The 130,963-nt window shown below is 42.6% G+C and overlaps 8 protein-coding genes across 13 annotated transcripts; 4 read left to right on the top strand and 4 right to left on the bottom strand.

The window, feature by feature from the left end:
- Positions 1–16,694: 16,694 nt before the first annotated feature.
- Positions 16,695–18,013, top strand: gpr173 (G protein-coupled receptor 173). 2 transcript variants are annotated; one of them, XM_071529132.1, is made up of 2 exons: positions 16,695–16,785; positions 16,821–18,013. In XM_071529132.1, exons 1-2 carry the CDS (start codon positions 16,701–16,703, stop codon positions 18,011–18,013), a joined length of 1,278 nt encoding a protein of 425 aa, XP_071385233.1. In that variant the 5' UTR covers positions 16,695–16,700. The 2 variants fall into 2 exon arrangements, with proteins under 2 accessions (XP_071385233.1, XP_071385231.1); XM_071529130.1 differs by lacking the exon at positions 16,695–16,785 and having other exon boundaries at positions 16,829–18,013.
- Positions 18,014–26,383: 8,370 nt separating this feature from the next.
- Positions 26,384–33,764, bottom strand: LOC139652153 (histone-lysine N-methyltransferase SUV39H1-like). Of its 2 annotated transcripts, XR_011695739.1 has the most exons (7): positions 33,725–33,743; positions 32,530–32,675; positions 31,289–31,948; positions 30,939–31,085; positions 29,911–30,040; positions 28,373–28,753; positions 26,384–26,449 (listed from the first exon to the last, which is right to left on the bottom strand). XR_011695739.1 is itself a non-coding variant. In XM_071529124.1 (6 exons), exons 1-6 carry the CDS (start codon positions 33,741–33,743, stop codon positions 28,620–28,622), a joined length of 1,236 nt encoding a protein of 411 aa, XP_071385225.1. In that variant the 5' UTR covers positions 33,744–33,764; the 3' UTR covers positions 27,206–28,619. The 2 variants fall into 2 exon arrangements, 1 of the variants encoding a protein (XP_071385225.1); XM_071529124.1 differs by lacking the exon at positions 26,384–26,449 and having other exon boundaries at positions 27,206–28,753; positions 33,725–33,764.
- Positions 33,765–35,173: 1,409 nt separating this feature from the next.
- On the bottom strand, positions 35,174–38,025 carry LOC139652148 (organic solute transporter subunit alpha). Its single transcript, XM_071529113.1, has 7 exons — positions 37,959–38,025; positions 37,566–37,717; positions 37,335–37,408; positions 36,815–36,970; positions 36,510–36,621; positions 35,813–36,065; positions 35,174–35,625 (listed from the first exon to the last, which is right to left on the bottom strand). The coding sequence occupies exons 1-7, from the start codon at positions 38,023–38,025 to the stop codon at positions 35,174–35,176; spliced, it is 1,266 nt and encodes a 421-aa protein (XP_071385214.1).
- A 792-nt stretch (positions 38,026–38,817) lies between these two features.
- On the bottom strand, positions 38,818–53,918 carry LOC139652159 (protein-serine O-palmitoleoyltransferase porcupine-like). Of its 3 annotated transcripts, none has more exons than XM_071529136.1 (13): positions 53,905–53,918; positions 46,613–46,734; positions 45,999–46,191; positions 44,819–44,862; positions 43,993–44,174; positions 43,763–43,893; positions 43,182–43,307; positions 42,678–42,778; positions 42,194–42,270; positions 41,759–41,822; positions 41,370–41,455; positions 40,606–40,716; positions 38,818–39,621 (listed from the first exon to the last, which is right to left on the bottom strand). In XM_071529136.1, exons 1-13 carry the CDS (start codon positions 53,916–53,918, stop codon positions 39,520–39,522), a joined length of 1,353 nt encoding a protein of 450 aa, XP_071385237.1. In that variant the 3' UTR covers positions 38,818–39,519. The 3 variants fall into 3 exon arrangements, with proteins under 3 accessions (XP_071385237.1, XP_071385235.1, XP_071385236.1); XM_071529134.1 differs by lacking the exon at positions 53,905–53,918 and adding an exon at positions 52,245–52,295 and having other exon boundaries at positions 46,613–46,739; XM_071529135.1 differs by lacking the exon at positions 53,905–53,918 and adding an exon at positions 47,855–47,881 and having other exon boundaries at positions 46,613–46,752.
- A 2,966-nt stretch (positions 53,919–56,884) lies between these two features.
- LOC139652158 (myelin transcription factor 1-like) lies at positions 56,885–68,976 on the top strand. Its single transcript, XM_071529133.1, has 22 exons — positions 56,885–56,970; positions 57,092–57,146; positions 57,581–57,623; positions 57,718–57,786; positions 57,877–58,115; positions 58,632–59,777; positions 60,434–60,553; positions 60,904–60,994; positions 61,486–61,599; positions 61,689–61,906; positions 62,036–62,238; positions 62,332–62,547; positions 62,819–62,967; positions 63,072–63,134; positions 64,095–64,163; positions 65,407–65,469; positions 65,580–65,663; positions 66,175–66,396; positions 67,179–67,270; positions 67,626–67,729; positions 67,915–68,058; positions 68,833–68,976. Exons 2-22 carry the CDS (start codon positions 57,092–57,094, stop codon positions 68,974–68,976), a joined length of 3,648 nt encoding a protein of 1,215 aa, XP_071385234.1. The 5' UTR covers positions 56,885–56,970.
- A 4,082-nt stretch (positions 68,977–73,058) lies between these two features.
- On the bottom strand, positions 73,059–96,023 carry asxl1 (ASXL transcriptional regulator 1). Of its 2 annotated transcripts, XM_071529120.1 has the most exons (14): positions 95,749–96,023; positions 89,579–89,661; positions 88,675–88,677; positions 87,914–88,031; positions 85,655–85,847; positions 84,248–84,292; positions 84,117–84,145; positions 83,411–83,495; positions 79,321–79,487; positions 78,365–78,461; positions 77,880–77,985; positions 77,198–77,596; positions 76,594–77,125; positions 73,059–76,168 (listed from the first exon to the last, which is right to left on the bottom strand). In XM_071529120.1, exons 1-14 carry the CDS (start codon positions 95,803–95,805, stop codon positions 73,511–73,513), a joined length of 4,572 nt encoding a protein of 1,523 aa, XP_071385221.1. In that variant the 5' UTR covers positions 95,806–96,023; the 3' UTR covers positions 73,059–73,510. The 2 variants fall into 2 exon arrangements, with proteins under 2 accessions (XP_071385221.1, XP_071385220.1); XM_071529119.1 differs by having other exon boundaries at positions 76,594–77,596; positions 84,117–84,292.
- Positions 96,024–98,710: 2,687 nt separating this feature from the next.
- LOC139652160 (zinc finger protein PLAGL2-like) lies at positions 98,711–103,826 on the top strand. The gene is made up of 2 exons (XM_071529137.1): positions 98,711–98,818; positions 101,394–103,826. Exon 2 carries the CDS (start codon positions 101,841–101,843, stop codon positions 103,137–103,139), a length of 1,299 nt encoding a protein of 432 aa, XP_071385238.1. The 5' UTR covers positions 98,711–98,818; positions 101,394–101,840; the 3' UTR covers positions 103,140–103,826.
- Positions 103,827–110,675: 6,849 nt separating this feature from the next.
- On the top strand, positions 110,676–130,331 carry mfn2 (mitofusin 2). Its single transcript, XM_071529118.1, has 18 exons — positions 110,676–111,177; positions 113,332–113,513; positions 114,396–114,531; positions 114,887–115,049; positions 118,686–118,810; positions 119,369–119,477; positions 119,723–119,830; positions 120,673–120,826; positions 121,112–121,179; positions 121,684–121,805; positions 123,142–123,268; positions 123,487–123,591; positions 124,907–125,009; positions 125,458–125,678; positions 126,243–126,398; positions 126,871–127,067; positions 128,612–128,746; positions 129,766–130,331. The coding sequence occupies exons 2-18, from the start codon at positions 113,336–113,338 to the stop codon at positions 129,833–129,835; spliced, it is 2,277 nt and encodes a 758-aa protein (XP_071385219.1). The 5' UTR covers positions 110,676–111,177; positions 113,332–113,335; the 3' UTR covers positions 129,836–130,331.
- Positions 130,332–130,963: the final 632 nt, after the last annotated feature.

Raw genomic sequence — 130,963 nt, forward strand, 5'->3', positions numbered from 1 at the left:
ATATCTACCTTCTATCCTTTACAGTCCTTTATGTGGTGATGTTTAATCATTAGTCATACAATGTGTGGTCTCTTTCAGGCTTCTAGGGTTCTTTTTAGTCACAGTCTATTCCTGCTACAGGCCATAAATTACAATTGCCAGATAAGCTATTTGCTCCCATCCTACATCGGCTGTACTCAAAAGTCATTTGCTTTTTGATTGCCTCCTGCCTTGTCTTTCAGTGACGACAGATTCTCGAAACACTAAAAGTATATGTAGATGTTGTCACATAAAACAACTGCAGCAAAAGGACACTAATACAGAGTGTCTTAAAAGTGAATTCATTCTATTAGTTATAAAACTAATATGCAAAAACACAATGCGAGAAGAATTAAAGAATCTGTGTCTGAAATGTGTTAATGTAGGCAAACAGCTTTTAACTTTAAAATGTGGGAAAAAGGGTGAGGGGGCCAAAAAACTAACCAAGGTTTTACCCAGATGGGAGGTAACTTCTGCTTGATATGGGGATCAGTCTCTGGCAGCAGCTTGGGGAAACACACAGGAGAAAGGGGTGATACATGCTAGGAGAGGGGGAGAGAGAGGTGTGTTAGTCCAGTTGTCTGTTTCCCAGCTCTTATAACAGTCTATCAGCAGCAGTTCCTTCCCTGGAGTAGGCCTAATTCCTGTGTGCTTCATCTCTCTGTATTTTAGCTCTCACTACAGTCTCTCCTTTTAGTTTTATTATTCATATGCTGTTATGACGTTCATATAATGTAGCAACACTTTCAGGCTCCTGTGGTCTTATTCCAGAACGTAAAATGAAAACATTAATGTTGAGTTTCACTTTCAGTTCTACGATTCACATAATGATTATGGAGCCTTCACTTTTAGTCATTTTCTTATTGAGTAGAAGAACATTTTTATGGAAGAAGACTTAGTGCAGATTTAGCTCTCTTGCCATACCCACTTTTATGCAATCTCAACACATGATATATTATACACCTACAATGTCAAAAAGCCATTGGTAGATAAATGGTTCACTTTCATCAGCCAAACAACAATACTGTACATGCCTGTACTAAGTAATGAATGTCTACGATTTCAGAGGCCTTGCTGCTCTTCTACCAACAGAGGGTAGCACTGACCCTCGTAACAGTCGGAAAGCAACATCATATATACAAGTAACTCCACCTCAATGTTTCACCTCATTTTGTGTCCACTAAAGCTTGTCATATCTTTCTTGTTTCTGGTCTTTGAACTGTGCCAGGCGAGACACGGCAACGGCAAATTTGAGAGGTAAAAAATAATCATGAGCCACAATCTGGCTCCTAACACTAGAAAGGCCTGTTGGATTTTGGGGTCTAAGAGAAGGCCGTCAGCTGAAGAGGGTAAAATTTGTTGTAATTATTATTTCCTTGTGTGATGTTAAAAGTCTAACACTGGTTGGACAGAAAGTGGGTCCAGGGAAAGTCATGGAGAGACATTTTGAAAGACATTCAGCTGTCCGTTTATTGTGGCTTGGCCTTCTAGTGTTAAGAATTGTATAATACGTAGGCCTATACAATCTATATTCCATAAAGCCAAGTAAAACACATATGAGATGAACTTGTTGTGCAACAACTGCATTTAATAAAATTTCTATATTTTAATATATTCATCCATGTGTTCCAGACAAAAGGCAATTTCTTCCATTATTTTCTATTGTTTGGTTCCACCTTCCTGGAGAACTGCAGTTCTGTCTCTGGTCAGTGTTTTGCAGTGTCTAGTAAACCATCTGCTCTGCCAGCTTCCAGCGGACCAGACAGCTGTTGAGGCATGACGCCCCGCCACACAGGAAAGACTGGGGCTAATGAAATGACTGGGCATCAAGAAGGAAGCGATCCAGCCCATACTGGGAGGGTTTTCATGTCACTGCCATTGCCACATGTTCCTGTGACCTCTGAAGCCTTCGGCCCAGTGGGCTACAGACAGAGATCTGAGCGCCCTGCGTGACTTCCATCAGGCTACATGGACCACCGCTGCAGCTGCCTCGTTACGATTACCATCTCAACTTCGTCACCATTGCCATCATCATCATAACAAAACATATCCCAGATGCTTTCACCTTATGTCTATTTTCATTCTGATTTAGTTTTATTTTGAATTATTTTTGAATGGTCAGGTGCTGACATTTCTGGCTTTCAAACTTTCTGGCCTGTACTCTATTTTGGAACAAAAACTCCCCGCCCATTGGAGTACAAGCGAGCGACCGACGTCATGACACATTTCAGCTAGGAAGACCTTGTTCTCAAGCCAAAACAGCAAACGACAAAGCAGTATTATTATTACAGTATGCACAGTGATAGGCCTATATCACCTCTTCACTACACATTTCTGCTGGATCTCTGTCCTAATTAGCTAGTTTACTCCTCTCTCTTGGGAAAATGTCACTCTTTTATTTATGTCCATTACAGGCCACCATAGAGAGCTGTCCATGTTGTTGCAATTCCTTGGCCGCCAAGAGAGGGCGATAAAAGTCACAGATTACTGCAAGCCCCTTTAAGTCTGGACCTGGATGAGCTTTTTCCATGATGTCCTGAGACAGATGATCTGACGGTTATGAGTCACTTTCCGCTTTAATGGCTCGTTTGCCAAGTGACACAGCACGAAAGCACTGCCATAAGCAAAATAACATAACAACAAAAAAAATTATTTCAATAACAAATCAAAATCGCTTTGACAAACTAGTGAAGAAAAGGCAACGACCCGGAGGGGACACATGAGCAAGATGTAGAAAATCAAGTAAGAAAGAAAATGTTCCTCTTTACAGTGCACAAGAGGCCAGTTTTGTCAGTTCCCATCAGTAGGGGATAAAGGGGTAAATTGAGGTAAGATGGGCCGCCCCTTGTATTTAGGCAACCATTCACAAAATGAATCATGTGATCACAGATTAAGGAAGAATAATTAATTTCCCTGAATCTGTGATGGAGGAGAGCGCATGGAGGAAAGTGCGAAGAGAAAATGTGATTATTGCCAGGTGATTTCATCATGATCAAGATGTCAGGACCCTTGTATCTAAATGGAAGTAGATAGTTGATGATTTATTATAGGCTGTATTAGTTTAAGGCTATATAAGGTCAAACATGAGATCATAAACTTAGCATAAGTGTGGATCTGAGTTGATGTGGGAAGGAGTTTTGTCAAAATGTTTGTTGTGGGGTAAAACGTGCCACTGGCCTTGGGGTAAGTTGAGCCACGAGACTGACTTATCTACAGATTTTTTTTTTTATTTCCATGAATGGACAATAAGTATAAGTATCGTTTGAAATAAATACACATTTATTTTGCCATAGTACCACAAAATGAAAGTGTCTCATTTTACCCCGCTCTCCCCTATTATTAGGCGACCGGCTTCACTAGAATACAGCAGTTCATCTTTTACTTGACAAATAATGGACATAGAGGATTCAGAGGGGATTAAAGTCACTGTGGAAATCGCCAGGAATCACTGGACATCCCCACTAGCCCCAGTCTGCCCAGTCTGCCAGGTCTCCGGGCGGCGGGACGCAGCGCTTCCCGAAACATCCCGAACGCCGCCTGCCCGCTCCGGAAAGAGCCGAGCGTCCACCTGCCAGCAACACCATCGGAACAGGCATCTCATATCGGATATTTCCATACATATTATTGTCATACATATTATTTATCTAATGACTGAGCGCTGACGTGCTGCGGGACACGATGTGGATTGGCCTCAGTGTCATCCAGCAGCCGAAACCTGAATGGGGGCTTTCTACAGCCTGAATAGCAAACAGATTTTTTTTTTTTTTATGTCAGTGTCCTGCAACCAGAAGCCGCTTGTTCCTGGACATGCAGAAGGATTTAATGAACAAAGATGAGGTTTTCCTTGGCTTGACTGGAATAATGCAAAAAAAAAGGGAGTGTGGCGGATCGACAGCCTTTTCTGAAAACTAACAGATCAGGAGATTCTCCATAGGGCTTCTGATGATGTCTGTCAGATCACCGTCATTTCCCCCCAAAAAGAGATGCATTTACGAGTCGTGCCATAGGATATGATACATTTGATGCTATCGAGAGGGGGGAAATAAGTGTTGAGACACGCCAAGAAATCGCATGAAACGGAATGAACCCATGTTCTCCGCTGTCACTGCAACTGGGATTTATTGGCGACCAGCAGGAGCTTCTATGTAAAAACCCGGAGACATGACATGCACAAGAAAAAAGAGGAAACGCTGCTTTTGCTTCTTTAAACTCTTTGTTTTTTAAGGAGTCTGCAACAGGCTTACGAAAAAAAAAACCTCTTGAGCATAAAGATTTGGACGATTTACACAGTCGTCATTCCCTTATGTGCTTTGTTTTTTCCCCCCCTTTATTTACTTATTCTGTTGTTTTCAGCTATTTACATGACATTTTTGTTTTTTTTACATGTAGCCTATATTGTCCACGTCCCCTGTGGCTCAGCCGTTTTAAATCACCATTCCAGTCAGCCTGCTGTTGAAAATGCCAGGTGAATCGCTGTAGCCTATATTTAATGTGGACTGCAACAGACGGCCTACCACAGTCTCCAGCCTTTGTCTGGAGGACAAGCAGCCAACAGCAGGTAAGCAGCACAACATGACTACCATTTTGTATTGCCTACAGGTCCCGGTCCGGACCGCAAAATGTCACGCTGTCGTCTCTCTTTTCCTGCGTGGCATTTCGTTTTAGTGTGAAAGCCCTTACTGAGGTTTTCCTGTGCTGCTGTCTTTCTAGCAGTCTCCTACCGCATACCACAGCAGGCCCAGACTGCCAGGCTGCGCACACATCGCAGCTCTGACTGGCTTTTGTCTTGCTTTAGGCTCTGTGGGGTAATAACGACGGCTCGCGTTATGCACAGCCAAAGCGACATCCTCATGTTTGGTGCATGCATCAGTGTAGGTGAATGTCATTGGAGAGCAGCTCGGATACAGCTGATGCATTTGTTCCCAGGCCCAGTCAGAGCAGCATACGGCTGGGTCGTATGAGGCTGGGTTGTGTTGATGATAATGCTGGAGTTTCCACTAGCTGCGGGGCCTTGCTCAGCACCGGGACAGCTGACATGTACAACGCCATGTCGGGAGTCAACTGAGTTAACATGATTTGCTCTGATGTGGCTCCTAGAGAGCATAGCGCCACCTCCCGGGGGAATTCATCTGCTGTCTTGATTTTTCAACCCATCACTCCCATCACAGCACTTAAATGTCGGCATTGCACCACTGGTGGCTCTCCAGCCCTAATGAAACCTGTAGGCTCCATGTGGGGAGGACAGGCCGGCCTGCTGCTGGGACTCTGTCTACATTTCATCCTGTTAGGCTGGTCGCCTCCTCCCACCGACACCAAGCCAGCAGTATTGGACTGCTGTTGCTACCCAGTTCCTGACAGTGACTCTGCCCTCCACCACCAACCAACTTCCAGCTCTCCAAGCCCCTCCTTCAGGATCCACAGCCCTCTCACACTTCCCCATACCTCTCAGCCTGTGGAAGCCTTTACTATTACTATACTGGAACTGTTCGACACCGATTCAAACCAGTCTCACACCACTGTTGATGTAGGCCTTTGTCATCCCTGCTTCTATTCTTACATGTGGATATCTCTTTGATATTGGGTTATACAAATGATTTTCTTATCGCTCAAGAGTGAGACAGCTTCAACAGTATTCTCAATAGAATTTGCAAATATGACAATATGTCAACACATTTAGGGCATCTAGTAGGCTATCTTCTGCTGAATCTGAAGTGGACAGTCATGTGTCATTTCATATTCTGTCTGTGAATAATGTCTTTTGACAAATATATTTTGAGGAATGAATTGATGATTTAAAATTAATATGTTTGAGAAGTCAGCAGGTTGTGAACATTAAAGTCAAAATAGTCAATTTTCATCACAATTTACAAATTTTGAAGCACACCTTGTCATCTACCCTGTCATCCTAGAGGTGCCATATCTCTGGTTATAGTAGTCAGTAGCATATTAGGACTGGTAGCAAATAAATGTCAAGGCAGGTATTACACCTATTTAGAAACCACAGTACTGTTGCCCTACCAATATTGAAGCTGGGCTCAGAGGGTAATTTAATTAAATATGTAGATAGCCTACGCAATCACTCCACCCACTGGTGCCGGAAGTAAATCCCCAGGGAAACTCCTCATAAGCATTCATGTTGTCTACAGCTTTTCTAGTTTTGTTCAGTGTACGGGTGCGGATTGCTTTTAGTTCATCCACTGGGGTGTAAACATATGAAATTCAAAAACTATGATATTCTCCAAAATCTAATCAAAAAGCTAATCAATAACAAGTTCTACAAATATGCAAAAAATCTAAGTTTCAAGTCTGTTTGTTGGTCCCTTAGTGTAGACTGGAAGGAAGCTGCCTTCTCCAAGGCTCCAACAGTGGCCCCGCCCCACTCTTCACTCAGCCAACCACAAGCCATGTGGCACTGGCCTTGCTCATCTCCTCAGCCAATGAGCCTTATTCTCCCTACTTGGTGAAAGTGTTGTACATTTGAATGGTAGCGAACTTTTTACATATTGATAAATACCCACAAATCTTATTTGTTTTATATTAGTAAAAATAATAATTTGATAAATCAAGTTAAATTTAACTGTTGGCCTGGCTAGCTGCTAGCGGTTGGTAGTGGTTAACGGCTATCTAGCTTGCTGGGCAGCAATGCTTGGAAAAAGTGATAGTTTACATGATTTCATAAAAAATACATACATGATATTCTACACTATGTTGTGTTCTACAGTATGTTTCAACGTACGTATGCACTTTAAGTAGTTATAGACCTCATGTTGACAACAAAATGTATCTCAATGCATTTGTAAGCTACTGAAAATAAGCCACATGAACAAAGTCATAGACATAATAGGCAATTGTATTCGATCACAAAAACGTTTAGCTGATTGATCAAAGCGATTATGATATAAAGACCCATGAGCACGCAGCCAAACCCGACGTGCATTTGCAGTTACTGGAGCTGACTTGATGAGAAAGCTCGTCTTTAGGGAATGTGCAGATATCAGAGAGTGATGAATGGCTCATGATAGACTTTAGACTACTTAAGGCAATTCTCCTGGATCTCTGCTACACCCTGGAGCTACAGCTGAGCAGCAGAACAAAAAGTTCCCAGTCCGTCCTTTCCCATGTCCAGGTGTTGTCTGCTCTCGCCTTCCTGGCCACCGGGACGCTCCAGAGGGAGATAGGTTGATTGGGCCATCCCTCAGCGTTCCCAAATGTGGTGGATGGTATCATTAAGCTGGCACCATAATATAGGCCTATATAAAATTTCCATATTCTGCAGTATAGCAGACTCAAATGAAAAAGAGATTCCAATGCTATTGCTGGCCTGCCAAACACCATTGGAGCAATAGCCTGCACACTTATGCGCCTCAAAGCACCATCTCCAAAAGTCTTTCCTTATTTAAATCACAAACAATAACACTCCATAACCATGCAATTAATCTGTCACACCAACCTAAACCTCCTAAATGTGGTCTCCCACTGGCCACCATGACTCTTTCGTGCTGAACAACACAATGTGGGCATGCATCTTGACCAGGTTGCTGGAGACGCATGGCGCATTAGTAAGTGATCTTTTCCACTGACTGAGTAGACATTAAATTAACCAGGGTCTCACAGCGAACTAGTTTCTCTCTAGGTGATAGACGTTATGCCCTGACTAACCCTCAGACCCCAACAATATTATTATAAACAACATTATTATATAGCCTAAGGTCTGAGCCTACCATCTGATGGAGATGCTGCTTGAATTCAATTAAACTCTGGACACCTGAGAGCACAGTCTCGCCTGTTATTCCCCCTAATCCTTTTGTCCAAATCAGGTAGCTCGACAGTGTCCTGCCCTACACCTAGCTAATAAGCTAATAAACTGCGGCCATTTCAAGTTAAACACTTTTTAGATTCTCACTTTAAGTCCAACCATTTATTTTAAATTTCATCCAAGCATTCAGTATCCTAACTTCTTGCCATGCTTTTTTTCTCAGTTGTCAATCCACTGCTTACACTTTAAATGACATTCCTTTTGCCCCCTCACGCCCGTAAAAACAACACTCCTATTTCAAGAAGTATTTCTTCTTGGGTCTCTTTGTCATAGTTTCTCCATCTTTCCATTAGTACTTTCTATTTGCACATGACGCTCAACTTAGCACACCTTTAACAGGGTTGCCAGGCCTAATCAATTTTGTGCACGCACAAAATCGAGAGGTTGCGCATGTTTCATGAATCATGCGTTGGTTTTTTGTTTACATTTTTCTTAAGAACAAAAGTAAGATGATTTTAAGAAAAGTTTTGTGAATGAGGTCCACTGGCTCTGACTTGTGAAGGCATTCAGTGTTGATGTGGCTGTATGCTTCGGGTGGGAATACAAACAACCTGTCAGAACACAAATCGTCAGCCCAGTCTTTCATGCTCTGAAGCAGGTTCTCCTCAAGAAGTCATTGTTCCCTCTATTCTTGCCAGTCTCCCTGCTGCTGAAAAGCCCCTCCACAGCGTGATGATGCCACCACCACGCTTCACACTAGGGATGCTGTTGGATGGTTTCCACAGGACATTATAGCTCATGAGTTAAGTTTTGGTTTCATTCGACCACAAAATCTTTTGCCTCATTCGGTCGGTCTTTCACTGGCTTTGTACAAACTCCAGGCTGCTGTCCTGTGCCTTTTTTCACATCTGGCTTCCTTCTGCCATACAGTCCAGATTTCTGAAGTGCCACTGACTATTCTCCAATCTCTAATCACAACCAAGGAACTCTGTAGTTCTGTCAGAATGGTCCTTGGCTTCTTGGTATCCTCCCTGACCAAGGTCCTTGCCTGGTTGCTATCCTTCCCCAGGTCTGTGCCTCCTCACAATTCTGTCTCTGAATCTTACAGATCGTTCCTTGGACTTCATGATGGAGTTTCTGCTTGGACATGCACTGTCATCTGTGGGACCTTTATATAGACGATGTGTTTCCTTCTAAATAATGTCCAGTCAATTGATCAAGGATATTCAATTGAATTTGGATGTACCTTTACTCAATTTACACAATAACACACATTGACATTTGGGTGATTGGGTAATTGTGTGTAGACTGGTGGCAAAATTTCTGAAGGCACTGTATCTCAAAATGTCAACAAGGTCCACAATAGCAGCATGTCTCCCCTGTTCCCATAGCCCGACTAGTATCTTTAACACCTCAAGTTGCTGAGTGTAATCATTCATTGAGGATTCACTTGCCAAGCTCGCTTACTTTTGGCCGACGGTAAGATTAGTTCTGTTCTTCTGTGTAGACAACAAAACAGGATGGCTTTAATGGTGAGTCATTGACCACCTGTGTGTATGTCTCCAAGCTTTGTGTCTTTATCCCAATAATACTGTAAATGTCATCTTTGTGCAATGTTTTCTTCAGTGAACACATCCATGCCACAGTGTGCTTGGAAAAGATGTGCTGACAAGGCGGAAGGTTCTGGCTTACAAAGGGACAGCTACAGTTGGTTTGCAGAGACATTCATGAGACCCAACGAGGAGGTGGCTGCTTCTCCGCCTGCAACTTCAACTGTCTTGGAGAGTGTCAGCTGTTTCAATATTGTTTGAAAAGCATAGGGTGTTAGCAGCTGTGAATGTTTCCCCTGTGCAAATTGGTGATACAGAAGCTTCAGAACAACTTCAGCAACGCATAGGCATAGGCACTTGGTCGCCATCTTCAGTCCTCTAAAAAATAAGTCAGAGAACTTGGTAATGACTTGTTTGAGCTTTTGATTGATAATCTCAATATTTTTTGTGTTATCGTTGTAGTGGCAATATTGTTTTATACCAACAACCCACTGGTCTTTCATGCCATGCCAAGAGTGAATAAAAAAGCTGATAACTGGTTGGACAGATTCTCACTGTAGTGTTTTCTCAGAGGTGGAGTATGCAGTCAGGCAAGATTTTGAGGCAGAGGTTTTTCTTCATGGATCTGAGTGGATGAAACAGAGCTGTAGGAAAGAAAGTCCCATTAGACTGCTGTGAAGTCCTTGTCTGTGAGGACTGTTTGTGTGTTTTTCCCACGCAGCATTGTGGTGCTTAAAATGTTCACCAGGAAAGACACTGTGTCAGCATCCCCAATGAAGACATTCACAGTCTCGCTCTCCCCATTGCTCCCCATCTACTGCGAGCTGTAAAATACAGCGGTCCACCCAATTTGCCTCATTTTCCCAAATGACCAATGGGGCTTGCTGTTTTGGATGAGTAGGTTCCTTCAACTGCTTTTTTTTCAACTGCTGTTTACTCACCATGTATGGTCATTTGTTTATTAATGGTGTAATAATTATATTATATTTTCCATTTCCTTCCTTTCCTTTCATTTCAGAAACCTTAAAAACAACATTCAGGTTCCCTGCTGGCTTGAGCCAGGGTGTCAATTAATTAAACACAAAGCCATGGCAAAGTCACTGCATCAAATCTAATTTTCCACCAAAACTTCCAAACCAGTTTATTTCCACTAATATTCTATTAAATGTAGATCACCAAAATATAAGCTTAGAAGGAGCATTGGCCCTACATTCTCCCCTGATGTTATAGCCTAATCCTAATTTCCATTTTCCAATTTAAATTCTTTATTTGTTCAAAAATGTATCAATATTTTATTCTTGATCGATGTTGTGTGGGCAAGTCCTGTATACAAACTGGCAGTAGCAGCTTAATCCACTGTTCCTACCCTTACTGACAGCACCATGTGACATCAACATAATAATATTATGTGAAGGCACTGAGCTTTCTGCGCGTCACCTGTCATCACCTTCCTGTATAATTCAAACACCAATTATTAATTCCCACAGTTCCACAGGAAGAGGCAAAGCATATCTACCACACATCCCAATTAAATAAGCATGAAGCCATGAAATACAGGAAGATAAGACTTTGCACAATCTGGCTCACCCTTCCTACTGGGACAAATGTTTGACATTAACGATGGTTAACTGATCAACTAAAGATCAAATATTGAGGAAAAGTGGCAGCGATGCAGGGTGGCTTGGAAGATGGGTGTTCCCCTATTCCTCCCACAGCTGCACTTAATACAATGGACTGATCACTGAAGATATAGGGGGATGTTTTGACTTTGATATTTGACACATCTGATCATTGTATCATTGGAATAAAGTACATTCAGTCCAGTTTTAAATGAACTGAATGAATGAGTTCAATTAAAATATTGTCTCCCACCCTTTTGCTACTTTTAAATATGATTCATAAACGGTTCAACTAGAGTTAGACTGATATATATGGGGCATATACTGACCTTTTATTATAATGTCATCCAGTCAGTGTCGTCCACCTCTGATATGATGGAGGTTCCCCCCCTGACCACAGCTGCAGAAAAACACTCTGGGAAACCTGACATGGCATTTTATTTTCTTCTTCTGTCTTTCATTTTATATATTTATTTTATATTGAATAGTGTTTTTTGTAAACCCTAGAATAATTTCACTAGTCTGGGTTTCAATGGAGAGTTTTAGTGTCCCATGATTGTCTAAATGTTTCAGAGGCTTTTCCACCCTGACAAGAATAAAATTCAGGGGGAAACACTTTTTTTGTCATTGAAATGATAACATTTAAATATATTGAATATCGGCACAAAATGTTACCGACTTCAGTCTAAAAATATTGGTATCGCTATTGGCCTTCAAAAACCTATATCAGTTGGAGCATAGTTTCAACATGAAACAAGGAATTTGCATTTACTGTAGATGAAAATCTGTATTTAGGTCCATTTATTAGTCTTGATTCTAATGTCATTGTCTTCTCTAAGCTCAGTGATAATTTCCTCCAACCTCTAGGCCTTTGGATTTAGCTTGGCAACATGGTTTGTAGGTTTCATAGTGTTACTGCCTTCCCAGTCTTTCTGTTTGGTTTTGTGTCCATTATTTTGTGCAGATCTTCCATCTGGCTATCATTGAGCCATCTTTGCTTTGGTAAGAGGGGCGGCAGTGTGTCATGGGGAAGATGCCAGCAAGGCAAAACACACACACACAGACTAGAAGGCAGTGAAAACAACTCCTGGTGGGTTGATCTTTGGAAAACAGTCCAATCAGGGGAAAGGGCGAGACAAAGCCAAACTGTGAGATGAGCACCCAACTGCTCCAGGGGTTGCAGTTGGGTGCTGGGGTCGTCCGGGGTGGTCGCAGCCTCCCCTCTGGGTCCCATTTGCTCTTGTTTCAAAACAGAAGAGGATGAATACTGTCTGTCAGACTGTTCTGTCCCGACTTCTTCTGAGGCTGGAGTGACGACTGAACTGGTGTCTCAGTGTTTAATATTGCAGCCTCACAGCCAAAAGGTTGCAAGTTGTTTGAGACTTTTCACCTTTTCACTGTAGTCAGGAACTGACTTCTGGCTACCACATCTACTATCATTGTAAACTTTGATTAGTGTAAAATATTGTAAATTCAAAATAATGTAAGTTACTTTACATAAAGACACATGTATTTTAAACCCACAGTGAAATCTTCTGTGTTAAAATGTGTACGATCAATGAAATATAATTTGAAGTTTGAGTATTAGTTGTCGTGTTTTGATTGGTTAGGTCTACCATCAGGTTAGCAAAGATTTGATTGGTTAGGTCTACCATCACATGTCCTTGGTAGTTTTCATCAAGGCAGTGTGTTGCAATGTCGGGAAAAAGGTAGAAACCCTAATACGTTTTTTTTCCATCTTGAAAATGTTGGAGGCGTCTCTGGAATCCCAAACAGATTACTCAGCCGCCAGTCACTACAGCAGCAATCACCACAGATCACAATAGCTGCTGGCTGTGTAAAATGGAACAAAGCGAGTTGAAGAACAAATACACATGTTGACAATTTTATATAAAGCCCCATCCTTTTACTTAGTAAGAGAAGGTATTGATCACAGGGCCGCTGTGTAGACTGTGCAGGACACACAGGCGGAGAATAAAGCGAGCTGTGGCTGCCGGAGCCTTTGTAATTCTAGGCAGGATAACCTCAATCACCACATCAAGACCGAGCATCACAAGGCTTGTGTTGGCTTGGCAACTTTCAAGTCTGTCAGCATGCACTATTTTATTTAAACGTCTCTGTACACGCTCTGGACCAGGCATTTTTCTCAGTTGAAATGAGATGCAAGATGTCTTTTCATACTTTTCAGACCTGCCAACCCAGGATGCATTTGGTCCATCCATTGCTATGGAGCATGTGACCGTCACTGAAGGTTTAGATTCCTCTGCTGGCTTCATCAACCAGAAACCATCATCAAATATCAAACTGCACATCACACCAATTACTGAGCCTTGCTCGACTTAGCAAAGCTCCTTGGTTATGATTACTTATTTGTGCCGCTGGTTGCCCCGTCCCTCTGAGGCACTTAGCACTAACTAACTGGGGGAAACCCTGGACATGTAGACCCCTAGTTGGCAGAGACTGGGGCCATTTGGACAAGAAGAATTGTACAGTCCAGGGTTATTATAGTTTGGCAAAATAGATACAACTTCTACGGTGCTTTTGTGCACACCAAACTGGTTGGTTATAGTGCAATATTCCGCACAGCTTCTAAGTTTATATAGTACAATTGCCACAGGAGCACAGATGGTGACATCCTGGGGATGCACTGGACGCAGTAGTTTTCTATTTTTACGCTTTTATTTTGAAGGCAAAATCACCCTACTTCCAGTCTTATTCTAGCTATCTAACCATCAGTCCTTCCTCTTTCATCTACCTGACACTGTGGCTTCCTCCCTGCGCTAATGGCTGAGCAACGTGTGTCAAAGTCAAAGAAAACTCTAATTTCTGCCGGTGATTTTTGTGCAGTTTCCCATCTAACCCCATTTCACCTTAATGATAATGTCTTCATCATCCTCATCACACTCTTAGTGTGAGGGAATGTGAGACAATCGTATGTGTGAAAATTTTCATTAGAGTGTTGATGGTGTTCACAGTCTTAATGGATGAATGAAACAGCCATCTAATAGCGGAAGAGCAGCTGAAGGAGGAGAGTGAGAGCTGTTTAGGTGCTAAGGAGGGTACACTGTGGGAAGACAATTCTTAACTGTTTGTATTTACTGTCCATGTTGGGTTTTTTAGAAATCTAAAAATCCTCGCATTTGAAGGCAAAATGTTTAGGAAAAGTCATGAAGGATGAAGGCATTGCATTCACAGTGTTGGTGTGGGCTCTTGGCTCTTTTAGTGTTAATCAACAAGCATATTGTAAGACAGTGTTCAAAGTTCAACTGTTTGAAGAAAGATCCCTTGAGTGGCGCCTGGGTTTATGAAATATGAAGGTTAGTATTGATGAGTCATCGCAGACAGGGTTTTTGCTCTTTTAGTGCCCATTTTCCTAATATCAGTAAATGTGAGTGGCCCGTCAGCTCAGCAACAAGTCTGACTTGTTTTCTCTGCAATCGTCATCCGAGTTCCTGCCTCTGGAAGCTCTCATCAGTAAAGATCAGGGTCACGCTGTTCAGTGACAACTCTTAACTAAATCCTGCGTCAGTGGTCTCTTCAAGGTGAAGTGCATTGAAGTGATAATCTGTGAGATTCTTGTTCATTTTGGCGACACCATTGTTGATCACCATTGATGATAAGCAGTCATTGCTGTGACTGTCAGTACAGTACCATCATTGGACTGACAGCAACTGCCGCACCCCAAAACAAACAGGCATGGCCTACTTACGTATAACCAGCTTCGACTCAGCGTAGGAACTGACTTAACATAATACTACAGTCAATGTAGACTGTGACTAATAAACAATAGCGAATCCTACCAGTCCAAAAGAAAAAGAGCCACATCTGCATCTACACCTTCTTATCTTGGAGGGTTTTCCACCTTGGAAAGACGATGCCGATGTTCACTCTAGCTTCGGCTCGGAGACGGTCACTTTCCTTTTTAGCAGCTCTGGGTGACAATCTGTTTCTTTGTCCTTGGGTTTTCTGTTGATGCAGTTTGAGTTTCTGTAGGTGGCGCTCTGTTCTTTGTCTGTTCAGCCATGGTGGCTATCACTGCTCATGCTAACTACCCAGTTCTTCTTCTGTTTATTCCAAACAAACTGGAAACGTGAAATGCATCACTTTTCCTGGGAGGATTTTTCCCAGGAAAGAGCTACCAGAGACCGGGTGTTTAGAACAACAAATGGAAAAGCTTTAATGAACTGGATACAGGCTAGATATGGAAATGACATGGATTATTAGTTTAAGGACAAAGAAAAAATAACTGCACAGTATTTTGGGATTCCCTCCACCCTTGGGTTAGGAAAAGGGTTGGACAACACAAAAATCCCCCATCCTTCCTTCCTCATTGCCACTTCCATTCTTTCTGACACCACCATACTCTCTCTCTCTCTCACTCTCTCACACACACACACACACACAGGCAGGTATGGTGTTGTATCCTAGCAACAAGCAGGGTAATAGCAGTGACGGACTAGTCGCTGGGATGCCATGTAGCGTGTGGAGAAACCAGCTGATGTGATTGGTGCTGGGGGGAAGAAGATGTTTTCACAGCGTGCTACAGCAGATGTCATGTCAACCCCTGGTCCGCCTGTTGCTGCGGCCATCGATTGACTTGATGGGGTGTTAAATATTCTCAGGAGGAATAAGTCATCAAAATCCCACTCAAGTCAGTGTTTGTCAAATGAATATTATAGTAAAGGGCTTTAAGGGCAAAAAATCTGTCGCGACTTTGCTGCTCATCCGAGGTTCATGGATCAAAAATGACAGAAAGAAAGAAAGAAAGAAAGATGTTGATGCAGTTTGAGTTTCTCTTTTCTTTTGTCTGTTCAGCCATGGTGGCTATCGCTGCTCATGCTAACTACCCAATTCTTCTCCTGTTTACTTCAAACAAACCGCTGTAGCTGCTGCCAGTGTTGTGCCAAAGTGGGTTTTCCCTGGTGATGTGTCTTTGTCTCGATTTCACACCAGGGAAGAAAATAACATCATTTCAATTTTTGTGGATTGTTTTCCTGTCGCTGGCTTTTCAAACGGTAAAACAGTTGAAGAACATTTCACAGGATTACAAAGATGTAATCAATCAACAATCAACAATAATGTAAAACGCATCACTTCCCGTGCGGCAGAGGATTTTTCCCAGGAAACACCTACCAGACACCGGATGTTTAGAACAGCAAATGGAAAATCTTTCATGAACTGGCTATAGGTTGAATCACTATTGAGTTATATCAGTGGAATCAGTTAGAAGTAAGCTACTATTGCTCAGTAAAGGAGGGAGGGGGGATATTCAATAAACCAGTTAACTGGTTTATTCGTGGTAACAGGGAGACTCAATCACAGGGTATTAAAGGTTCATGTAAACAGATTAACCTGAATAACGCCTTAACGTGAGCACGGCCATATAGCTGGGTTACTCTGACTTTGAAAAGTGATCCCTGGCCTTATTGCACATTATTATCCCTATAATGTGGTGAAATGATGGTATGGTGTATGCATGTGGCCTGAAACAGTGTAGTAAGTTAGTAGGTAATGTACTATCATTTTACTAACTGCAACAGTAGTAGAACTTTGAAATCCATACATGGAATTGGTGATTTATGAGATCTGAATAGCCTACAAATACTAGTTTTGCAAATATTCCTTGTACATCTACACCAGAGGCTGATCCAAAGTCCTAATCCCCAGTCTGCTCTGATTGTTTTCAGGCTCTTGGAGGAGACCAGGAGGTGAGACACAACACTACACCAAAAAAGGGACCGTGCTCGAAATGGGGCGATGCGGATTGAAGTGTTCCTGTTCCATGTGAACTCCAGAGCGGAAGCAACCACGAGGACGAAGGCAAGGCCAGCTGAAGGAGGCGGCGGCGGAGGAGTGGTGGCTTTGGTGATAAAAGAGAGTGTGGCATGGGAGGGGGGGCGTACGGGATGGCAAATGGGAATGAGAGCAGCGAAGGGCCGGGCGGGCCCATGGGAGCAGTGGTGGCCACCACAGGAGGTATGGTAGCTGGGGGTCCTTCCTCAGCTGTCTCCACCTATCTCAAACTGGTGCTGCTGGGCCTGATCATCTGCATCAGCCTGGTGGGCAACTTGGTGGTGTCTCTGCTGGTGCTGAGGGACCGGGCCCTGCATAAGGCGCCGTACTACTTTCTGTTGGACCTGTGCCTGGCGGACACCATTCGCTCGGCCGTCTGCTTCCCCTTCGTGCTGGTGTCCATCAAGAACGGCTCTGCCTGGACCTACAGTGTGCTGAGCTGCAAGGTGGTGGCCTTCATGGCGGTGCTTTTCTGCTTCCACGCCGCCTTCATGCTTTTTTGCATCAGCGTGACACGATACATGGCCATCGCCCACCACCGCTTTTACTCCAAACGCATGACATTCTGGACGTGCGTGGCGGTGGTGTGCATGGTGTGGACACTGTCGGTGGCGATGGCTTTCCCGCCCGTTTTTGACGTGGGCACCTACAAATTCATTCGCGAGGAGGACCAGTGCATCTTCGAGCATCGCTACTTCAAGGCCAACGACACGCTAGGCTTCATGCTAATGCTGGCTGTGCTCATCCTGGCCACACATGTAGTCTACATGAAGCTACTTCTCTTTGAGTACAAGCACCGCAAGATGAAGCCAGTCCAGATGGTGCCAGCCATCAGTCAGAACTGGACCTTCCATGGGCCGGGGGCCACGGGCCAAGCGGCGGCCAACTGGATCGCGGGCTTCGGCCGGGGCCCGATGCCACCCACTCTGCTGGGAATCCGGCAGAACTTGCACAACCAGAACCGGCGCCTGCTGGGCATGGAGGAGTTCAAAGCAGAGAAGCAGCTTGGCAGGATGTTCTACGTGATCACCCTGCTGTTCCTGGTGCTCTGGTCTCCCTACATAGTGGCTTGCTATTGGCGGGTGTTTGTTAAGGCCTGCACAATACCCCACCGGTACCTCTCCACCACGGTGTGGATGAGCTTTGCCCAAGCCGGGGTCAACCCTATTGTCTGCTTCTTCCTCAACAAAGACCTGAAGAAAGGGCTCCTGTCCCACCTACCAGCCTGCTGCAGGACTAAACCTCATCTGCCACGAGAGCCTTATTGTGTCATGTGAGCAGAGATGCTGATCTGAACATGGAGAAAATGAGGGGGCGGCAGAGAGATTGTTGTTGGAGGGATTATTTGAGTTATTGTGGCCTTTGATTCAATGCAAGATTCTTTTAAATAGTGGGTATAAACTAGTGAGTTTAAGGGTAAAAACACTGGAATGGTAAGCATGTTTCTCCATTTTACTACCCTTTTTCGCTTAAAACAACAGTATACAGAAAGGTAGAACTTTTACTTGTACTTTTTACAACAGGGGGAAAATACTTTCATAGCAAAAACATGCTATCAGTGTGGAAGCGAAGCCAGAGAAACAGCCACCAACAAATTACATGAGCTGCTTAGTAAGGAAAGACTGAATATTTGATGAATCATTTAAGAGTCCCAGGTTTGACACAAATCTGAGCTGGAATGGTGACAAAAAGAATGCTAAAAACACAATTTTTACTAAGGGGAACCAAAAAGCAGAACTTTAAATGCAGATCGGCAACTTTTCCAGTCTCTAGATGACTCTTAACGGCTGTGCTGACTATTATTTTACGGACATGCAGCAAGATATTTGTAGTTGGATTAACAACAGTGAATGTTTTAAATGATTTGTGCCAAAATAGATACATTCTCAAGTGACGTTAATGTGCTAGATGCATGTTTTCATAGAGCCATTGGATAGCCACATCTTACCCAGAACCCAATGCGGCAATTTTCAATAATTTCTTCATTCATTTTGTTTGCAGCACACCGAACATTCAAGTAGAAATTCAGAGGAGACAAAGAATAATGGATGAACTTCATTGAACTAGTTGTCTGAGATTGAGCTAAAGCTTCGTATTGATCATCAGTGTAAGTTAGTGGTTCTGTGAAGGCTCTCCACTGCATGAGGAACGTAGCATTACGACTTCCTCTATCTGCTTGAATCAAAGGCATCAGTGACAGTAAACATTAAGAGAGGTGATGCACATCTGGTTTCCATGAGTGGCTTTATTTATTTATTATTTATTTTCTTTGGTTTGGTATTTGTTCACATTTGTCTATCCTGAAATAATTCATATATAATTTATTTTGATATTTTTTTATGTTTCAACCTTTTATTCTGTGTTGATGGGAGCTAAAACAAGCTAGTGTCCTTCAGCGGTGACGGCAGAAATTATACTATGGAAATGTATGTGTGCTGTTCCTACTCTGATTTGACCAAATAAGGCAGCAAGACAATATAGGAAGCTGTTCCTACGAATAGTTTTGATTCTGTGTCTCACTTCACGGCAGTGAGTAAGAACTCACCAAGTATCGGCAGAAGTGTGGGTTGATAAATGCAGGCTTTGATTTTTAAGATTGAGATAATGGAAATATTATGGGCGTTCAATGTGTGATCAGCTATAAGATAATGGCACAACAGAGGTTTCTCAAGAAACAGCATTACAAACCACATAATTTATACAACTGACCCAAAGGCAGAGTCTGATCACAGTTGTCTTCAATTCTACTGTCACTTATAGGGAAGTTAACAGGAAGCTGTCAAGCAGTTTTTTCTTTTAAAGCCATGCTGGATACATGTGAAAAACAGTAGAACTCAAGTGAAATGTGAAAACACACGACCAAGGCACAGCCCATACCTTCTCCCCTACAGTACAGACAGAGACAGAGACGGGGCTTCAGGTCACAACAGGAAGGTGGAGGCTAGCAAACACCATGCAGACTCTCCTCACTCACACCTATGCTGACATTCCCATGTGCTGTCAGCTTTAAATCTAGCTGTAAGTGTGTCTACTGCATTATGACACAGACGACATACTTGTCCATGTGCTTTCACATACTTTGTTGTTGCTGCTGGGAAACAAATGCATGCCTAATAAAATCAGCTCCTCTTTAACCACAGCGAGCTAACTGCAGTGCAGCAGTGTGAGGACAACAGATCTGTCAGAAGAAGTGGCTTAAAGGAAAAATCCACTCTAAAACACTTAAAAATCACTTATTGACAATATTCCTTGCATTTCTGGGTCCATTTTGTTGTTTAGTGGTGTCATTTGTATTCCTGTGGATAACTTTGGATACATTTTCCAGCGCAACTACAATGTAGCGACAATGTTCAGCTGTCTAAAATGTTGTTTATCTTTTCTACAGCAGCCATTTTGCTGCTACGGCCAACAATCATACAGGGAGAAATACATCGTAGAAGAGACCAATTTCTCCACTGACTAGCCTCAATAGACCACAATGCAATGCAGCCACAAGACATGTTGTGTTTACATTAGGGGGGCGTGGTCATGATTATAGACACGCCCGATGTTCATGAACTAGTTGGCTAGCTAGCTATATTTACAAGCCCAGCTTTGTTTGAAAGCAACAAGCCCACGCCTCTTTCTCTGGGGGTTGTCATGAGGGATTCTGGGAAATGTAGGAAATAACTAATCGAAGTAAAGGCAGGTTGAGGGAAAGTGTCAACACCAGAAAAGTAAATTGCAACACTTCATCACAAAATTACTCCTGGAATGCATTGAATATACAGACTGAGGATGTTGATCAGAGGGGGGATTTTTCCTTTAAGTTTTATCACTCTATTGATGCAGAAAGATCCACAGCAAGTATGTGGCATTTTAAAAAGTAAGACAAAAGCAACAATATTGTCACTCAGTACTAGCTTGTAGTATTTTTCCCTGTGTTCTGATTGCAGTAAATCTGTCATTATTAGAATTTGACAGTATTACTAACCCCAGTTGCCATTTTGCCACTCCAAATCAATTAATTTTTTTTATGTCAATGCAATTGTTTGACATTAGTAACAAATATGTAAAACACCAAAACACTGCTGTATCATACAGCTCATTAAAACACACACACACACACACACACACATACACAGAGGTGTGAGGTGGTGCATTGATTGGTGATTGACAGGAGGTGGGTCATCCCTTCCCAAGAGCTTCCCTTACTGGTTGGAAGAATTAGCTTACAGTATCATTTGAGGTTATTGCAATGTTGGGAATCTTATTGCAACCAATTGCAGAAACTTGTATTATCTATTAAATATTAGTGGATATTGGGAACTTTTATGAGGAAAAATCCCAGAAAGCTGACCGAAAACGTTTGGCCAGGTTGTACCATGGGTGCCATGTTGCCACCCCTTGTTCCAGAACAAAGAAGAGCTGCTAATATGTAAGAATACTGTCCACAAAGTCTCCATGGTGGCCTAGCGTATTTAGCAGGAATATGGAGCCAAAATGGCTGCCACCAAACACGTGAGATTCCCAAATAAATCTGGTTCAGTCCACATCAACTTTATGTGAATGTTTAATCTTACAGTAGAACAATGCTTCATTTTACATAAGAATGAAATCATTATTATCACTTCACACGAAGGATTTAGGATGGTGCAGTAGAGGGCAAAATCTGCCGCTTACTATTTTTGCACAAATCTAGTTGAATTGACGAACTGTGCTTCTTTCTTATTTCTCTCTGAAAATGAGCTTTGACTCAACGTGGAATTCAGGCGGAAAGTGTAGGACGGGACACAGAGATTGTAATTTGTGAGTGAATGTCTGAAAACATGACATGGCCCTTAAGATGGAGGGTGAACTGTGTGTTTTGGGTTTTTTAGGCGCCCCTTCTCTGCCGTGGCATAGAAGAACAGCAGCATGCCACAGAGAATTGCTAATCTTTTTTTGTTTTTTTTTTGTTATTTTCAGCGTTATGGCCTTACTTGATAAAAAAAAAAGTTAAACCAATGCAAGAAAGAGCTGACAAATGTGTCTCTTCTGTATGCGCTGAAGTCATTAAAGAGGGGGAAAACACAACACTGTGTATACTAGTGACATTTGGAAGACGCATCACTCTTCCCCCTCGCAACCTGGAGGAACTCTGGTCACAGACTGTAATGATGATGATGGGGGTAAATGATGGGGGTTGAAAGGAGAACGCTCAAAATTTAAAAAAAAACGAGTGTCCACTTTTGAGGACTGAGGGAACTTTTCAAAAAACATCTGACAACTGAAGGAGTTGACAGAAGCCCTTCCCGGATTATCGTGGAACTGTTTTTTTTTTTTTCTCAGTCTCTTCCCTCTCAGATCGACTCGGGGAGGGACGGGGGGGGAAAAGACTGGTCTCTCCATTTTCATTTCTAAGAACAAAGCTTGAAAAAAAAAAAAGTGTGGATTTGCGGTTAGTGCTGGAAAGGAAGCCTGACAGTGCTTTTTTTTAGTTGCTTCAGGCGGATTATCTTTTGTAAATTTACTGTGACCTCTGTACTATTTAGTGTGTATTATATTGACAGCAAACTAACTTTGGAAATGCAATGGGACGGAGGGGGTTCCCGCTCATCGTATTTTTACCGCGTGTGTGTGTTTCTATATGTAGGTATGAATGTGCGTATGTGTAGATGACAGCTAGAGGGGTGAAGCAGGGAAGCGCGAGGGGGAAAATACTGACCAGATACACATTGCATTTTGAAGACATCACTCCTGCAAACGCTTCCTCGGTATTTCTCATCCCGACCCTGTTCCTGACACACAGATTTGAATGTGTTTAAAACCAATGAAGTTTACTCCAAATCCCTTTTTCTTTTTTTTTTTTTAGATATTTACTAGGTTATCAATTGGACTGGATTTTGTTCTTACACATTAAGGGATAATGAAGGTAAAGACGAGGGATCTGGACAGGTCAAATATGATTGCGTACACTGGTTTCTTTTTGAATGTGTCACTGAAGAATAAATAAGTAAAAGATTTGTGGTATCAATTTGAAAATTTTCAAGTAACCAGGTGTTGTACAGACAATACACCTGGTAGTTTTGACAGCAATTGCTCAAATTGCTTTTCTCTTTAACCTCTGCCTTTTGTCTATAAGATTGGGCCAATAACAGACCCAAGTGAGGCAAGTACCAATTTGACAACCGAATGTCTCAATGACTCTTTAGTTGGTAGTTCTGCTGTGTTTCTATTATGTGGTAAAGACACACAATAGTGTAATTTTAAGAGAACATTTCTCTCTAAGACGAGGCAACACAGCGACTGTATATCTTTGAGAGAACCTCAAGATATCTTTGAAAGGAGACGGGGCCTAAGGATTCTCCAAATACTTGTTTCAGTTTAGCCTTTAAGAAGAACATGAAATGTCAAAGGTAAAAAAAACAACATCTAAACGCATCCTGCAGTCGAGTTTCAGACATAAAACACCAGAGGTTTGACGGGTGCCAAAGGAAGTTTATTCTGACCGCTGAAAATCATGGAGGAAAGCCTGATGGTGCGATTTCCCTTTTTTCTGTATTATTAAAAAAACTGGTTGAGCTGTTAAGCATGTCTCTGGCGATTTATGATTTTTGTTGTTGGTTTTGTAATGAAAATAAATTTCCTTTGAAATGATCTGGAGATTATTATGATTAACCATGACAACAAGTCTGTATGTCTCGCATAATGAAAACACCACAATAGACCATTAAATGGGGAATTTCTGATTATGCAAGGCTTAAATTCAAGTGTTAAACCACTATAACGTCCTTCAGACTCTGCCATTTTTTAAATTTCTCTTAAGATTTTGAAGTTCTGCTTCATAAGGACCATAATCAGCTGTGCTCAGACAGAAAAGCTCCTCTCTGACTAAACTGTGACTTGTCAAGGCGATCTGAGGGAGCTTGTGTCACCAAAATCATCTTCACTTTCATGAAGACACTGTCAAAACAGATTGGGCCTATTGTTGTTAATGGAACAGGAGTTCATTTAGGCAGACGATTTGTGAAATCTGTCACACGAGGTTCACATTGAAGAACGTTTCCACATTACTGACTTTGCTCATAAGAAATGTCCTCGTACCCAATCAGCCTCCTTGCAGTGTAGATTAAAGGAAAACTCCCCCCTAAAACACTTTAAGGCAAAGTCATTCATTGCTGAAACGTAATCAACAGAATCTTTAAATCAATTCTAAACTCGACTGGAAGCCAGTGTAAGTTCGCTGAATGAGCTGTTTGATCTCTTCTGTAAGTTACAAGTCTAGCTGCTGCATCCTGAACTAGTTGCAGGCAGTAAGAGCTCCATGCAGCAGAGTTAGAGTAATCAATACAAGATGAAATAAAGGCATGAATAACTTCCTCAGAGTCACAATAGGATAGAAATGACCTCATTTCAGAGGTATTTCTCAACTGGCCACAACAGAACTGAGCAACTCTTTGAACTTAATTCTCATCATTCAGACCAGAATCAAAAATGACTCCCAAATTTCTGGCAGCTGGTTTAATGTTAATTTGCCAGGTTGCCGTGATTACCATGAATTGTACAAATTACAATGGTGGGGCAAATATAAAAGCTTCATCTTCATTAAGGTGAAGGAGGTTTTGACATCTAACATTAAAGAATGTTAAGGGTTGTTGTATACTTAGTTGTACAGCTGTGTATCAGCACAGCAGTGAATATTACAGGACCAAGAAGGAGTTTCACACCACCGCCTGCCTCTTGGTGGACGCTCCTTGGGTTGACAGCAATACAGTTCATGACACACTTAAACTGGCACCACTGGCACCTATTAATGACTTAAGTTCACTAAAGTGTATTATTATTATTATTACCACTACTACCATACCCCATTCATTGGCCCTTTTTTGTCTTTTAAACCACTTGCCCCTTACTGTAAATCTTTTGCCCATTCACAATCTAAATGGGGGGCACATACACAATTCTCAACTGTCTAAAAGCTTCAAAATCCTTCTTCAGAAATTCAGAAATTCTTTGAATTTAACCATTGAACTACAGAAGCAATTACACCTTTGACTGGATATACTGTACATGGACAGGCTATTTCAAGGACAGAGCGACTGTTCCTAATTAGTTAATTTCCCAACTCATGGCCAGATCATTTTCAATCAGTTTTAATCAACAACACTGTTAATACTGCGAAGGGTGTTGTTGCTCAATATGAAAGAATATACTGCTCCTATGGATCCTATGCATCTAGCATCAGTGGTGGTTGGTGGTAGCTGAGAATATAACCAGTGCAAGTTTGTGTACAAATTTGGTGTGTTTTATGCAAAAAATGTGTCCAATTTCCAAACTTTTGAAGACCTGAACATGATCAAATTCATTTTTCATACACCGTACAGTTCCAGCCCTGTGAAGGAACCTTGAAAATCTGAGCTGAGTTCATGACAAGCTTCTCTAATTAAAAAGGAAATTTGGGCAGAAGTTATGAGCTGAACAGTTGGTGAGTACCAGCCAAACGCTCAACGGCAGCAACTGTTTCCACAGCATCTGAGAAGGAGCCAGCAGAAAACAAAGCAGCATTCCATTTAGATTTCGGAGCACCTTGCTGCATAAATCTGCATATTAATGAGGAAAGCTACTCCAACTCCTTAATGATTTAAGATATGGAATTCATATTAATACCACCCATGTAGTATGTGGAGACAAGTATGATGACAGAAACATTTACTAATTAATGCATTAATTGGCTGATCTCATTCGCATAACAGGCTATGTTTAATATATCATGGTGCTTATGGCGGGACGTTAGGCAGCTCAAGTGCCTCTTGTTGTGATTTGTTATCCTGCATCACATCCTTGGAAAACCTAATAATTAGGAAAATCACTTTATGATTAAAAAAAAGATACATTTTCAGTTCATGTGCTCCTTCATAACTCATAAGAATGACAGAGGTGAGCAGGGTGTGGTGGGATGAGAGGGAAACTGCTGATTCCCCAAATACATGGGACAGTTTAAGTGCCACCAGGTAATGTGTATGATTGGAGAAAGCCGGGATGAATGAGGCAGAATTATTGGTTGAAGTCATATACATGAGTCTGAGATCCGGGATGAAGACTAAAAAGCCTTGTTCTCAAGCCAAAAAAGCAAATAATAAAGCAGTGTTATTACAGTAGTTTGCATGGTGATATATTAGCTCCTCACCAGACATTTCTGTTCTATCTCTGCTCTAATTAGTTAGCTTACTCCTCTCTATTGTGCAAATATGACTTTATTATTTGTCAATTACAGGCCACCATAAGCTGTGCCAGAGACCTGTTGTTGTTGCAATTCCCACTGGTCGCCTATAGAGGTCAACAAAAGTCATAGATTACTTAATGCCCCTTTAAATCCCCAATTTATTAGACTACATTAATTTTGTTATGTATATTCAGATTCTTTTAGACTTGTATAGTTTTTGCAACTTTCTACACCCAGCTGACTCCAGTATTTAGACACACATCATTGAGTTAGAGGATAAAAGCCACATTTGACCTAAACTGCTCCTGAAAGACATCCGCTGAGCCTCCTGCCCATCACTGTGGTCCCAGTGAGTGAGTGGCTGGTTGACCCAGACACTGGCCATCTGGCTCATTTGGCTTGATCATCCTTCATTCCACTCACCTACTTGTGTTTGTTCGCCCGGTGCTCACAACGTCCTGATCCCTCACAAATCCAGCCAATCCAATAAGACTTCCTGTCACAGGTGTCTCTTTCTGCAGGGAGCCACCTAGCCATGACAACATATAGTGTTGGGTATTACTGTCTGGCCACACTCACCAGTGCTATGGCCTACATTCTCATCAGAGCAAGTCAGGGCAAGACTGACAGAACAAGCAGTGTGATTCACAGAATGGAGCAGACTTTGATGTCATGACACCCCCCCCCCCCCCCCAAACAACTCAATTTCTAAAAGTAAAAGTAAAAATAAGTACAGTTTTCTGTACTTATGGTGTGAATTGTCTCTGAATAAACGCTTAAGTCGAGAGTAAATTAAAATGAACTAGGGTTGGACCAATATATAAGGCTGATATTGTCCTCAACTAAATATCAGGTGCTGTTTCAGAGGCTTTTCCACCCTGACAAGAATAAAAATTCTGGGGGAAAAAACACTGAATACTTGGAATATTTTGAAAACGGATACTGATACTGAATATCGGCGACTTCAGTCTAAACATATCTGCATCGGCCTTCAAAAAGTCGTATCAGTTGAACTACAGAAGTAAGCATAAAGCCATCATGCCTGCCTACATAAAGAGGACTGTATTACATAATAGAGCTAAGGTACTGGAGGAGGGAAACTTATTGTGTAATGTGGTCTAGTCAAAAGCACCATCTAGTGGTAGGCATTGGTGGTAAAAATCACCCAGCGCACTGTAGTTTTATTAACAGAACTTATAGATAAATTAGTGATAAAAAAAATTGAAGCTTAAAAGAATGCAAAGTTATCTTTTTTTAGCCATTTATTTACATTGTTTTTGTTCTCAACCAATAAGAGCCACACTGATAAAACAAGCATTAACGACTAAAATGCTTAAATATCAAGGACATAGTAAAATAACCAAGGATTTGGCCGCCAAATAGATACTGTACAGGGGCAGTGACATGAGAGAGATGACGGATAAAAAATGTAACTGGATATGAAGTCATTAGAATTTCACAGCATATAAATGATACAAAGTAAGTAGTGGCACAGGGCAGTTATCCAGGTGTTAGACTGGCCTATAAAATTGATTTCCATGGTATCTGTAATCGACGATCTCCATGAAATCCCCATTTGTCTCAACACCGGACTTCTGTGGTCTACTGAAGGAGCATCATGAAAATAAAATCAACCCGACATGAAAAATAACATCCAAACTGCAAATCATAAATGATAAATCGAACAGGTCATTTCAGACTGCATGTTTATGGATGATTGAGTTTTGTCAATGTTTGGTGTGGAATTCCAAAAGCTTTCAGTGTCTCATAGGTTCCAGTGTTCTGAGCAACCTCCACCTCTACTGGGTTTTGAACATCGTAATGAATATTACCACAGCACAAACACAGTTTCATGTCTTATTTGCTCCCACCGGTCTGTTAGCAGGATGAAGTTAATTTCACTGTAAAAGGACGTGACTCGGTGAGCTCTGCTTAAGACACACTGGATGTCGACTAGGACTCAAAAACCAGCTCCAACTCAGATTTAAATGTTGGATGTTTTGAAGATGGGTTTCCAAAAAACATCCCACCACCACGCCCCGCTAAATCCATCTTACATCAGAACCAGGATGAACTCTGAGTCACAAGATAAAAAAAAAAAAAAAAAAAAAAAAAAAGCAAGCTATAAATTGCATATGACACTACAAATCACAATTTAGCTAAAAGATTTTAAAAACAGGGAAAACCCCACTCAATTCACATTTAATTTTATCTTGGCCAACTCACTGCTGATTGGAGAACATAAACAAGTCTCTGTCAAAGCAACAAATGAGAGCCAAGACTGGATGATCAACTACAAAAAAATTCCTGCACCATTGACGATGGATGGGACAACAACTTTGTGAACATAATGAAAACACCCAGGGTGGTTTTATGGGGATGAAAGAAAATGTTCTGCCTGGCAACTGTGAGCACTACGATGAAGTTAAACTCATTGGAAGCAAATGCTCACCTAACAGCCCCACTGATGCACAACGTCTTCAATTCATAGGAAACCGAGCAGCTCCAGGTTTTGTCTGAGTACATCACAGATCTGAGTCTTCGGGCTGCGGTTTTTAACCTTGGGGAAGAGTTGGTCATGTTCACAAATATCCAACAGTTTAAGAAACGGCAACGAAAATAAAACATTCATATAAAAATCTGTACAATTTTCCACATCTTTAGACAGACAACGGTGTTGTGTTTCAAGCAGTCCCATGTCAGAACAGGTATTTTCGACAGGAGTCCGACCCACACCGGCACTCGACGCGAATCCTCTTCTTTGGAGAGCTGGGGAGTCCTGCTAAACTGAAACTGGAGTCCATTCTGGTGCTTTCTGTGTCGACTGGATCAACTGGAAACATAAAAAAGTTGCCAAGTTTATTCTGCCGTCTCATGTCTTTTGAAATGGCCATCAAAGAGACGCACTGCATCCAAACTCTGCATAACAGACACACTGAACCCAGATTGCTGTGCATCAGTTACATTTTGCAATTTGAACAATTTGTGAAAAATCAAAAATCACAAATCAATCACAATTTTGAAAAATGATTAGCAACAAACAGCAAAACCCCTACCATTTAAAAAAAAAAATAAAAATAAGGACTTATGAATAACAATTTTAAAGTTAGTCCAAAGAACTTGTCAACATGCAGATGATTACTTCTTCACTCCAGGGTTTTGACCACAATAATCACAGAAAAACTTCAAATCAACATCTACGATACAAAGTTCAAAACACAAATCCTTCCTTGTACAGAGCTAAAAGGGGCACTGAAGTAAGGAAGTCATTTTGAAATACATTTAATTTTAGTTTATAAGAGAAAAGACCCGTTTGTTGACTGCAGTTAGTAGAGCTGGTCAACATTACCGATGCCCACCTACCTCTTTCAAACTGTGCTGATAATTATGCATCATAAGGACAAAATTAGCTTTAGCTTCACATCATCATCCCTTTGACTCTCTGCCATACAGTTTAAAGCCTGTTTAGTTCCACAGTTGAATAAATAATAAAAATGTCACGAAGAAGACTGTGAGCCAAGACAGATCTGCAGTAAATGAGCATCTCCTGCATGTTGATAAGTCTCTCCACTTCTCCTCCTCCCCGTGCTTTTGACTCCGGCTTTATTACATTATAGTACCCATCTAGACTGATATCAATACCTTTAACAGATTTGACAACACAGTACTTTAGTATTGTGGTATATCTGGTTGTAATATTTATTAACCAAATGTCCAATTTGGAGCTGGTTTAATTGACTGGCCAATCAGAACTCAACAGAGACCTGCGCTACAAAAAGTTTTTTCCTTTTTTATTCTACATATTTTGACAGTACACAATTTCACCTCGTCTCTGGCAGCAACACAGCATGGTTGTGCAAATGAAGCACATCTTAAATCATCTGGTGCAGATGATTTAAGATGGATGACCAGGTGTTTCTGCAACACCAATATGTCATCATGTTGTTTGGGTTACATCATGCTTACAACTATCCATCAGAACACACTTACGTTGCATCTTGTAGTCGAAGGTGAGCTCCTCTCCTGCCCGAATAGCCCGTGTTGAAAATAAAGCTATTCTTGGAAGCCTCTCATCAAGGTTTTCGATGAACACATTGTATACCTGCAAGTTGGGGTTGCACTACAAAAAGAGATAACAAAACCATTTGTCAGGGCCTTTTTCAGTTTTTCAGTAACAAACAGCTGTTCAGTGGCTTTGAATAATATTTTGTCTACTTAGCTCTCTGCTCTTGCTGGCACAGGTATTCACTGCCCTGTAATAATCTGCGCAGACTATTACAATGAGAGAGCCCAACGCTCAGATTACTCTGCATTACACTGTCAATATGAATGAACATGTTTGTAACTATTTACTTCCATTTCAGACATCACAACAATTTTCCATGTTGTGAGTACCAAGGAAGTTAAACTGGATAAGTATGTGTACATTGAACTACTAAACCTGCATTCACACTGTGAGCAACATGATCAACAAGTGACCAGAAGCTGATTCATTTCCTATAGAGCTGGGCAACCAAGGAAACTCAGCCGATATATAGCTGGTCGACAAGAAAAGCTGGCAGCAGCTGAACTTGTCACTGTCAACAACAATTCAGATATCTCTGCACTTCCTTGTTTTCCTTCCAATGTAATTTAATTTCATGCATACTAGCTCTGCTGGGCAAGTGCAAAATGGTGAAAGGTGAAAAGTTGATTACAACCATTCAAAGCTTCCCTGCTCTCTGCAACTTTAATTTGAAAGACTACAGGAATAAACATCTCTAAAATTATGCTTGGAGAACGGTTCCATCCATCATTGGGGTCAATGGTAAGCTCAGAGTTATTTACTATTTATTTTCAATAAATCCAATCTAATTAGTGCCTGCTAGCTTGCCATATTAACTCATCAAAATTATGTAATGTTGTTGTAGCTGCAGAACACTACATAAATGCAATCAGAACCCCGCCCACAACTGGTCAGGACAGAGCGACCCGTCAACCAAGCTGCTTGCAGTGCGAACGCACTTTAAGATACTCACACTGTGGTTGACAAAATGGGAGATGTTGCCTTGGTGAGCAGCATCCACTGTGTATACGTCTTCCACATAGTCCAGGTCAAACAAGTACGTAGAACCTTGGCGGTCGTACACGTGACCCCTCTTCTCTGCTTCGTCTGTTGTGATGATCTGAGGAAATATGACAGAAAGTCCACAAATTGGTAGGATGACATTTCTGTGAATAATAATTAATAATTATAATTATTTTGGCCGATACAAAATTATTCTCGGCAGGTAGATGGTTTTAAGTTTACCAGCCCTTGGTAAGTGATCCAAAAAGTTACAAAATTAGGAGGCTGATAAAGAGATAAACTCTTTGCAAAAAGGCCTACCTCTCCCACATACTCCATGACAAAGGTGTTCTTCTTAATATGCTGCAGTGTGCGGACTCCCCATCCCCGGCCGTTCTCTGTCTTAAAGATGCAAAGGTCGAACTGGATGCCCTTCTGCACCACTCTGTTGGGACAGTCGGGCCCACAGCTGCAGCGGGAGTTACACTCGTAGATGGGCTGGCCCGCCCGGACTCGGACCTGCCCCCGGTCATTGTAGGCCATGCGGTGCAGGGAGGCGCCGGGGCAGCAGCCGTTCACAGGCTTGTCTAAACAGTTCTTACACTCACAGCCTACGGCCATCTCGTCCAGTATGATGCCTTGGCCTACCTTGTAGGTGTTGATGTAGGTGAAGCCCTTGGGTGGGCCCTCAAGGTCCACTTCATTCAGGACAAAGATGCGACCTGGATGGTTGCGGGTGTTATTCAAGTGGGCCTCCCAGCGCTGGAGAGTCTGGCGGTGTTTGGCTTTCTGCACCAGTAATGAGGAAACTTCCTTATCCAGCCTTTTAGGGATGCCGCGTCTCTTGTGGCGCCTCAGCTCCACAACCAGGTCCAGGTGGAACTGTTTCATCAGTTTGGTGCATTTGAGGTTCTTCTTGGGTTCCCAGGTGTTGTCCGACTCTGGGTAGCCCCTCCATTTGACCAGGTAGAACTCCTCCTCCTGAAACACACAACATCACGCCTTGAATTTGGGGCAGCTTAACAACAAAGTGAAAGGTGCAAAATTGAGGAGACCAGTACAGAGGTCTCAGTCTAGTAGATCAGATGGATCACACAGGTAGTACTTGACTAACAAAGCTACTATTTTTAAGTGACTTGCATGAGCTGATCCAAGTGTACAAGACATCTGTAGACATGAACAATAGTTGCATGAGCATCATTCCACTCCCGTTGGGCTTGAGACAGAGTGCTGAACAACAGTCCCAGATGCATGGGGAGGTCTGTAGACTACTTGATGCATATGTACAATGTTCCAACACATCAATACTGATCAGTCTCTCCCTGGCTGGTTACTCCATATCATCAGTGAGATGGCAGAGGCAAGAGGGAAAAATGACAAAGACATGTAAAAGTATTCTAGGGAATTCATAAATATGTCAGGAAGGAAGACTGTCACCCAATGTCATATCTTACATTTTTGAAACCCTTCAAAACTACCATAGGTGAGCAGAGCAAATTTCTGGGAATGCAGAGTTGCAGTTAGCAGTTACATAGTGATGTGTAGCACAACTGAAGCCATACCTTGGTTTTCTTGTAGTCACAGAGGAACTCCACCTCATAGTCATTGAAGTTGTGTCTGTTCACCTTCAGCACTTTACAGTGGAGTCTCTTGCGGCGGCACACGGCCTGCAGCTCGTCCCAGGACTGTTTACACGGCACACTGCAATCTGACACAGCAAATCCCTTTAACTAACGTTCATTTTACCCTAGCTATACGAAACTCCATTAAAAATGAGACAATTTAAATGGCCTTGCTTATCGGCAGAGCTGTATGCCTGACAAAACATGACTTGAGACCTTTTACGAATCGACAGGATCCACTGGTCAATTCGGGATACATACAACCCACCAAGCAGCACTCCATTTCGATAAAATCTCAACTGTTGGTTTATACTACTTGCTACCGCTCCTGTCTATTTTGCGTAAGACGATTGTGGGAGTAACAGGCGAACCCATTTTAAAGTTTAAATATAACTGAAATAAATGCTGCTTGGTGTGTTGGATGCATGTCGAATTTAAAAGTGGATCCTAGCGATTTGTAAAAGGTCTTACGTTATGTTCTATGAAGTATGTAACGTTTGCCGATAAACAAGGAAGCGTAAAACTGCGAGATTATTGAATGAAGTTTGGCGTCCGGCTGTCTATTTACAGATCTAAGCTATGTTCGGTTATGCAAGGTTACACATACATACATCTAGTGGGGGTGAAACCAACAACAGCAACTATAAAGCCACACGCATAACGCCATTTAAATGTTTGGAGGTAAAAGTGTCACTTATTCTTCGTGTTATCTGGCGCGTTAAGTTAGCCGAGCACAGTTTAGCCCGCTACAGCAGCCTGGTCCAACAACACAACAAGCCGCTACAACAACTTGATTTACACTTCACAAAGTCCTCAACCTTAGCCAAAGGGTTAGCCTGCTATTATGCAGATACGATGTAAGAGTTTAAAGTCACAAGCGGCTCACTTGCTCACAAAAACAGGTTGCGTTAAACTGCACTACAAGCACTTCAGACAACTACAGTAAGTTAGCTTACAGCACAAAGTCACCATGTTTACCCATTCCGCCGTCTTGTCAATGTTACGTGAACTCAAAGACAGTAACCGCGTACATATTCGAGGTCTTTAGAAATGTATTCGTTTACACTAAAGCAAACAGCGTCTGTAGACAAATATACAATGGAAAATAAATTCAATTATCATCCTCATGGGTTACCTTTCAAATTTTCCGCCATGTTTTCCGCACAGCCGCCAAAATACGAGAAACTACATTGGTGAGGAGGATCCTGCAGGAAGAGACTGTTCTAGCTGCTGATTGGATGGGTTTTGTCTGTCCGCCTTGCTATTGGTGCAGAAGTGGTCAAGGAAATCAGAAGACAGAAGAACTCGTACTTTAAATCGGTTTCGTTGTTCACCAACAAGACATGACAACATGTCTGCTGCTTGATGTAGAGACATAGACTCTCTCTCTCGCTTCCTCATTCTCACAATATTATGAACATACAGGCCATTTCACCCTCTGCATTTGTTGCTTTTGTTTTGAAATGCAACTACAATACCAAATACAATGCAACTAATTTGCTATAAACTTCATGACAGCTGAACCAGACAATGCTGTTTTTTTTTTGTTTTTTTTTTGCGTTTTGCGTTTTTCGTTCCCACGCGTTGGGGGTGCGTGTACTAAGGCTAATTCATTGTTTATTGTTCATCTTGTATAAACGATAATGCCTTATATCTTGTGCGCTGCACAGTTGTACTTGGTTTCATTTTTGCATATTTGAACATTGGTCAACAGGAATACAACACAGTTCCTTATTGGACATAAGAGAGTCACAGATAAGGTAGCCTACATGGCATAAAAGGGCACTGAATATTACAGTTGTCAACCATGGCTTTTTATAAAGCAAAATGAACGATATCAACACATTGACTCAGTGATAAAAATGCAGATTACTACATTTTACTAAAAAACTCAACCTATAATGGGGAACATCAAGATCAAATATTATACAGCAAAAGTCAGGAGAGCTTCTCAGACTGGACTCTACTGGGAAATTATATCACTGCTGTATATATCATACAAATCGTATATGATTTGTACATATTTGTAATAACTCCCATTAACATAATACACCATTAATGTAATAATTTGCAGACAACAGTGTAAATTAACCTAATAAACTTCCCATTAATGTAATAAAGGTTACCCACTGTTAATGAAATAACTTTTTTGCTGTTAACATTTATTATATTGACGGAAAGGTTGAAAATTTCACTGTTCAAAAACATAACTGAACTGATCATGTAATAATAGTCCAGTTGGTTATTAACTAAGATGCTATGTTTAATAAAGTATGAATATGTATCCACTTTGATAGTACATTGTTCCATTTTTGAAAAATTATAAACTCAACCTTCCCGTTAACGTATTAAAACCCAATAATGTAATAATTATTATGGTAACAGAATGGTAGATAACTTATTACACTGATGGGAAATTTATAATGTTAACAGGCTTATTACATTATTAACTGCTGTTATTAGATTAATGGGAAGATATTATGTTTACAGTAGTAACAGGTGATTGAGAAATCTTTGGTGTACATCCATTCTAACACAGAGCTTGGCCTTATATTAACTTTTGCTAAATGCCCTCCACAGACGGTCAGACCACAGTGACATCCTTGGACTCGTCATAGTTAATATCAGCCGTGACAGTTATCCTGGTCAGATCTACACACGGTTCCTCTGCAGGACCGGGTCTCACCGCGCCCCCCGTCCTGCCCGGGCCCTGACCTCTGGCCTGCGGGAAGGGGAAGCCGTCCAGAGGCGCGTGCTCTATTTTGCACAGGCTGTCCTCGCTGTCGCTGTTGTAGCTCGGATTGGAGGCGCCGAAGAAGCAGCGACCGGGCCATGGCTCGTCCGAAGGCAGGCTGGGCTTGTGATGCGCCGTCTGAACGTCTTCTGTTTGAACTGCCTTCTCCAGCAGCCGGACGCTGCCCGGCCTCTGCTCCTCCTCCTCCTCCTCCTGCACGCTCGGCTCCACTTTACGGAACGTGTGGCGGGCGTAGAGGCCGATGCAGAACATCTCCACAATCACACAGTAGTGGTAGATCACTGAGGTAGGACAGAGGACAAGAGAGCTTACCACGGCAGTCTCTTTTTTAAGTGTTTCGCCATCAGCCCCTCTTCAAACTAATCTCCACAATATAACACATACAGTGTAAGAGCATGGTTGAACTACAAACTGGATGGTAAGCATGACCAAGGATTACAAGAGTCCAGATTGTGTGCCGTTACTTACACTGGGACCTGGTGAGGACGGAGAATGGCGGGGTGCAGGGTACGACCTCCAGCGCCCCCATGGTCTCCAGGATGCCGCTCTGCAGGCCACACAGCACCAGCACCACGATGATGCAGATGAACTTGGCCCTCAGTCCGTAGCCGTGCAGTGCGCTCTTTGTGGCTTTGTAAAACAGCAGGTGGCCATAGAAGGACAGCAGGGTCGACACGCCTATGATACCGTTCACATACAAATTGGGGTTGACCGAATCTACCTGGAGGAAAATAAGACAGATGTTAGTGACGTCAATTCATCCCCCAAGGGGCAATTCTCTTTCCTCCCTCTGGATTATATTCATCCTCTTGCATTTTGTGATTAAATTCATTCTGAAAGTATTGCTGTTCAACTTGATTTAAAAGGAGAATACCAGATTCATTTAGAGTTACAGCCCATTTACTTCTGTCTATGTCTAGTTTACATTTCCACCAATCATTTTGCAATGCATGCCTATGTAATTAGATTTTTTTTTTAACAATGAGTTGTTTTTCTTTACAGTGTCAAACCTAGCTGGAAATGAACTGCTGTCCCAGCTAACAAAGACGCCATAAATAAAAAGACATGGATGTGACAAAGTTTGTAAGGCGACTATGTGCTTTTGATTCTAAAAGATCAATGATTACAAAATAAGCAGAGATTGAGGTATGAACGTGTCACTCACATCGCCGTAGTCATACTGTTCATCTGTCCAGAGGACCAGAGTGACGAAGAACAAGATGCTTCGGACTACAGAGAGCTGGAGCACAGCAGCCATCATCCAGCCAAGGCTGCTCCTGTGTACCAGAGGAGAGACACAAAGCTTTCACATATCACATTAGCTGGACATCAAGTCAAATGTATTTACAGAGCACATTTCATACAACGATGCAACTAAAGGTACTTTACAAACTTTTTTGATGAGATAAAAAAAACAGTTGAAAGTGTATGTACTGCATGCATGTGCCGCAACAGTTGGTCCATCTGTACCTGTTGATGGCTACCATGGGGAGGCAGCAGCAGCAGCAGCAGGGGAAAGGATCCGGGGATAAACGCTGTCCAGACAGGACGTCCAGCATACGAGCCTTCCCACCGAAGAAGTCGGTGATCAGGCCCATGAACTTCAGCAGGGTGATGGAGTGGTATCTGTACAGAAAGACACATTCAGTCAGAAGCAGCAGTGTGCAATACCTGCTCAGAGTATCTGCAGACTTCAGGAAGACACATTTAGGACTTAATTGTCTTAAAAGCGGGATCTGTTGTTGAATCTGTTCACAAACGTGTTAAATGTCAGTTTTCAAACTAGCTTAGATTATATTCTGGTTTTCATGGCAGTCAAAAGCCAAATAACCCCCATGTTAAAACTAAGTGGAGTATTGCTTTAAGACATTTTAATACTTTTTAAATTTAGATAATTTAATACTTTTTCAGAGATACCCTGCTGTTAAAAACACCATAATTTGGGCTATGGCTGGTAGGGAAAAAATGTAAATAACCAAAGTTAACTCACAGTGAAGCAATGAAATTACACAGCGAGGAAGAGCGTGGAACATACAGGGCTATTAGGGAGGTCAAGGCAAACACCTGAGATAAAAAGGTTAAGTTTAAGATTTAATGCAACTACACAAAATGCCAAAATGCCTCCAAAAAATGAGTTCAAGTTAGTTCAGATTAAAATTAAGTGGCATTATCACTAGTAGTTATTTTGACAGAAGGAAAGGGAATAAAGAGGTGATGTTACCGGATACATTCCCAATATCCACAAGCAGAGTTGTTTTCGTCTGGAGGAGGGAACACGGCGCAGTAAGAAGCCCACCTCCTCCAGAAACAACGCCAATAAAATCACAGCCAAGCCGGCAGGAATGAGGAACAGCCAGAGCTCATCCTTGATTGCTGACACAAACAACAAAAAACAGATTGTCACACTTATGTATTTCAGACTGGAAATCTTTCTCAAAATAAGATCACAAGCTCCTCTGACTGTTTTCTACTCCCCCTTAATGAAGGTAGTACTCCTTCTGTCTAAAAAAAAATCTGGAAACACCCATTTTCTCATTAGCAAGGGATATGATATAACATAATATCATTACACCTTACCCAACAATAATTTAGCCACTTATGGAGAGCAACTTACCACTGAAGATTTCTGATGACAGTGGGATCTCAGGCCCAATCCAGCTGCAGTTGGCCCCTCTCCCCATCCTGATACTACTCTTCACTCAGTCAACCTGTCAGCAACCACCGAGAAATCAAACATCAACACAAGCAAATTCATCATTCTCAACTACAAACATTCAATGCCTTAATTCAGATGATGATTAAATTACACGCCAACAAACTAACCTGTTCAATTCACTGGATCAAGGATGAGCGGCCATGGTTTTTAAATGGTTTTCAGAGCGTCTTGCCTTGTCAGTTCCGTGTTGACCTGACCAATATCTTTCTGACAGAAGCCATTAATGATTGACTAGATACAGGTAAGTGGATAGGTGGGGATCCAAGTCCATCCATTCTACAAAAGGCAAGGCGTTCCTCCGAGAGCGAAGCAATCACGACTTAGGAAAAAATAGATCTTTAGAAACACCGAAACAGCAGCTCCAGCAAATTAAGTTGAAGACACGATATTGGAGGAATGAAGTGCCTCTACATCTGGATAAATCTGTTTCACTGCCTCTCAATAAAGCTTAATTCAGTCTCTGCAATTCTCAAGGTTGTTGCAGACCGTTTTGAAGGGGAAATGAGAAAGATTTTTACTGCGCCATATCACAAAATGACCATAATATATCTGTGGGTTGCAGATAGCATTAGTGATCAATACCAGTGACTCAACGATTACTTGGCCAGGTGCTGAGACTTCTGGCTTTCAAAACTCACTTTCCAGCCTGTACTACATTTTGGAACAAAAACTTTGCACCCACTGCAGTTTCAAGACTGTTTTTTTTTATATATATAAAAATGTTTAATAGGGAAAAGATACACATATAGAATAGCACCTACCAAAAAAGACTCATCTGTAACATCAGAGCATGTGAATATTTACAGTTATGGACCCTTTAAAGATCTACATTTACAAGTCATGAAATGTGTGAAAGTGTTGAAATGATTTTTGGACAAAAATCAGTCGAGTACCAATTCAGCTGGCTGGTTCTAGCTGGTTACTTACAGCATCAGTCACATAATACACCGTACCAATGTAGATGAGATCAATATATAGTCTATCCAAGCCCGTCCTCGGACAAGCAAGTCAAAAGGTAAAAATAAGGAAATGCCTCTGTTTAGTCTATGAAGAGGTAATAGTTGTAAGGGCCTTGTTTCCCTCCGGTCATCTTTTCAGTCCGGTCAGAATTTGGTGATGTCGCTGGACTGGGTTTTAGTGTCATGATCCTTTTCTGTAGTTCTATTAAGTCCATTTCAAAGCAAGAGGTGGTAAAAGTTCCAAGCAGGTCTGGAAAGCTTCAGCCTCCAAAGCAGCTCTCCTCTCCATCTGTGAAAACTGTGTTGCTAGAGACTCCGCATTACACCTTGACCAGGCTCCGCTCCAATTTCCCCTTTTCTTTTCAGTGAACAACCTTCTGATCTTCAGTGAAACGACAAGCGGTCGAGGGAAGGGAACAAGTCTTGTCTCCTCTACAACAACTACTCTTCCAGTGGATTGGTCTTGGCATCTTTCCACTCTGCCTTCTGCAACAGTGACATCACTGAATTAAGCGGTAGAAGACCCAGCAGGCGAAGACGACCCAGTGGCTCGCCCAGTTCAGCTCGGACCACTTCTGGATGGTGTGGCTCGCTACATAACCCTGCACACAACAACAACAAACAAGCAAATATTCTGATGAGAATTTTGCCTTCACAAAACAACTTTCCTCACAGTATGGTAAGAATTTTGTGCACCAATTATAAGGCAAACAAATTTAGGATTGCGTTCCTGGGATTTGTCTTCGCGTTTCTGGGTTTTACAGCACTTTACAGGGGAAAAAATAAATTAATTGATAAATTCCCTTCCATTACAACTTCATCTTTCTTATAGTTAATACTGTTTGCAGGCTATTCTGCCAATATCTAGACCTACTATATGCCCAATAAAACTGATTTCTTCAATATTTTGTTGCGTTCCTTCATCATGAATAATTAACTGTCCAGCATTTTGAGACATTCTCAATTGATGCAGGCTAGAGGAAGGTTACACAGAATGTGGTAACAGAGTTGCTATCTATCAGTTTGTTTACTAAGTGAATTATGTCAAAATGTCAATTCATTTTTTGAAATTAATTGTAAAAAATATGGCAGTGTTTACTTAATTTATCAAATTATATATAAATCAATAGCTGTTACATTCTTACGAGGACAATTGATAAGTGTATTATACAACACTTCTCTTGTTCACACACAGGAGGAGCTGACTGGGAGGGACTGACAAGCCTGTCACTCAATCTTTGATCTGACCAATAGAAGAGCAGCAGACCCACATCACATACTTCTGTTAAAGAAAGCAAACTCAAAACCCAGAAACCAAAAAGCCAAATCCCAGGAAGATAGTCATGCTTCAGCACCATCTGCTGTTCAAAGTTTTCTACTGTGAATTAAGTTTTCATTTTCAATTTTTCTTTCAACAATGACCAAAACCTTATTCTAACCTTAATTGCCTAACCTTAACCCTACCCTTAACAAAGTTTACAACAATAAATATAATTCATCATCAAGGCATGTTGCCTTGCAGCAAGAAAAACAAAACTTGTCATCTCATCTCATACTAGACTGTCTTTTCATCTGGCTGGTCTTACCTCCTCTTCTGCCTGGTCGTCAACGTCAGAATCAAACATGGAGCCCAGGTAGGTGAGGTGGAAGATGGCCAGGAGACTGAACAGCAGGTTCAGCAGCATCACCCAGTACTCCTAAAGGGCCGGGAGAGACAGTGGTAAGAACGGCTTCATGGCTGACTCTGGTCCCTCCTCAACACTGCATTTTTTTATACTTGCCAAAAGGCCCAGCATCTCAGTGTGCTGATGTGTCTAAGAGCCTGTTGTATTTTCATTAGGGTCCTTGTTGAACTGCCATGTCTGAAATGCCTGTGGTAGTAACCTTTACAGACCAGCTGATGGTACCTAAGTTAGTGCTGTTGCTAGTTTTCACTGCAGTTGCATTGGAAGATTGATTTTACCATTTCACATTTCTCTTCAATTTAAATTGCTTGTGGCTAGCTAATAGAAGATTCATTTCAAGTTCCCTGGTTTCCTGATAAGGTAAGTTGTGTCATTTTATAACATTAGATTGTTTGATTTAGATTTTGCATATCGTTTGCTGGTCTTCTTCATTGTGAGTGGGCTTAATCCTTTGTCAGAAGCTCAAGGGTTTTATTCTTATGCTTCTCCACAACTGTCAGTAACAGATGTTTGTTTTTATACAGGTCTTGGCTGATCTGTACATCTCTTTGTTTTTCAGTGCTTGGTACTGCTTTCCATTGTTTGTTATGGTCTTATCGTATCTATGTTACTTTGCTGCTGACAACACCCCAGTTGTAACTGATCCAACAGAGCTGAAGCTGTACCTTCCTGTGCTGATGGCTGCAGTCGGAGCCGCAGGGCCTGGACAGGATACACGCACTGAAAATGGCTGCAAGCTTCTTTCTCAGAACTGTAATGGGAAAGATGAGATAGATACAATGGCAACCAAAAGATGACAGCCTTCAACACTGAATCACCCTCCTACTGCTGGCAACACTGCTGCCCACACTGGTGATGAAGGATCATCCACTGTGAGGACAGCAGGGTGACAGTGCAGCTCTGTGAAGCCTTGACTGCAGAGCTATAATCAGAGGAAACAATATTTTTCTGATTTTTGTAAAAGAGGTTTACAGGATGTTGCTGTGATGAAATTGTAAGCACAATCACACAATAAATGTATAAAGCAGGGATGTTAGCAAATGCTTATTCATACCATGTTCAACATAGGTGATGAACCCCAAGGAGAGCAGAACAGCCCCAAGGTGAAAACTCAGACCCTGAAGGAAACCAAATGGCAAATTTAGGCAAAGCAGTGACAGCAAAACTTTCACCAACTCATCCAAGATGCAGGGTTCCTACACATTGTTTCTAATGTCATAACTTTTCCATGACATATAATGCAATTTCCATGACCAATATCTGTCAGCGTCTATGTTCAAATGTTATCTTTTCTGTGTTAAATACAGCAACCAAACCTAGACATTCACAGCTCTTATGGAAGCACAATGTAATGCAACATGGAACACCTGAGCAATTTGAAACTCCAGTCATCCATCTGTCCCAATACTGATACTCACTTGAAAGTGGATGGACTAAAGACAGCATTTGGATAAAATTAAAGTATACATTTTCATATCATCTTACTAACATGCAGTAAGGCGCTGGCTGTGTACGTGACCAGGATGGCTGGAAATGTCCCGAGTTTCATGGCATTTTTGAAGACATCTGAGGAACATGCGGGAAGACGGTAAAGAGACAACACAATGACATTATAGAAATACGCTAACTTTTTGACAAATAATGATGTGATGAGCAGTAACAGTTTCACCTCTCTTTGTCCAGCAGCACTATATTTTATATGCTGACGTCTTTGAGATGACACCAAGCAAGCTTGTACCATTACACCAATACAGTCTACCAGATACTGTAAATACTGGACAATGAGGTGATATTGTTCCTGATCTTCTTGTCACACAAAGTCAAAGTCCTATAAAACCAACAGATCTGGTTTCCATGATGCAGCCAAAACTTGAGTGTCATGAGTAATTCAATAATAATGTGAGTTCACAGCCACAGATATGACTGTTCAGTCCTTCTGCAATGTGAACAAGAGAGTAGAGGAAGGTGCTTACAGGTATTGAGCCAGCGAGACATGGGGATGTTCCAGGATGTCACCACCACAACCATGGACCGAGGCATTTCCACGCTGAGCGGCTTCACCACGCTCATGTCCCTGCAAAGCCAAACACCATAAATTTGGGGTCACTGGGCAAAAATGATCAAGATATAAGCCATATTTCCCAAGCTGAAAAAACCTATCACTCTTTTTTTGGGTGATAAAAGGATTTCTGAGATGCTACATGTGGCTTTTTGAGTCTGATTTTGGTTATAAGGGAAATCCTCTGATACTGCTCCCTTATTTTAGCCTAGTCTGCCCCATCCAGACAAACTGGAGACCGGCCATCACTGCTTACAAGACACATTACTTTCTGTCTGTTTCTATCTGTCACCAGAATGAAGAGCGAGAGAGCAGGTTCTTTGTGGCTATGTCATCATTCCTGCACCACTACAAGATCACTCCACCATCATCCTACTAAGTAGATCACTGGTGTTACACCCACACAGCCCCAACTTACCACTTGATGTTGTCTTTCTCTTCAGTAAAGCCTGCTCCGGCTAGCATGGTGGTGCCTTCACTGAGGTGACCCACAAAGTAGTTACTGAAGTGGAAGGACACTGCACTCTCATAGGCATGGAGCCACCTGCACAGCAACAAACAACATACATGTTAAATCACATACCGCTGCCTCCAAACCCTATTTTGTAATTCCTAAGACTTTTATTCGGAATGCTGGGTCTAAACTACAGGGTTTCCAAACTGAAGCTTCCACTGAGCCTTATAGCTAGATAATAGTATGAACAACGAGTAATGGAGGGAGAAAAGCAATTCCTCAAGGAGATGATCAATGCAAGAGGCATCTCCATTTCAGGTCATACTTTCAAAGTACTGTAGTGAACTCATGACAAAACTGTGTGAGAATAAATCTAGATTCCCGTCCTGAAAACAAAGCTTACCTTTCTCACATGTGTCTTAGAAGCAGGGAAACAAAGAGAAAGAGACAGAACATTCTCAAATGGTTTAATAGTACAAGCTCTTGTATTGCCAAAACTAATGAAATTGCAGGAAGAGAAAAAACTGAACCAAAGTTTGACTCACTTGTGTGTGATTCTGTTTCCGTGGATTGGGATGAAGAAAGGGAAAAGGTAAGGGGCGATGCAGTTGGAGACCAGCAGGCAGACCTGGCTCTTCAGCAGACTGACAGAGGAATTCAGCAGCCACTGCCAGCTCTGAACAACAAGACCCTTTATTAATACAGCACTTAGCAAAACACAAGTAAATGGCGGTTAAAAGATGGAATAAAATAGAAAAGGTCGGCAGTTACTCACTAGCTTCTTGCCCTCGACGGCGTCCTTGTAGCTGGAGAAGCTGATCCAGGGGCCGAAGACGACGGTGCCCACAAAGAGAACGTAGCCCAAGAACTCTGCTGGGGACGGCAGGCCGGCCACCACTCCTCTGTCCAGGTCGAAGGCTAGAGAGATGGCCTTCATGGCCACAACCATCTGGGAGCCTTATGGTTGGACACAAAGTCAGTTAAGGCTGGACCATGGATGGAAAATACATCAACCACGGTCCTGGATTAAAGAAATGGAGACATTTCCCTGAAAAAGCAGAATCCCTTATCTTTCTGTGCTGTAAGACACAGATGGCTTCAGATGTATGTTTTTTTCTGAATATTGCAATTTCATTATGATCTGTGAATGCACACTTTGCTACATTATTTATTTTCCAGTGCTTGAACAAATGTCAATAAAAAAAATATGGAACTATATGGAAAATGAAATGATCTTGTTAAGGTTTTGCTTACTTTTGAATATAATGTATGATTCTCTTCATATGCAAGTAGCCTTATAAGCCACAGATTCTGAACAGCAGCAGAATACCTTGTTTGGAAGCTTTGTGGAACACACTGACAGAAAAATACAGACTCTTGCTGGAAATTGCAGTAGTCAACACTTCAATTCTTTCCACCAAATAATTGTGGAGCACTGTCCCAGACACATAATGATTGCTGGAGCTTGGGGGAGGTGTCAGAACTTGTGGCATTATATAAAACAAGTTCAAATGTAGGGAGTAGCTTCCAAGCTAAAATGAACACAACTTTGAAAGCTTAAGTGCAGCCAATATTTTCTGTCCAAATAATGGAACATTTACCTCTCATTTTATGCCAGGTCACCTGGTCGATTAAATGCAGCTCTCTGAAAAGAAGAAGTAGGACATTTCGATTAGCGGACAGGAATTCTATACCAGATTCCCAGAAGTGTCCCTGGGATCTATCAGTGTGCCAAACATTTTAGGAAATCAGTTTATAGGGAATTTGTTATTCTGCAACCTGGCTTGTCTGACTCTTATTTTATTGTGCACCCCGCCTATCTCACTCCAGGGTTGCCATGGGTTTTTAAGCAATAACCCAGTAGAAGCTATGCTTAACAGTGAATTTGGAACAACTAAGAGACGTTGTTAGACATAATGCTGAGTAACACACACCAGTTGAACAAAGATGAATGCAAATGCTTTTATTTTAATCAATGATAATAGTAATCACTTAATGTTGTTCTTCCACCTCTAGTAGTGGTATGAGTGGTGACTCTGGGTTAGCATATTCATAATGTAATTAACTAAATTATGAATGTGTTCATTAAAATGATATAGGCTAATTAATAATGAACTGTTATGCAGTTACAGGCCTGTGTTTATCAGATATTTAATGCAGCATTGGGATCCTGTGGAAAAGACTGTAGATAAGAGCCTCCTACTTCAAAAAAAACATTCAGCTTTCAGATGGTAAATACTGCTTGGGAATGATATATTCATTACAAACAGAAGCACTCCCAGAGGCTCGAGCTGAACTAATGTCCCACCATAATCACCATGATATATTAAACATAAGCAGTGAATGCATTAATTAGCAAATATTTCCATGTCAACATACTTGTATGGGTGGTATTAATATGAACTGTGTATCGTATTATGGTGTTACAGTAGTTTCAAGAAAATAATTTTTCCTCTTTAATACGTAATCAGCAAGGTGCTCCAACATCTACTCAGATCATCTACTCTATAGGAGGAACCTGTGGTGTAAGTATGAAGTTTCTATCATGGATTGTTCTTGAGTTATTTTCACAAGAATGTGTCTATACACAGAGAGACAGACAGATATCACCATGACTACATAATGTCCCGCCATAAAAATCGAAACATAAGAACACTTCAAAGTCGTTGCTTTGCCCTCAAGTTGTTCTGACGCATATTTCCCTACAATGTGAACGCAGCATAACAACGGCCTCCAACGTGTTAGAACTGGCATATGTTTTTTTTTTAAGTGTTTTCTCACCCCATGAGGAGGTAGATGAGGATGACTCCGGAGAGGAAGAGGCCTTTGCTGCTGGACTGGCGGCTGAGCAGCAGAACCAGGTAACAGAGCGCACTGAGCAGCAGCACCCACAGCATGTGCCACTCAAAAAACAGGAAGAGGCCGTAAATCCCAGCCAACACCGACACCACGTGCTTCAGAGTGGACAGGCCTCCTGATGAAGACAAGGCACAAGAGAAGAATTAATACAAAATACTATGCATAAAATCACAATGAAGAGGTGTCTTGCTTCCATAATTTGACGTTTGAGAGAGAAAGGCAGTTTTATATGAAGGCAGGAGCTGTTCAAAAATCTGTGATGGTACTGTTTGTTGGAATTTTTATGTACGCCTACTGGTTCATCACAAGCATTATATAGTAACAGTGTTAAAATCAAGGAACAGTATGTCAAGACACCCACTATCCAATGTTGATGTGAGGTACACATTTTCCAACAATGCAAGTGTCCAAAGCAGATGAGATTATCATTTCTATCAAGGCTGCTGTTTGTATGTATAGGTACTAGTCTATGTGTATAGTGTGTATTTTGTTTGAGGTTGTAAGAGAAGCCTTGCTGGATGCTGGTGCTTCCTCACCAAGCCTGAAGCAGAGTCTGCAGAGCAGGCAGAGCAGCAGCAGCCTCCACACCTGCTGCAGGCCCTGCTCCACCGTACTGAGGCCGCAGCTCTCGGCTAGCTGCAGCCACAGTTCCAGCCTGCTGGGCTCCATACTGACTCTGCAGACACAAAAACACATCACATTATACTCTTTTCTTCGTTCAGGGCAGGAGCTTCAGTGGCCCCGATGTGTGCCATTCTCTTGTATTGAGAGAACTTCAAGCCAATCCCATTAGTAAATCTAGCAGGTTTATATGGCCTTGCATATCAGCAGGTATGCATAACCAGTAAGACATGCTTAAAGACATCACACGAATCGCAATGGTCTTCTGGTAAATTCGGCATGTACCCAATACACCAAGCAGCACTTACATTTAAGCTTGTAAAATTAGTTCAAACAGTACGTTACCGCCGAACACGATGTGTTTTGGTGGAAAATGTTGTGGCAGTAACAGGCAAACCAGATAAAACAGTTGATGTCAGACAGAAATCGTGTTGCTTAGTGCACTGGATGTATGCCGAGTTGAAGAGTGGTTCCTACAGATTCACAAACGACCTTTAGTCATTTTTAAGGAGGTATGTATGTTTGCCTATAAGCAAGGCAACATTATCTTGGCAATTATTTTAATGGGTTTGGCGTGAAGTTCTCTATATACAAGGGGATGGCACACATTGGGGCAAATCTTCAGTTACATTTACTAAGGTTATAGGCTATCCAATCCACGAAAGGGTCCGGAGAAGTTGCTTGACGGTAGCTGAAACGCTGGCAAATGACATGGCCAGCTAATGTTAGCCTACTTTCAACAAATAGCTTGCTGACTAACTTAGCAAGCCAGGTGGATGACCCACCTGTTAGCTAACTGGTCAATAGTAGCTGCTTTCGAAAAAATAGCTGGTTTGCTAACTTAGTAAGCCACATGGATGGACTCGCTGTTAGCTAACTGGCTAACTTTGCTTCTATCTATGCTGGCTGCGTCGCTTAGTAACGTTAACCCCTTGAGTAACGCTAGTTAGCGAGTCTCGTCATAGTTAGCTAGCTAGCTAACACAAGATAGAACCGTAACATAGCTGGTGATGCAGAATAAATCACAACAATTCAGCGTAACGTTATGTGCAACACGGTAGTAGGGCAGTACACAATGTTCTTTGGAAAAACAGCCGGAGTCGGTGCAACTGGGATGTTAGTTAACAAAATGGTTCTTATAAAGTTGACTAACTTACCTGATGTGTGGAAGAGGTGTTCAGCCTGGAGCTACTATGATAAAACCTGACACTAGGTGGCAGTGTAACGGAGATAACGGTTTCACAGTGTGTGTTATGAGCTGACTGTCCCAGTCAGGATGTGCCTTACTGAAAGAAATAGTTATAGAAATACCTTACGGTCTATGAGAAATACAGGATTATATATGAGTAAACAAAAAAGCCAAATCATTGTTTATTTCTAATTAATTAAATATCACACAATTCGTGATAAATATTTTTCATGATGCCAATTTTTTTTTTACAGTAATGTGATTCTATTGAATTTCATTTTAAATTCACTTCCTAATAACCAATTATATATTTATGTATTATTTCTAAGTGGCTTTCTGTCTAAATACTATATTTATTTCATAATAATACTTTTGCAAATGGCACATTTCCCTCTGATTTATTTTTTAATGATACTTTCCATGGTCCTGGGTCAGTCATGGTCATTGGTTGCTCATATTAAGACCAAAATACTGATCTTATTTAATTATCTAGTAATTCACCACCTGATCAGAAGCAGGATATAAGGAGAGGACTAATACTAGAGTCCTTTACAGAGCCAGTGACCGAAACAGGAACAACATCTTAAACCACCACTGTGGACAAAACCAGGGACATTAGAGCAATGTGCGTGTCTGATACTATTGACAAATCACTTGAGATTCAAAAGATTATTTAAAAAATTTTGAATTTTGATCCCCAATTAAAATCATTCACTTCCAACCCACATAGATTTAGTTTTCAAAGGGGTAGGAATGTGAAAGACAGTCTGGTCTCAAATACAGTATGTTTGTGTCCCCCAAATACATACAATACTAAAACCTTCAACCGCGCACAGACAGGACAGGAATATACTATAAAGGATCCCATTCATTGCAATTCAACTCCTATTTACAGGAATGCCCTTGTGGAACGATTCATGTGGGACAAACCAAACATAATCACAAACCATGTACTGCAGAACATAAGGCGGCAATCTGCAGTGGAAACGTGGAATATTGTGTATCATGGCATTATAAAGATGGATGCCACGGCTCAGCAGCTGCTCCAACATTCATAGGCCTTGAGAAAATCTTTCCTCACCTAGAGGGGGGTAACACAGTCAAACAGCTCCAACAAAGAAAGGCTTATTGGATTTTTACACTCAACAGTATGGAGCCTCATGGTCTTAATGAGCCAATTCCCTAGCTGTTTCCTTTGAACTCACTTACTATGAGCTATGTATTTCTAAACCATGTATGTATCCTTCTACTGTGTGTTTCTGAAATCTTACTGATGACATAACAGTGTTTTGTTTTATATTTCTATATTTATATGATGCATTGTTGTGTTTGACTTTACTTCAAAAATGTATAAGTGCTCCTGTAGAGACTCGTCTAATCATGTATGCAGTTTCCTCATGAATTAATGAAACCAAACCATGGCATTGGGGAGTTAATGGTAACCTCTAGAAAAGAGTCTTTTTGCATGGGTGGGGGAGGGGGGTCTATTGGTCTGCATTCATCTTATGTGTTAGTGTGTGTGCTGTTTGGTGCCAGTCATATATTGGAAATAGTGGATTGAATCCTGTATGCAGACAAGCTTCTATTATCCCTTTAATATTTTCTAACTGACTGACTCCTGAAAAAGCAGAGCTGTGATCACTGTACAGTGAGTCAGACAAGCTGCAGTATTTGTTAATGGAATCCTCAGCAGTCACACTTCCTCCTGCAGCCTCCAGGCAGTGTCGGCTCGCCTCTCCTCTTGTTTTTACGACTCTCCGCTCTTTGACTCGGCCTTCTGCTCGGATGCCTCAGGCCGCTCGCCTAACCCTCTCCTTCTTCTTTCTCTTTTTGCATCATCCCGGCAGCAGATGTCAGTGAAACCGGCCACAGCTCTGCTAATTAGGCCCTTCAGTTGTGGCAGATTTCCCCCCTTGTCGAGCGCCGCCGCTCACCGCCACCTCGTCGTTATTGTGAGAAGAGCCGCAGCGGCTGGCAGAAGGTTTTTATTGGACCCTGAATGAGTTAAACCCAGAGCCTCTATTGCCTCTGCTCCAGTTTCTGCTCACACATTTGTTTCCTCATCTCAATCCTTTATGTCTCCCCTGTCCAAAGCAGAGTGCTCAGCAGAGGGCTCGGGGGCCTGCAGGCAGCGCTAATCATTTTCAACTTCTTGCATCCGCCAAGTTACCTCCCCTGTTAGTTTGTTCGTCTGTCTGCCTGTCCGCAAGATATCACACAAACTTCTGCACAGATTTCCATGAAATTTGGTGCACAGACAGAAGGGCCTTGGGCAGGGAACAACTGATTAGATTGTGGCAGGGATCCAGATCTGGGATTTCCGCCATTAGACAATTATTGTTTTTTAACCATAACTATGAAACTGAGATAGATTGATTGCAAATCATAAGGGTTTGCATGATCAAGAAATCAATTGTACTTAAAATTGAAATGATAGGAATGATGTCTTTGGGTGTAACTGGAAGTTGGAGAGTTGTTCAGCATTGGTGGAGGTTTGCCTTCTGGTCTTGTAGAGACACAGCAGGGTTGAAATCAATGCATCTCATTTCAGGAATTGGATTTTCCTGGAAAAGCAAATGTAGATTTTGTATTGATTGAACTGAAAGTGCGTGGAACATCATCCCTGGGTCGTTGATACACTTCTGTTTCCATTCATTCATTCATTCACTGCTGCTTATTCCTTTTCAGGGTGTTGCGGGGGCTGGAGCCTTTCCCAGCATGCACTGGGTGGAAGGCAGGGAGACAGGTGAGTCCATCACAGGGTGAACACAGATAGACACACACTCACATTCATACCTTTAGAGGACAATTTAGAGTCTCCAATCCACCTATGGAGGAAAGAACACAGGCAGAGCATGCAAACTCCACACAGAAAGGAGCGGGAATCAAACCCACAACCTTCTGGATGTGAGGACAAAGTGCCAGGCCACACTTCTGTCTCCAGATGAGGACAAATTTACCAGGGTAGACACTTCCTGGCTAACAAAACCCTGGGAGCCTCAACACCTGCCAACCCAAACTATTCCTGGGGAGGGAACGGGACCACCAGCTCAGCAATAGCTACATGATAACCGTGCAATATTGTAAGGGTTTGCTTAATGAAGTTGTCCTCCCCCCTCGGCCCTTGGGACGGAGGCACGTGTGCTGCATTCAGAGCCAGTAAATAAGTCAGGCTATCCTATCGCTGTCTGTCAAGAGGTCAGCAGAGGACAGAGGGAGGCTTCCCAGGGGCGCCGACCTCTCTTACCAGGCATCGAGGTGAGGTCAGGGGTCAAACGCTGGCCGGTGCTTTTTCCCCGATGGCCACGCACTGCCGGGGACAAAATGTTTCTGTTTCTTAAGATCACTTAAGCCATTTTAACAGGCTCTTCATTGCATTGCATCAAAGAAAACTGGACTTTTTATTATGGGGTTGTAAATACAGTTACCCAACGGTTTTGTATTTCTCTAAAAGGGAAAGAAAAACTCAATGAAAATTGCCTCCTTAACTTTAATTGAGTGCAAAATAAATGCATGAGCAAAGGAATTTTTCAGGTATTTTTAAGGGAAGGGGATATTTCTACAAAAAAATATCTAACCTGCACATTTGCACAACCTGTTCACTCTGTTAATTACTTTTTCCTTGAAGTGTGTCCTCTTTGAACTACTGCCGTAGATGGCAGACAGCTGCCTATAATTTTAGACAATTTCCAACTTAGTGAGCAAATATGGGAGCCGGCATTGTGCATGCCATTGAGCTGATTTACATACAGATGCCAACTGAGGCCTGCTGGTAGGGGATGGGGGTGGTGGGAGGGTCTGCTGCATGGAGGATGACTGCAGACACTTCATCAATCTTTTAGAGGTCCAAGTGTCAACTATATGTAACTTCACTATTCATAAAGAGAGCCATGGATGCAGTGAGAGATCTCTGTTCTGGAGGTTTTAAATCTGTTAAACATAATATTTGATGGTATATCAATGGAATATCTATATATTTACTATCTAATGTATAGTGTGAATTGTTTCTACAGGATATGGACACCTTACTTTGAGTATCTATGTCCTCGATTATCAGGCATTGTTTTAAATTGAATAAGAGAGAAAAAATTGCATATAATATCTGAGCATTATCAAAGGCAGCAGAAGCAAATGTCAAGTAATAAAACTGGTGCAATGACCTTTTGAGTTGGATGTCTGAGCACCAAAACCTTTTCATATCAAGCCATTAAGACTTTTTAGAGCCTCATTTGTACTGTAAATTATCCGGACCAATGTGTATGCATATATATAATGTCTGATTTTCATGTATTCTTTCTCGTTTTGTAGAGTTGTCATGAACAACAGCTGGACCCAGGAGGACTTTTCTCACTATACACATACATACAGCGGACATATGCGCACACACACACACACGAACACACACACATACAAAAAAACCCCACACTCACTCCTTCAGCAGCTTGTTGTTCAGTGGCCTGGAAATCATTGTGATAACTCCGCCCCTAAGTGTGAGCAGCCTTTGTTATTCTAATCAGGCTTTGACGTGTGTGTGTTTTGTGTGCAGTTCAGCAAAAGTTGGCAACTATGCAACTCCCTATCTGGTCTCTTCCAGGGTGTGTGATTGGTTAGCCGGTCCAATATAATATTGAACACGTTTGGATTTTAGGCTAATAGTTAATATGTTGGTAAATAAAACGTGTGTTCAGTGCCTCTATGTGGCTCTGCATGTAATATAATGCCTGCCATGTTCAACTAAAGTCAAGTATTATTTTAAAATGGATGGACTCTGATGTATTTTTTTACCTCTCTATGATATATAGCTTTAGGTGCACAAACACATATATTATAATTTAAGCACATATTTTAACGTGAAAAACATATTGTCATATTTTCAAACAGTGTATTGTCATATAGTACATATTCTTTTCTTTGTCTCACTGCTGTAATCCAGACTTTTCCCCAACCTTCCCCTTCATATGTTCCACTTAACATGTTCTAGTTCAGTTGTGTATGTTTATACCCTCATTTGCTCTATTCTTATTATATTCTTTTTTTCTCTTTATAATCCTATTTTTCTTTGCTGTATCCTTGCTGCTATACTGACCCACTTTCCCCACAGGGATCAATAAAGTTTCATCTAAAGTTGACGGCTCCAAACTCTAAATGCTTTTGCTGTTTGGACCCTCAGAGCCTGGAATAGTTTTCCTGAATTTGTAACTTACTAAAAGTGCTATGCAAATAAAGTTATATTATAATAACAATAATAATACTGCCAATAGCCTACCTATTACAATGATAATAATATATACTATCATCTTTTTCTTCTTTGAAATAAAAGTTTGTGTGAAAAGTCAAAGTGAAATGACCCCTCCCCCCTCTCTTCATTCAGCCTACTGCAGATGCTCTGGACTACAATCAGGGGCCCTCTGTGTGTGTGTGTGTTGGGTGAGGGGGGTGGTGGGGGGGGTTATTATCTGCCCTGCCATCTGTCATGGGGGGTTCAGGACCTGAGAAGATCTGTTAAGACACAGCATATGCTGTCCCTTCAGTCCCACACATCAACCACAGGGAAAAAGTTTCAACTTTAGAACATAGAGTTGGAAATAGTTATCTATAGGCTGTATAGCATAGCTAAAGGCCTGTCCTCGCCAATAGAGTTGGTTGACTGAATGAACCATGGTGACAGCTAATATACAAAAAAAATACAATAAATTATTATAATTAATATTATTAGGTAGGGTTGGGGTTATTATTATTATAGACAGAGGCACCTTTTCCTTTGTGCTTTGTGTTCAGTGGTTATTGTTGTGGACAGCTGGCAGTGTGCCCCGCTCTCATTGGCTGATCTGAGAGCCAGGAACAAAGCTGTGCTCTGTGATTGGCTGGTTTCGGAGCCAGTGGGAGGGCTGTGCTGTGTTATTGGCTGAGAAGTTTGTTCCAGAGTTGTGGAGGCTGAAGCTGGCAGCCAGACAGTTGGTCCAGAGCAGACATGAAGCTGTGGAAAACCTTCCTAGGTGAGTCTCCTGTCTACCTGACAGACTGACATCCATTTACACTCAGCTTTACACTCAGCTTTACACTCAGCTTTACACACAGCACTGCAGCAGCACTCAGTGCTGCTTGATGCCAGAACAAGTTACATGGTAAACTTTTCCAGAGTCATGTCAGAAAACTTACCATTCTGGTTAGTTGTGACACGTTTACCACTTTTAAACAACAACAGTGATAATAATAATAATAATAATAGGAAGAAGAAAACTTACTACTACTGCTGCTATTACTACTACTACTGATACTACTAGTACTACTACTGATGCTGCTGCTGCTACAATTGTTACTGCTACTACTATTGCTACTGCTACTGTTACTACTACTGCTACTACTACTAGTACTACTACTACTACTATCACTACTGCTACTATTACTACTACTACTATCACTACTGCTACTATTAGCTACTACTACTGTTACTACCACTACTGCTACTACTACTGTACTACTACTATGCTACTCCTACTACTAACACTACTACTGCTGCTGCTGCTGCTGTTACTACTACTTCTACTACTATTGCTACTACTAGCCTACTATTACTACTGCTACTACTACTATACTACTGCTACTACCACTACTGTACCACTAGGCCAGTGGTTCTCAATGTGGGGTCTGGGGACCACCAGGGGTCCATGAGGGGGTTCCAGGGGGTCCTCAGCAAATTGAAGTTGAAGATGAATTACCATTATTTCATTTACAAGAAGTTAACACAATTAGAGAATGTAGAAGAATGACTGTTTGTGTTTTGGTCATAGATTCACTGTTATCTCTCTGCCTACAATACAGATAGTCAAGGAATTCTGGACAATCATCTAACAATAAAAATATTCTCAGATTTGGGTCCACGAGAAAAAATATAATCAAATGGGGGTCTGTGGCCCTAATGTGTACTAAATTAGGGGGCCTTGATATGAAAAGGCTGAGAATCACTGCACTAGGCTACTATGCTCCTGCTACTACTACTGATACTACTACTGCTGCTGCTGTTACTACTACTACTTTTACTACTACTGATACTACTACTGCTGCTGCAGCCGTTACTACTACTACTTTTACTACTACTGCTACTACTACTAGGCTACTGCTAATACTATCACTACTACTACTACTACTATTACTATTACTACTGCTGCTAGTGCTGCTACTATTACTACTGCTACTACCACCATCACCACTACTATTATTGCTAATATTAATGTCTGCCATAGCCTACTGGTTAATTTCTGCAACCTTTATAAAGTTTAAGTGAGAGTTATAGGAGAAGCCCTTGGTGTGAAGCCTGTGTTTGTCCCGGGGCTCCCTGTGTGTGTGTTTGACTGGCTGCTCTCCCTCCGTCCTCCAGCTGCTTAGCGGCTCTTTAAATATTCACATGATGTGCTGTGTAGGCCTGTCACCGGCCCAAGCCTAGTCCTCCATTAGAGACATTAGAAACCTGCTGCACGTCTGCCGTGGTCCTGCAGGGGGCAGTACAGCAGGCTTCTGTCCATGGTGCTGAAGGTCCGGCCGGCTCTGTCCTGGGTGCTGAACACCTCAGGGCGCTCGGCTCAGTCTGAGGCTGCTTTCACGGTCTTCTAGCGTGTTCTAGCGTATTGTAGTGTGTTTAAGTGTATTGTGGTCTATTGTAGCACATTGTAGTGCATCGCAGCGAGCGTCTATCTGTCAGCCCGGTGATGTCGGAGCGGAGGGGGAGGGGAGGGCACTAGTCTGAACGGAAGGTAAGGCATATTTCTCTCTGACAAAGACGATGAAAGCACACTTATTTATCGGTATTTTCTGAGGCTGCGGAGCCATCCCCGCTGCTGCCGGCGGCTTTGCGGTTGATTTGTGGCGGAGGAGGAGGGCTGTGATGAGGCGGAGGGACCGGGCCCGAGCAGGCGGAACATTCAGGACTGTCGGCAGCTTTTCTGTGGGCTTTTCCTCTCCAGGAGACTAATTTAACCCTGGTCTGAATCCGCGGACGGCCAGGCTTTTCAAACCGATTATTTCTCGTCTTGTCGGTCATTAATGACGGCTGCTACAATGGCGGCTCTAGTCAGTCAGTCTGATTAATACAGTATAAACCTGGAAGCCGACGGCCTGTGTGTGTTTTCTGTTCTACCGCTGTGCCTGCTCAGGGAACAGAGAGGCCTCGTCCTGGTTAGTAGTCTGGCCTACATTTCTGCTGCTGCTGCTGCTGCTGCCTCCGAAGGCATTACTCCACTTTCTATATCAGCATGTTCATATTTGTGTAATGTTCAAGTCTGGAGACAATTTAACTGCAGTCAGTACAGATCCAAACTGGTGATATGATGCTAAAGTGAGTCCTAGTGCTGCCATGGACTGCCATCATCCTTTCTAAAGTCACTTTAAACGCTGGAAATGGAAAAGCAGCCTCTTCATATTGAATTAGGTTGTAGGCTTGTCCTTGCCAAGCTCATTAACCAGATAGTCAATACCAACAGATTATATATTTACAATGACTGCAATTCTGAAGGAGACGAAGAAGGCAATATGCCTTTAGGCCTGTATTTCAGTAGGAAATAGGAAAATTATTAAATAAATACTATAGCTTTTTTCTTTGTCCCCTATTTAGGGTGCAGATATTAGAATCCCATGTGCTGTGTCATCTCCAAATAATTTAATAACTGTGGTTCTCAAACATTTCTGTCACACACCCTCGATTAGACCCACATTAGACCACAGACTGACATTTGATTAGATTTAGTCCCTGAGAGCCATATTGGACGATTTGTTGTTGTTGATTTAGTGTTGAATTGTAGAACTGTCTATCGATCTATTATCTCCCCAATAGTTATTTTTATACATTCTCTAATTGGGACAGTTTCTACTGAATGAATTGATTAGAGTGAAAGCAAACTATTCCTCATTTTGGAAAAAAAAAAATACTTTCTCATCAGCTAACAGGAAAAGGGAATGAAAATAATTAATTATGCATGTGTGTATGTGTGTGATCCAATAGAAAATGAGTTCAGAGGTCAACTGCTGAGCCAGAGGTGGACCAGGGGGGAGCCAATCAACAACTGGGAGAAGAGGAGCCTAAGAATCAAAGTAAGAACTGAAATGTGAAGTACAGATCCGTGATGTGAGATATTGCAGCGCTGCACTTCATCTTCATCTTCACTTATGGATTCTATAGAAGTTAAGCCTCTCATTGCCCTCTGTTATTCAGATGAGCCAAGACACCGCAGAGACACGAACACGAACCCGCTCCAAAGGCATCCGAGGTCAGTCTGGACACACACACACACACACACACACACACACACCCCTAACTCTATGGGAACGCTGCAGCATAATATGATGCAAGAAGTGATATTAATGAGAGGTTTCATATTGCATATTGTTCATGCAACCCAATTATTATATTGTATAAGCACAGCATTAAGGCATTCATCAATATGTATTAGGATGAATTTTACCATACACAAATATGCATTGCAGTAAACAGAGTAAACAGAACAATTTCCAGATTTTAATATCAAAATCAGAAGATGTAAGGTTTTATGAACATTCACTATTCAAAATAAAAGCTCTATCAGTTAATATGTAAAATGTGTTAACTCAACCGATGTGTTTATAGGAAAAGGAGCCTAGTATGACTTGAAAATAACCAACTTTTTTTCTGCATCTCATGACCCTCCTCCTGTTTTCCTCTCAGTTCCATTAGAACTTGTGGGGCAAGAGATAAGGCAAGAGTTAAGGTGAGTGATTTAATCTGTTTATCAATAGACTTTATCACAAGTTATGAAGTGTGGATGATTGAAAAGATGCACATTTTTCTTGCTGTGTGTCCAGTAACAGCTGCCCCACTCCTGGATGTAACGGTAAAGGCCATGTCAGTGGAAGATACTCTCGACACAGAAGGTAGGACTCGCTTTCTGCACCATAATCAGAAGGGCCGCTTACACTTAATAGTAAAATACACATAATAATATCATTCCTTGCCCTCCCCAGCGTACTGGGATGCCCAATTGTGAAGAAAAGGAAACTGGAGGAGGCGGAGGCCGAGGAGAACCAGTCTGCTCCCAAGAGAAGGAACCAGCCTCTCAAACTGGGGGCGGAGGAAGGCTCCAACGCAGACAGCGACGCAGGCAGCGAGGCCGAGCAGAAGGAGGAGGAGGAGGAGGAGGAGGAAGACGACCTCAGAGAAAAGAAAAAGAACAATGTGAAAAGCAGGCAAGAGTCGATGAAAGGTGAGTTAAAGGCATAGTTCACCCCAAAATGAAGATTAACTAATACATTACTCAGTCCCCCAAGTGGAAGCCCCTGTAGTTTCATCTCAGCCATCTCCCATACTGTTGAAGTTAATAGGGCCATGTTTTTATAGCTCAAAAAAGCAGAAAATGTCAAACAACAAACAAACAGCTCATGCAGCATAATCCAAGTGTTTTGTTGCCAAAACACTAGAAAGGCCAAATGATTTTGGGGCCGTCAGTTGAAGGGAATAAATATAATTAGAACTACTATATGCATGATTTTGAAAATCTAATACTGATTTGTGCAGAAAGTAGGTGTGGTGTAGGAAAAGTCATAGAGGGACATTTTGAAATCTGAGGTATTTCATTTATAAAATTGGCTTGTCCTTTCTAGTGTTAAACAACTCAGATGAAGCTTTCTCCAACTATGACCTTCAATACAATTCATATTCCAGAGAGAAACCATTTATGCAGACGATCACTAAACCATCCATCTATATTTTGCATCCACAGCAGACTGCTCTCCGGTGGCAACAGAAGACACGGAAACACCAGTGTGTCCTCCGGCCGAAGACGACAAGAAGGAAAGCGTCGCCTCGGGGGCAGAGAATGAAGCTGAGAGTGAGAGGAGCAGGGAGGAGGCAGAGCTGGAGCTGGTGACAGAACCAAAGCTCACTGACGTCCATCAGCAGGAGGACACAGAGAAGGAGGTGGAGGAGGGGCAGCTGGTGGCAGAGGACGGGCCATCAGAGCAGCCTGAAGAAGAAACAGGGAGAATTGAGGTTAGGGAGGCAAAAGAGGAAGAAGAGGAGGAGGAAGAGGAGGAGGAGGAGGAGGAAGAGGTGGAGGAGAAAGGGAAAGTTGTGGAAGAGGGGGAGGTAGAGAGACAGTTGGTAAGCCAGGAGAACACTGACCATCAGTACTCCAGCGGGGATTACAACCATCAGGCCAAAGAATCATCAGAGGAGCAGAGCAAGGAGGAGGAGCAGGAGGAAGAGGAGGAGGAAGAAGAGGAGGAGGAGGAGGAGGAAGAGGAGAAGGAGGTCCACCAAGAGGTGGACACTCCTCGCAGTTTGAGTCCACGCACTCAGGGATCCGAAGCAGAAGCAGAGGTGTCACTCAGGGAAGAAAAGGTCAGCACCCCCATGACAGAGGAAGAGGAGGAAGAGGAGGAGGAGGAGGAAGAGGAGGAGGAGGAGGAGAGGGAGGAAGAGGAGGAAGAGAGGCAGGAAAAAGAAGCAGGCGAGGTGGTGGTGGAGGAGGAGGACGAGGAGGAGTACCGGGACTCGAACAAAGCCTCCCCCACGACGGTGGTGATAGAGGTCCGCTCCGAGGAGGACGACGACGAGGAGGAGGAGGAGGAGGAGGAAGAGGAGGAGGAAGAAGAGGAAGAGGAGGAAGAGGAGGAGGAGGAGGAAGGAGACGAGCAGGACCGCGTCTCGGAGGGCTCGGGAGTGACGGACGACTCGGAGAACTGGGACATGACTCGGGGGAACCTGGGGTTGCTGGAGCAGGCCATTGCCCTGAAGGCGGAGGAGGTGAGGGGGGGTCAGGAGGCCAGGAGCTCCCCGGACTACCAGCCCTACCACGGGGACCGCACCGCCGCCAAGACCGCCGAGCCCGCCGCCATGGCACGACGCACCGCTAACTACAGCAAAGGTACCACCGCATACAGCCATTCCAACCAAAAACTACAGCAGCTGATTTCACTGATCAACACAACCTCAACCAGAGAGGAAGAACTAGCCAGTGAAATCAGCTGCTGTAGTGTTCGGTTGGAATGAAAACCTGCAGACTCTCGGGTCTCTATGGACCATGGTTGAGAACCAGTGGATTAGGGTTAGGGTGGGGGGGTATATAAACACAACTGACAATTCAACACTAGAACATGAAGAAGAAACAGATATATGAAAATGAAAGTATAAGTAGTTGCAGCAGGTTGAGGGAAAGTGAAACACGGAACAGCGGAAGAGTATCTGAAGGAGGATTTTTCCTTTAAAACAATACACATTTTGACAGATAATCTGATTAATTTACTGTTTTTCGATGAGTATTTAGTGTGCTTTTGTGCATTTGCTAACCTTTTTGTGGTAACACCAAGCTAGCTCGAATCATCTACTGAGTGTGTAGGCCTACACTTTACTGAGGAGTTAGCATGCACTGCAGGGAGCTAAATCAATACTGCACACAGAGGTGAAACTGCTATCTTATCGCTGACGTTATCATTATCGTTCATTACCAGCCTACTACTAATACTGCGACCATGTTTTCATGTCATTATTGTTGCCATCTAAACCCTGCTACTCTCCATGCAGACAAGAAGGAAGTGAAGTGTCCAACCCCAGGGTGTGATGGGACAGGTCATGTGACTGGGCTGTATCCTCACCACCGCAGTCTGTCTGGATGTCCTCACAAAGACCGAATCCCTCCTGAGAGTGAGTACAGATGGCCCCGTCCACACTGTCAAACTAACAACAGACCAATCAGCCGAAGACAATGTGACTGACGCATGACGTATGTTGTTCTATGAAGCAATGGTCATACAGAAAGTTATCTTTGCAGTATATAGTTATGCCATCACCAGAGCATAGTGCCTACTAGTGGTGCAAAGTGTGACAGCCCAAAGTGCAAACAGACTACCATTACTACTACTACTACTACTACTACTACTTCTGCTACTGCTTCTACTATGACCACTATTACTTCTTCTGCTGCTATTACATTAGTGCCAACTACAATCAACTAAACAAACTCACCTAACAATCTGTCTGTTGTGTGTCTGTAGTCCTGGCCATGCATGAGAACGTGCTGAAGTGTCCGACTCCAGGCTGCACGGGCCAAGGTCACGTCAACAGTAACCGCAACACACACCGCAGGTGAATGAGCCACCCAAACACACGCAGACACACACGCATACACTCACACATGCACACACAAACACAAATTTGTATGAATTACTAATTGTTAAAATCAATCTAAATGAATTAATTAAAACTAAAATTATTAATGTAATTCAACGTTGGATAGAATGTCAAAATGCATGCATGTCACCTAACATTAGTTAATGTTAATGGTATGAGCTAAACCTATGAGCTAACAGTTAGCACTGTCCTCTGTTCTTAATGACCTTGTTGATTTTAGATCACTTATTACAGCCACACACCTCACTATTTTGATGCTATTATTACTAACCACACCTTTTTCTGAGTCATCCCTCAAAAACCCATACTGGTCAAACCAATCACATCGAATGCTGCCCTCACAAGACATTTCAACAACTAAAACTCCTGTCTGCGTGTTAAATGCCCATCCATTCAAAAGAGCTTTTACTCATGAAATGCAAATATTTGTCTGTCTCCCATGTCAGTCTGTCAGGCTGCCCCATCGCAGCAGCAGCCAAGCTGAACAAGAACCAGGAGAAGCCGACTCACTCCCAGGCCTCGGTCAGCGAACCCTCCGGCAACTCCGACAGAGTGCTCAGGTGAGACGCGCAAGCCCAGCCGAGGCTCAGAATACCTACTTAACATTTACCGCTCCGGCTAAATCACAGCGCGTTCCCTTCTCCCCCAGGCCCATGTGTTTCGTGAAGCAGCTGGAGATCCCTCAGTACGGCAGCTACCGGCCCAACATGGTGCCCGCCACGCCTCGCGCCAACCTGGCCAAGGAGCTGGAGAAATACTCCAAGGTGTCCTTCGACTATGCAAGCTTTGATGTCCAGGTGTTCGGCAAGCGCATGCTCATCCCAAAGACACCCGGCACCACTGAAACCTCACCCAAAGCCTTCAAATGTAAGGGATCCACACGCTTGACCTTCATGATACATTTCTGTGTGGTTTATTTGATCCTTAAAGCAGCTTTTCTACATAATCTGAAGTAATGATGAAGAATATCCACTCTGCTGTCCTTCTTGTCCGTAGCCAAATCATTCCCCAAGGCCTCCTCCCCTAGCCACAGCCTGTCAGGAGGCTTCTCGAAGAGCGGTTCGTCCTCCAGTGGTTACGACTACAGCCAGGACGCCGAGGCGGCTCACATGGCGGCTACAGCCATCCTCAACCTGTCCACCCGCTGCTGGGAGAGACCGGAGACCCTCAGCACCAAGCCCAGGGAGCCCTGCGCCAAGGTACGCTGTCCTCTGTTCAGTTAGTTTAACCTAAAGGAAAATCATTCAATCCTATGGCAATCTATTTACCATTCTTTACCATCGCCCTGACAGGAGTCGGACATCGAGGTGGACGAGAACGGCACCTTGGACCTCAGCATGAAGAAGACTAAGAAGGAGGGCATGCAGTCTCCGGAGCCTTCCTCCTCCTCCTCCTCTTCCTCTCAACACATCGGAGCCACGTCTTCCCAGGGCCACGCCCCCTTAGAGTGGGAGGAGCCGCTGGACTTCACCAAACCGAGCGGCGCCAAGGAGGAAGACCAAGATGAGGTATACACCCATTCACCTAATGCCGCTATACAGAGGAAGGAAAGAAAGAAAGAAAGGAAGAAAGACCTTTTAAATTGGCACCACCATCAGGCCAATAGGAGTTTTACTAAGAAGTGCTCCTCTATTATCTGCCAATTAGAATGGATCTAGCATGTACAATGTATTGAGTTTGTTGGGTTTGTAATCCTATTCCTATTTGCTGAAGTAATGACCCAATTTCCCCATGTGGATTATTAAAATTTCATCTAATCCCATGTTTGCCTTTCCTCAGATGGAGTATGCGGCGCCCTCATACACCTCGTCAGACTGTGAGGAGGAGGACCAGGAGAACCTGGAGGACAGGAAGTACCCAGGCGAGGTCACCACCTCCAGCTTCAAGGTCAAGTTCCAGCCCAAAGACGCCAAGAAAGAGGTTCTCATGTAAGTTACAACTCCCTATCATCAACCTACCTCGACTCATAAATGCACTCACCAATCACAGCCTGAAAAAGCGATGGACTGATCTAATCTGTACCTTGCCCTAGATGCCCCACCCCAGGCTGCGATGGTAGCGGACACATTACTGGCAACTACGCATCACATCGAAGGTAAGACCTGCATTTGGACTCGGAAATGATGGGCAAAGTTTGTATCCTTTCGCCTGTCTTAGGGTGCGATCACACCTACAGTTGGTTTTCTTTTGGTCTGAACCAGAGTGGAAATGTTGCATTTTTGTATTTGGTTTGTTGAGGTTCACACTTCCCAATTACAAGTGAACCAGGGCTTGTAAACAAAAGTCACATGAACTCACATGTAGCTCCTTTATTGGACAGAGTTTTGGTGACCTGTCATCCCGCCAGGTTAGGTGGGGGGAGTCAAAACAAATCAGATTCCAGTCCCTGTAGCCTAACTTTAGCTCAGCATGATGGACTTGTCTGCGCTCTTTGCTGTAATTTACCATCTCTGGTCTTTAAGAACACATGAAGAAATAGATGAATATCAGCATCAGTCCAGACTGTGGTTTACCCTCGGTTCATTTTGCTATGCTAGGCTTTCCAAGCAACTAGATCAACATCGGTCTCCTTATACCCATACACCCTTGCTTTTTGGGGTCGTTCCCTGTAGTTGGTCCAGATTACGTTCTCACTCCTAATGAACCACACCTCAGTGTGGTGAACCACACCTCAGTGTGGTTCATTGTTCTCATCTGGCCAAACAAACCAAACTAAAGGAGTAAATGCTCCAGAGTTCAAATAAACTGCTCCGAACACGCTTGGTGTGAACGCAGCCTTATTGAACTAGATCTGACCTATTGAAACTATGTCTCACTGTTATACATTGATCATTGTTGTTTTTTTTGCATGCCAACTATTACACTACTACTTATAGAAATCTGAACAACAAATCCTATACTCCCAGTTTGAGTGCTGCCCTCTCCTGCCCCGGCTCTTTAACCCTGGATGTAATGTCCATCATTTGGGTTGAGATGCTGGCTCTTTCCCTCATTCACACTTGACTAAGATCTGTTCTCAGTCTGGTTTTCTGTCTCTCTCTAACATATCTTCCAGTCTGTCAGGCTGTCCTCTTGCTGATAAATCACTCCGGACGCTCATGGCTGCCCACACTGCTGAACTAAAGTATGTCTGCTTCTTCCTGTCTCTCACCTCTAACCTGTTCACTATGCATTGTAACTACAGCTACAGCTCTGTCCCTCCTTTCCTTCACACACACAGTCACTTTCAACCATGGATTTGATTCTAACTTTTTAAAAACCCAAATAAACAAAGCTGGCAAAACCAGCCTATTTCTGATTGAACTCAGCTAATATAAGTTCTAAAACTATAAATAAGCATAATAAGAAAAAGGACACCAAGAAATTAATTGTTAAGGGACATGAAGCCCAAGCAGATAGGATGCAGATTGTACTACTAACCCTGTTTTGTATTAATCTAAGAGTGAACAAAGAAAATGAAACCTGTAATAACTGGAAGTAAGATATTGTAATACTTATGAAGGACCCCTGTTTATATTATGGTACTTTCACATAGAGCATGATTTAGTGCAATGTTTGAAGGTGTGATTTACACTGATAAATATTGTACATCTAAAATGGGTCTGCATACACAGACTGGGAGTTGTTGGTGTTGTTGTTGGAGACTCTCAGACAGAACACAGACATTAGTGGATGTCTAACAAAAGGAGCTGATCTGATTGGTCAGTTGTAATGGCAAAAGTAAAAGAGTCCTGTACACTGAGACATGCTTCCATAAGGCTAACAACCTGTGCTCATAAGGCACTATAAGCACATTGTGAGTGCATGATAATCAGCCTAAAGTCAGTCTTATCAGCCTAAATCACATATTGGGGCTGCAGCAAAGAAGAGTGTCCCATCCCCACTAATTGAGATGACATACACTATTGGTCACACAAACACTATTTGGCCAGATTAAATTCTGGCGTTGGTATGGTGACTGGTGGGAAATCTTCTCCACACATGAAGTGATGAATCAAAACTTAAGGGTTAAATCCAAAAGTGTCTACTTAACAGCAACGAGTGAGCGCTCTTTAGCCTCTCTTGTCTCTTTGGTTTCCTTTGGTATAAAGCATCACAGACCGGCCGGGGCTGTATGCCGTTTACTGTCGTCACCTTACAGGCTTTCTGGGTATTGAAGTCCCAAATGTTGTCCTATTTGGTGCTGCCGAGGTGCAAAGTTGCCCAGTGCAGCTATAATGACATGATAATATTCTGCTCTTTGCCCGATGATTATACTGTAAGAAAAGTTTGTCTGCTTCTAATGGGAATCTGCTGGTAATGACTCACAATGCACTTCAAGTAAAGTGTTAGCATGTGAAGTAAAACAGCGTCTGGCTGTGTCTCAGGTGTCCCACCCCAGGCTGCGACGGATCAGGCCACATCACTGGAAACTACGCTTCACACAGAAGGTATGAGCTCAGACAGACAGGCTATTCCACCTGCTCTATGGTCTTTGCCATCATTTAAAATGTCTGCACAGTGACACCATAGCAATCACTGCTGTGTTTCCCTCTGCCAGTCTCTCTGGATGCCCCCGTGCCAAGAAGGGAGGAGTCAAATCAACCCCCACCAAGGACGACAAGGAAGACTCAGAGCTGTTGAGGTTGGCATCTTCAACACAGAGCGTAATATTCATAATGCGCTATGTAATAAAACTCAGCACAAATGTTAAGCAGTGAGGCCAACTCTCCTCTCTCTCTGTCAGTCTCTGTTCAGTCTCAATTCACTAAACCCTAAGCTATGGCAAATTCCCTGCATCTAATATAATTTGCTTTCATCCACTAAATTTCTAACTGATGACAGACAAGATATTATTTGGTCAATGTGATAAATGATCAATTGTAGGCCACCAAACTATCATCTTAGAGGGAACGTCGATCCTGAATGCTCCCTGATGGGATTTTTTCTAGATAATGTTTTCCAAATAGATTTCTGGTGATTTTTGCTTGATCTTTGCTCTCCATTATAACGACAAAAACCACAAGATCAATTCTGGATTGGAGTGCCACACCTTGCCATGCCGTTTGCTGATGTTCACCCTTTCTCACCCTCCTCCAGTCAGTCAGTGAGTGGAAGTCAGACCGGTCACCACCTGTCTCCCTGTCTGTCTCCAGGTGTCCCGTTCCTGGCTGCGACAGCCTGGGCCACATCAGTGGGAAGTACGCCACGCACCGCAGTGCCTACGGCTGCCCGCTGGCCGCGAGGCGCCAGAAGGAGGGCCTCCTCAACGGCACGCCCTTTTCCTGGAAGGCCTTCAAGAGCGAGGGCCCCACCTGCCCGACGCCGGGCTGCGACGGCTCCGGACACGCCAACGGCAGCTTCCTGACGCACCGCAGGTACCTTCACATCACTCACACACAGACATACACAGCTGCTGACTGACACAGACGGTGCCTGGACATGTACAAAGGATTGTGGGATGTGGTGGATGGTAAATCTACCCTAAACTCCTAGCATTTGCTTTTTTGCTGGATGATGATTACTACCTTTTTAGGCTGTACACATCATAGTAAGAAGTATGAAACTGATGTAGGTTATTAGCATAGGGGAAAAAGGCTTTTGTGAAAATATCATTTCAGATTTTGGATTATCATCGACTAGAGGCCATATTTTCCCCAAATTTTTATTTACTACTGCATCACTGGTTTTGGGTAATAGTTTAGATTCTGCTCATATCTGGGTTACCAGCTGACTGTGAATGTATGAATGAATATCACCATGGAAACTGTTGCAAACCAGTTATACAAGGTGTAGCCATGCTGAATATTGAGCTGATATCAGTATATTCCAGCAGCTTTCTTACAAGTTCCTCCTCATAATGGAAATAGGAGCTTATGCAGCAAACTGGATACTGTTAACATGCAGCAGTTCAGTCAAGGAATACTTGAGTATCCTAAAAAGGTACATTAATCTAATCATTCTCATGGATTTTTGAAAGTGTATATTGTGAGTAGTTTTATACTTCATTAGTCTAATTCAAATAAAAATCAGTGATGGGAGAGCTAATGGGATGGTCCTATGCAAGTGCTCACCCCAGTTTAAAGCTCAAGTCAGAGTTGCAACAGAGTCTGTGTTTTAGTGAAAGTAGTTTGTGTTCCTTACCACCGCCTCTCCTCAGTCTCTCAGGTTGTCCCAGAGCCTCGGCCAACAAGAAGAGAGCCAAGTTCCCCGGAGACGAGTACATCACCGCTAAGTTCAGGGCCAGCGATGGTAAGAGACTGGGACGGACAGAAAATGAGGAATAGTTTCATTTCACCATAATTTGATTCACCAGAAATGATCCCAACTCGAGAATGTAGGAGAATGACTATTGTAATCCTAGGTTTCGCTCTCACCACTATTATCTCCCCATGTACAGTGTAGACAATAACATATGGATGGGACTAAATCTGATTAAATGGGGGTCTGTGGTGTAATGTGTGTCCATTTGGGAATCTGTGAATTGACAAGTATGTTCACTATAAAGGAAATGAATGAAGTTTCTAGTGGGATTTGGAGCTAGGAGAGGAAGGGTTGGATGATATCTTTGGTAATGTTTGCTAACTAGTTGGTGTCTCTTGTTCAGTTCTGGACAACGATGAGGACATCAAACAGCTCAACAAGGAGATCAATGAGCTGAGTGAGTCCAACTCAGAGATGGAGGCTGATATGATGAACCTGCACACCCAGGTGAGTTGAACTGCTGAACTGACACGATTGCTGCTGGTAATCTGGACATCTGGAGTTGTCTGTTTTAATCCCCTATGCTCCTCTCTACATGCTGGTCTATCTGCTTTTTTTCTGACTCTTATATTGCCAAGTTTGTTAGTCTGGCTGCTTCATTTTGTGTGTGTGTGTGTGTGTCCGCGCTCCAGATCTCTTCCATGGAGAAGAACTTGAAGAGCATGGAGGAGGAGAACAAGCAGATCGAGGAGAGGAATGAGGCCTTGTTCCTGGAGCTGTCCGGCCTGAGCCAGGCCCTGATCCGCAGCCTGGCCAACATCCGCCTGCCCACCATGGTGAGTGTACAGGCTCTGCAGCTGTGTCACAAATGTCCCAGCAGCCAGCTGACGCCATCATGGAGGCCCGCTGAAGAATTGGATGTGCTCAGATAATACCTAAATATAACAACCCGGCTGGAAAAAAACAGAAAGAAGAACTGAACCAGCAGGCAATGCAGTTGAAATGGCAATGCAGCAGTGTAATAACTCCACCTACTGGGGATAATGTTAACAACAACAGATAGTGTGGCAGCAGTGGCAGAGGGCCTCCCAACGTAATTTGGTCCTCCTGGTCTCGCATCGGTGCAATTACACTTATATTTCCAGTGAAATTGATCATATCTCAGTGTTCCAAATGATCTGGTAGCAATACAGTCTCTATGCTTACGTTATTATTTCAGTGGTGGTTGGATCCAAATGCGCATATACCCTGAAAAAGAAATAGAGATATCTTCTTGGAAGGATGAATTGACATTTCTCACTTAAAGGGTTTGCCTTCTGCAAAGTACAGTATGTCAAGTTGATTTCTATGTGGAGCATGGGGGTCGAAATCATGTCCCTCACCACAAAGAAACATAAGCAGTAAAAAGGTGATGGCACTCACTGTGGGCTGTGCTATATTTTAATTATTTTCTACATAAAAGCCAGCCTTGGGGTCAGGGCCCTGTGTGGGTGCCCTGATATTGAAGTGCAGACCAGTATAGCGCTGCTTGCTGCTGAATAAGGTTTGGAAGCCATACGCAGTGATAGCAGACCAGGCTTCAATAAGAAAATGTCCATGTTGTTATTCAGCAGGAGCCGCTGTCGGAGCAGAACTTCGACAGCTACGTGGAAACCCTGACCCACATGTTCACCAACAAAGACTGCTACCAGAACCCGGAGAACCGCGCCCTGCTGGAGTCCATCAACCAGGCGGTGAAGGGCATCGAGGTGTGAGGTGTGAAGGAGGGCCACCAACATTCATCCCTTTCTTTCCAAACCCTTTAGATATGTGATTAATTCTTATCATTTGGAGGCAAATTTGTCATCTGTTCTTTGCGTTTGTTTCCTGTTTGCATGTTGCTTTATGAAGGTATGGACGTGGACAGACTAGAGTATGGCTGTAAACTGTGTGCCCTAGCACACTGGAATAAAACTGTGTTGATGTAAGCAAGGGTATCTTAAGGTATACAGAGCAAAGCACCACTTATTACAAGGGTACAGAACAAAGTTAGAATGCAGTATACTGACTCGTATAGCCCAAGCTGACCAGATTCTCTTAGTTAGTGAACATATCCCATCTCCACTGAGTAATGTTGATAGTATCTATGAGCATAGTGATGTTGCACTTCCAGGACTAGTTTGTAGATTCATTCTTACTATTGCTGTGTAACTATTTGAGTCCTTTGAAAATGTTGGTTTATTAATATCTTATTTATTCATGTCTGCTGTATTATTTTTTATTTTGGCCTATTTATTATTCATTATCTATTTATTGACTTTTTTATTTAAGAAGAATAATGCTATTTGAGATGTTTTTAAAATGGCAACCAAGAGAAGGGAATCATTTCCTCTGCATTGTTGAACAAGGGGGAAATATTTTAAGATATCAACTATGAATTGTTTTATATATCTTATTATTTATTTGAAATACTGGGATCTTTTGTGCAAATATTTTGTAACTGAAAATTTTTTAATAATTTTCTAAAGATTTTTTTTGTTTCTGTTTATATGATTTTCCTTTTTATTTCCACAAACTATTTTGAGACACCTGCAATGAACTGGGAATAATGTGCTGTACATATTTAGTATTTATTTGGTGATGAAGAACAAAGTGATGGTGTATATTTATTTTGTATTGTCTATGTGTTAATGATGGCTGTGTATGGATTAGTCTTTAAGTTGCTCTTCAAATAAAGGATAACCCACAGTGAACTTGTACTGTACTTGTAGTTGTATTTGAGTGATTTTTTAGTATTGACTCCTACTTTTACCTGGTATTACTTTTACATGTATGACTAGTGATCACATTGAGCTCTCTACGGTAAAACAGTCATTCTGGACATAGCTTCCCATAACTGATGCTATAGCTTTGTTGTTGAGAAAAAAACATCCTCAAACCTTGGCTGGAATGTGACCCATCAAACTATTCACATGGACCACAGCAAGACCTGATTCTACTAAGATAGATCTACTAACATGGATTAATTAGCATGGATCCAGTGACATGGATCAACTAGCATGCTGGTGCAACATTTGTCCAAACTGGACAAATGAGCACAGGACAGCCGGTAATTCATTAGAACTGAACTTGCAAAGATAAGAAGAACCAAAGCAAAGGCTGGACTATCAACCAACCAAGCAGTATTGACTAGAACTGAGGTTTAGGTAACTATACCATAAGTAGTGACTAAGTCTAAGATCCCTTTTTCCAGGAGAGAACCACAGTCTCACATTTGGAGGTGCTGGTCCTCATCCCAAACTGTTGCAATGCACATCAGAAATCATGGCACAGACGCCAGAAGGACGACATCATCTGCAAACAGCGATGTAATTCCACCTAACTGGACACAACTGTCCTGGAGAGTCCAGGATATCCAGCACCCTGATCTCCTGTCCATGAATTTAGCAAACAGGAGGGGGGACAACCTGCATCCTTGTCGGAGTCCAGTGCCCACCTTGAATGAGCTTGACTTAATATGAAGAATGTGAACCCAGCTCTCACTACATATAGACAGGATTAACAAAGTCCCATATCCCCTTGATTATCTTATCACACATAATATCTCAGACAACACAGATCATGATGAAACTTGGGGGAATGATGCATCTCACCCATTGTGTTTGAGTTTGGCTGTAGAATGAATGAGAAGGTGGAACCGCCAAGAAAAACCAGCCCATATTGCCTAATTTGGTCATGCAGCCCGTTGTGTCCAGTCCCACCAATACATACAAATCTGATAAATGATCATTTTATTTGCATGTGATCTTCAGTTGATCAGCTGCCTTCACCTCTTCTAAGGAGAATACAGTAACGTTACCAAACATAGTTTACAGCATATTAAATACATACAAGGTGATTTAGTATAAAATGTCAGAGTACGTGTTGTTTTACCATCATAAAAATATTTAGCTATATATAACACCATACATCACTGTATGGCAGCAGTCCATGCAAACTAAGAGATGAAGAACCCAGAAGAGTATTCTCCCATTGTGTGATTATTTAAACTTATTTGCATACAAAGAGGATTATGGGACATTAAAATTGTGGTGAAAATGTGTGGGTTTAGATTTTAACTTAAATATTCACAATAATACAACTGCTACTTTTTATTGTACTGTTCAGTAAAGAAGAGAAGAGTTACAAAGGAGTGAAGTCTCCCTTCTGGCTGAATAGATACAGAAAAATCATCATATGGGGGTAGGAAAAACAAAGAAAATTAAATTAGCTATTGTGAATATAATTTATTGAAGAAAAAATTGTTGATTTTGTATTCCTACCTAGGTTGGCCTTGATCAGCTTTCAGTTCAGGACTTCAGCATTGGCTTTAAGCCAAGGAGTTTTCACCCCTTGATCTCCCCACTGTGGTCCAGTGTGTTCAAAATTACACTAATTAGCCAAAGATGGGTGCTACAATTACAGGTCAAAATTAAAAAGATTAGGTCATATTTCCCACACCGCAAGTTGGGATGACATAAAATTTGCTCAATAAATTTGCCTCCAAAACCATCAGTGTAACCTACACCATGTTGGATTTTCCAGCATTTTGAGTTTTTTGAAAACCATTTTCCCCATAAGGCTTTTTCATTTACTTTTTAGCCAAATGGGTGACTGCGTCATTTGTGGGAACATGTTTGCTGTTGACTTGTTAAATTCTTCACCAATTTATTTATGCAAAAAGCAGGTAAGTTGTAGCTAGCCAGGCTACAATCTTTGGGATTCAGCATCCACTGATACACAGAAGCAAGTTTGTCTTCCTCCAAGAAGGGGAGTTGCACTTTTGATGACAAATCACTCGTCTGCTGGTGATGACAGCCAGTAGTTCTTTTTGAATGCAAGGAGGACTGTGGGAATTATGATCAAAGACTTACCAAACACTTTAAGTAAACTGTGGAAAAATATGGTTAAGTGGGTACAGCCTAGGTTTCCAACCATTCTGCATATCTCCATGTGGCATCCTACCCAACACAACGCTGTAGTTTGACTGACATGATGGATCGGCCCTCCAAAGACAGATCTTTTGTGTGTTTAGCGTTTCATATCAACAAAAATGACCATCAATGCCATTAAATTATATACTAATATTCACTTGTACAAACAGTATATTTGTTAGGGTAGGACATAAAAAGAGATGAACTGAAGTCATTTTTTTCAGTTGGACTACTCAACCAGTTACTGCTCTTTGGCTTTGTTGAGTAGTATTGTAAACTTGACACCACTGTGTTGAGGTACAATATTTTCCTATGTTGAGGTGTCCCAGTGTTTTACAAATACTTTCTACTTTTGGATGTTGAATTCCTTCTTGATGTAAAAGCTAGATTTACCACCTGTGATATGAACCATGTTTGTTGGGAAAAAATGGGTGTTGGGCTAATATAGTCAATGAATGGAAGGAAAGCCAGCGTACTCTTAATCTGAAGAAGAAAACTGGCAGACATACACAGGTATAAGATCGTTAGAGCAGTTTGAGCTCCACTTCAGTTCATAAAAGGCATCTTAGTTGAGGGAAGAAATAAATTGAACTTACTGGGGTGCAACAGAGAATGTTGCTGAGCTTGAAAAAAAAGGAAAGACTAAGCTAATCAGAAATATCTTTCAAATTTCAAATATCTACGCTGGGTGTATAAAGCGGTGTATACTAGCATATCCAAAGAGAAAAAACAATCTCATTCCTGGGTGAAAAAAAAAAAAAAAAATCATTGCTCAATTATCACTTTATTTGTTCATAATACTGTGCTTAACTGCAGAGTACAGACTTTACTTTAGGAGGAAAATGAAATGACCCAAAACACAAACCAAGGAAACGATGTAATTTACTCATTTTAATGGTTAAAAAAATATTTCTTTGCGCAAAGAGACAAGAACAATACGTCCCTCCTTGCTGAGCAGAAGAGGGACCAAAACAATGATGGCCACCATTTTCAGACTCAAATGATGACAGGTGGATCAAGATAAAGATGAGGTAAATGTTTTTGAGGAGAGAAAACAAAAGAAAAGGCACAATTTACAATCAATCATGCCCCAAATTCACAATAATAATAATAATAACAATAATAACATAACATCAGTACAGCTTAAAAAAATCTGAAAATCTGCAACAACAAAAAATACAGACCAATTTTATTATACAAGGCAAAACTTTGCCTGTCAGGCGCCTCCCGTCTGCTCTAGCTAACCAAGGCTTCTGTACACTCCGGAGCCCCGCCAGTCCTGCTGCCTAATACTGTACAGGTTGTAGTTCTACAGCCTAGGGGGGATTTCAACACACTATCTGACCACTAGACAGGACACGCACAGTTTGGAGGGCCCGATGCAGTCGTCATGGCAGAAGGCACCGCAGCCTTGGCACATGATCATGGCTTTGAGGCGGCACGAGCACTTGAGCGCCACCTCCTCGGCGGTGCTGTCTGCGAAGGCCTGGATGCTGAGGGCGGTCTGGCTGGAGGCCAGGCGGGGGCGCAGCTGGAGCACGCCGTCGGCCAGGCTCCGCGAGAAACCCCCGCCGTCCATCACCGACACGTTGGCCGTGTAGCTGACTCCGCCTCCGCCCTGCTTGGGCAGCTTCCCGTACAGCTGGAAGGGAAGAGAGGAGGCGGAGGAGGAGGGCGAGGGGGACGAGGAGGAGGGAGAGCCGGAGGAGTAGGGAGCTTTGCCGTGCTCTTTCTTGGCCATCCTGGCTAAAGTCATCTCCATATTGAGCAGTCCCTCCATCGCCCCTCCGCTCAGGTAGCCGTCCATAGAGTTCCCGGGCTCCTTTTTGGTAACACTCATTGGTGTCATGGGGGAGGATTTGGCAAGAGCCTGGCATGAGGGCCGGGCGTTGACCTCATTCTTGACGGTGGGCGCGGGAGACGGCTGCTGTTGGTGGGGGTGGGGGGGCCGCCAGTTGATCTTAATAGTGGGCACCACCTCCGAAGGGCAGGGGTCGGCGTGGGAAGGCGAGGGGCCATTCAGCGTGGTCCGGTTGGCCGGCTGGGGCCCGTCTGGAGTGGCCCCCTGTGAGGGCTGAGGACCCGGAGACTCTTTGATAACCACAGACTCAACAGCCACCATGATCTGGGAGCTGTGGTCTGAGGTGCGTCTGGAGGAGGAAGAGGAGGAAGAGGATGAGGAGGGCGGTAGGGAGGTGATGACCGGCACGGCCCCCGGGGCCTGCTGGGACTGAAACTGCGGCATGGCGGGGGCCTCCATCAGACAGGAGACCCCGCGGCTGGCTGGAGACTTGCTGTGGCTCTGAGAGGCCAGGGCAAGGTCTGGGCTGGGAGACTGGGCTGAGAGCTCAGGCCTGCCGTGGGGCCCCGGGGTCCTGGCCGCCGGAGCCCTGGACTGGGGCCCCGGCAGGCGGCTGATCTCCAGCCTGTTGGCGGAGTGGGGAGGAAGGACCTTCTCCAGGGGCAGACTGCCCTGCAGCAGCTGGGTGACCAGAGGGTTGTTAGCTTCCACGCTGGACACCGGCCTGGCTGAGCTGGCCAGCCTCCTGGAGGCTGCGGCAGCAGTGGGGGGCGTGGCAGAGGGCTTCAAGCCCCCACGACACTCCTCTTCTGCAAGGCTCTGGCTGGAGGCTCTAGAGTCGTCTCCGGGCTCCATTTTGGCCAGAACGTTAGCGTGGCCCCTGAGGCCTTGTGGGTGGGCTGTGGAGAGAGGCTGGGGGTCGTGGGGATGTGGGCGGCCGGGCTGCGAGTGAGCCAGGCCGTTGGGGAAGCAGGGCTGGATGACGGTCTGACCGTGGCGGTTGGACACGTGGGCCTGGATGACCGGCTGCTGGTTCTGAGGAGTGGGGTTGCAAATAACCGGCTGGCCGTTTCTCTGGGAGCTCAGGCGGTGTCGCCAATTCTGGTCAGGGTGATGCTGGTCATCCTCCTGGCTCTCGTTCTCACAGTCGGAAGCCGTCTCGGTAGAGTCACTGTGGCCGCCGGCTTCATCTTCTTTCTCTCTGACTGAGGAGGCCATGTGTGGAGGAGAGGAGGCACCGGTCTGCTGTCTCTCTATAGCTGAGGGAGAGGGCGCCTCCTGGTGGCCAACATGGTGGGAACCGTGCTGGATAACGCCTCCTGGTCCGGGTCCCTTCCCTTGTTCTCGCTCCCTCGACTGAGAAGCGCTGGCCAGCGTCTGGATAACGTCTACGCCCTGGGCCCCAAACCTGGGAAGAGAATCTGGGATGGAGGTTGGGACCAGGGGGGGACTTTGACAATGCTGCTCTGCCCTCTCTGAGGCGGCGCTAGCAGGGTCAGGCACCTGGCTTTGCCTTGCATGTTGGGCAGCCACAGACTCAGATATAGTGTCAGGCTCCAGAGCCGGCGAGGCAGCCGTCTTGTCTGACAGCCCATTGGAGGAGCTTTGGACCTGGGCTGCTGTCGCTGCCGCTTCCTCTCCAGCCATAGACTCCCCAGCTGCTTCCTCTCGAGGTGGGGTTGGGGTGGGTGTAGGGGTCGGGGTCTGTGGGGGCTCTGATGACAGGGAGGTTGAGGTAGTGGACAGGGAAGGGGAGGGCTGGGGTGTAGGCTCTACATTGGAAAGCTGTAGTTGTGCTCCAGACGAATGAGCGCCTGCAGACGATCCCTGCTCCTCCATCCCACCACCTCCCCTTCTTCCACCTCCTCCTCCTCCTCCTCCTCCTCCTCCTCCTCCGGGCTCGACGGGTCCTGGATGTTCTCGCGCTCGTCGTCCACTGCTGCGATCCGGTAGCCCAGCAGCAGGCCGCAGCCCGACCCCGCCCGGCCCCGGCCCGTCGCCAGAGGCTGCAACAGCAGCAGCGGCCTCGCGCTGGGCCCGGGCCTGCTGGGCGCGGGCTTTGATGTCCGCCAAGGTGCGCGCGCCCCCCGTGCCCGACCGCCGCGAGCCCTCGCCGGGGGGCACGATCCGGGGGCAGATCTGGTAGGTGGGGGGCCCTTTGACCCAGGGCGGTTTGATTCTGGACAGTTGAATCTGGGACAGGGACAGAAGGACAGCAAGTCAAAATCATATCTGAATGCCGGCTGTTATTTCACTACCGACATAAATCAAATCAGAGGGACAGATCTTGTGTATGGAAATAATGCAATAGGTTCATCTTGAGTGTCATCTTTACAGTGTAACAATAAGAACCTGAGTCAGCTAATAAACTATAGCAACTTAGGCCTACCCCCCATAACCTACTCCACAGAAATTCACTTTCCCTCTTCCTTGACTTGGAATGTATGTTGACCGAAAAAATATAGGCTGGACTATAGTTCTTACTGTTATAGCTTGATATCTCTCACTGGAGGTAATTTTGTTAAAAATGGTAATATGAAATTAATTCAACTGCACAGTGGCTGGCTAAATGCAACCACAACCCAGAACCTCCAAGACTTATTGGGGTGGACTCGTACCCGGATAGGCGGGACCTTGGGCTCTTCTGCTGTCGGCTGCGGCTTCTCCGAACGGACACCGTCGATTGTGGTACGAAAGGACTGACGGTCGTCAAGCCGCGGCCTCTTTTCGGGGAAGCTGGAGAAGGCCTGGGCCTCATCTGGCCTCCTCTTCTGCTCCTTGGGCTGGGCGGCGGGCACGGGGGTGGCGGCTGGGCTGGCAGAGGGGCTGCTCTCGCGGCTGCTGGTGGCCGTGCCCCCGGTGATGGAGGTGACCACGGAGGCGGTGTCATCCAAGGGATCGGCGGCGGCGGCGGCGCTGGAGGACGCCGAGGAGGAGGATGAAGAGGAGTCGAGGCCCGCGGCGAAGGCTCCCTGTCTGTCGGAAGGCGAGGAGGGGGAGGAGGCCGGGGAGGAGGCCGAGGAAGATGAAGAGGAGGAGGAGGAAGGTGAGGAGGTGGAAGCAAGTACGGGTGCGGCCTCCTCGGGGAGCAGGCGGGCCGTGACTTCTGGCTCCTCGTTGGCGCTGGTGGAGGCCGGGCTGGGGCTGGGACTGGGGGTGGGCGTGGGCGTGGGCGTGGGCGTGGGAGTGGGAGTGGGAGTGGGCGCCGGCACAGTGGCCGGCTCCGCAGCAGGGGAGGGCTCCGGCTCCAAGGAGGCACCTTCGGCAGGGAGCTCCAGGCCAGACTCAGCCTGCAGCACCACTTCAGCTTGGACCACCGTGTTGTCGGACATGGGAGAGCCCATGGAGACCGCCGAGGTGTCCAGTGAAGCGCTGGCCTCCGCCGCTTCTGGGGACTGCAGGGCCGGAGGGGTGGCCTTGCAGAGGGTCCGGCGTGCTCTGCGACGAAGGTCGGCCCGGGTGCGTCTCCTCATCCTGCCGTCTCTCCTCCGTCGACCCACGCTGCGCCTCTTGGGAGTGCCGGCTGCCACCACTGCCACATCGCTGTCCAGCACACTCGCTGCCACATCAGTGGCTTCGCTCATGGTCAGCTTCAGGGACTCCTCTCGCGTCAGGCCAGACCTACAGGTACAGCAACAAAGAATCAGCTCTTTGAGTAAACGCTGAAAATCAACGGCTATTCGCTGTATTCACACAGTGGCCAAAATAGATTTATGTCATACTCAAGGTCAGGCTACAGCAACTACATTGACGGGACCATAAGCCGTGCTGACACCAGTAGTGTACCTATCTATAACGTTAGCTAACACTGATTTTAAGTCAACTACTTCATGTTGTTAACGTTATATTTATCTCCAAACTCTCCACCTCAAGTATGACTTTAATGAAATGCATGCTCTCTTACTTTTGGCCATGGTACTCTTCGAAAAACTTCTCCTTCCATGCCTCTACCTTCTTCTCTTTCTCCATTTCCTGCCGGAAACGCACCTGCATCTCATGGGTAAACTCACCTGAATAGGTCAAACACATGGCAAAGATTTAATGACTACACTACTAAAGGAAATACGCACTCAAAAACATGCAGATTTGTGTTTCAGTCTTGTCAGTCTTTTTTTGCATTCCTGTGCTCAAGACCACTCTATACATCCGGTTGCAGTTTCTGATCTGTATACATTTCTGTACGTTCTCTGCATACCTGTCGGTACATATTCTGGACACCTTTCTCAGCATATGCTACCTCCATCAGTAAATATGTTCCGATAACAGACAATGATGTACATGTACCTTCCACACTGTCACTTTTTCTGTACATATGCATCCTCCATCTGGAGTTTTGATAAAGTGAATAGCTAGTAATACGTAAAATAAGTATAGATCCAAATCACTCACCCTCGGCAAGCCTCTCTTTCCAGCTCTGGGAGGCGTGGGTGAAGAACTCATTGTTGAGGGCTGAGCTACTGAGTCTGGCCATACCATCAGGTCCGATCTGCAGGGAGAAAGGAAATGATCAGGACACCACATAAATGAAAAACAGGACAGAATAGACAAATGGCAGCAAAACACATGTTCCCATTTGAAATTAGAAGGATTTGGGTTTCCAATAAGGGCAGAGTTCATATATTTCACAGATGTGTACACATTTTACTTGGGGGTCATAGTTTAGTATGTTTTTGTACATAATACTTATGTACTTATTCTGCCCTTATTTGTACATAATACTTATGTACAAAAACATACTTTTGTTCATAAAACTTATTTAACTATTATTTATTTTAATCTGCTATATTAATCTCCCAATCTATTGGTTTATATGGACTGCTGCCATACAGTGTATGTACGGTATGGTGATATACGTATATATAGCTGGGAAAAACATTGAAAGTTTTCTCAATGGCAAGAAGAACTTTCTCAGCCATCATAATACAGGTCTGATTCAATCTGATGTTTATCAATCTTTTACAGCTGCAAAACACATGAAAGTCTCATGTTTGGCCGTCACAGACTATCTGTCCTTGTATCAAATGCTCAGACAACAGGTTTTAAATTCCCAAGTAAATAATACCTTTAAACGTATTAAAAAGAGCCAGTAGTGGGGTCAGAGCATTTCAACAGAAAGTGGCGTGCTGCAATTACGGATGAACCTTTTAGATACATGCTCAGATACAGTGCAACCCTATAGCAGTGAGGAATCAGAACAAAATAGCCAATACCAAATATCTCAACAATGGAAGAGGATGCAGAGCAACGGTCTCAGGTGTTGACTCCTGAAACAATTACATAGGACCCAGATGTCCAAAACACTGGTGTTGTCCTTTCAGTTTCTAATGCTGCGTATGCCAACGTACCTGCCGGTCGACCTCGGGGAGCAGCTGCAGCAGCTGCTGTTGAGAGTGTGCAGGGAAGGCGGAGAAGGTCCTCACGTTGATGAGGGCCCTGATGTTGGTGTTGACCAGGATGGAGCCTGGTGTTTCAAAGTCAACATCCACCCCTCCTCGGCTCCTCTTCATGGGCCCTGCAAGAACAAAAACCAAGACCTTTAACTCAGCCTGATGCTAAAGCTAGCTGCAAGTTCATTGTGGATAAAAGCAAGAGTATCACATAGCGGGGGCCAGTCAAACACTGGAGACTGGCTGGAAGGGCGCTGGTGGATGCTGGGTTTACTGGTGGGGGCCATAAGCAGCAAAGGCACACACACACGAACGGGTAGAGAGATGGTTCCCTTGCCCACAGACCTTAAAAAATGAGTGATGGTGATGCTGAGGGGGCATCACCAAGTGATTCCATTGATTAGTTGCTCCCTTCCTGCTTAAAGGTGTGCTAATCAGTGAAATCAACTGGTGGAAAAGCAGATTCTTGGCTGTCCATGGCACACGTTTAGATACCACTGGTATAGGTTTATGATATGGTTTAGGCTAATGGCTCAGATTGTTTTGTATTGGCTGGGGAATTCATTCAGTGATACGTCCAAAGTAATAATATTAAAAGAAAACAGAAAATGAAAGCACAAAAGTTGATGATGATATGTATGTTCCCGGAGTGTGTGTGTCAGTGTTATTAAGTGCGTTGTGGGTGTGTGAGTGGGCTCAGGAAAGCTACTGCATGATGTGCAGGTTGTATGAGAATGTAGTGGACGGTGTATGTGTGCGTGTCTTATGTTGGTGTATATGTATGCGTGTGTGTGTGTTTGTATGTGTTTGAGAGAATCTACTGTTGATGGTGTGTTAGCGTGTTTGGGGGTTCAGGTTTTGATTAATTTTTCAATTTAGAGAGAAACAAAAAGGCATCACGCACCTACATCACATCTTCGAAAACAACTAATTGCTTCAATTAATCCAAAAATACAGTATCAATTTGCACAACACTCCTTTCAGCAACCTCCACTTCTAGAAATATTAACAACAATATCAAACTCAAAAGACTCTTAAAACTATACAAACTTTTATCAACAATAGACACCACCACTGTCTCTCCATTAAAGCTGCAAAAAGCTAAATTTCTGACTGCTAGAAAACTGCAACACATTTGTAAATAACACACAGCAACGTCACTGCCCTACGGAGGCCTGTCAAGGACAAACATTGCCAAGCAGTGTGCATAAACGCTAATAGCTAAGCTACACGTACACACAATGTCCCACAATGACAAGTGAAGAGGTAGGTAAGTTTACTCGCTCGCTTCATCGATTATGCCATTATGAGAAGATCTTCAGGAATGGGAGGGGGTGAGGCCGCTTTTACACAGCAAGGGAGGAGCCTAGCTAGCTTTTAAAAAATGAAAAGCTACTGAATGGACCGGGAGGAGCTTCGTTCCGGAGCGGAATTTGACAACAAGCTTTAGAAAAGAGGTGAAAACAGCAACACAACTGGCCCGCATGTGTGGATACTGGTTTATATCATTACTTCTCAATGAAATCTTCACATAGCACACATTAGTTTCAGCATTAGTTATAAGGTCTGATATCGGTTATTGCAGGTTTAACCAATGGGAGAAAGATCTTCCATCTCTGCCAATACAGACTTTTGGAAACAAATGTGCTCTAATACTTTCACAATACTAATGCATTAATCCAATACAAAGTCAAACACAGAGCACATATCACTCAGCAAAAAATGTACAAAATGGTTTTTACTGACTCTGAACTGAAACCCACAGACAACTTAACAGACTCAGTTCTGTCAGATTTAACATCTCACTGGTGTCTTGTCAGGTGTGTGTGTGAATTTGTTGTGTTTCCACCAGGGCATAAATTTCACGCCGGTCATGCAGCCATGGCCGTCAGCGCCCCTCTGTCTGACGAGATGACTTATAAATTTTGGCAAGCCCTGAGGCCGGTGTGGCAGGAGTGCCCTTTTTGAGTGAGTGTGTGTTTGTCATCCTTTTTCCCACCAATGCTGGAACCCAAACGTCTTTGATTTGTTGATGTTCGGCTGGATTTTCATTAGCTGGTGTCATAGCTACAATGTTTTCATATGATCGAGATGCAGCAAAAAAGAAGGAGAATACGGCCAATCACAACAACGGACAACTAGACTAATATGTTCAAATGGACCACGACCACCTTTGATTTAGTTGGCTATCTTTAGTTGACTAATGACTGGTGAAATTCTGAAGGTATTAAGTAAGCAAACACACTCACTGAATTGATCAAATTCTATATTTTTCCTGACAGGACTAACTCTTACTGATCATGATATCAAAGCTTCCCAATTCTATTGTTTTTTCTGTACATAGTTTTTCTGTAAATAAGACTAATGTTAGTAGGAGTCACCAAACGTTTGATGTTGACGATTAGCGAACAGTTACGTTGCGTGATTTACCAAGTCATGGCTCCAGATATATGTTGTCCATTCTCAAGTGATGGATCAGATTAGACTGTGAAGAGACATTTTCCTTTTCTGAAACTGTGAATGAAATAAGATGTTGAAATTATTCAAGGTTATTTCACTTTGAACAGCTTATGATTGTTTTCATGATACATTCTTGTAATGAATGTATATGACTAATCCAATGCTTAATTTTCATTTTATACATATAAATCCTAAATGTATAGTCAAATGCTATATATTTTCTTATATTTTCATACTGTTCATGTTTTTCATATAGGATATAGAAAAGATAAACTATGTATATTTAGTTGTTAAACTTCTTCCGAGTGGTTCTCCTCAATTTAGTAAATGGCCTTAGTGCCCCAGCAGGTGGCCTTAATGCCCTACAAAACATTGGTAACTTTTAAGGTGAAACAGCCTTACCCCGAAAATGATTATATTTAAGGCCTGGTTACCACAGTATTTTAGCACAGAATGTCAAAGCACAGTTAATGTTACTTTTATTGAGTTCATGTCGCTGCTTTGTACTATGGCATGGTATTCTTCAAACTCAGCCAGGGGAGCCAGAAGTAACACTTCACTCATCTAAGTGGACGCTATGAAATGTCATGATGGTGTGGTAAAAGTCATTTTGTATTGGTTCGCTGAGCAGTATATAATGAATAAAATAAAGTAAAAATATTTGAAAATTTTAACTAAATCTTCACTGTTGCGATTTTAATCTGCTATATTAATCTCCCAATCTACTGGTTTATATGGACTGCTGCCATACAGTGTATGTACGGTATGGTGATATACGTATATATAGCTGGGACTGGACACAATCTTGTCCTGCTGATTCTGAATCTGAAATGTGCCCAAAAATCTGCCTTGATATTAGCTGGTGCTGCCTAATGGCAGCCATTTTCATTATTGACAAAGGTAGTTTGGTCAAGTGGGGCACACAGTTTTTGAAGCCACAGTGAAGCGATTTAGAGTGCCACCTTCAGGAGCGGGGTCTTTATAAAAGTGAAAAACCTCTTCTTTAAAACAACAGGGTTTACAAGTATTAATATCAAGATTTACAGAATTGATTCTGAAATGGAAAAAATAAAATTGTGATGCATTTAGTGTATGGAGCGCTGGGTGGAAAAAAGAGACTGTGACTTTAGCTGATTACCAAATACAAGAATGCCAAGTTGATAGTGTGTCCTTGTGGAGAATGTTCTATCCAAGTTGTCTTGGAAAGAACAAACTTCTCAAGAATGTGAGAATAGAGAAAGGTCCTTACAGTTTGAGCTGGGCTGTGTGCTTGACGTCACACCATCAATTAAGATACACAGCTGCTTCAACCGTGTCTTTGTTATTGACAACAATGTTGTTTGGATATGATATGTTGTTCTCGCGAAGAATCTTGGGGCTTCCCATCATTCCCATGAACTTCTGGGATCTTTATCCGTCCTTCATCCTCAGCGTTCTTTTAGTTTGGAATCGTACTTCGGCCGTTAGATATTACGTCAAACATATCACGGAGGACATGAGAATGCACAAGAACGCATATTGTCCTTATCCTCTGGACTCTCACATTCCAAGGAAACAAAGGAAGTGACAGACTGAGCGTGTTTCTTACCTGAAGGGACGTGCTCTCCATTCACTTTGAGAGGAGTGAGGACGACGCGAGGCATCATCACCGCTTTCTTCCTCTGCCTCCCCGACTGCAGCAGCACAGAGAGTGGGACGGACAGCAGGTGGACACAGCACAGACATCAAAATGGATGTTACGAATTAAGTTCGGGAGACATGACTAATTTCACTGCACTAAACTTGAGTTATGTAACCAACTAACTGACTACATAACCCACTAAGCGCTCTTACTGTTTTTTTTCCAAAAATATAAACGCAGGTAACAAAAGACTTAATTCCTCCAGCGTTCAATAAGTCTTTACGAGTTGTGATACTCCTTTGGGAGATGATAATGCGATACCAAAAATTTTGACAATTCAAAAACCATGCCATGGCAAACATCAAAACTGAAATTACAATTGATTTATCACAACACAGTTAGTTTCAGATTTCTTTTATCCCAAAAGTAATAGTATTTTTGAAGAGGGAAAACTGAAACTGTATTTTGCACAATTACCATGCTCTCAAATGCTCTCAACCAGCATGGTTGTCAGTATATATGATTATTTGTAGTCATTTGAAGCATGATTTTCTGGATTTCTATAACTAGTATGTAAAAAGTTTAGTCCAATCAGTCTGCGCTTCACCAATTTGTCATCATGTCTCAGAGCCCACTGGATAGAGGATGTCAGGCGATGTCAGGTGGGCCGTACCTGTCTGGAGCGGCTCAGTCTGGTTTGGGCGTGCTGAGCATGTTGGGTGTGTTGGGTCTGCGTGTCGGTGCGTCCCTGTTGTCCTGCTGCCCTGCTGAGGCGGGTCTGGGGCTGGCTGGGGGGGGCCTGGAGCTCTGTGGAGCAGGAAGCACTGGACGAGCTCTCATCCACCGAGGCTACAGCGGGGAAAAAAAGATGTGATTTACAAATTCACTCTGTTGATACCAAGTGGAGATCCATGCTCCTGCAACCCACATTGGGTCCTAACTAGGGCTGGGCAACATATCGACATTATATCGATATCGTGATATGAGACTAGATATCGTCGTACATTTTGGTTATCGTAATATGGCATAAGTGTTGTCTTTTCCTGGTTTTAAAGGCTGCATTACAGTAAAGTGATGTCATTTTCTGAACTTACCAGACTGTTCTAGCTCTTCTATTATTTGCCTTTACCCACTTAGTCATTACATCCACACTACTGATGATTATTTATCAAAAATCTCATTGTGTAAATATTTTGTAAAAGCACCAATAGTCATCCCTACAATATTGTCGCAATATCGATATCGAGGTATTTGGTCAAAAATATTGTGATATTTGATTTTGTCTATATCGCCAAGCCCTACTTCCAACTGAACATTTAGCCCACTTCGTAGAAAATACAGAGATATATATCGTGTATCGCCATTCAGCCTAAGAATACTGAGATATGATTTTTGGTCCATATCGCCCAGCCCTAGTTCTAACCCTGAAATATTGTCCATGTAATCAATAAACTGACATTGAGCCATGTTACATTGGTGCCATTGATCTGTTAGCAAAGGAGCTAGTGATAATAAAACAACAGTTTTTGGTATTTTGGATTCTATCAACAGTGATTTAGTTCAATGTGCATTTATGGCACCGTTATCACACCATGCCCCAAAGCAGGCTCAGTGGTACACACAAGCACACACAATTAAAAACCGTGACTGTACATAAAACATCTCTGATCTAGGCCACGGCTGCCTGTGTCATGTGCACATGTAACCATGGCAACTAACATCCATAGTCAGAAATATATATACACCAGGGAGAGAGAAAAAGAGAGAGCGGGAGAGAATCACTGGTTTAGCACACTGTCCTAGTTGAAGAGACATCATTCATCCTGTGTCCTCTCATATGAACATCCAGGCATAATACTGCCATCAGGGCAATTTAGAGGGGTTTTAAACTTGACCTCTTAAAAAAAACATCCCATTTTGTTCTTTTGACCTGTGCTTCATGTCCTGATGGGAGGACATGATACTGACTTCAGCCTGCCAGCAACACTATCAGCAAATCCATTGTCCCCCAATCCTGTAGCTGACAAAGTGGGGACCAGGAACCCCCAACCAAATGACTTGTTAATTTGAGGTCATTGTTTACGAAGATTTAAAGGAATAGTTCACCCAAAAATGAAAATTCAATACTACATCAACAGCAACTAAATCATCCCAGATGCGATCACTAAATGTGATCAAAATGGGTCTAACTGGTGTGTGTTGTGGTGTTACCATCGTTGTCTCCACTGGCGGCAGCGGTGGTCTCGGTGGAGTCACAGCTCTCCTGCTCGGTGGCCTCAGTTGGGGCGAGGGCCGGGCCCGGGCCTGGGGAGGTGCTGCTGGAGGCCGGTGGGACGGCGCTACCAGCCGGGTCTGTTGCCGTCTCCGACTCTGCCGAAGTCTTGGTCCACTGGAGGGCGTTCTTCTGCAGGGGGACACAGCATAGAGTGAGCGGTTAGAGATCATCTGAGGAAACATCAGTGCTCTCTCTGTCAACTCTGTGGTGTGTTGCACGCCAAATGTTTGCGACTTGCTCTGCTTCCTCCAACTAAACGGGATTAAGCCTTCATACCTACCGGTCACATCTTTTGAGATCTGTCTACCAGTATGTTACATAGCAATGCAATGTTGAGGTTGAGGGGAGTTAACAGTTTTCATTTTCTACCAATTCATGACTTTGTGGTCATTCATAAATCCACCCTTACATTTAAGTATTCAAAATAGTATTTCAATTCATACTACATACAAACTCTGGCAAACATTATTTTATTCCGCATTCTGTGACAAACTTCAGAAGAAGTAATGCCACCTGTCAGCAATTATGAACTACAAATTGGTGTACAGATCATATAGATATATATGTTAAAAAAAAATCATGCTCATACCTCAAGTTAGCTTTCCACCGTTAAAAATAGTAGAATACAACAATAAGTACATAATTTCATCTCATTTATAAGGCTGGTGCACTACCAAATCAAATGTTCCCATTAATGTTGCTCTGCTATTCACAGTAAGCGCTGCTACCGATCACAGCCATCACAGCACACAGCTTATTGGTCTCTGTTTCTATCGACTATTCCACATGACTCCAGAAAAACACAGCAGAGCTGCATGCTGCTATTAGGACAAACAAGTGGCCTAGCACTTGAACTTAAAACAGAACTGAATGATTAGCGGGCCCAAATGTTGCGTAAAATGGATAAACCCAGTGATGACAGGGAGATCCATCATCCAAGTGAGAGCGAGAAATTGTTTTAGTTGCTAAAAAAGGATCATTAGCCCTCTTGGAATGGCATTAGCACTACCAGTGGAGGTTGGAAATTTGATCTTACCCAACCACATCAGTAATTTCACTCAGTCATCTGGACAGTAAAATAATTTACTGGGGAACGTGGTCATCCAGGGACACGCCACACAGCTTCACCCACAGTACAGCAACAGGCGAAGCTCTCTTCAAGTTGCTCCATATCTTTTGATGAGTGATGTTGCTCCACCCTGCCACTGGTTATATGACCCTTGTATACTAGATGCCAGGTTAGCAAGTCAGTACTTGCGTGAATCACCAGATGTCAATCCAGACATGACAAAATTACTCTAGGACGTCAGAGTTAACTCAAAATACTATAGGTGATTTAAGCCAGAATCTTTACCAGGGTAACCACAGAAAATCACTGACATTCTGGATGGGATCAAATTCCTGGGGTCCCGAGGTAAAAACGACCAATCACCAGACCTCCACGGCCACTGTCTGTCATTAGAAAATATTTTGGATACCAACCACATGGTGTCAAAAGGGTCATGAAAACATAATATTTGAACATTCACTTGCAGGGGTCAACGTTTGTAATTTGGGCATTTACATTTTTGTAAATATTGAGCTACGTCATTAAACTAATTTTATAGTTAACTAACTACATAGTGTTCAAACTGCTGAGCAAGAGCTATAGTATAGAATCCTCCACTAACTGCTTTCACTAGTAGCTATATATTTATAAAAGCCATACAAGCTTCAAGAAAGTGGCAGACAATCTGGTTCAGTGGGAAGGTAACTTGGCTCCATCCAGCTATTTCTACCAGCCAGGAAGACTGAGCTAACCAAACTAGCATGACAACATTTCAACTGATACAATCTCTGCCCTCATTGACAACATAAAGTAATGGAAGTGATGCTTTTTGTCCATAATCTCGCACCAAAAATTTGAATATGTATTTAAACCACGTACTAAATAGTCAACCGTGAGAAAATGGACTTATCCTTAGCTGCACCTCAAAGTAAAAACTAACCAATCTATTGAATCACCTCAAGAATCATCACTACATCCAGTAGGATGAACGTGTGATGCATCTCATCCTCTCATTCAGGAACACTGACCAGCCAGTTTCCCTACTTTTGTTCCCAAAGTCACTGAGACCAATAATGGTGATTAAGCATCATGATCACAATGCAAAATAATGGAGATTATTAGCAGCTTGTTGGTGGAGGTGGTGTACCTTGAGAGTGAAGAGGCTCATGCGTCCCGGCAGCTTGAAGAAGATGCTGTTCTTGACTCGGTCTCCCCTCACCTGGGAGTGCAGCATGGTGACCAGGCAGGCTAGAGGAGCTGTACCACTGCGCATACACACACACACACACACACATTCAGAGTTCAGTTACAGCTTATCTGATTGGGCACAGGCTCACAGTACACAAGCAGGAGTCAGAAAGCCAGCCACTTGTAATTGCCACTAGGAGATTGATGTGGACTTTTTTTTCCAGTTGGCAGTTTGTATTTAGGGGAAATCCAATATGACGTGAAAGGTGGCATCAGAGAACTTTAACTTTCTACTTGCGAACTAGTAGGTTAAAATAACTGGTTAAAATAACATATGTTCTACCACAATATACTCAAGTTTCAGGTAATAAAAAAACAAAAAAAGATGTAGGCAGTCTCATTGCAGTTTAAGTTACAAAATTTTGATCAGAAATCGATCGGAAACTTGGAAAATAAGGGCCAGTTTGAACATAACCGGAATTATCGTTTAGGGTGCAAAAGTGTAGTAAAATTATTTTGTTTCCTGACACCAAGATAAATAATCGTGATGACAGTATTTGGCTAAATAATTGGGATCATCATTTTTGCCATAATCATGCAGCCCTAGTGTCGATGCAGAGTGCATATGAAAGAATGTGAGAGGTTTAGTCACAGGAGAGACGTAGTCAGAAATGTATCTTTTAAGTTTACACAGCAAAGCCCCAAAGTCTCCCAACTTACCTCCTGTTCAGATCAGCAGTGTGTCCAGCAGTCCAGCATCGGATATAGGAGGAAATAAGAAAAACCTCAATGAAATCACAGTGATTCATGATCGAGTTCTATTGTGTGTGCTGTGTGTTCAGTTCAGCAGTGATCCATTACTGATATCAAATTCAGTAACTGACTGAAGTTATTAGATAAATACAACATGCAGTAAACTACAATGTGTGGATCAAACCCTCTATCACAGAGGACCAGAGTTATAAATGTAGCCTACATTAATGTATGCTTAATTTATACTTTTACTGAAAACAATCCACAATAAGAATTGAATATTAGATTTCAAAACTTAAATGTGGCAAGGAAAATGAATATGCAATTATTGTACGATAGATGGATGAATGAAGGCCAGTGTCACTGAGTGGCATTGTACTGGTGTTTATATCCTTATATCCAAATGTGGGCAGTTTTACACATCTCCGGCAGCTAATAACTAGCACACGCGGTTATAAACACGTGTGAGCAGTGCGGAACTTACTGTAGAAGTTAAAATTTCACTGTTTTTTTTTTTACAGTAGTAGGCTCTGTCAGGTTGTAGGTGATGCAACAAGCGTCAAGCGCCTTTCTCATGCATTGGAATAGCAATTAAACTAAGTAAAACATACTATGGAGATACAGTAGGTCTGTCTGATGGCGACTATAAGACTCCTAACATCGATACGGCAACCAGGTTCAGGAAATTGCCTGCATTGTATTATGATAATAATTGCTGTTTAAAAAGTAGCAGGCTGGAAAGTAATCAGTCAGTAATCGCCTAGACAGCAGCCAACACTTTTGGAACACACTGAAAGAGTATATGTGTGTGTGTGTGTGTGTGTGTGTGTGTGTGTGTGTGTGTGTGTGTGTGTGTGTGTGCTCATCTGACCTCATTTCCTTGAGCCCCTTGGTCTGGATGACATGGAGGATTTGCTTGGGAGTCATTGGGGCATCGGAGAAGTTCTCCAAAACCTGTAAAACATCCACATTGTCTTTACCATACAGCTTAACACTGACCTCTGAATTATATACTTGTACAAAAAAACAAACAAAAAACAAGATCACTGAATATAAGACAAAACAGTGAGTAAATCTAGACTCAAGAGTGGCTCACTCATAGGCTAAAGGGGCGGGGACATCTGAATTCGCTCTATGATTTCTCTTCACTCATTGCGGCGAAAAAGGATGTGATGTTATGCTTGGCATCACTCTAGTACGGGGTATTTCAAACTTGTGGCAGAGGAGACCGTTAGATGGTTTCTACAATAAATTACACTTTGTGAACAACCTCGCATCATCTTTATTCATAGTTTAGTAGCTGGTTAAGTAGCTAACTAGCTATCAATCGACTCCAATTCTATGCTATTTGGTTTGCAAGCTAACGTTAACTGTACATTACAAGAGGAAAACCATGAATGTACAATTTATATGATATCATATTATGGATTCCTCCATGTTGGATTTTTTCCTCAGGAGGGCAACACAGCCAAACACAGTGTTTCTATTAGTCAGCTGCGCAACCGGAAGCATTTGTTTTTAATCATCCTTTGCGTGGTTTTCAATTGATATCAATGGGAAGCAAAACAAATTCCGGTAGGTTCATGCTAATGTGACCACGCCTTAAGGCAAGCAGGTATGTGTGAGTGAGCAAGACGCTGATTTAGGCCACTTTGAACATGGTCTGATATCTGGTGCCTCCTGCGATTTTGGCACTGCAGTGTGTAGAGATTACAGAGAATGGTGTCATTATGAAGTGAATGGACTACAGCAGCAGAAGACCACGCTGACTTCCACTCCTGTCAGCTAATAACAAGATGAAGCTACAGTGGATGATTCAGGGGTGGAAAAACTTTGCCTGGACCAATGAATCCTGGTTGCTGTTGTGACCTGCTGATGGCAAGTTAAAAGCATGAATCCACGGACCCATCCTGCCTGGTGTCAACAGTACAGGCTGCTGGTGGTGGTGTACTGGTGTGGGGAATGTTTCGTTGGCTCACATAAGGCCCTTAATACCAGTGAAGCATCATCTGAATGCCACAGCGAACCTAAACATTGCTGCTGAACAGGTCCAGTCTAGCCTTTGTCAAATGGAAATTTCAAGCAGGATAAATATGTTTCTTACCTCAATATGTTTTGAGTGGAACACAGTTTGCTGAAACATGTATTATAAAATACATGTAAAATGTATTATGGATTAAGTGTGCCAGTGACGTAAACCTAACCCACTCCCTCTTCCCTAATCTGACATCAGAACTCCCATCTCTTCACTGGGTAATCAAGTTGATTAAGCTAAACTGAACTTGAACTGTGCCATGGCAGCATAGCTCACCTCCACCATTATTTTCCATGGAAAGTACTATATATTTCATCTGCTCAAACGAAGGAGCTCAGGGCTTAAAGCAAAAAACATTCTGAGCCTGAAATGTTCCTGATTGATGGGGCTGGGTTGGGGTGGGGGGGGGGGGGTAGTCAGCACACTGTACCATCGCACCATTTACTTCTTTATTTCTCTATAAAACTAGTCGAATAACAAGAACAACAAAAACAATTGACCCATTTCTGTGCTGAATGAATGAATATTCAACACACAGCATTATTAACCTATAAACCTAGTGCAATAAGGATAACTATGGAGCCCCCAGGGGTCACCTGGTACCAAAAAAAATGATGCGGAAATCAGTGGGCACGGTTTTCTAACAATTTACTCCTAAACCGTGCCCACGGATTAGTAAACCATGCGCACAGATTTTTTTTTTAGGCCTATATACAGTGAGCCAGAGCCATTACACACAGCTTGGCATACAAGCTGTAATAGGCATTAGGCACCTAGACCATATGTGAAGCATAACCATTGATTAATCACATCAGTAGCTCTAATTTATGATCCGATGTGTGTTTTGGTGACAATAGGAAACCTATTTACTCCCTATAAACCATGCTTGTAGAAAAAGCATGTTCATTGTATATGCAACTCTGTGGGCCGCTGTGGTGTCCCTGTTTGACGTTATCAATGTACATATTACAAATCCGTGTGCACGGTCTACTAATCCGCAGGCATGGTTTAGGACTCTGTGCGCACTGATTACTAATTCGAGGGCACGGTTTGCGTACGGTTTACTATTCCGTGCGCATGGAGCCGTGCGCAGTTTACCAATCGGTGCCCGTATGGATTTACATATTGTTTTCTTACCAGGTGACCCCTGGGGAGCTCTGTAGAGAACAGCCAAAGCAATGCCACATTTTGATGCTGAATGACGATTGTAAATTGTGAAAGACAGATCATGTTCAGGTCTGTCATCGCTGCTGGAGCGGCAGCTGTAACTATCGCTCCCGGTGTGGTCAGATATCTACGGAAGAGGATTAGGGCCACATGTGAAAAATTAATTTGAGTTGTGAGAATGAGATTAAACTGTGCTACACTACGAAATCGGTGCTACATTGTGATAGAAAGTAGCTTGCTGATAAAAAAAACTTGCTCGCATTCCATTGGTAACTGTAAAATATTGCTTTGCTTTGCTGAATATGATTGGATAAAACGCATCAAAAACAAAAACCCACGTGGAGTGAGTTTTTTTGTTGAAAATAGTTTGTGAATCTAAAACTTCCATATGCCGGAAATCAGGCACCTGGCCGGAGGTCTTTAAGCCCTGGGAGCTGTAGGCTATACAGCTTGGGGAACTTCTACATCTTTGGCAGGGCAATCCCCAGTCTTCCCTTATTGGGGAATCACCACACTGTGAAAAATGAAACTAAGATTTGACATGACTGTGCTGAGGTTATTACAGGAAAAGACATGAGGTGCCACCAGTATGAGTACCATGACAAATCATAAAATGAAAGCATTTAGTGTTACAATGATCTTAATAAAAGTCCTAAAACATTTATCTACCTGATGTGTGCAACTGGAAGCCCTTATTTAATTTACTTCATCCATCATTAGCAATGCTGTCAGTCTGACATCCTTCATTTTATTAGTCCGGTTTATATTTCCTCTCTGGCAGATATTGTAAAGTTATTATGCTGGTTTAGTCACAGTTGCATTTCTAGGGCGACACGTGGCATCTGAATGGGAGAAGTGGAGCAGTTGTTTGTGTTGCTTTTTTGCTATAGGGCTGGTTTCGCGGACAGGGATTAAGCCTGGTCCTAGACAAAGGACTTTTTCAATGGATAGGCCTATCTCCATGCCATTTTGTCTTTAGTCTAGGACTAGGCTTAATCCCTGTCTGTGAAACCAGCCCTTAATGTTCAGGTTATTTGGCAGAAAAAAAAAAAATCATTCTATTTTGTTATGAGGCTACATCAAATTACAACAGTTATAGTTGGTCTTTGTTGTTTCATATATTCATTGGAGAGGTGAGAGCACAGTGCTGAAGATTAGATTTGCCAAGCCATAACTAGAATTTAAATATAACATAGAGTCTACATAGGCCTTATTTCCATTTTGTGCCTTTAGATTCTGGCCACCATTCTGCTCTAATACGTTCATGGTGTCAGTCAAATGCTTAGATAATTCCTTGAATGAAGTCTAAAGAAAATATCCATTGGTTTTCAGGGGCATAAAAAGACATTTTCTAAAATAATCATGCCTTGTTCGTTAACCTGAATGAATGTGGAAAATTATTCACTGCAACATGCATCCCTACTCAGAGCTAAAATGTGCCCAGAACACCACAACCAGTAATTATAATGACAGTGATATGGCAGAAAGCTACTGTAAAACCAGGCTGAGAGCAGGGCCAGCACATGGTGGATAGAAGCTCTGACAAACAACCTAACAACACAAAAATAGCAAGGACAAAACTATAAGAAATACGCTGTTGACTTTTGTCCTTATTTTCTATAGACATCACAAGTAAACCTTCTGAAGCCAAGACACTCTTTCACATAGTAAACTTCTCTCTCTTTCAGTGCTGAGCCTATGTACTGATCCTCTTCTCTCCAAAGAGCAGCAGAGGTTTGATCCCAAATCACTGATGCTGTTGTTTGGAAAGCAGTCTCCGCAGAGCACAAAGAAAGACGGAGAACAAAACAACATTTATGATGAATTATTACATGGCAAGTTTCAGCTCAGCATGTAACATCTTCCTACAAAAGGGGAAAAACAAAAAATAAAATGACAAGAAAACCCTGCAGTCGGTCTTCCAGTTTCAGTGACATTGTTACTTGAATTCTTCTGTGCCTTCGTGAATCAAACAATTACTCCGTTGTACAGTACAAAATGCATTTTAAAAAAGGGGCATTAAGTAATCAATGACTCAATGCGGTCTATCGGTGACCAGCAGGAATTACAACAACATTGACAGGCCTCTAGCACAGCTTACGGTGGCCTGTGGGCATTAGGAGTGTCTTGAAACTCCAATGGGTGGGGAGTTTTTGTTCCAAAACATAGTGCGGGCCAGAAAGGATAGTGGTTCTATATATATATTATGGTCATTTGATGCTATGGGGCAAGAAAAACCTTACTAATTGTACCTTTAAACATGTCAGTGAAACTACAAACTAGCAGACTGGTTTAGGCTTCAGAAGCTTACGGGATCCGACCGGGGTTAGCTGGTAGTTCTGGACGTTTCGAACTGTGTTAGACTCTCATAAACCCCCACATCCTCACCACAGCTCTGCAGTGACATGTGGGCTTGATTTATAAATACACAGGCGTGTGCATTCCCAGTCAACTTGAAAGTGGCGCATGGCTTTGTGGCACTGCAATGCATGGATGCTGTCTGACACCGATATGCCGGGTCCTGTTAAAAAAGGGTTTGGCACAAGAACCCAGCCACACCCTCAACTGAATCCCTGTGCATTTCAGTTATTTTCACAGCCATATTTAAGAGGTTTGGGTGGCAGGGGTCTTTGACGCGTTCAAGTCAAATGTGCCCATATATATATTTGAAGAAAACAAAATATATACAGAATCAAAACTAAGCTCAGGTCATCTGAATGAAATTACATGTGTGGTTTCACCAAAAATAGAATAGGAAGGGGCGGTTAATTCATGACTACCAAGGGAAAAGAACCCTTCACTCTGGATTGGTGTAAACATAAAACAGAACGAAAGAAACTCAATCCAGGACACTGGTGCAAAAATACTTTTTTTGTATAGTGACTGATAGCTATAGACGGCTCTTATTAAACTATATTTGTAGAAAACAGAGCTATCTAACCAATCAAAACACAGTAAGTAGTGAACCCAATGCTCTCCCATTGAGAATGAAAACACTATGGAAAACCACAGCTGACTACAGTTGTACACAGACCAGACCATGTGCATTACTTGATGCTACATTTCTTCAGTCGACCTTTACAATCTAACGCAAGTTAATGTAAGTTTTACACAAAATAATAAAAAGGTTAGCAATCAAAATCCTGGCCTGGACATAATTGGTTGCTAGCTCGCAAACGTTTAGCTATCTCAGTAATTTTATATTCAGTGCTTTCCAATGCATTAATCTAGTTCATCGATTGATATTCGGCAGAGCAGAGATATAGAAGAGGTTTTATTTATATTTTCCATCCCAGTTTAGCCCATTCAATGCTAGCGAATGCTTCAGTTACTTTTAGTTATTAGCCTAGCTAGCCTAGCTACTGTGCTATGGTCAACAACATTAAGAGTTTAACGTTAACTGGTTTGATTCCCTCTTACTAACCAGTTCATTTTCATTCAAACAAACTGTTTAACCGTTTAGTAGCAGGGCTTTACGTTGGTCGGGTTGCTCAAATGGTAATTAGCGTTAGGTTAGCTAGCTTGCTGCCTAGCAAACAAAGGGCTCAAAACGGAAGAGCAGATGTTAGCCAGTTAGCTTACGTTAGCAGCTAGCGTTACCTAGCTCCTCATCATATCAGCAGCCAGAAAGGCACACTGCAAATGTAAAATGTTCCTTCGCTATTAAATCTAAGTCAAACACAGCCTCCTGCTAGCTAGCCTAGCACTGCTAATAGCTGGTATCTTAGCAAAGCCCAGGTTGTTGTCGTGAGGAGAATGTTCGAACACAACAAGGCATCTGGAGCCGTCACTTCACATTAATCCATACATAAATTATATGTTCAAAATGAGCAATTTACCATGCGAGCTGCCTCAGCCCAGGTCCGCTCCTTCTTTCTCTTTTGTTTGTCCTTCATTTCCTCTGCGCTGGTGTCTGCTGCTAGCCTGCTGTCTGTCTACAAAGCAACCTCAATACGGCGGCGGCTTAGCTGCTTAGCAAAATGGCTAACTAACTAACTAGCCTCTAAACAAGCTGTTCCCTCTGTTGTGGACGATGCGCTAGTCTCTGCTAGTCTCCGTTAATCTCCGTTACTCTGTGTCCAGCGCCTTGTCTAAACTAGTCCAGCACACATCGTTTCTCTTCAGCATGGGAGTAGTGTGTGAATGCAGGCTGGCTGTGGTGCTGCTGCAGGACAAGCCTCTCTGGAATGCAACAACCAGGTCAAAGGTCAAACCCTCTGCAGGAATGCAACAAAACAACCCAGTCCAGCCCTCTGCATGCAAATAGTAAATATTATCCACTGCTGCATGGAAATACGATAGTAATAGTAATAGTAATAGTAATTTTTGTCCACGTCAGAATTACTCTGTCCATTCTTCAGCATGGAACATTAAATATTATCCACCTCGGAATAACTGAGTCCATCCCTCAGCATGGACATATTGAATATTATCCACCTCAGAATAACTCTGTCCCTCCGTATGAAAATGTGAAATATTACCCACCTTTACATAGAAATATTAAATACAGTCCACCTCTGAATGACTCTGCCCATCCATTAACATGGAAATATTAAGTATTATAATATGCTAAATATGATTCAGTGTGACTACAGAATCTCTTCTTTCTGCGCACATGGTAGGCTATGTTTATTTTATGGTACTTTAAAGGTAGGACTATTCCCTGGTTTGTTGCTTCATGATGATCACCGGCTGGAGATGATAGTTTACCCTCCTTTTATTTACCACTACAACACTGAGCCTATCCAAGGATACATACTAACAATAAAAGAGTAGCTCCATAAAGAAAATTCAAATATATAACATGGCATCAGCTGACAGGATAACACAGCATAAGCCTCCAAACATCGGGAAGCATGTACAAACACCAAACACCAACTAGATTCATACGATCATATTGCACATTCAAGGCTTTTATATACAAATAAATACAAAAATTGAGGGATTCAGTGTGTTGCTCAAAGACACTGCAGCTGGATGGGGGTTTGAACCTGGTCCTGTGGTTGAAGGATGCTCTCTCTACTCACTACTCCTCCCTGCTGCAACATATTCAATGAATGCACCTTGAGAATGGGAAAACCTCCAGTCGGTTATATGTGCTGATAGTTGTTTCATTAGGTTTTAGGCTGATGAAGCAAAGACACCAATTTTATGTCACAGATTACATATGTTATTATAGGCCTAACTCACAATTAAAATGGATGGTATGATAAAATTAGAAAAAGCTTTTGTGCTCCATTCAAGAACACATCCAGCCAGTAGGAAACTAATGGATAAACTCCAAAAAAGTAAGCATTTAACATTTATTGATGAATTAGCTCTTTCACATCTATTACATTAATGAGAAAACTCATGAGGATAAATACATTAATATACATATCACATTACTTTAACAAATACTAATCTTCATTATAGAGATGACAATGACACTAATAAATTCCTCCTTAATATCCAAACAAATTATACACTAATTGAATGTTCAGCTACATGTTGTGTCTCTCTTCTCTTTTTCTATAAATAATTATGGAAATAAAAGGGAAGAGTCTTCAAGCCAGATGGAAATGGTTTCAGCTGTCTGGAAGTGCAGGACATTTTTTTTCAAGGGTATCATTTCACCCCAACACTCAGTCAAATGACAGCCAATATTACCAAAACATCCATACACAATTTGAATTATTTCTCTGATTGCTGTAATAACTTTGCATTTTAAGTCTATAAACTGATACTCTTGTTCAGACTTGCAATAGGCACAAATTAATGAATATTTGTGTGGAGAAAGAAATATACGTTAGGCCATGTTTTCTTCCAGATAACACCACCAGATGGTTGTGCTATCCTCTGTTATTTGATATGTGCTGTAACTGTACATCCTGGGAAAGGAGGGTTCTTCAGTGGTTCTTTGGTTAGGGTAGAGGTTCTATACAGAACCGTAGTGACTCAAAGAACCCTCTGATTTGTTCATATAATAAACTGTTAAAATTAGAATACGGATAAGAACACAGTGTGGTTCTTAATTATTAATACTGCTGGTTTGGAACATTACATGTTCTTAAAGGGTTCTTTACAACACCATAAAGGTTCTATATAGAACTATTTGAGCATGGTGCTATAGGGAATAAAAGTGTCCCATAAAGAGTTCTGTGATGGTACAAGCCTAGAGACCCATTTTTGGTACTATGTAGAACCCTTTTGCTAAGAGTGCATGCTGCCTTCTTGACCAGGATTGACTTGAACAAGAAATATTCACCATCAAATGCCAAATACCAAAAATAACAATGGCATTCAGCCTCACTCCCCATCTTATTTTCCAATGGAGGGGCCATCTTTTTCATTTCTAAATTTAGCTGAAGGACTGAACCTTTTGATAATGACCAAAGTTAAAAAATAACAGTTATGTAGATGAGAGGCTGAACTATTTTTCTAATTGCTATTGCTGTATATATCACATAATCACTATTATTATTATTATTACTTTCAGCTGAGACTAGTCCACCACTAGTTTGTACCTTGGCTTCCCTGGTTAAGTTCCTCTGAACCCTGTGTCTTTGTATATTATTAGTATTATTATTATTAGGCTATTCTTATTCTTATTCTTATTATATCATATACTTTCTACTACCTGCTTAAGTTCCTCTGACCTTGTGTCTTTAATTATTGTTATCATTATTATTGTTATTATTATTTTGAATTATTATGTGTATTATTATTGTTCCATTAAATACTAGCGGTTTCCTGCTGTAGTTCCTCTGAGCCCGGGGTGTGACGTCACTCTCCCAGAATGCATGGCTTCCAGCGCGGCGCCGAGCAGTCCAGGCCCGGACTCTAATAAACATCTGAAAAACTAGTTAAAAATGTCGATGTGGAAATGAAGCGGAGGCTGGAGAGTGAGCTGGGCTGAAGCAGGCAGCGGTAAGTAGCGGTGTGTTGTTGTCGGTTGATCCGGGCTGGAGTTAAAGCCCGCGGGGTAAAGACAGAGGAGCCACACCGAGACAAACTCCGATACAACTTAGAGAAGCCGCTCATCTTTTGTGTTTTAACTAGCAGACTGGCTCGGCTACTCTCTAACTTCATACACATCCACACTAGCTCTAGTCAGTGTTTGGTCGATGCACAACCTGTGTAACTAGCTAACCTCCGACCATTAAACTACATTTCATCTCTGTAGCGTAATCTCGTGAAAGCAGCCAGGCTAGTAGCCTAACTTAGCCGCTGTCTGGTAACGTCCCAGTCCCACCAGTTCCCACCAGTTTAGACTTCATCACTTCATCCAGGCCGCCATGCAGCCCGTGAAGGTCTCCTCTGGTTTCCAGGCCATCCCGCAGGAGGGAGAGTGTAGCCGTTAGCCTAACCTAGCCGTGCGGGTTCAGTTTAGCAGAGAAAGTGAGGATATCCAGGCTTCATGGCAGCTCCATACTGGGACCCACAAGATGGCACTACCACGTCCCATCACCTTACTGGGAATGATGCAACTCGACATTCAGCACTTTATCAGGTTTCCCACCGCTCGTGGCAGTTCTGGAATACCATGGAATTTTGAGAGGGGTATTCCATACAGGGAAAGTCGGGGAATTTGATAGGATTAGATGCAATTTAATGACCATATAAACCAGATAAACATGGGGTTATATAAACATGTGCTGCTGACAATTCCAACACATGTTAAGTAGACTGAGTGGCAAGTATGGGGAAGAGTATGGATTACTAACATGTATGGATTTACTTAGAAATTGTTACTTACAGATGTAATAATTGATTGATAAATTATCTGGAGAAGTCTGGTAATATCAGGGAATTTTATAAGAATATGCATTATCCAACTTGTTTCACACATTCATTACATTAGGTGGAATAGCAGGTGATGCTAAACATCCAATTTCTTACATGTAGAAACAACAAATTAGTATTATGAGATATGCTATAGATGTTTGAATCAGAGTTTTACTATGTGACAATCTGAGTTTAAAATGCTATTCTATAACTTCTGTTTGGCATATCTATTTTTTCATACCTGTAGTAATTACAAGGGGTTAATGTTGCTCTATATTTTTATATGAAAATTGCGTATCAGTTTGCATATGTACAAAACATGGTTAGACAGTTTACTAAAAAAAAGACCATATGTTAGACAGTCCAATAAACTAACAGGCAGGGAACAAACTAAACCATGATATTTCAAACAAATTCTAGTCTGTTGGGAAGAGACCTGTCCTGTATCTCTTACAGTCAAGAACAAATACACATTTTAACATTTTACTACATTTCATAACCAGACACTGATATCAAATGAGCTTTTTGACTCATACACCTGCTACAAAGTGGCATAATGGACATGAATGGCAGGTTTCTTCTTCCTTCTAATTTTCCTAACATTAGTTTTACAAAATCTATTTTGATAACTCTGACCCTTATTTACCATGACTAATTTACTCCAACCATGTCCTCCATACTGCATCACAATAATTTCAAGTCATAGTGCCAGCTGAAAGAGAACCTGACGATAAGTTATCAAGAGAGGAGTTGACAGGACTGTAGTTCTTTTATTTGTTCATCCGATGCGACTGAAAACCCCTGAAATTAATGCTGGTGACCTGAACTTTAACCTAATAGTCATTTTGGAATTTCACATCTCAGTCATGAGTGTGGAGCCCAGACTGAAAAACTGCATGCTGCTGTGGAAAGCCTTGTGGAGCTCAGTGTACATGGGCAGCCAGAGAAATGGCCAATAAGTCAGATAGACATTAGCACACACACTCTGACACAAGCTTGATGATCAGGATATTGTTGGAGGTCATATCCAAACTTTTTTTTTTGTTTGTTTTTGGGGGCAATTTTATTGAACTATAAAATAACACTTTTGCATTGCTTATTTGCTAGTAAATGCTCAAATGACACCACTAAGATTTGTTTTATTTGAAATCATAATATACTATCACATAAATATAACAATTCAGAGTAACAATTCAACCAAGTGCGCAGTTGTTTTCTGATCAAAAGCGCACCCAGAAAGCAGCCCCCCTTAATTTCTGGCCCTGCAGTCCACTCACCTCAAGTATTTTGATTGTTCCTACAGTCAGCTGGAAAGCAGAGAGGGAGACAGATTTGAGAAAGCTGTGGTGGGATTTGATCCCAGACTAGTGGCAGAACAGCAGACATCACAAATCCATGATCTCTGGACAAATATACAAGCCTAAAATATTCTAAATACCAAGGATTACATCTAATTCTTTTAAACAGTTATCTGGCTACCTGGGTCAATACCCCTGACCTATTACAAGATGGATTAAGTGCACGGAAGTGATCGACAAGAAATTCAGTTCTTAACATATTTGATTTCTGCCTGTAATTTTTACCGTTGACTTGATTTTAAGAAGCAATTCTGTCTGGTACTTATGGATGCACCCATGGCTCCCATTGTAGCTTTGCTTATGTTATGCAGTGATAATAATATCAAAGTTACATTGTTTTTTTCTATGTTTTTTTACAGGACTATAAAAATGCTTAGCTGCCTCTTTGATTCAGCTGCTGCATCTCTGGTGTTTGGGACTGCCTGAATACTAAAATAGACTTGTGGGCCAAAACAAGAGCTCTTCTCAGGAAACACAGAGCCAGTCAGAGCTTCCAAAGCTCCTCATCACCGCAGCCCTTTTGGGGTTGCTATGGCAGCTGCTGTCACAGAAACCAAGCGCTGGACACAAGCTTGCCCCAGTAAAGCAGGACAGACCACTAGTCATTGCCGTAAGAGACCATCGAACACTCAACAAACAGCACTTACCATTAATCCCAGCACTCTGAATTAACAAGACTACCAGAGGTCTCCAGTCTGATGGTCAGCTCCTTGGAAAATCCCCATGAGTCTTGTCTGTGTCTGCTCAGGCTCCTGGCCAGAGTCCCTGTGCACCAGCAGAGCCAGCGCTGTTCCTTCTGCTAGACCATGTTCCACCAGCAGGACCATCTGAAGAGCCAGCTGCAGGAGAGCCACCCGGCCAGCAGGCAGCTCTTCCACTGCCAGGAGTGTGGAAAGCAGTACAACACGCAGCTGGGTTACAGACGCCACTTGGTGGCAGCTCACAGCGCTGCAGCAGGCCTGCCCTGCCCGGAAGGGGCGCCCTCTCTGCTGGAGCACCTGGGCAGCCACATTGACAGGCCTCCGCCACCAGAGGGCAATGCCAACGCAGCCGTGCCGGTGCGAGAGAGGAAGTACTCGTGTGAGCGCTGCGACCGGCGCTTCTACACCCGCAAGGATGTGCGTCGCCACGCCGTGGTGCACACCGGTCGCCGCGACTTCCTGTGCCCACGCTGCGCGCAACGCTTCGGCCGCAGAGACCACCTGACCCGCCACCTGAAGAAGAGCCATGCTCAGGAGTCGGGGTTGACCCCCACCGGCACGCCCAACACCCCTGTGGCCACACCAACTCCTGCCACCCCGTGTCCAGTGAAGGAGGAGCCGAGCCCAGTGACCTGTGACATGGGCTCAGCCTCCAAGGAGCCCATGGAGACCTTCTCCATGTACAACTCCTACCCCATGGCCAATCCTGTCCCAGGGATGGGCCACCATCATGGCCTGATGCAGGGCTCCTTGTCCTCAGCCATGGGTGTGGGTCGCCACATGCCGCCCCCCTCTCCTCAACCCCACCACCATCACCTGCAGCCCCCAGCGCCGCAGCAGCAGCAGCAGCCCTACAGCAACATGGGCAGGTACCAGCATGGATCTACCTCATATCCCCGCGCTGACGTGGACAGTTTCCTTCTGGACCTGCAGAGTGGCCTCCCCCCCCACCTGAGTACAGCCACCTCCTCTACCTCCAGCGCCGCCTCCCCTCAGAGGGAGGTGCTGGGCGAAGGCGTGGGGAGCGTGGGAGCCGGCGACCCCCACCTGCTGTCCAGGAGCCCCGCCCTCTCCTCGGCCGAGCTGTCCTGCACCGCTAACATGGACCTGGGGCCCTTGCTGGGCTTCCTGCCCTTCAGCCTGCCGCCCTACAGCGCCCACATGGGGATGGGAGGGTTAGTGATGGGCTATCCATCTACCTCCACCTCCACCTCCTCCCCATCCTCTTCCACTGGCCTGTCCTCCCAGGCTCCAGGGCCCTTCACCCTCCTCCAGCCCCCCCAGGCTCATGTACCCCAGGGCCCCGGAGCCCACAACCACAGCCAGCTACCTCAGGGGTACAGCAGTCCTGCTATGAGCACTTCTAGCTCCCTACCTCGCTACTACCAGGCCTTCCAGCAGTGAGCAGCTCTATCCCTGAAGATCTACCATCCATAGACGTTGGCTTCACACATGCTCATGGATACTTTCTGAAAAGGGCAAAAAATGGGAATGGTGTCTTCCATTGGAAAAAAAAAAAAGAAATATGCTAATTTAGCCTGTTGATGCTAACGATGCTAATCTTAGTTACCTTTTGTTGAACACAACAAATCACCTCATCAGTATTACCTCATTATTTAAAAAGTAAGCTTGAAAGATGGAGGAGAACTTAGATTATCTCAGTGCAACCAAAATAGAGTACTTCTTTCAGTCAGACCTGTTACCAGCAGTGGATGCACTTAAGAGTAGACACAGGTGCAGCACAATGCCATTGAGTCATACACTTTCAGATCATTGTTATGGAAAATGATTTGATTTTTCAGTAATGCACCGTGTTTAAGAAAACGACACCTTCATACTACTGCAGATTGTGTCGAAATTTACTGTGGATTTGGTCTTCTAAAGTTAAATCTCAAGTCGGTGGAAACTCATTTATCAGAAATTGAAGAGCTCCAAAAGGACTAGCATTGTGGGGAAAGTTGTTTTCAAAATGTAATCAGTCACAGATTAGTAAGTACCTGCTAAAAATTATAATCAGTAATATAATCCACTGGAATATACTGACTCAACAAACTGATTAGGTTTACTTTTTGGTTTATTTGACCATTTTTTTTATCATACCATTATTTTAAGTGGTGAAAAACTGTTGGCCTTTAACCCTTTTTACATAATTCAAAAAGTGGTCACCTATTTTTAAGTGTCTGCTATCTGATTACTGATAACAGTAACTGTAAAACTGGATTATAGTTACCAATTTTTGGTAATCAGAATACTGTAATCACATTGCATGTAATCCATTACTCCCCAAGACTACCGACTAGTCAACTGAACGAGTGATCGATCAAACATATAACGCACAGTTGTTGGACTTTTATTGCTGCTATATACAAAAACATTTCAGATGTTATGCTGCGTTCCAGAGGTGTCAGAAAGTCTGAGAGTCGGGCATCCTACCAGGAAAAATGCAGTGGAACGGCTGTCAAGTCAGAATTCCAAGTCGGGAAACTCGGGTAAGATTTCTCAACCCAGAGGTTTCCAAGATGCAGTTCTGTTCACTGGCATACACTGTAAACACTAGATAGCGTTTTTTCCCAGCCAAGCTACACAGCATTACTTTTAACAGGTTTATAATCCTCAAAATACACTTAAGTTTCATTTTCTGCATTGCATGTCCTTAAATCTATTAAAATACATGTGTAGTAAAGGATTCATCATATATATATATATATATATATATGAAATGTGAAGTTGCACTTGCAGTTGTTAACGTTCTATGCTAACTAGCGAGCTACCATTGGGAAATATCATTGACATAACACTAGCTGTTGCGTGGGGAACAGGACGTCCTGGGCGCCCTTGTTTCTCCCGTTTTTTCCAAGCTGGACCATTGGAACGTGGGAGGCTGTAGTTACGACCTACAAGCCGGCAGTTTCTGACGTCCGACTTGGAACGCAGCATAAGATTCACCAAGGTGTCTCAGAACACTTGTACATGTGTTTCCTATTTTGAACAAGCTTTGAGCGCGTGCAAGCTCCACAACCATTTCACTGTTCTTATTAACATGCATTCCCACGAGGTTGGGATGTCGTTGGATCTCTGAGTTTCTAACGTTAACGCCGACTGAACGCTGCGTCCCTCCTCTTGGCCTTGCCTCCACTCTGCTGCCAAGACCGGGCAAGGCAAGAGAAGGGAACCATTGGAGGAACGTTAGTCTGTTGAGATCCAAGCCTGAGCTGCTGCATTTCCAAGGCTCCTTTGACGGAGTCACACTGCAACATAGCATGAGTTAAGGATCCTAACAAGCATCCTTCTGAAAAGAAAATGGCCTCTTCCCTTCATGAAGTTGGTCAGTTCAAGTGGAGATGGAGGAACCCTCCAGTTGGATGTTGAGTGTGATTGATGTGATGTTGGAGAGAAGATATTTAGAGAGATTGTTACTGAAATGGTTGCTTTCACTCTTCTGCCTTACTTACATTTGCTGTATTTTGAAGGACTTTCCTCACTAGCATTGTCCCAAGCCTTGAAGTGTTGCACCGATGTCTTAAAATGCTACTGTTGTGCCTCTCTAAGAGTGTCTAATCTCTTGACTGGGTTTAAGCACTTATGACATTTATAAAAAAGGACAAATTTGATCTCTTGAAATGCTATGTACCTCATCAAACATGCAGAACTGTGGGTTTATATTTTTATTTGCTTCTAGTTATTTTGGCTCTTACTTGTGCCATTAGATTGAAACTATAAAAGTAGATTTTATGAATCTAAACTCTTTATTTAGAAACAGACATTGACATTGTAATTCACTCAAACTTTCTACCTCTATCTTTTCATAATTTTTCTTCTGCAAAAATCATCGGAAATTGTTTTAACATTTAACAGTTCTGCAGTTTTTACTGCTGTTGAAGATATGGAGATGTGTTAAAGAATTTCAACTTTGGAGGACTGGGTATGCACTCAATTCCTAATAGTGTATGCTAGAGTCAGATATTGTTGTCTGTACATGCCTTTGATGATTTTTCTACTTGTTTACTACCTCAGAGAAGAGCGACAGGTTACTCTCCACCTAACTACAGAGAAGATGTCTGTATAGAGTTTTATTTTTGTCAGTGAACAAGCACATGTACTTTGTAGCTTCATAGTTTTTTATTGAGGTTAGCTTAGAGCAAAATGATTTCTAGCACAAGAAGTACCATGTTGCCTGGCAATCCACATTGCATTTGCTCTATTCTCATATTGTATGCATCTTTTCAGTCTGGAATGTTTAGCTACTTCGTTTACTGATCTGGACTTCAATTTGAAGGAATTCCACAATTGCATGTTAGAATGCACAGATACCACTTTGTCACTGCCAATACCGACTCTGAGCACTAAACCTGCCGTAATGGCCAATACCAAGCACCAACTTTTGGCCGACAGGACAAAATTGATTAAGATCAACAAAAAAAATTCTTCAGTAGAAATGTATGACACTGGTCTAGAGATTTTTGGAATAATTTGAAACAGTAACACTGAGATTGGACTCAGCATGGTCCATACAGTCTCTTGGACCTAGGTCCTCAATTCCAGGTTTTTGTTCCTCCCTTATAGTTAACGAGCGACACCTGGTGTCAGGTAGATGCAGACCATGTGTGGCTCTTTAAAAACCAGGGAGGAACAAAAACCTGCATGACATCGGACCTCGAGGACTGGAATTGAGAACCTAGGTTCTTGGATCTAGTGTCCAATAAAAGTTGCAACGCATTCCGAATTTATTTTCCCACTGTGATTGGTGCGAGCCACGGTGAAGTGTAGCGTGTCATGTGGTAGCATGACAGACCAGCAGTATTGCAAACAAATTCAGTAAGCCCAGCTAAAGACTTGGCAGCATTCAGCCACGGGCCTATCGGCCAACAATTCTCTGTCCATATCTTTAATGTGAATATGTCACTTTAGGCAGTCACATTAATCAATCACAAATACGTGATTGGAGGGAGGGAACTGGTTTTGAGTCGGTTCAGGGAGTGTTAACACGTTGAGCTGATGTGGTGCACGTAGTTGGGAATGATCACCTACTTACTCACCTGCATCAGTTATTATTTTCGACAGTTATACTTCAGTGACCCTGAGTCAGGAATGCTGATACCCTATTCTAGACTGGTATCTGCCTGATGTTACTACATTCCTGATTACATGGTTATAAATGAAGCCATCAACTGGAACACCTGATCCTTAGTTTGTGACAAGCCACCGACTGTCAGTGTGACCACACTAACCTTATGTGGAAGGCATTCCAGACTGAACACACCAGAGAAGCTGTGCAGGGCAGAGGATGGATGAAATGCCAGGCTAGTTATTCTACCCATCAATTTACCAGATGATAATTCAATATTATTGTTGTGTAGCCTGCATTCACGTTGGCTCAGAGAACCACTAAAATGCAGGTTTCACCACTTTTAACTTTGTTGAATTAGATCAATTTTGCTTTAGGTGTTTGTATTATCACCCAATAGATTAGAAGAAGATGAAAAGAAAATAAAGAGTTGTCATATTGTTTTCTAATTGTTGTCAGAACATAAAGCAATACACAATAAATCATTCTTTAGATTTCCAATGTGTTTTTCTGTTGTTTTTGGCTGGACCGCAACAGCGGGGCCAGTCACTCACTGACTGACTGAGTGATGAAGTTACACCATTGGTCGGCTGGAACACGGTCCAGCCATATACTAAGTTTTAACCTAGTCTTGTTTTTTTTGCTACAATGGGTTCATGAGTTGGTAGATAGTCTGTAATTCACCTACTTTTGAGATAATCCATGGTGTTGCTGCCGCACTGATTATGTTGCCTATTGTATTTAGAATATAATTACAACAGGAAGCATTCACATTACTATGGGACCATCAAAACCAAATCCATTAGTGGTCAGATTGGACATGGACTGGGTAGAGAGGGAGACTGGTTGAAATAAATCCAGATGCGATGTAATGAGATGGAGAGGGAGACAGGAGGTGCAGAGCAGTCATTTTCAGGCCAGTTCTGATTTCAGAAAATCGCATTGAAATGACAAGTGGAACCATAGAGTCATGTGATTAAAGGAGGTAGGCACCTGTAAAGTAAAAGTAAAGGCAAAGGGGAAAAAAAAAATTAGAACTGAAACTGAAAATGGAAATTGCCCTCAAAGAGACTTTTAATTAAGCACTGTCTTGGCACTATACATATTACTCTCAATTAGTTTAGCATATAATTAAAGAATTAAACACAATTTTATGAAAACTGCAAGAGTGGAGAAATTGCCGTAGGCGAAGATCAGAGCAGTTATTCATATGTTATATTATGAACATAACTGCTAAACATAAATATGAAAGGAAGTCCAGTAGAGTTCGTTCCTGCTTCATGGGCATCATGTTGTAGCATTGATATGACCTTCCTTTTAGATGGTGTCAGCTCAGTCATGACAGCATCCAATCCTCCTGGGGAAATTTTCAATCCCTTCAACAGACTGCTTCAGCACTCTGTGCACTATGCACAACCAAAGTTTTCCTCACATTCTGCCCGCACATTCTACTCTAACCATTCCTCAGTGTCAGAGACTGATTTGATGCCTTGCATTGCTTTCTTGGCCACTCCCTTTTCTTCATTTTGGAAGGGAAATAAGAGTGTTGCAAAGAGATGATCATCACTGGCTGTAGGTCCAAGTGCGTGAAGGAGCAATAGTTTGGCCAATGCAATGGGAAAGTATGTCACTGTGTTGTACCCGAAGACCATTGTCCTCTCCTTTCTCTGTAGTGCTGTTTGGTAGGACCATCTCAATTTCAGTCAACAGTCATTTACAGATACATGTTCATTACTCATTCAGCTGCATAAAAGTCTTGAAACACACTCCCTCTGTGAAGTCTCAACCTGGTAATTCTTGGTGGTTGTGGAGGTGTAAGGGCCACAAACATACACTCAATGTTTTCTGGGCAGGATGTCATCCAGACAAGAATTCTCATCTTCAGTGAATGCGTATCCTATCTGGATGTCTTCATCAATAAATATGGATCCCTGCACTCAATCCACCGATTCCTCTCCAAGTATTATGATCTCTTCAGGAGCAGCACATGTAGTGTCAACGACGGAACTTGATAGATGAAGAGTTTAGCTCATGGAGGCAGTTGAACTTGTCTAGGCAGATAGATCAAGTGTTTCACATGTGGAAGCATCTGCTTCTTGAGTTTCACTTGTGAGAGTTGTAAATGTAGTATCACTACCACTGAGACTTCCAATATCATGAGCCACAGCATTAAGATGTTCACAATCAGCTACCTATATATTTTTCCTTGTTTGTTTACCGTCATGAAATAAACAGTCATTGTTAGATATATACAGAGCTTTAATTCAATTTATACAAGGGTTTGGCTGGACAATAGCAAGAGAGCTGAGGACTATGGGTCTAAACAATGTTCAGTATTAATGTGCCTCCATGAATACACCCTAATCTTAATAAAGACTTACATTTAATTAAAAAAAACCCCAGAAACACTGCTTAGAGGTGGGAAATGATAATAATAGATATATTTAGTTCAAAACGAAATAAATAAATATCAGTATTTACTTACTTTCATGATTACTTTTTTTTTTTTTTTTTTTTTACAGATAGTTCTAAAGATTTGAATAATAGACTTGTAGGGTCTGATGTGTACATTCCTGAGTTTGAAATAGGAATCTGTAAAAGCTTCTCAGATAGACTGACTATATATTCAGCAGAAATAACTGCAGTGATTCTTGGTCTGCTGATTTGTTCTGACTCTGCTGCAGTCATTTCAAGCTTAACTGTAGCTGAAACAGTACGAAATGATCTATAAATGGAAGTGAATTTAATAATGTTAAGGCTCCAGAGACTTGGAACAGATACACATTTCTGTTGGGTTCCTGCACATGTCAGTGTGGAGAGAAATTAGTGATAATTTAGCAAAATAAAAAACTTAGAAGAGGAGAGGCTAAGTTATTATTTAGAAATTAGGTGATTAAATTGTGGTAAAATAAATGGGAAATGGATAGCAAGGGGGGAGATTATTATAGGATTAAAAAAAAATCAATTCATATAAAGTCTTTTAAAGGGAAGTGCAGGAGAGAAGAAGTGGTTTTCTCTAGACACAGGATTGAATACAACTTTGTTCCACATAACAGTGTTTCAATAACATAACAAGCATAACAGTGTTTAAATGTGAACAATGTGGAAGTAAAGAAACTGGAACACATTGTTAGAATGTAACAATTTGTTATCTAGGGGGAAAGTTTTCAGTCGAGGGTGAGTGAGATTGGAAGGGAGTGGAATCTGAATAATAGCAAACAAGCAGTGGGAATGTTCAGTTTTCTTAAAGATACAGGTCAAATTAATAGAATATAAGACAGCAATATAAAAGTTATGTAGGCATATACATACTACATATGATACTGAACACCCCGGTCCAGTAGGTGGCGATGTGCACCCATTTACACTGGTTTGTGACCGTGTTGGGAAGACAGGCACATCTCTCGGCAGCAGCACGAATAAGACAGGTGCAGAAACAGAAACAACAGGATAGCATCGTATTTCGCTAAAGCAAACTGCTGTCTGGCAAACCCAGCGAAAACAACCAGCTTGGAAAATTATAAGCGGCTGTATTCAGTCACTGCCAATGTCACAAACGTAACGGTGACTAACAGCTTCGTAGCAAGCTTGTGCCCGCTTGAAACATTAGTGCCTGATGATGTGCGATAGACGCCCCCTTCACTTAGCATAGGTAGTTACATTAAGTACATATTGAGTTGCGTAGTATTATTACTTTAGAATCACTCCAAAGGGACCAAGATGCAAGAGGACTGTTTGTAAATCACCCCCCCCATCCACGGTAAGTCACGAAGATGTTAGTTCGTTATGTCGTTAGTCGGCATGCTAACAGGAAGTAGCTAATGGGAGGCTAGTTATTCGTTAGCTTGTAGCCTGGACTGGACCTGTCCGCGCTCAGTGCGGTGTCATGCCAGGACTTTATCTAACCGATTACACAATGGCTTTGGATCCCAGTGGCTTTGGACTCACAACTGTAACGTTAGCGTTAGGTAGCTAACGACCTAGCTACGAGTTTAGACATTTGTATTAAAGCTGGGGTTGATATTTAGACAGGGTTGCTAGTCTGGTGTCATTTTGACTGTGTGCCCTTCGTTCCAGTCGATGAAGATATTGGGGATACGTGCCATCTGGTTAACTTAATATCTCTTCCCTCTGATTTACCAGCCGTTTTGTTGGACTTATCTCGTTAGTCGCCTGTCGACTTGGGAATGCTTATCCTGTTTTAAAACGAAACGAAAAACCTTTACAGTTCTGCACTGTAACCTCCGAAAATTGTGTGAAAGGTCACGCCGAAGTCGAGTGGTAATGGCCGTGGCGGCTTTTTACTAGCGACATAATTTTGCTCCCGTCTTTGAATAATTTGTTTTTTCCTCTCGAAGAGTGACCCGAGAAGTAAAGGTAAGCTTCTTTTACAACCTGTACAAGTTGGCATCGTTTTCTGTCTAGTGACAGCGAGTTGTCAGATAGATAAGGGGGTGTGGGCCACCACATTCCTCTGAAAGCAGTGTTATCTATGCTGTGGCCACGATATGGAGATAATGTCATGCCAAACTTTTAAAACATGGCAATATAATGTTGCATTGCTAAACGAACCGTACATACCTGGTAGATAATGGCGTAAGACCTTTTCTGAATCATTAAAGTATTCTGGTAAATTCGGCATAATCTCAACTTTTAGAAGACCTTCACACTGCTTCAGTGCGATCAACAATTCAGCAAATTCCTTAAGTCATGGTCTACAAGGGGTTTAACTTTGCCAATAAGGAAGGCAACATGAAATTCCCAGATATTGAATTTAAGTATATTTGAGTTTAACCTGATGTTCTCTCCATGCACAAAAGAATGGAATCTATCGGGACTAAACTGCCTGAAGCTTTATGTCACTTCATTTCATGTCAGGAGGAGCAGAAGGCAGGTGCTCCTTCAGAAGACATACTTTTGTGATTTTTACTGTGAGCAGAAAAAAAAATGATAGAACAGTTACTGTTTTTGTGGATGCAGATTACTTGCAGATTACCACTTTAAATCACACAGTGCACCATTACCATAACCCTAGACATGCATATGACAGGGTTATTCTCCTGTAGTGTTAATGCCAGCAGTGGTTTTGATGGTGGTTGAACCCTCTGGGGCCGTGGTAACATGTTGGAGTGACACTTGACACTCGGTGCTTCAAAGCCAGTGGCTCTCTGCATGGCTGTCACTTGGCAAGCAGGAGAGTACAGCTGCATGTGTCTTCACACTTGATATTAGTGTGAGGTAGACATGAAGCAGTACCCTTTTTTTGACTAAGGTTGGACAATGTGGACTTCATTTCAGATCACACTATGTTCCATATTCAGGACAATAATATGAAAAGGTCTGAACCATGCACCCCAATATCTGACCAACTTTAAGTATGTCTGGCAGGGTTCACTGTTAAGATTTTTTTCCACTTGCCTGGTTGGGCCAGTAGGTCAGAGTTCCTCTCGCCTCTAGTATGTTTGGTCCAGCATGTAAAAGTGGTGGGGTATTTTTTCATGCATGATATTATGATATTGGCTGTTCATAATATATATAATAACAGCATAATGACTAAAAAAAACCCTAAAAACAAGTTAATAATTAATAGACTGAGTAAATTTAACGCGTCACTCACTCTCTGTTTTTTACTTGAATAATTATGAATCAGAGCAGATCAGTCATCTAAATAAGTCTGTCTGAGTGTGTGACAAACAATTATTCCTTGTTATTTTGATGGACATTCAAATTTTTTGTCTTAATTTAGTACAGTGGTTTAGTCCAATGGTTTATTCCCATTTTATTTTGTAATGTGATTAAGAAAGATTATTTCAGCATCTGAAAAAGCATTGTGGTAATACTCAGTTCCTCTTATCCTCTGGTATCTACATGTCCTCTTTAACACTGGTAGAATTGCACTATTCTGAGGGTTGTACGGCAGATATTAATCAGTAATAAAAGATATGAGCAATGGTACTTGATTTGACACTTATCCAGTTGGCGGTCAGCCAGTCTGCTTATACTACCAAATAAACACTTCCTTACATTATCTGCAAGCCTTGGTTCAGCCTGGTAGGCTCTTGTTGAACAGGAATCTGGAAGCATCATCTGTGGGGTTGTGAATGTGTATTGTCCAGCTGTAAGCCCGCTTTCACACCTCACTTGCCGATCAGCATTTTACACTTAACAGCTGACAGCTAAAGGTCTACTCAATGTACCAAGTTAACAGCTGTTGTAAGTTTAAGGTCATTTAGAGTGTTACAATTTCCTTTATACCTTTTTTCAACTTTTTCTGTACTTCCTATTTTGAATGTCTCTCCGTCTCTAGTTGTTAGAACACTGGCTTGTTTTTGTGCAGGCTTTAAGCCAATTGTTATTGCAATCATCAGTGCCAAGGTGGAGGCAATGAGCTTTAATATTACTCCTACTTTGAACTTTGTACTCTCTTTTCACTTTTACTCTTTCAAGTGGCATTCGGCAATGCTTCTGTAGGCTGTGCTTGCGCTTCAGTTGTAGGCGAGGATGTGATTTGTTTCTTTCTGTTCTTTTCAGTGCCATGTCTCTGGTTTTCTCGCGACCCAACACCAACGCAGTCCACGGCAAGAAGGATAAGAGACTGATGGCGGAGGTGAACGCATCGCCGCTCAAGCACTTTGTTACAGCCAAGAAGAAGATCAACGGGATCTTCGAACAGCTGGGAGCCTACATCAAGGAGAGCTCGTCCTTTCTAGAAGGTTCCCTCTCTCTACTTAATAACTTCCAACATGTTTATCCTCTTCAGTAAAGCCAAAGATGCCAGGGGGGACAGGAAGCAACGGGGTTAATGGGAAATGTGGTCTTAATTTTGAGAAACACTAGTATAGCACTAACAACACCACTGGCATGAGGCTACCAATCGTCTCCACCATGGTCTCATTTGTTTACAGTAATTATGTATGGTTGGTTCACACTGCTCATAATCAAAATAAGTACTGCTTAGTGTAGTGGGGTAGAAGTAGGTGTTTCCTAAATTCACTGTAACACTGTAGTGTTTCTTCACTGCTGCACTGCTGAGCAGTGAAAAGTGGTGTTGGGCCTCATGTGATAGCAATGTTTGCACTATTTGAAGACAATGCACGAAGTTGCTTTAGTCAAGTCAAAGGCTTTATCATAAACCCCTCAGTACTGTCTATGTATTTTGTGGAAACCAAAATACATAGACATACAATTTGAATGTGAGTGCAGCAACTCCAGCACATACCATCTCCTTAGTGAGTTTACTTGGATCAAATGAAAATCATGTGGTTGATCTCATGTTACGCTAGTATCGTTCTTGTGACTGAGGAGTGCAGGGATTTCACGGGATATGGTCACATGTAGAAATGTAGTCTTTTTTGTTTTCACCAGGTATGTCCCAGTATGGAGAAAGTTTCTGTACTGGTGCTGAATTAACTAAAAATGGCTTGTTGGTGTTGTGAGCATTCTTTATTCAAACCAGTTGTTGCTACTAGCTGCAAACTATAACATTGCAGTTTGTGTTATGTAGATGTTTCAGTTTCACAATTCCAGATATCACTGATGATTCAGACCTACCGGGTATCAGTGTGTGACTGTGTCTGTTGCCCTCTACCTGTCAGACACTTACAAGAATGAAGAGCTGGACCCGGTCACCACAGAGGAGCAGGTCCAGGAGGTCCGGGGCTACCTTGCCAAGGTGGCTGGGATTGGAGAGGTGCTAGCCCGCAGGCACATGAAGGTGGTCTTCTTCGGGAGGTATGACCCCATCTTATCAGGCACTAGAGTCTGTTCTAATCACAAGACCCAGCCAGATAAAAAAAAACGTACAGACCTTTCAGCTTTCCTTTCCAGCTGGCCTTTTTCTTATTCTGCCCATTTATAGTTTCAGAATTTTGTTAGCTGGGGTCAATCAGAAATGGTCTGGTTTTTCAGGTTCGTTTCTTTATTTTGGTTTTTAAATTGGTCTTGAATTCAATTCCAGGTAGCATTAAAAGGGTCTTAAAATATCTTAAATTTGACTTGACTAGAGTGCCAAACTGTGGACAGACTGCTGGTTAAATGGCTGAAGAAACCACTGACAGGTACGCTGGAAATGCTGTGTGTCCTTCAGGACGAGTAACGGGAAGAGCTCTGTGATCAACGCCATGCTATGCGACAAGGTGCTGCCATCAGGTATTGGACACACCACCAACTGCTTCCTGAGGGTGGAGGGAACCGATGGCAACGAGGCCTTCCTCCTCACCGAGGGCTCCGAGGAGAGGAAGAGCATCAAGGTCAGCATAACGCACTGCATGCTCTGGGGGGAAAACACCACTGATCCTCATATCACAGCAAAAATAGGATAATCAGGGTTAACGTGGCACATCTCACGACTGGAAACTCTTGCTTTTTTACTGTCACTGTTGCTCCCTCCACCTACATAACTCTCAGCTCATTGCAGTTGTCAAAAGGCTTTCTGGGAAACCTAAGAAATCACTAACTGACAAGGCAGGTTGAGGGAAAGTGGGTACACCAAAAAATAAAACAATAAATTAAACACCAGATCACAAAATAGCTCCTGGAATGCATTGAACATCACAGATTGATGTCTAACAGTGTAACAGTGTAAGAGTATGTGAGAGTGGATTTTTCCTTTAACTGTAAGTAATGGCACAGATCAGTCCTTAGAGTTTACTACTCAGAATCAGTATGGCCAGGAAAAAATATATATTCTAATTTCAGCTACTGAAACTATTTATTCCTGGCTTAATGCACAGTGGGGCCCTTGTCTTCTTGACATGTTTGTTTAAGGCAAGGATTATCCTCAGGTCTGTCAGCCATGCTTTCTCTCTAATTCTAAGTCTAGGCTGTGGGTTGACGAAGACCACGTGGTTAGAGCCACTCTGCTTACCACTGATCTTCAGCTGCCTTTTCTGCCATGCTGATGTCAACTGCAATGGCTGTAGTCAGGAACCAGACCAGAGATTCCTGCCATTTTCCCCTTTACCACATTTATGACTTCTACTCTTATTAACTTTACACTTTCATAGATTCATGGTTGACGGTTCTTTTCTTCACATACAAACATGAGTTTTTAAATTGTGACAAAGCTAAAAAAAACTGGCTACTAGTTGGAGTTGAGGGTGTGGCACTGACTGAATCATTTAAATAAGCGGTAGAGCCAACACAGTGCTTAAATATGAGCAACACAGTTTTTGGTCACTAGTAGAGCAAAGCGGCAAAAACACACATCACGTGGTTTCAAGCACAAGGACGTACAAGGAGGAGGCACGGAGGTGACATAGTACACAATATTGTGTGGCGAGGGAGAGTTTAGGGCCCACGCACTGTTCCATGTTGTTTTTCCCCTCTGCTCACTCAATATCCATGTCTGCAGAAGAAAAAGGCACAACTGCATTTTCTTTAATAATCACAAGTAAGTCTGCTGAAGCCAAGGCACTCTATAACTGACTCTGTCAAATTATTCCCTCTATTTGTGCTGAGCCTACCTACTGCTGCACTCTCCAAAGAGCAACAGAGGTTTGATGCAACTCACTGATGCTGCAGTTTGTAAAGGAGCCTCAGCAGAGTGGCACATAGAACGATTGAGAACAAAATAACATTTGAGTAATGATTATTTAAATTTACATGGCAAGATTCAGCCCATGGTAATGTTTACCAGGTGGAAAACAAAGAACACAACAGAACAACACTCTTATGACTGTCTGTAATGACCTGTATCTGAGCCTTCAAGTGCTTTGGTATGGTGGTAATGTGGTATTCACATGTGGCCTAGATCTGGTGCCCCACTTCTCATATGATATTATTTGATCTGGGAGTCTTCCACACACATTTCTGACCGATAGACACAGACACAAGCACAAGCACACACTTGGAAGAGCCAAGTTTCAAACATAGCAACAGGATCAAAGTGACACTGCTCTCTGCTCTCAGTTCTGACCAGTGGCTTTGTTCCAGTGACTCCAGTTCATAGCCTGACATTGGGTCTGGCAGAACAGAAAGGGCACCAGCTGGGGCCCAAATATGGGACTCCATCATGACTTAGACAGGAGCGGTATATCAGCAATAGCTTACGTACTGTTGCAGAAGTGGGTAGTCGTACACTGTTCTCAGCTTGTAGCATTATTTACCTTACTGTTTGCTTCCATGGTTTCTGAACTGCCGAGGAGTCTATTTCAAGCAAAAAGAGTCAGCCATCCCTTACTCTATGATTGCTGGGTAAAAAAAAACAAAAAAACAACATTTTCTGAATTGCTGTATGGGCCAAATAGGTCCCACCGTTCCTTTACCCTATTGCTGTTGAGACCAGTGCTGCCCTACAAAGGTAAAATCAGCAACTGCTCAGAGTGAAACTGCAAATTAAGGCTTTAAAGTTTTCATTACTTGCCCACCAATTAGAAATGTATCCTCCTATCAAGAACTTTATCCTCCTATCCTCCTCTGACCGGATAAAATGGACAAAAATCTCATTTTCAACCAAGATTGAAGTTACTGCCTTTTTCTTTTGTAAGACAGAATGGTGACGTTAGAACTGATTGGGTGAACTATGTGTAAGCCTTGATGTAAATACAGCATAGTGGAAATGAGTGTAGCTCTGATCATTATAGAGGAGGGTGGTTCTGGGATGCCAGAACTTCCTGTTGGTCCTTCTGGAGATGTGGTCGGTCTAATTCAGTGAAACGTCTATAATTGCAGCAGGCCAGGATTCTACATAGGTGCTCCAGCACAAGGTTACAAAATGTTGCAGATCCTGTTTTGAAGAATAGGGGATGGACAGAGACGCTCTTTGTTAGGCCTAACCCCTTGTTAGGAGTGAATGCTCACTGGGCTAGCTGTTAGCAAATCATAAAACCAGAACAGACAGTTTGCATATAATTCCAACATTTATTTTGTTGTCTCAGTGTGATAAGCAGTATCTGGATGGGATCAGTTCAGCCCAGTTAATGCTGGTAATCTGCTCCTTCCTCAATCAGTCATTTTAAAATTGACTTTTGGAGATTAATTCCCCTTTGAATCCAGTTCAAGGGAACACATTGCATCATAGTTTGGACATCTGTTTGTTGCATGCACCATAAAGAACTGTTAATTTTGTTTTCCAAGCTGTTCTGATAACCCACCCAGAGTCAAACCCAGTCAAAGTCCAAATACAAAGACTTTTGTGGTGGCTCACCATAATATTAAATCTTCCCACAACAAATAGGGTTCCCAAACAATACAATTTTTATATTTATTATATCACATACATATACTTAATTTTGTTACTGTGTCCCTTGCCAGCTGTGGCCTGCCACCATCACAAATGAACTAAGCACCTGTTAGAAACTTTACATCATGGCACTGTGTCTCCTGTTGCACTAGCCATCATCAGTAGCCATGTTTCCGTCCAAATATCGAGCAAATTTTACACAAACTCTTGAAATGGTGCAAAAAAATAAAATGTGAATTATTCATCATTGTTGACATGGCGTCCATGCTTTCTGCCCTCTAAATGTCACATCTCAACTCTGATATCATAGAATAATGGCCACTAGAGTAATGCTGTACACAGTATATCTTAGTGCTAGACAATTTTACACATCTGACAGCTAAAAAGTGCCAAGTTACTGTCTAGCACACCCCATTGCGTTGTAGAATAGAAACATTAGTTTCGCTTTTCGTTTTCATAACAGACCGACTGGGTAGGAGTCAGTTATGATCTGGATAGCTGGCACTTGTGGAGAACATGTTTCTTGTGAGAGGCAGCCTCAGCAAGGGGATTTTACTGTAGCCAATTAAAAAAAAACAAAAAAAAACTCAGTTTTGGTTTCATTTGTGACCAAAATGGTTGCACTTAGAGCCCTGTTGTATGGAAACCCAGCTATTGTCTTAAGGCTGTTGACTAACTTGTGTCTCTTCCCTCCACGTGGCAGACGGTGAACCAGCTTGCCCACGCTCTTCACCAGGATGAGGACCTGGATGCCGGCAGCCTGGTCTGTGTCATGTGGCCCAAAGCCAAGTGTGCTCTGCTCAGGGACGACCTGGTCCTGGTGGACAGGTCAGACACATGCTCTTTAACTTATACACTCCCACGCATGTACAGACACTTGTACTGCCTCTATACACAGGGTTCCCACTGGTCTTGAGTTTGAGAGGTATTCCAGTCAGGGATGGTCAAGGAATTTGATAAATTCTGTGGGGAAGTCAGGGAATATCAGGGAATTTTACACATGGATCTCTTTGCAGAACTATAGCAGAATGTATTTTCTAATTTTGTTCACATATTAATTTATTTAGATAGTAGCAGTATTCAGCCCAACTGGAGTGTAAACCAGACTGTTCACCCCTTGAGAGAAACAACATTAACAACCAAGGAAGGAAGAAGATTTTTAGATTATGCAAGCACTCCTAGTTATGGAAAGTGATGGAAAAGTTATCTGTATATTTCATCAATATACTGCTGGCAGGGAGGAATTGGGCTTTACCAAAAAATCTTCACATCCGTTTTTATTTTCTCTTGCTTAAAAACATTCATACTCACTGTTACTTGCCCTGAACTATGGCTGGCTTGTTTATTCTCAAATTCAACCAATGGGTTTACTGTTTTCCTCTACAGCCCGGGGATTGATGTGACCACAGAGCTGGACAGCTGGATTGACAAGTTCTGCCTGGATGCTGATGTGTTTGTTCTGGTGGCAAACTCAGAGTCAACGCTGATGCAGACGGTGAGACATCATCTGCAATCCACTTTCTACTGTTGAAGAGCTGTGTGTTTGCAGCCCTTTGTTGCTGACAGAATGGATTGAAAAGCACTGGATTGCAGCATTAGGAGGTTGTGCAGAATAGCAGCAGTCATATCAGCAGAAATTCCTGAAGACAGTACATGGCTTGTTAGACAGAACCTGATAATGTTTACAATGTGTGTTGTCTTGATACATTTTATAACCATTGGAAAACTGTCTTTCTACAGGAGAAGTCGTTCTTCCACAAGGTCAACGAGCGTCTCTCCAGTCCCAATATCTTCATCCTGAACAACCGCTGGGACGCCTCGGCCTCAGAGCCTGAGTACATGGAGGAGGTGGGTCAGCTTTAGCGTTGGCAAAATACTGAACATTTGGAAACACATTGGATTTGATCAGTCAAACTGAATCACATCAGGTGGACCACACTGACTGGACAATGTCTGATTTTAATAAGAGGACAATAATGAATGATATTTCAGTCTAACCCCACAGCAGACAATCGTGCCCTGAAGGGCGGAGAGTCTGCAGGTTTTAATTCCAGCCAAACACTACACCAGGTATTTTCACTGATTAGTAAACCTTCAGCCAGACAGAAGGAACTAAAGAGTGAAATCAGCTGCTGTAGTGTTTGGTTGAAATGAGTCTCTCCATGGCACATGATTGTCCATCCCTGCTAGAGTGTGTGTTGAGCTGTAGTACACTATCAGCTTGGTGTTGACTCAGCAGTAGCAGTAGATTAGGCAGGCTGGTGAGCAGCTTAGCCGGTATTACCCTGAACCTCACTTCGTCTGGGCTAGTGGACTTGAACTGGGGCTGACCTGCTTCACAGGGTCTGCACATTCTGAAAAAGTCTTAAAAAGTCTTATATTATCTAAGCTCAAGCTCAGACCTTAAATATAAAATATAAAAATAAATATAAAAAGATATTGAATACAGTTAAATATGGTGTTATGTTTTAGATTTAGAAGTTTTAAAACATTATAATACGCTTCCTTGGTTCCTTGGCCACCAACGGTGCTCATGATAACCAGTTGTTAATAAAATCTCGTATCAGCTCCAATTAATTGGCCAAACCAATAAATCGGTCGACCTCTACCTCTCTCCCTGTGTATTATGCTCTATAGTCCACGATCCAGGGATTTGATTAAATGGATTAAATGTGTTGTTGGCGTTTCAGGTCCGTAGGCAGCATATGGACCGCTGCAGCAGCTTCCTGGTGGATGAGCTGGGTGTGGTGGACCGAGCCCAGGCCAGCGACCGCATCTTCTTCGTCTCCGCCAAGGAGGTCCTCCAGGCCCGGGTGCAGAAGGCCCAGGGCATGCCTGAAGGAGGTAGAGATAGAGGCAAAAACACATGCACTACACTAGGGCTCAACAGATATGGGTTTTTTAAGGCCGATGGCAATATTTCTAGACTGAAGTTGGAGATATTTGGTGCCGCTATTCAGTATCGTTAACTTTGATCATTTTGCCCAAAAAAGCAAGTATTCAGTGTTCCTCTGAATACTCCTCTAACACACACACACACACACACACACACACACACACACACACACACACACACACACACACACACACACTACAGTATGACCAAGCCAAATTGTTGTCCTGTTTTAGGTGGTGCCCTTGCAGAAGGATTTCAAGCCAGAATGTTTGAGTTCCAGAACTTTGAGAGACGATTTGAGGTAAGATCCTCCAACATAAAGATCAACTATGGATGGGCTTTTAAAAAAAAAAAAAAAATTCACAAATTGAATAGTGACATGAATTTTGGAGTCAAGTTCAAGCCTGCTTGATCGATTTGTGGTTTCAAGGTGGGGCTTCTCCATAGCTCATGCCAACTTCCAGGGTCTCAGTGGGGGCTACTCATTCTAGTTCAATGACTCTGCCGTGCACATCAGTTTCTACCCAACTGACTGTCACCCATACCACCCATCACAATCATTAGCCAGATTTATTTTAACATGGGACCATTAACCAGTTTACTTTAGACAGGACATTTATTTGACTGAAGTTAATAGATAATTTTAGTAATTATTGTACATCATCCATTGTGTAAAACTAACTAAATAATCCAGATGGGTTATTTGACTAATCATGCCCATCCCTACTGCCAGTACATTTGCTATGCCTTGATTTGATGCCTGGTTTGTTGGCCTGCATGCTAATGCTGTGGCTGTTATGTGTAGGAGTGCATCTCCCAGTCAGCGGTGAAGACCAAGTTCGAGCAGCACACCGTGAGAGCCAAGCAGATCTCTGAAGCCCTGCGCCTTATTATGGACTCTGTACACATAGCCGCACAGGAGCAGAGGTGAGTCATGTACCGAGACCAGATTGTATGGGTGTACCGAGATTGTATGTGAACCAAAAATTAACAGCAAATGCGATAATTGTTAATGGAAAAACTTCCCCTCGGATATTCTTACACTTTTGTATATCATTGAACTGAATATTCAATGCATTTGGAGTAACTTTGTGATGAAGTTTTTTGGTGTATCCACTTTCCCTCAACCTGCCTCAGGAGAGAGCAATAACAAGCAATGGTAATAGCGAGAGTTTTTTGAGTTGAGATCGAGTGAGGGTCGCGCCCCTTACTCAAAATGCAACATGTCTTGTGGCTACATTGCATTCTGGTCTATTGCGGCTACTGTCAGTGGAGAAATTGGTCTCTCTCCTCTTCTACGATGAGTTTCTCCCTGTGTTATTGTTGAATGTCCATGCAAAATGGCGGCTCTAGAAAGAAGCCCTCACTCTTTGATTCTGAGGGACTGACACCGAAACGTAATGTTTACCGTTGATGTTTTAGATTGTTGAAACATTTTCTGCTATGAAATCCGTTGAAATATCTTGATGTGATGTTCCATAATGTCTGGCCAGTTATTCATGGAAATAAGAAAAATACACCACCAAAAAAACAAAATGGCCCCAGAAATACAAGGACCATCACCAATACCTTTTTTTTTTGTTTTTAAAGATTACTTTTTGGACATTTTTTCTTTATTTAAGTCACAGTGAAGAGAGACAGGAAAGACTGGCAGACAGAGGGAGTTGACATGCAACAAAGGTCCCAGGCTGGGTCTATGATGGGTTACCCTGGAAGAAAGTGTTTTTCTGCACCAAAGTTTTGACCACTGAAAGAAATGTCTGCCCTCCTGTCTGGCTTTGGGTGATAATTGATCATTATGGTTTGCGTGAAATTTTGCCGCTTGAAACATAACTACTCCAATGTGCAAATGCACAAAGGAACAACTTGTCCAGTGATTTTTAAACCAAAGCCAACAGATTATAGTTTTTAAATGTCATATAAACTGTTTCTTTCTTATGGCTGAAAACCTCCAGTCAAAACATTTGTTAATAAAGACTAATATACAGTATGTCCAAATGAACTTGCCCAGTGCGATAAACTCAAAAGTCGCTAAAGGCATCGGCTCTAGAATAGAGCGAGAATTGTTGGAGCCTTTCTTCAGCATAATAAATGAGTTATTCACCAACTGGCTGTAGTCCAGCACAAGGACAGTGCTGCCTCACTTATCCAGCATCAATCCATCATGTGTAGGCACTGAAGCAGTTGTTGTACATTTTCAGTCATTTGTATCATGAAAAGATTATCAGAAACGTATTTGAATATTTTGTGTGTGTGTGTGTAGGATCCACTGCCTGGAGACGAGGGAGGACCGTCAGGACCGTATGGAGTTCATAGACAAGCAGCTGGACCTGTTGACCATGGACTGTAAAGCCAAGATCAAGAAGATCACCGAGGAGGTGGAGAGACAGGTGAACCCCAACACAACAGCATAACACACCTTCAACTCTAGTGCATCTGCGGGTCCTTAAAGTCTGAAAAAGGCCTCAAAAAGATGTTGTAATTGTGAATGCTGATTGGTTGATAGTCCTAGTTGAGCTTTGTTCTAATAAAGAGGGGATAGAGATTGGGATGGATGGGAAACTATGTGATTTAGGAGTTTTCATCCAGGCTGTCTGGTTGTGTTTAGGTGTCTAACGCCATGGCAGAGGAGATCAGGAGGCTCCATGTGTTGGTGGACGACTTCCACATGGACTTCCACCCATCACAGGTGGTGCTCAAGGTCTACAAGAATGTGAGTTTACACACACACACACACACACACAAACACACACAAACACACACAAACACACACACACACACACACACACACATTACAGCAACCGATTCTACATATTTTGGCCTTTATTTCACTCATGTTTTAAATGTTATGTGGATGGAACCACTATTGCATTTACACTTTGGTGTCAATGTGACCAAATGGGTGTTTGACCACCTCCTGAGTTACAGTAGTTTGGGTGATGAATCACATTTCTATCAGAGTAAAATCTGGATGGCTCATATGAAACAGTAATGCTAGATGTGAATGTGGTGACAGGCCACTCACTGCACCTCTGCTGTTTGTGCAGACTGCAGTGTTCCTGCCTCCAGCAGGATCAGTCAGCACTATAGTCCATCCCCCTACATCTTTGCTGAACTACTGTCTGTTATCTGCGCTCAACACACTAATGCTGATCCCTGACGTCCTATTGGCTCACTGAACCTGTATAATGCCCCTGTTGCTCTGTTTGATGTGTTGTTATGTAAGAGCAGTCCAGATTGATTCTTGTACTTGTTTAACTCCACAATCTCATTTGAGTGGCATAAACAGAGGGAGAGAGAATTGCCAGTCCTACCTAAGCCTTTCTATTAAAATCTGGGATGAGAGTATATCAGTATATGACTAGGCCAGTCTGACCTGAACAAAACATTTCTGTTCTCAGTTGAACCAAGGTGTAATAGCTTTTTGTGAACAAAAACCTTACTTAAGCTCCAAAGTTGGTTTTGTTTGTTTTTCAGTAGTGAGTGAGTGAGAAAATCATTCTTGTATATTCATATTTTTATTTTTCCACCTATTTCATACTCATATTTTTGGTATATTTGTTTTTATATCATGCATATTCTGTATTAATTCTTTATTTATCTCAGCATGTTCTACTGCTGTTATTTAGTACTTTTCTCCATACTTTTCATTCATACATTTCTTTTTAACATGTTCTAATGTTGAAATTGTTGCTGGGTTTAAATAGCCCTTGTTTGCTCTATTCATATATTATATTTTCTTTGCTATATCCTTTATTTGTATCTATATCCTACTTGCTGCTCAAACAGCCCAATTTCCGCAGGAATAATTAAAGGTTCATCTTATCTTTAACCTGGACCCATGAGGCTCAACGACTGGTGTTAGAAAATGTATTGAGTATCACATTCTCTGGGTTCATTTCCAAGTGGTACTTTTGGAGCAGTAATACTGGAGTTGTTAATGTAAGGTAATGTTGCTTAGTAAACTGAACAGCCCCAGGTGTTTGTGTTGCTGACGCCTGTTTTGCTGTGATGGTGTGTTGTCCTAGGAGCTCCACCGGCACATAGAGGAGGGCCTGGGCAGGAACATGTCGGAGAGATGCTCCACTGCCATCACCAGCGCTCTGCAGTCCACCCAGACCGACATGATCGGTAACACTCCTCCTATCCACATTAGTTATGCACCTGATTACACCTGACCCAACTATCCACATATATCCAGTCTGACTAGCCTTACCTATCCCACCCTTGCTTGCTTTGATCCCAAACACATGGACAAATACAATAAAGTCAGGCAATAAGGCAGAGTTCACAACAACCAATTCTGCATATGTGAGCCTTTATTTAAACTCATGTTTTTGTTGTTATGTGAATGAAAACACTATTAGGGTGATGGATCAGGCAGGGCAATAAGTCCTTAAGTCCTCAAATCCATATCACAATATATTGTCACATTTACCTCAATAACAATAAATGAAACAATAATTTGTTTTGTTTTTTCCTTTACCCTGGTTCACAAATAACGCATTTACCACTGTCATTGTCTCTACCTTAGTTGGTTTTGGCATTACACTCATTTCCTCTCCATCTGTCCTTCCAGAGGGCCTGAAGCCGCTGCTGCCCGGCGTGGTCAGAGAGCAGGTAGACAAGCTGGTTCCTCGCCAGTGCTTCAGCCTCAGCTATGACCTGGCCTGCGACAAGCTCTGTAGCGACTTCCAGGAGGACATCGGCTTCCACTTCTCCCTGGGCTGGACCATGTTGGTCAACCGCTTCCTGGGGCCCAAGAACACCCGGCGGGCCCTCATGGGCTACAATGACCAGGTAACGTCCTCAGGGAGGCCTGGAGGCAATGCCCTTCTCCCCTGGGTTTATCACATACAACTAAGACGGTCCAAGTCTAAGCACAACATCCAGTTCAGCTCCACTTCAACTAACAACCAACAAACTTTATTGTCCTGTGAGTAAATTTGGTTTTCAGACAGGATTTGCAGTAAAAACACATAATAAAAACAGTCAACAAGATTAAAAACACAAAGCATACTAAAGCACTTAGCAGATTGCAATACTCATATAGGCCAACATCAGGAGTCTATCAATTAGTCAATATTAATTATCCCACCAGGGCAATATTCTGCATTGCTGCTGCTCTATATAAGAGTTAAATCAAAAATACATTGTAAAAAAACGACTATTGGTGAAGTACCTTGCATTTCTGAGTCCATTTTGTGGTTTGGTAGTGTAATTTTCTTATTCCTGTGGGTAATTTGCCAAACGTAGACAACCTGACATTAGCTTGAGATATTTCCAGCGCAGCTACAATGGAAATATGCAGCTGTCTAAAACATCACGGCTGTCTGTATTGTAATACGTCATATTTTCCTGCAGGTTCCTCGGCCCATGGCCCTGACCCCAGTCAGCAGTAGCATGCCTCCGTTCCCCCAGAGCTCCATGACCCAGGAGGAGCTGATGGTCTCCATGGTGACCGGCCTCGCGTCCCTCACGTCCCGCACCTCCATGGGCATCATTGTGGTCGGCGGCGTGGTGAGGAGACACATACATTAGATGCAACTTTTCTGACCCCTGTAGGGAAATTGCATCACTGCAGCAGCAATTAGTAAGAGGATTCAGCAAAGGAAAATAGAATATTCCAATTCCAACATTGACAACAACATCAACATTAAGTAGAAATGTATGAATGAAGAGAAAAATATTCACAAAATATCAATATATCTTCAGTATATAACAATGTAAGGAACATGAGAGTATGGGAATAGACGATGTGTGAGGGCTTACAGCATATACAAGGTCATATTCACATTAAAGGGTTTACAGGAGAAACTAAACTTGATTGTGTGGATCTAAGATAAAATTTCTTGCCAAGTTGGTCCTATTTTTGCAGTGAGATGCTGTTCCAAACTACTGTTTACACATAAGGGTTGAGTGAGCCTTAGCACCAGCCCTTTTCCCAGCATGCACCAATGCTAAATCACTGAGGTGGTCGTCCTGTGTGCAGATCTGGAAAGCGGTGGGCTGGCGTCTGATCGCCCTGTCGGTGGGTCTGTACGGGCTGCTGTACGTCTATGAGCGGCTCACCTGGACCACCAAGGCCAAGGAAAGGGCCTTCAAGAGGCAGTTTGTGGACTACGCCAGCGAGAAGCTGCAGCTCATCGTCAGCTACACCGGATCCAACTGCAGCCACCAAGTCCAGCAGTGAGCACAAATACACACACACACACACACTCACGACTACATCTGTTTCTATGTCTTTTTACCATGGCAGTGGTCTTCAAGAGCCAAATACCTATACATTATCAAACTACATCACTCCTCTACAGCTGAATACTATCAAACTACATCACTCCTATGCCTGTATGCTATGAAACTACATTGCGGTGTGATAAAAATAATTTCCCACAAACAGGCACTGTTCTTTGGATGGTATCTAATTAATACAATTGATATGGTATCTAATTAATAAAAGGAATATGCTAAAAGCTATATTTGCTAACGTTGCTCAATGTCATGGTGGGACTGGACACAATCTAGACTTGTCTTGGTTCCCAGTGGCCTCTCTGCCCCCAGTGTTTCACATCACTGGCCGGTTACATATAATGAACCAGATGTAATCCCTCGAGCTTGTCGGCTTACCACCAGTGTCAAATGTGCCAGGGCCAGATAGTCATACTGCTCTTATGTAAGGGCCTTTTAAATATAAATCTGAAGTGATTTTTCTCTGCAGTGCCATATTGCTCACTAGTTGCCTCTGGTGGTGAGATTGGGAAATGACACAAAAACGCTGGAATGTCAGTATTTACCCTTTTCTTTTCACCCTAGTCAGTGTCGATATTAGGGTTCAGCGTATATGGGTTTTTGCAGGTTGATATGATACTGACATTTTTAGATTGCAGTCGCCGAGTTGACCATTTTCATGCAAGTATTCAGTGTTTCCACCCAGAGTTTTATTCTTGTCAGGGTAGAAAAGCCTCTGAAACGGCATTTAGACCATCATGGGTCATTACAACTGTCTCTACCGCACTTATTCAATGGTAGGGGAAAAATAAATGAATAAAGAAAATCAAATGTCATGGCAGGTCCAGACTGTTTTCATGAAGCTTTGTTCAGGGAAGAACCTCCATCATTTCAGAGGTGGACAACTACTTAATAAAAAGGACAATATCATCCCCATATATCAGCACACTGATATATCCGTCTAACCCCAGTTGATATTGTTGGTGTTCAGTGTACAAAAATGTCTCCACGCAATCTTCCACGCACTTAGATTAATTCAGTTCCATCTATTATTGTACACCATGTATGCCCTGATGAAGATGTGGTATATCAAAAGCTTGGCCTGATAAATGTAACCGCATGGATGTAAGTGTGGAAAATCTGTTTCACTGTGGTTTTGAGTGTATATAATCCATCCATAATTTGAACAGTGTTATTTAGGTAAAATATCTCTGTCAAAAAAACATTAGGGAGAAAAAGGACTTCCAAAGTGGCACAGGATATAATCAAAATAAAGGGATTGGAAGCACCTCACTTGTGCAACGTCAAAATATTTATTCCTTCATTTATGCGCTTTTGAAGCTTTAATAAATATTTTGACGTCGAAGAGGTAAGGTGCTTCCAATCCCTTTATTTTGATTGTAAAATATCTCTGTCTGGTACACCGTCTGTGCTCTCTCCATGCTGTGAACATGACTGATCTTCATGTTGGCGAGATCATCTCTAACGCTGTCTCTCTCTGTCAGGGAGTTGGCGGGTGCCTTCGCCCAGCTCTGCCAGCAGGTTGACGTCACCCGCCAGAACCTGGAGGACGAGATCACCGACATGAACACCAAGATCGAGCTTCTGGACTCGCTGCAGAGCAAGGCCAAGCTGCTGCGGTAAGAACTGCACTCGACTCAGCTCAACTATACAAACACTGTGGTGCAGCCAAAGAACAGGCCAATCTATAACAAGTGCGGTAGCGCTTTCTAGGTGCTCAGGTGGAGGGCTGGGGAGTGAGGGGTGCTGCATGATTTGAGTGAGTGAAACCATGTTGACTTAAAAACTCCACCTGTTACCACCAAAGTGCTGTAGTGTAATTCATGCGTTGACTTCTACCGTACTGCCTAGTGTACGAGTGCACACTGTATTTCCCTTATGCAAAAAGAGCCCGGCTCTTATAGAGGTGCTCCTCCTGAACACCTAATAATAAACTCAGCATTAGTTAAGGAAAATAAAATGTTAATAGCAATAATAATAATAGATAAAAATGTTATAATTTAGTATAAAACATGTTTTTTGAGATGCGATTTAAAGGACAACACTGATTAACCAGTCTAAGCTCCTCAGAACCTGATAGCAAAAGCCAGGTCGCCTTTAGCCTTTAGCCTAGACTAAGGAACAGAGGCCATGCCTGAGGATCTAAAGCTGCACGATAGCTCATAAGGCGTTAAAACATCTTAGATGTAGCAAGGAGCAACGCCTTGACAAGCCTTAAAAGTTAATAGAATCTTGAAATCAAGTCTGAAACTGATTGGCAGCCAGTCTGGATTACAACATTATTGAGGTGCAAAATAACAGCAGTAGAAACTACTGAGACAAAGCAAGAATTGACGCAGAATATGCACAATATGCACAATATGAAAGTATACCAAAAATATTAATAGATGCTACATATATGCCATATACATCAAGAATAGGCAAAACGAGAATTATGTGCAATATGAAATAGGTTGAACCATTAAAGTGTCAGTATGTATACAGAATTTAACAATGAGACTGTAATGGGAATCTGAAAAAAGCAAATGTGTGAATTTCGCTTAGGCATTTGTATACAACTTTGCATTGTCAAGAAACACATGTTTTTTCTACTTGATTTCATTGATTTAAATGAAATATGTGTGTTTTCTTGTGTCAGGAATAAGGCGGGTTGGCTGGACAGCGAGCTCAACATGTTCACCCAGCAGTACCTCCACCAGGGCCGGTAAAACCAACTGACACCACCCACACAGGAGATCCACTGGAAAGACCACCTATGTTTTATGAACACAAGATATAACTAGTTTCTGTTAACTAGACGACCGTTTCCTCTCCAGTCGAGCTTCCTTCAGTTAACCAGAATGAGAGCTCTGCAGTTTTCTCAATAGAAAAGGGGAAATTAATTTGATACCAAATATCCCTCTGCCACATTTAACTTGTTGAGAAGAGTATAAATGAACTGTCTTTTGTTTTTGTATATTTAATTTGATGCTATGCCTTTTGAAGACGGAGGATAAGTGCCACCCTGAATTAAAGGCAGTCCAAATGAGGGAATGGAAGAAAAGGTCTTATGTAAATAGGGTGATATAACCAATGAGAGACATGCTAAATTATTTATTCCTCCAAGTGTACTACTGTGTTGGGCTAGGTGAAAAATCCAGTCGCTCTTCAGAGTCTGAAACAACGCTAGCTATCAGAAGTGACCCTGCATGATCATGTCGGGTGGGGGGGGAGGGGCTGGAGATGGCAGCCATTTTGAATGCACTCGCCTTTCGGGATAGGCTATTCCATTGTCATGCTCACATTCTATTTTTTCTGTTGCTATAAATCAGTGAGTGACAAAAAAGTAAATATGATTCACTGTACAGGCTGTTGTTTAAAGCACTTAGTTTGAGCCGTCAGGATCAATCAGTTAATCTTAACCTGTGTCCTCATACACACTAGTTGGAGGTTTTCTTGTTGGAGAGGACTCAGTCATGTGGCAGACCGTCCCGGCTGTGAGGGATCTGAGGATGGAAACAGGATGGGCAAGGGAGGTTAGTCAAACAGTTCCGATCTGTTAGAGATTGGTCAAATCCAGATGGCACCAGATCTAGATATTACCTGTTTACCATCCATGCAGAGTAGCTCTGACTTCTACATTTCACTAAGTGTAATTCCTTTGTTGTTACTATCCGGAATAAACAGATCTTCAGGTTTGCAGGGATGACATTGATAGGGGAGTGACGCAAGTTGAATAGTTTTAACCTTTTAAACACCTAAGACACACGGACCAGTTTATCGGATGTTACGCTTTAACTGGTCCTCTCATGTAGACAGTTTTATTCAATTGAAACATTGTCATATCTAATAGTTAA

This window comes from Centroberyx affinis, unplaced genomic scaffold, assembly GCF_046629955.1.
Source record: "Centroberyx affinis isolate AG114_WGS23_722 - 3 ecotype Tasmania unplaced genomic scaffold, CSIRO-AGI_Caff_v1 ptg001768l_1, whole genome shotgun sequence".
Taxonomy (NCBI): Eukaryota; Metazoa; Chordata; class Actinopteri; order Beryciformes; family Berycidae; genus Centroberyx; species Centroberyx affinis.

Excerpts from the sequence above, each read along its gene's own strand:
- LOC139652148 (XM_071529113.1), bottom strand. The coding sequence starts at position 38,025 with ATGGGGAGAGGGGCCAACTGCAGCTGGATTGGGCCTGAGATCCCACTG. Across the intron at positions 36,971-37,334 it reads TGTAATTTCATTGCTTCACT|ATACCACTCCATCACCCTGC; the intron begins GTGAGTTAACTT and ends CTTTCTGTACAG. Across the intron at positions 35,626-35,812 it reads CGTCCTCACCAGGTCCCAGT|TGATCTACCACTACTGTGTG; the intron begins GTAAGTAACGGC and ends GTCCTACCTCAG.
- mfn2 (XM_071529118.1), top strand. The coding sequence starts at position 113,336 with ATGTCTCTGGTTTTCTCGCGACCCAACACCAACGCAGTCCACGGCAAG. Across the intron at positions 114,532-114,886 it reads AAGGTGGTCTTCTTCGGGAG|GACGAGTAACGGGAAGAGCT; the intron begins GTATGACCCCAT and ends TGTGTCCTTCAG. Across the intron at positions 119,831-120,672 it reads AGCCTGAGTACATGGAGGAG|GTCCGTAGGCAGCATATGGA; the intron begins GTGGGTCAGCTT and ends TTGGCGTTTCAG.
- asxl1 (XM_071529119.1), bottom strand. The coding sequence starts at position 95,805 with ATGAAGGACAAACAAAAGAGAAAGAAGGAGCGGACCTGGGCTGAGGCA. Across the intron at positions 84,293-85,654 it reads CGCCAGTGGAGACAACGATG|CCTCGGTGGATGAGAGCTCG; the intron begins GTAACACCACAA and ends TCCCCGCTGTAG. Across the intron at positions 79,488-83,410 it reads TGGAGAGCACGTCCCTTCAG|GGCCCATGAAGAGGAGCCGA; the intron begins GTAAGAAACACG and ends TTGTTCTTGCAG.
- LOC139652159 (XM_071529134.1), bottom strand. The coding sequence starts at position 52,295 with ATGTGTGTGTGTTCGTGTGTGTGTGTGTGCGCATATGTCCGCTGTATG. Across the intron at positions 44,863-45,998 it reads CTCATCTACCTCCTCATGGG|AGAGCTGCATTTAATCGACC; the intron begins GTGAGAAAACAC and ends TCTTCTTTTCAG. Across the intron at positions 44,175-44,818 it reads GACCTGGCATAAAATGAGAG|GCTCCCAGATGGTTGTGGCC; the intron begins GTAAATGTTCCA and ends TCCAACCATAAG.
- LOC139652160 (XM_071529137.1), top strand. The coding sequence starts at position 101,841 with ATGTTCCACCAGCAGGACCATCTGAAGAGCCAGCTGCAGGAGAGCCAC.
- LOC139652153 (XM_071529124.1), bottom strand. Across the intron at positions 31,086-31,288 it reads TCATGGAGTATGTGGGAGAG|ATCATCACAACAGACGAAGC; the intron begins GTAGGCCTTTTT and ends ATATTTCCTCAG. Across the intron at positions 28,754-29,910 it reads CTTCGACTACAAGATGCAAC|TTGATCCAGTCGACACAGAA; the intron begins GTAAGTGTGTTC and ends TTATGTTTCCAG.
- LOC139652158 (XM_071529133.1), top strand. The coding sequence starts at position 57,092 with ATGAGCCAAGACACCGCAGAGACACGAACACGAACCCGCTCCAAAGGC. Across the intron at positions 61,907-62,035 it reads CTCACCCAAAGCCTTCAAAT|CCAAATCATTCCCCAAGGCC; the intron begins GTAAGGGATCCA and ends TCTTGTCCGTAG. Across the intron at positions 65,470-65,579 it reads AACTACGCTTCACACAGAAG|TCTCTCTGGATGCCCCCGTG; the intron begins GTATGAGCTCAG and ends TCCCTCTGCCAG.
- gpr173 (XM_071529132.1), top strand. The coding sequence starts at position 16,701 with ATGCGGATTGAAGTGTTCCTGTTCCATGTGAACTCCAGAGCGGAAGCA. Across the intron at positions 16,786-16,820 it reads AAGGCCAGCTGAAGGAGGCG|AGTGTGGCATGGGAGGGGGG; the intron begins GCGGCGGAGGAG and ends GTGATAAAAGAG.